General features: G+C 36.5%; 1 protein-coding gene across 1 annotated transcript; it reads right to left on the bottom strand.

Moving 5' to 3' along the window:
• Positions 1-62,722: 62,722 nt before the first annotated feature.
• On the bottom strand, positions 62,723-122,440 carry LOC150080100 (uncharacterized). Its single transcript, XM_090381272.1, has 4 exons — positions 122,228-122,440; positions 94,868-95,368; positions 83,478-83,601; positions 62,723-63,218 (listed from the first exon to the last, which is right to left on the bottom strand). The coding sequence occupies exons 2-4, from the start codon at positions 95,176-95,178 to the stop codon at positions 62,763-62,765; spliced, it is 891 nt and encodes a 296-aa protein (XP_090237398.1). The 5' UTR covers positions 95,179-95,368; positions 122,228-122,440; the 3' UTR covers positions 62,723-62,762.
• Between the last annotated feature and the right edge of the window lie 21,739 nt (positions 122,441-144,179).

The raw sequence follows: 144,179 nt of genomic DNA, 5'->3' as shown, positions 1-144,179 counted from the left end.
TAAAAACGTGGTGTAAATTTGAAATCAAAATATACACAAATTAAGGGTAATTTTTATCCACACTTCTAAATTGAAAATCGCAAAAAAAAAAATCACTATTCGCTGATAGGAAGTTGTGTTTGTCTTATCCGTTTATCTTTTCAATTTAGAAGATTTAAGATCTTCAATGAAGTTATCAACTTGAGCATAAGTATGTTAAGAATCTGGGTCAAGTCATTTATCTCCCGTTAGATATTGCTTCGTTTTCCCTTTTACTGATTATGCGATTCCTGCTAAAGAGAAAGTCGAGATACTTCCGATGTAGGACAAGTGCACGATGCTGGACCAGAATTCTTAACCACTTTAGCTTTTGTGTAAACAAGAGATAATATGAAACTTGTCTCGATATTTTCTGGTTAACACAGACCTGCGTTAACCCGAAAAGAAATAGCTTAAATTTCATTACCAAAAAATTACTGCGTTGACACATAATATTGCCAAAATAATGCGCTTATTTAATTTATTATGGACCCATTACGTGAACTTCTCAAAAGAAGAGAAGTGGTATGATTATAAATCCAATTTTCATTTTTGTCTCGTTTCTCTTTAACACCTTTCTGACTTATACCACTTTTCCTCTAAACATGATATCAAAATATCAGGATTTGATGAGTTCAGCCAACAACTGAATTTTTTATTGAAAGAAAACATCTTCGAAAGAAATTGTAACTTACACTGGGTGGAAAAGACTTGAGTTCGAGTCCCATGGATGTGAGGAATTTTTATGGGCCTTTTTCAAAACGTGGCTGAATTAGTCGGTCTCAGAGGAGGGTAAAAACAAACTTTTTTATATTTTTATACAATTGCGCAGAAGTATAGATATCCTTCTGTTCAGAAGCAAATCAATAATATAAAATTATGGCCATTTTATAAGAAAGAATATCCGGAAGACCAAGGAACTTGTGGATAATGTCGATAGATGACAGGTGAATTTGAACGATTTTCATCCAGATAAAAACAACTTTTATGTTCCTATTTTTATCCATTACGGGTGTCACTATATGAAGATGTGTGCTTGGAGTTGTTTTTTGCAGTAATTCTTGCGAGTTTTACAAGCTCTCTATTTTATCACAATCGTGATTCAGTGTGAAACTGACTTATGCCACTTTAGTTGTGAAGACTTCAAGGTTAAGTCAAGTACTGCCCTGTGAAGTCAACAAATAGGCTTAAACTTCAAATAAAGCGCATTTTAAACAATTCCAAAAAAACGCCCAATGTACTAAACTGATCTTCACTGACTTATACCACTATTCTTCTGAAGAGCTCACTTATCAGGAACACATCACTCAGTTAATCTACACTCATAATCGCTTACAAAATTCAATCAGCGCAATTTTACAATAAAATACATCTTTTTTTTTCCCTACAGACATCCAAAGTTGAAAGAAGCATTTATGGGATCATTGTGTTAACCACCAGTATGATGCCAAAGATCCTACATAAGAGCCTAGAAGCAATAGGTCTTTCAGAGAACACCTACAGAACTCCAGAAAGTTGCAATCCTGAACATCTGTAGGACAGTCAGAGAGTTTCTCGACTAACAGTAACACCGAACATAACAACCGCCCTGTGCACTTGTTACCAGTACCCGTCAGGGTGGAACAACCATCAGGGAGAAACATCTCTAATAGTTGTTTATCAACTATTAAAGATCACAAAATTTTTAAAATTATAAACACTCCAAGTCTGGTTGGTTTGAGAACTTCATTACCCTATTAAAAAAAAAAAACTGGTAAAATAGATAATTTGTTTTTGCTTTTGAATAAGTCAATGTTCCTGTACCGTCTTAGGGGCAGTTGAAACTAATGAATTGAAATAGCCTTTTGTTCTATTGACGAGAATTGAAGATGCAAGAGTGATCTTCGATCTACCAAAACGATCAAGCCAAATTGTTGACACTTCTCTTGATATCATTAATAAAACTGATTAATGTGAAATCAAGATTTAATTTGAAATAAAGAATCAGAATCATGAGGGCTCACATGGGTGAGTTACATTCTAATATTGGTAGCACAATGTTCAGTAATTAAAATTCCAGCATATTCTTTTAATAAAGCCAAGTTGGTTCCTTTCTTGCTGACAAGCAAAAAAGGAATAAGTAGTATTAAGATAATTTTTATTTCTTCCTATGTAATAAAAAGTTGCTAGCGTTAGGGTAAAGCGCCACCAGTGGTTTCCCACAACTGCGCCATCGGTACCCTTGTGTTGAAAATAGAACTCTGAAAAAGTCAGGAGTGTAGCGTGTTGTTTATGTAGAGTAGTATTGTGTTCTGTTGTTCTTCTGGCTCTTAGCCGCAAGCCTAGTGGGACTTCACGTTTCACTGATGACACAACAGCTCAATCAACCACAACTGCCATAAGAAACAAAGAGAAGCTGCCTGAAGACAGACCAAAATCTTAACCAAGATGACAGTTGGAGAACCTAGTCCCAGTACTGGAACGACTACTGAGGCTTCGGCCTCCCGCCTATTGGCGATCTGAGCCTAGCACCCTAGCTGGCTCACTTTCCTTTCCATTCCCTGGCGGGAGGAGGGGACAACTCGTCGCCCCCTCCTCCCGCCAACCCTTACTCTCCTGGTGGGACCACTCACTGCTCAACCTGGGTAGGCCTCCATCTTGTCTCCATACTTCGACATATTACTACCTACTCTTCAGCCTTCCTCCCCACTCTTTGCGCCATGTTCGTCTTGCCCACAGTCTAAAGTTAATTGAGTTCAAAATTTAATCAATCTTAAACCTCTCGGCCTAGTTCTCCTCAAGCGAAAATCACACAATATTTTTTTAGGTCCTAGCCACTGAAATCCCCGGAAATTAGGTGGAAGGACCTGCCAGAATGCTGATATAAATCTACTGGGTACCCTGACCTGCCTCCACGGAGCAAGTGTGGGCAACGGGGGGGGAATCCCACTAGGGGTCGGTGGATCTCATTTGAGACCCAACGGCTAAAAGACCAGATCAACAACGGTACAAAACATTACACACCACAATATCCATACACTTTTTAGCCTCTGGCCTCTACAATGTTCTGTATCACACCACAATGTATACTACTCGGAGATGGGGGAAACCCCTAGTGCCGTTAGACCCTAAACACACTGTACTAGGGGCCCAACGGCTAAATGGTCAGAGATACAACATACCATAACATTACACAACAGGACACTGCTCATATACTTTTTGTAAATCTCTGACTTTCACAGACTTCTGTGTTACACCTACATAGCATACAACACGGAGATGGGGGAACTCCTGGTGGCGTTAGACATCAAATACTTTACACTTTACACTTAGTACATTTGGAAGAACTGAAGTTTTAAGTCGTTCTCTTTTAAACACTCATCCAATAGCTGTAAATATTTTTTAAGTAATACGCGCTCATCTGCTTTCACATTTTTGTTGCTGCTCCGTTACAGTGACCATGGCGTTTAAATAGATTAAAAATAGTAAGGGCCCCCAAAGAAGATCCTTGGAGGCACTTCTCCAAGTTCGCATTTAAAAGAATGATAATTTGATTATCAGTCTGATGCTACTAAAACGATTTAAGAAAAACTTACCTTACCACTTTAAGGCTGATCCTTGGATACCATAAATAAAACTTTGACCCATGCAAGTGTACAAAATCCTTTCATTGCTACAAGCTAAGGATTAACATTAGAAATAATGCAAACCAGGTTGACTATTACAGTTAGGTTAAACAAGTTAAAGAGCACTAACTTGAGTGAATAAGTAATTGAATTACCTTAATGACGAATTTATCTTCTAATTACTTCCGGAAGGCGCTTGACTCTAAGGGCGTTTCTCATTCTTGTGACTGCTGATGGTAGCCGAAATTTCCACTTTGCCCATTTCGAAAGGCAGTATTCGACATGGGCAAAGTGTAAAAATTATTTGATCACGTGGTTCTTCTTGATACTTCCCCCCATGTTGATATCGGTGGGATTACCATGGAGAATATTGCTAGTTTGTCAATTTGAAAATATCATCGCTATTAATTCATTTAGATTTCAAGAATCAGTTGACAGTTTACTCATACCCAAATAAAAATGGAAGGCAGCGTAAATCCTAAGGAGCTGTGGGACTGTTCACTGCCTCCTCTTCCTCCTCAGAGATATAGAAGGTACGTAGGCCCTTTTACCCCAAACTTGGCAATTTGCCCGTTTTAATATCAACAGTTTATATCGAGATAAACTGGAAGTTTTCTCTTTATAATGAAAAAAAGTGTATCTAGTTTTAAGTATTCTGCCGATTACTGCTTAAGACCCAAATGTAAATGCGTTTGTGAAGAAAAGTTCCTGAACATATCCTAGATTGTTTAACAGAAACCTGCCAAATGGGACACTCATAAGTAATGAATCAATCAAAGTTGAATGGCCTAATGCAGCACTGACATAATAATATCATTACCGTTGACCGACATCTACATTAATAGTTGTAAAAAGATTTCTTTCTTTCCCCTAGTAGAATGTAGAACCTTTAAATTCAAAATAGCATTGAAAGGATTTTAGAAAAATACCTTTCGTGCTCCTGTTTGCCTTCTCACATGTCTTAGAAAAGAAACTGATTAAAAGAAACATCCATTGTTCTATTTGAACCATCTAGTGCTGTCTCTGAACTAAAGTAGCACTCCACTAACCTACATAATAAATATTACGCTGACCACGAACAGTTGCTTAATTTAACACTTGGCCCGATGTCAAAAAAAAAAAATCACCGTTGTCAGTTATCATCAAGAAACTGGAACGTGAGTTCAGAAGAATATACGATCCTGGAAGTGTTCTGCAAATATAGGAAAGAACCTAAACGGACAGCGGTATCATTAATCTTAGAATATTAAATTGGCATTCCTGTAGTGACTTTGCATAATAGCTCTGCACCTGCATACTTAAATTGAACTAATACGAGCACTTCCTCAACAAGTAGTACTCGAATATGGGACATTAAACTACGATGGAAATTTGGTTTATCTACAGGTAGGACAACTCTTAACCATATCCATTTGGGCAATTAACTCATTTTCATTTTTTTTCGTACTTCTGGCTCTTTAGGAAGTGGATTTACCTAAGGATAAGATACAAATTACGTACACACTGGCCAAAAAAATACGAACCTTTGTATTAAGTCACACTGAGAAGAAATGCGAATAAATGCAAATAGATTCAAAGAAAACTGTAACGTGGGTATTACGTGTTGCCTCCTTGAGTGTAAAGACCGCACAGGCTGTTCGACTACAATAATCTGAAGCCAGAATGGGGAAAACGCGTGATCTATCAGACTTTGAAAAAAATCTTATGGTGGGTGTGACGTTTAGCAGGAACCACGATTCAAGAAACGGTTTCTCAAAAGCATCCATCTCAAAGATTTTTAATGATTGCAGAGTAAGCAGTTCTTCCACATCTGAAAAGCGTAAATGTGGCAGAAAAATAATACTTCAAGAGTGAAGCCATCGTACTCTAAGGAAAACTGTACAGAAAAATAGGCCTACAGAAAATAACATCTGAGTTCATCCAAGCCCAGAACTGTCCTATTTCAAACATGCGCAGGTAATTAAAGAAATAGGATATTGGCAGTCACCTGCCTATTCGGAAGCCACTTGTTTCAGTGAAAAAACAGAAAACTCCGCTTGCAGTAGTGTCGAGAACGTTGTAATTGGACAGTGGTACAATGGAAGAAAGTCATGTGATCAGACGAAGCACGATAGACTTTGTTTTGCACTGATGGTAGGCATAGAATGTGGCGAGAACCTCACGAATCGATGGACTCCGCTTGCCTTGTTAAGACAACCCAAGCATTTGGAGGTGGTCATGGTATGGAGAATGTTTTGTTGGCAAGAACTGGGTCCATTGATACTGGTGGAAGGCCGAATGTCATCCAGGGGGTATTTGAATTTTGAATCAGATCTACTGCATCCTGCAATGTTTTACTTATATGAAGGCGATGGCCACTTCATGGATGACGATGCAACAGCACAATCGTGCCCGAATCGTGAAAGACTGGTTCGGAGAACAAGATACGGATTTTCACCATCTTCCCTGGCTTCCACGTTCACCTGATTTCAATCCTATTGAGAATGTGTGGGATATGCTGGAGAGAGCTATTCGATAAAGAAGTCCTCTTTCCTCAAGTTTGTCACATCCACACTATATTTTGGGAGAAGAATGGTTACAATTAGACCAAAACGCGCTAAAACATGCTGCACGTTTGCTGTTATTCGAAACAAGTGCGGCCAGATTCGATATTGAATAAAGGTTCGTATTTCTTTTTTGGCCAATGTGTGTATAAATATTACTTACAATTATTGAGCCATTTATATTTTATGCATGATGAGTGTTAGGAAAGAACTGATACCAATACCCCTAAGAAGAAACTATTATCCTAATACAATACCTACCTGTAAGTCATGAAGATACTCACCTTCCAATGCTATGTTCCATTCCTAACATGTATTTTAGAATCAGTACTAATTGGAAAATATCATAAGTGTGTTAAGTCGGCAGCTGGCCAAAGTGATGTACGGGGAGGTAGCTTTTTGATTACTTTTTCTATCTAAGAAACAGAATGGAGTCGGACTGGACCTGATCTAGTGCATTGAAGGTTGAGCCCATGAATTTAGGGTTTACTTTTTAACCGTAGCCTGTAGTGTCTCAGAACTTTTGGCAAGGAGGCATCCTCGTAATACAGACCATTGAATTTGACTTAATCCTGTATTCTTTTCATCTGGTTCTCTATCTATTCTTAAAAACTCTACATCATACAGGAAACTACAAAATTCGACACTCGTTTCAAGGATCCATGCATAAAACAGCGATATATTTCTCTTTTAGCGCTATCGCTTATTCAGTTAACGTCGCAACTTAGTGAGAATTGCTCTTGCAAATTAAAGCTACGCGGCCAAGCCATACAGCGCTCATTGAACTACGTATTACTTTTTTGAATGATATAAGTGCTATTTATATTGCCTGAAGATTTCAAGTTAGGCATATAACCTGACAGAGCTCAAGTTTTTTTTTTTTTTTTTTGTCTGTAAATTTCGTTTTCTGAGGATGGTTTGTCTGTTTTACTCAATGAGTTAGTTAGTCTTTCGAGGGATAGACCGACTAACTCTAGCATGGCGTAAAAATGCCACAAAAGACCTCCTCGTGAGCTCATCGTTCTGCATGCAGCTGTTTGGGAGTGATCCATCCGAAATGCTTACCTCGTCACAGCAAGCGTATCGTGAGGATTAATGATCACTTGGTGAGAGCGAGAAAGTTACGATGAAGGTTTCGCTTTTAGTCATAAAAGTATCCTTCTCTTGAAGGCAGAAAAACTGACTAAAGAGCTATACACTGAAGTGCTTCATCATCTGAGAACTGTGATCAAAAGTAAAAGACCGGAGAAATGGACCCAAAAGAACTGTACCTTACCTCCCAAAAGTATCCAGAAACACTTCGGTTTCACATTGACGTCACCCCCCACTTATTTCCATAGTATATCGGTCTCCTTTGGCATTTATAACACACGCCATTCTCCTGGGTGAGCTTTCAATGAAAAAAACGGTAGACTGCAGCTCTTGAGCTACCGATGTGGTCTGGCTTCCATCCGACATTCTAGTTCGAGGTCTAGTTCATTCGTTGGTGTTTCATAGGATTTAAATCGAAAGTCTGAGCCAGTCATTCCAACTTTTGTAAATTCGTGTCTATGGACCATTCTCGAATAACACCGGTGGGCCCTCATAGGTAGGTGTAAGCACTGTGTGGTGTAAAAGACCTCAGTTTGAATTTTTATGAGCCTTTTTCAAAACTTGGTTTTTCTACTGGAAACTCTGGGGGTTTTTTTGCCAGCAAGCGGAAAAGCGACAACAGAACACATGCAATTTATAGACATAATGCATACCGTACAATATGATCTAAGTCTTTGATGCACCTACACCAGATGCACCTACCGACAGCAGATATTTTCCACCCACACCCGCCATCTGATCGTAATAAGGCAGCGAGGTTAGTTACTACTTATAACCGATTTTCATTGCTCTATAAAACAAACGTCGTTCATTGCAATGCCTGACGAGTCTGCAGATTGCGGTTAGTAATGTTTGGCTTACGTGTGGCCGCTCTCCCATGAAAACAGAGGTTGTGAAGCTGGGTACGTAGTGTTTTCGTGCATAACTCAATTCTGTTGACTCCTTAAATTCCTGGTTTATGTTTTGCTGAAATATCTAATGGGATTGTCATACTGCCTTCGAGTACACACTGATCATATCATGTGGAATGGACTTCCTTGGGCTTCCTGCGCATTGCTGGACGGTCGTGGTATTGTCACGTCTCCATTTCACGATAACATCACCGACAGTCAACTTTGTATAGTGTCGGCTGTCAGTAATTACAAGAACCGACATGAAGTGTGACATCCGACAGTAGCTTTTGTGGGTAGCACAGTTGGTAGAATCGCCGTTGATGGCACTTAACTTCCTGGATTCTTTCCAACAGCTTTACAGTCGAGACAAAAATGCATTGTTTACCAAGGGGAACCACCTTAAAAAGAAACTTTTAATGGTACATTAAAAGTTTACATTCGCTCGTTTATGAAAATCATTGAACGTTTTCAGATCCTGCTGGATTCCTGAGGAAAACCTCATGTCAACTGCATAGACAATGAGATATTATTACTGAAAAACCAAAAAAAAAAAAAAAAACCATTCATGTAGCGTACTGCTGCACTCAAACATGAACTTTTCTATAATTCATGCAGCTAACCCACTTCGATAGTTGATTGACACAACAGGGGTTGCGGTAGTCACGTGGGAACTTTCATACAACCTCTGGATTCAGTTAGTAACAGTCAACAGAGCAATTTCTCCAAACATCACCACATCCTTGTTCGAAGGTCATCTAACGTTGTGAACGATAAACATACGATCAAATGACAAGGGAACTAAACGGAGAGCATTGCCCCCTTTTCCCTTTTAGAACATCAATATTTTTATCCATTTCACCAGAATAAGAACTCTGTGGGGAAGACAGAATGCATTTATTTCCTGATATTACAAATTAGGAGTTTAAGAACAGCATTGCAATTCATTTCGAAATTGCTCTAGATTGCTGTAGATATTCTCTATCGGAACTGATGAAAATTCTTCCGGAATGATCTGTCGAGCATTGTAAAAAGTGCATAATAAAAATATATAAAGCAGCAATTGCAGCAAATGAAATTCATTATCTTTGTATACGCAATCCCACGTTCTACCATTGAGTTTTCTATTCAAGTTTGCGTAATAATTGCAATTCTCATTGCAATCATTGGAAATACGTGGAATTGATTGTCTTGGATCTTAAGCTTCTGTATTGTATTTATCAGCTTCGTGACATCATCTTATTTTCCATTCACTTGCAGTGGCTAATACTCGGAATATTATTTCCCACGTTAATAGATCAAGGTTAGAAGTAGCCAATAACTCCTTCTTCAAAGGAGCAGTTCGCTACTGCTCGATGTCTCTTCCTTGTTTTCCCCTCCTGTAGTTACCTCTTTCCTCGTTATAATTCATTAAACTTGCAAAGTATGCGTCTTGAGATCCTTCCGTCCATTTTCTTGTCCATATATTACTCTTCCTAAAGTAATCTTATATCACATATCAGAAATTTTGCGCTGTGTATTTAAGGTTTTTGCAGATATCACTTTACAACTCGTGACCTCTTTCTCACTTTTTCCGAGATTCAGTTTATTATTTCCATTTTCATAGATCAAAAGTGGAATAATCTTTTTAAAACGCAGTGCATAGTACATAATCCAATACTTCCTGTGAATTCTAATACTTATAGTCCCTACTTATTTCCATTTTAAGTTCCCGATCCTCTACCAATTTCTACAAATTTGAAAATTCTGTTTCAGATTTGCAGAATGTGAAACGGAATCTGTTCCAAATTTGAAGTTTCGAATTTCTGTATGATTCTTGAAGTTTGCAGCTATAGCATTGCTTTTATTCTTAAGTATTTATCCTATCAACTGTTCCATGTCTTTCCCAGTGACGCAGTCTTCAAAGCGAGACTAACGCTCAGTGGAGAAAGTTTTAAGAATCTTTGGGGAAGTAGTTATCTAAAGGGCAACTATATTCTCATTGTCCCGAAAACTGGTCTGGCTTCTTAATCAACTCTCACATCTAGCAACAGTGGTTAGGACCTCTGCTCATCCACATCATGCGGAAATGACCTGGATCGTTCCTATCCGGACAAAAGGAACTTTTATGATATTTTTCACAAAAGTGACGTCCAAATTAGTTGGCCTGGAGCAATGATTGCATGAGCTTTTCTCTCGGTGTTGTTGAACAGGACTTTTCTCTCGAAAAACTCAAATTTTTCATCTCGGAAAATAAGAAACCAACCATGTCCATTAATCACAATTTACAGACACGATGCGCGCCTCATAGCCTTATTTTCCACAACACCTAACGTCACACCGGGGTTCCGAGGCATAAAAACTTTGTTAGCATAACTGTGATCGTATATGGATTTTGGCTGGTTGAGAAAATCATAATTTCATTGGTTAGATTCAATAGCAAAGCTACCGTACCACCAGGTCCAACAACGCGAAGGGTCCAAGGATTCAGGATGCTCGATGGCTGGTTTGATATTGATCAGTTGGGACCGTTTAGTTCGGTGTATTAGTTAAATATTTGATAAAGTATGGATCTCCTTATTTAACGAATGGTATTAATATAATAATTTTCTCTTAAATATAAAGGACAGGACACAAATTTCTTAACTTTTTTAAACTTCTTTCTTAAAAGCGCAAAATTACCTTTTTAGAGTAATTTTGCTATAAAAAGAAAAAGGATGTAAATGCATTTAGTTTCAACGATTACTAAATTTTCATGAATAGCTGAACCGTTTTCTTCTCGAGAGTCCTCTAACGTCGAAAAATGCGTACAACTGCAAAAAACCATCTGGCACAAGTGGATTTATTTTCCAGAATTTCAAATTGTTTTTTCATTTGTCTCATCAGGTCGGATAAGAAGGCGATGGCAATTGAAAAACTCATCTGTGATCAAGTTCTGCATCCCTTAGTGGTGAAAGAGCTCTGTTTCTATGTTATAAAAAAAAATGGTACAAATATCTCTGCCACACACGCATACCATCAATCAATGCCTCAAATAACTATGAATGACGTCACACTTACACTGAATCATAATCCCCTAGTAACAGCTGTCGGAAAAATAGTAAAGCTGAGAAAGTATGCGTGCTTTCCTAGAACTTCTATCCTTGTCTCAAGATCTGATTACAATCGTGCCCTCCCATTTCACGTCTGCAGGTAATGAAGGGTTAACAAACCGCAAACAGGCTCACACGTGGTCCATGCACGTAAACTAATAAAAAACAGCTCCTTGTCTAGACCTATAATTATCTGCCATGGGGCCTGCCGAAGTTTTGAGAATTTGCAGGGTTGCAATAACAGAGAAACGATTGACTCTTTCCCCTTTCTTGTCGGTGGTCTTCGGGCACAGGTGCATGTTGTATTACGTGACACTCCTCACATACTCTGTGACGTCATTAATCGCGTTACCGCTATGGGTCACTCTGTCTTAATGACGTGCCCTCCTTGCACAGATACTCACGACTTCCTTATAGAAGATCAGGGAATCATTTTTGGTTCTGCATTACTCCTGATATAGAGAAATGAAACTAAAAATGCAAAGGCCATAAGACACAATAATAATATTGTTTCCTCGTTTGAAATTATAACAAGACATAAAAAATTTGAAACCAGTAAGGATATACTGGTTTCAAATAGAGACCAGAACACTCGCCATTGAAAAGTTGAGTTCCCCAAAGCAATTCACTGCAACAATTGTCTAATGATCTGTTCACATGGTCTTCCAGTGTTCCGACTGGTATAATCGAGGTCTGACTACCCATTGAAACGGACACCATTGAACAGTCACATAATCTTCTGTTAAAGGAAGAAATTTGGATTTCATTTATTTACTTTTGTATTTTCAACTTTACAGTTCATACTGAAATTCCATTCCAAGTGTTAATCTCACTTTTAACTCTGTATCAGCAATTTTATTGCTTTTTTAAAGGATTTATATTCATGGTATCTGTATATAAATCTGCATCGAACAATTAATTCATCAAGTTCATGAATAGTTCATATCGGACACAATCATAAGTGTCCTACGAAACGATTTTCCATTTAGAGTAGCAATGGTAATTCTATGAGAGCCATTCCCCAATAGTCTCCTGCAACGTTAATACATTTTTCTCAACTATGTTCTAAGGCTTTGATTCCTGACAAAAGGAATTCTTGCGGTTGGCTCCATCACAGCAGAATAATCTGCAAACTTCCTACCCCTGAGGGTAATTGTTTAGATTTAGGAATAGATGAAAGTCGCTGAAGGACAAATCGGATGAACAGGATGGATAACGTTGTGAATGTTAATGGGAGTCCAGGTCTTTTTCACAAAATATTTGATAACAGCTCTAACCTCAGTTTACTCAATTTCTTACCGAGCTAGTATTCTGTCAGTTGCTCACTTGCAAAGAAAAAAGTATTATTAGGAATGACTTCTAATTTTGTGTTTGAGCATCGTAGACATGCTGGTACATAACATATCATCCCAAGGGCTCACATCTGGTGAGTATGGGCTTAGCACACCCAGGGTCCTGAGCTGGATATCATCATTCTTCTCTTTCTTGGTGAGTCCTTTCTACTTCTCTCTCTCTCTCTCTCTCTCTCTCTCTCTCTCTCTCTCTCTCTCTCTCTCTCTCTCTCTCTCTCTCTCTCTCTCTCAAGGTAACTTGGGCTGGTGCAGCACAAGCATTAGGCTTCCTTGCATCATACGGCTAATAATAATAATAATATACTTCAAAGTAACCTGAAATTATTTCACTATCAGGAGTAGAGAAACTTGATCAACCTTCGTAGTTCTGGGAATTTCAACTTCAAGAGACAAATTTTTAAGATGATTATTGACCAAAAAGACGGAGTCAAGGTGCACAAACCGAAAGTAATACGAACACATACAATGAGTCTTCAATGCCCAAGCTCAAATATCTTGATTAACTCACTTGATCAAGATCTTTGATCAATCACTTGATCAACCTTCGTAGTTCTGGGAATTTCAACTTCAAGAGACAAGTTTTTAAGGTGATTATTGACCAAAAAGACGGAGTCAAGGTGCATAAACCGAAAGTAATATGAACACATACAATGAGTATTCAATGCCCACGCTCAAAAATGAGTGAAATTTTCGATACTGTGTTAGTCAATTTTTTTTACCCAGCTATATCGTTTTTCCATTAGCATGTGGTGTGAAATTGATTGAGTTTGACATCGGGAACCCCCCATAAGAAAACAAGTCCACAGTTGTGTTCATTTTTTTTACCTCGATGTGTATTTATATCCGTAAGCTGTGAATGTTTTCTTGGTTTCTTCATATAGAAACTAATAAAAAAATTTGATAGATAAAAAAATACCGTTTGAACTTCTGATAATTTCACAGGACTGCAAATATTGTACGGGATTTTTCCTTTGTGCGTTCACGTCTTATCTGTATTTTCTACCAGTATCGAGTTAGCGAAGGACACTAACAAGAAATCTAGCTAGAATCTTACTGGACTTAATTTCAAGATTTGTTGATTTTAATAATAAAATTTTAGTCCAGAACGAATAAACAAAACTGACTTTTTTGGCTTTTTTTTTTAATTGGCCAGAAGCGATATTGTTGTTGTTGTAATAGGGTTTTAGGAGCATCAGCGACTAATAAGATCATATTGCTCCATGTACTGTGTGTAAATTGCTTGTGTTCTGTGGTACAATTTCTGTTTGCTGGATGAAAAACTCGGTTTACAGGAGAAAAAACCATGATACCATCGCCTGAGACTGACTATTTCAACCACGTTTTAAAAAACGCCCATAAAATTTCCTCACGTCATCGACGGGACTCGAACTCAGGTCTTTTCCACGTGATGTGGGGAGGATGCCGATTATACCAACTGTGCTACGCAAGAGAGCCCAGATACAATGATGCAAAGGTTGGCAAGGTGGTAGCGGACCGGGCTAGCTGGGTGGGTAAAGTGCCTGCCTGGCAAACCAAAGATCACGGGTTCGAATCCCGCCTCGGGCTTGGATCAAAGTACTGCAAAAACCTTGGGAGGTGCATCATGGCCACAGAAGCCGATGCGCTAACAACTACCAAAAAAAAAAAAAAAGCAAGGTGGTAAATGACAAAAATCAAGATATTCTACTGAAACAAGTCTAGATTGTTTATTTGTTCTAGGATTTTAGGCGCATCAGTGACTTAAGGCCATATTGTTCTGTATGAATTATTTCTGTAAATTGCGTATGTTATGTGGTCGATTTGCCTGTTTGTTGGATGAAAAGCCCGAGTTTTCTGGTGTAAAGAACAGGGACCGAGTGACTTGCCATATTGTGAAAAACGTCCACAAATATTCCTTGCGTCGTTGAGAGATTCAAACTAGGTGTTTTCCAGCCGGTGTATGGTGGAAACAAGATTCTACCAACTGCGATATTCTACCAACTCAAGTATCCCAAGTTAAAACGAAGAAACTGTGACCCCATGGCTAACTTTTATAATGTTAATTTAATTAATTAATTAACATAATTAGATTATTATTAATAGAATTTGTAAAATTTTGTAGAATTTGGACCTCAAACTAATGTTTAGCCCCACAGGCCTGAAGACGGGAAAAAGTGAGTTCCCGAAACGCAGCCACAATTGTTTAAGTGTTTGGCATTAAGGTGCTTAAAATGTTAAAATTGTAGTATTTCAGTAACGAATTATTTAAATCTACCACGTGATATAATAGTGTAGTTTCAATTATCATTATTAGGGCATAATGATGAACAATCACGTATACTCCCCTCTTAAAATCTCTTTTATCTTTTAAAAGAGATTTTAAAAGACAAAATCGCTTTTAAATGCACGTCCATTATTTTAACTAATGCACGTTTCATTAAATGTACATTAGTTAAAATAAACTTGCTTTATACTACTTTGAGGTTCATTTTATTTGAGTTCGTTTTACTTTGAAACTTTTAAGTTTCACAAATTCAAGTAGTATTTAAGAACTGTGCATTACATTAAAAATACTATGTGCGTTCAAAATTTATTTGCCAGTTGTGATAAAGGTAACATGCTAATATACGCAAATAGGGGCTCACATCTGGTGAGTATGGGTTTGGCACACCCAGGGTTCTGAGCTGGATATCATCATTCTTCTCTTTCTTGGTGATTCTCTTTTGACTTCTGGCTCTCTCTCTCTCTCTCAGGGTAACTCGGGAATTTTTTTTGGCTGGTGCAACATAAGCCTCAGGCTTCCTTGCACTCTATGGCTCATAATAATAATAATAATAAGTGTCTGGATGCACACAGGGCTGGCGCTAGCGTTTGTGGCGCCTGAGGCAAAACCTCTTGTAAATGCGCCTAATTCATATCGTATATATGAATTAACGCACATGTATATATATATATATGCAGTAACGCATCTAGCAGCGCCTATTTTAGGCAACGCCTCACTTGCGCACCCCTATCATCGGCCCTGGATACTTATCGGTTAACGTCACTGCCACTCTCTTGAAATGCGTGTTGGTCCTCCTATGGCAAAATTATAGATAACGGGACCTCCAACAGAACTACAAATATTAGGGGCCTCCAGGGTTGGCTACTGTCATCCTTTTCTTCGCTGCTTCCATCCACCCCTTCATATCCCAGCATAGGGACTTCAGTTCCTATGCAGAACACCACAAGGTCTCGTAGGACGCCACCCTGCAAATTCCTCAAACTATCCGATTTGTCCCAAATTCAGCAAAGGCAGCGAAAATCACATTCACAGGTCGAAGAATAATATTGCAATCTTCCTATAAGAAAGCATCAGAAGTGCCTCGACTTGGGCATAGTTTTGGATGATCAATTGACCTTTGTCTTACCACTGCCAAGAGGAAAATCCTAGGCGCATTATGGAAAGCCAAACACGAGTTTAAGAAAATCTTTCCCCTATCAGTCATCACTCAGTACATTGCGTAACCCCAGCAGCATTCCTGGTGATTGCTGCTTCCTGGTAGCAAAGCGGCCAGAAATAATTAAACAACAGCAGGGATGAACTAACGTTTACGGGTCGCCTTACGTAAGACACAATATAGTCCACATGTCCATATGGTTCTGCCTTATAGCAGAACAATACAGGGCCATTGTTTCTGCTCCCACCGCTCAACGTAAACACTAGGGAAGTATGTTGTATCTTCCGTCGGCTAAACTGCTCCTTAAGAATGCTGTTCACCATTTCAAAAAGCATGTTTTGCACTTCCATAGAATGCAATCCCTGGAAGATTCTACTAATAAAGAACAGCGTCGTTACCCTACTGAGGCTGTCACGCATAAGATAGAAGCATCCTCCGTGGTATAAATCCTCGCTCAGCATCTAATCTCTGGGAATCAGCAAATCACCATCCCTCCTAGCTGGAACCTGTCTGAAGTATGTCCAGCAGCTGTTCCCATACAACATGTTCGATTCCTTCAACAAACTCGGGTTGATTGTGAAAGGATATATGTGCAGAAAACCTCCACAAGTGCACGTAAGTGGTCATTAGTAAATACTATTGGAATTATTATAATTTCTAAATGGTAGTACCAGTATTGTAAAATTATTTTTTACTGTTATAGAGGGCTTGCTCTCTCAATGTACTAGGTTTCAGAAGTACTAAGCTCCCCCCCTGCCAAATCCTGACGTCTTCGGGAAAAGTGTACACTTCTACTTGTTGTAAATAAAAAATAAATAAATAAATAATAACAATAAAATTACGTTATAAAATTTACAACTTACAGACTATAAAAATACTTACCGTATTAATTATACACTAAACCACAAATTTAAAACAAAAGAATATCAAATAAAATAAATAATTTTAAACAATAAAAATAACTAGCGCACATCCTCCCCTGTCTATAAATAAAATTTTATTTCGAATTTATGAACCTTTTTGAAATTTTCGTTATAAATTAGTCAATCATTTTTTATCTGTGCACGAGCGAGCATTTTTTTTTTTCTTTCTTTCTTTTTTTGTTTTTCTTTGGCCAACTCTTTTCTAATCTTTCAAAGAAATGTATGTTGAAATATGCGTGCGATTTCAACGACCATCTGTAGGGGATCGTTTGTGTTTCTAGATTACTGAAGCGCCATCTATTATTATGTGAGTGAAACATTTATGTTCGTTTAGTTTTTCTGGTGCAGATTTTTTCAAACTGGAATCTATGATATGAATTAAGATCTCGGTGAAAAATAATCGTAACATTGTAGAATAAAATAAATAAATAATATATATTTTTTCATTCAAATATAATAATAATCATAAATTCTTGAACGACAGAATATTTAATATCAAACAATAAAGATTTATATTTTCTCCCCAAAACAGCACATTTTATGTGAGCACTACTACAAAAATTTAACGAAGTACAATTGCAGCAAAACTAAAAGAATAATTAAGAAATACGATGCTCATGAAGGTTGTTTATTAAAAATTTAATAATCCAAATACAGCCATCGAATTTTGCTGAGTAACCAGCTTAATTATGTGTTGAAATTATTGCAAAATCTGACTTACTGTTGTTTAAAATCAGCTTAGTAACAAAAGCTTTGATAGGTTAACATTTTTTTATTTATTTATTTTTTTCCTCAGTGCTGCAGTTCACTACTTGACCTATAATAATAAAACTGCCAGGGCAAAAATTCTGTCATTAGCATTTCAAATAAACAACATGAAAATTAAACAACTGCAGATTTATAAAAGGAAGTAGATATGAATAGTACGCACATTACACGTGGATTGTAAACAAATTTATTGCTCGCTGTTTTCGTACCACTAAGGAAGAAAATATGCATTAAATTGGGATAGTGTGTTTTTTCAAGATAGATATTTATTTTTACTGTTTTCTTGGTCTATAATAAACTGGAACAGTATCAAGTGAGGAATATTAACTATCATTTTTATGACATTTGTAATAGAATCAATTTTTGCCATCTAAATTTCCGGTGCCATACATTAAAATGGGTGAATATGAATGTTGAAAAGACAAATCCTTTGTAGGTCACTCACGTCTGTCGGGATGTCAACCGTGAAAAGGTGGAATGTTACTTCGCAACAGATTTAATTTTCACTGGGGATTCAACTCGAACAGAAACTGAAACTGTTTTATAACTTCTACAGTTATGTCAAGATTTGTACAGGTACAGGGTGGACAGGAAGCCTGAGAATATCCCCTTTACGGTTACGTTTGTTGCATTCTATAACGGGTTTTTTTCCCCCTTCTTCTTTCTTTCATGCTAATGAAAAGCGTAAGTTACTGATTCACCTTTTTCAATTGAAGAGTGCCTTGCGACATCTCCATTGGGTATACCCCAGCCTATTCATACCAAAAAAACTCTAGAGGATGTAAGACACGACTTCCGTATTTTTATTCTATATGAGGCGAAAATAATCTAATAAGGAAATAAAAATAAATAAATAAAAATAACCTGATAAGGAAACTTATTAGATGCGAGAAATGAGGAACATAGCATTCAAACTTAAAAAATAAATAGAACCTCCTATCGATTAGGACAATCATTTTTAATATTAGTTTTAATCTGGCACAGAAAGCCGACTTATTCTACATCAGTAAAAAGGAATTTAAAAAAAGAAAATTAGTCAATCACAATTTGCTCATTTCTAAAAAGTAACAATCCAGTTCCACGTTGAACCCTTGTCAGACTCTCTCTACTTCAATTATCTTGGGAAGCAACTTATTCCATTAATCAGGAACATGCTGCCAAAAGGTAAACTTCGTGGGATCTAATCTTCTATGGCTTTCCAAAATTTTATATTTGTTCCTCCTTATCGTTTCACCTGCTAATGTGAAAAAAGCTCCCGCATTCATTCTGTTCATTTTGCTTGCTGATACTGGTCTTTTAGTCCCGCAAGGACCTTAAACACTATCAGGTCACTTCTGAGGTGTCTATTCTCCAAGCTCTGAGTCCACATCTTCTAAGACGTTTCTCACAGGGACAACCCTAAGCACTCCCAACTAATCTATTTATCCTTCTTTGTCCCTCCCCCAGAGAAGTTCTGTGTGGTTTTAGGTGAGGCGTCCAGACCTGAATACAATATTCCAAATGAGGTCTCACCATCGTTTTATAAAGAGGAATAATATCCCCCTTCTTCCTGCTGGAAAAGATCCTATTGATCATTGATAGTACACCCTGAGCCTTCCTGAACGAGTGCTTACATTTCAAGGAAAATGTAAGCTCTGCTTGTATCTTAACTTCTAAATCTTTCTTATTCCGAACTACTTTTAATTCCGTGTTAGTCTATATGCCACCCCGGGATTTTTTTTCCTCACATGCATCAAAATTCAATTTCAGTCCCCATCTTTCAGACCATCTTTTGTAACCGATCTTGGTTATTCTGAAGCAGCATAGCTTGGTCCCGATTGATAACCATCCTACATAACTTTAAATCAACTACTTTTTACTATTATTTAAATAAAATAACATTCATTTCGAAATAATGTATGAGGAACATTGAACAAATGTGCAACACATACACATACCACTGTTTTCCGAAGCGTATATCGAATCAGCATTCCTGCAATGTCCTAATACAACTAGTGGAAAATGAAAACTGTATCCAGTATTTCATAAATTCTGTATTGTACTCAAAATACAACACATAACGGACCGGGAAGATCATTTTCGTGCTGGAATTAGCAATCACTGGGAAGGAAGATACTGGCCATGGTAATTACTTTTCCATCAATCACCAGTACGGAAGAGGGTGACCAAGGTGATATGCATTATCTGGTTAGCTACAATCTAAATGTTTCACGAGTATGCCAAGGACTTCAGTGTTAAGTGTCTCCCAAAAAGGTCACACACCATGATGCTGCTTTTATTGGCTAGCAATAATTCCACCAAGCGCAAAAATCTACGGCTTCATGTTGTATATTCCATGTTCTGATCCTGCTTAATATAAATTGTAAACAAGATTTGTTGGGGTACAAACAACTCTTTTTTAAAATCAACCACCAATCTTTTAGACCATCTTGTATGCCACAGTGTGCCAAGGGCCATAATCTCTAGAGGCCCTTGCACATTGTAGACTTTTAAGTTAATTGCTGTTCGCACTGTTCGGCAGTTGTATGATACCGAACCCGGACAGTTGATTGATATACAATTGTTCGAGGGACAATTGGTTGACAGAACAATTGGTCGTTTGGACAATTGATTGAGTGGACAACCGATCGAGAGAGCAATTGGTCGACACTAATAATTCACCTACACTGGAAATTGTTCCAAAGGGCCAACTAGACGTAATACTTGATGTATTGTAGATGTCATGGAAAACAGTGGTTAATAGACTTAATAAATTAACATTTCTACTCAGCTTCATACTTTACTTTAATTTTATAATAATACTAATAATTCCATTATTTTACGGCACTGTATTCAGCTTAGCGTAGGTTAACACTCCATATCGCTTGCCCACAGCTAGACAGAAAAAGTTTAGCATACTGTTTGCAAAAACTTTTCTTTGCAAGTAGTAAATGATTCCTATAAAAATGTTTGCAGTGTTCTTCCAAAATTCCTTAAACTTTAATTCTTCCTGTGTTTCATTAAATATTTTTGCTTTGCTGCTGGCTTTGGCAGATTCACTGGCATTCTTTACTACTATTAGTCTCTCTCTCTCTCCTGAAATTCTTTAAAGATTTTAGCATTAATAATAGCAAATGATGCAAGAAAGGAAAGCTCATAGAGCATCTGCAAAAAAAAAATAAATAAATAAAATAAAATACCCACCTCATCTTACCCGCAGTCCCCTCCAAGAATTTGTCTAGTTCTTCCTTGAATTTATGAATTTATTCAAACTACCCATTTCCGCAACAACAGGTGGAAGTTTATTCCAACAATCAACCATCCGCTGGCTGAAGGCAAACTTCCGCTTTTCTATCTTGCAACCATCCTCAATTTGAATTTATATCCTCTCATGTATGTAGTCTCAGCAAGAGGAAAGATTCCATCAAAAACTCCTCTGACTGTTTGGTCGTCCCGGAGTATAAACAGAAAATTTAATTTAACATGAGAGGTTACTGTACCGGAACAGATTGGGATTACTGGAACTATCCTAAGACAGATTGCTGAGTGGCTACATGACAGAAGGCAGAGGATTGTGATTAATGGATATTCTTCAGTTTGGTGTAACATTAGAAGTGGGGTCCCTAAAGGATCGGTTTTTGGATCACTGTTGTTTCTCATTTTCATAAATGACATCGACGAAGGGATAAACGGTTGTTGTTGTTGTTGTAGGGTTTTAAGAGTATCACCGACTAAGGTTATATTGCTCCGTGTATACTGTCTGTAAATTGCGGGAATAGAAGACGTGATGTCAAAATTTGCAGATGACGTAAAGACCAGTAGAGTCATTAATGATAAGTGGCAAGCAGGATGACTTGAATAGACTTCAAAGATGGTCAGAAAAGTGGCAGCTATGTTTTAATGCAGAAAAATGCAATATCTTACACTTGGGAAATAAGCAACCCCAAAATAAATTATACACTTGGTGGGGTTGCATTAAACACAGTGAAGGAAGAAAAGGATCTGGGAGTTACGATATAGGCAGATATGAAGTTTTCGGAACAGTTTCAACAGGCAGCCAGAAAAACCCATGGTGTCCTTATCGATGATTTATAACATTATCCTGTAGAGATAGGGAGATCATAATCCCACTGTATAAGGCAATTGTAAGACCACATTTGGAATACTGTGCTCAAGTATGGAAATCTCATCTGAAAAAAGACATTGAGCTTCTAGAAACGGTTCAAAGACGCGCAACTCGTATGGTGAGATCGGCAAAAGGACCGTACGAGGAAACACTCTGATTACCTGGTCTACAGAGCTTGGGAAGCAGGCAGGCATCTCAGAGGTGACCTGATTGACGTTCATAAGGCTCGGAGGGGGATAATAAAATGAATGAAGGTTAAATTTTCACTGTTATAAAGAGTTTCAGAACTAGTAGCCATAACTTCAAATTACAGGGGCATTTTCCACCCTGTGTGGGGAGGACGGTGACGATACGACTGTGCTACTAGCGCAGACCCTTCAAGAAGATCTATATTCTTCCTAAAAGGAGGCCTCTAGAGCTGCATACAGTACTCAAGATGTTGCCTCACCATGGCCTTATACAAAGGAATAATCGCCTTCTTATCCCAGGTAGCAAATTTCCTGTATATCATTGACAAAACCCCATGAGCTGCCTTGGTAGTCTATATGCACTGCTCAGAGAATTTCATATCTGACTGCACAATTACCCTCAGATCTTTTTCGATTTCTCCAAAAAACCTAACGTAATACTACACAGTTCGTATGTTATTCTGCGGTTGCTGCTACCCATATTCAGTACGTTGCATTTGTCAATGTTAAACTTCAACTGCCATTTCTCAGTCCATCGGTCTAATTTTTCTAGATCTGATTGCATAGCTCACCCTAACTACTATCATTAACCACCCTGTCAACCTTTGTATCATCTGCAAAATTAGGCATTAAGCCTCATTCATCAGTATCATTAATAAATACTGAAAACAATAATGGGCCCAGCATTGAACCCTGGGGTACTACAATAATAACATTATTCCACGAAGAGCAGTGCTCATTGATAATCACTATCTTCTCTCACTAAAGCATCCCTTAATTCCACATTGCTCCAGTTTGTACAGTAATACGACAGTATCTGAAATCCAAGTATATGATATCAAAATTACGATTTTTTGCGTCAAGGTCCTTTCTTCTTGCTGTTGTTGTTGTTGTTGTTGTAAGGTTTTAGAACAGCAACTATGACCATATTTCTCCGTGTATATTGTCTGTAAATTGCGTGTGTTCTGTGGTCGATTATCTGTTTGTTTGATGGACGAAAAACCCGAGTTTCCGGGAGAAACCATTGTTACTGCATCACAATATCCAATCAGATTCGTCAGAAGAAACAGCAACTTAAAACTCCATGCTGTGATTGCAGTATAATTGCATTTCTATCTGGATGGTCCTGCATTACTACTTTAATTAGTACTCCATTATTTTCCCTGGAACAGATTAAGCTAACAGGCCTCTAATTAATTACGCATGTCAACCTTGATTCACTTTTGTGAACTTAGAATACATTCGCACATCCCCAATCTATAGAAACCTTGCCTGAATCCAAGGATGCTCTCAAAATTAAGGCTAAGGGTTTGCTTACCTCCTTTGCTGCCTCCCTTAATATATTGGGACAGTTCTAATCTACCTCAGGCGCCTTTTTTATGTTTTGTTTCAACAATTTCTCTTTCACTTTCCTTTCAGTTATTAGAAAATTATCTCTGTTAGAGTTTGATAAACTTCTGGCATCCCCTTCCCTAAAGGATTGCTCATATGTGAATGTAAATGCAAAATATCTATTCAGTTTGTCGGCAACCCGAGGAGGGTCATCAGTAGTTAAATCATTGACATTAAGTGTCTCAATGTGATTCAGTCCGTAAATATAAGTACGAAAGTCCTTGTGGCTGTTCTTTGCATTCTTTATCAGAGACTTCTCGTAATTTGCCTTAGCTTGCCTAATCTCTTTTGTAACTTGATTACAGACTAATTTATATGTACGATAGATAGGCTTTTGTATCACCTGATAATATGCATCTCGTGCATTTTTCTTCTCTGCCACAAATCTCATCAGCTCATCTCATATCCATTTAGATCTAAGCCTTGAACAGTATTTCTAAGTTGGTATGAAAAGCCTAGTAGCTTCTATGATTAATTTCCTGGAAGCTTCCCAATTAAAGTTTGTTGTTAGCAACTTCATTAATTGGTCCAACTGCACAGAATTTAAAAACACGCTTCCATGGGTACTACCAAACAAAGTTTGCCAATGGCAAGACCAATCATCTATATAAAATGTGTCAAATTAGCGGTTCTCAAATATCTGTTGTGTAGTTACCAAAAGTTGTAAAATTTTACAGGTTCCTGTCATCTGTTAAACCTACAAAAAATAATGGTAAATGGCGATTACTTAAATATATGTAAAAATGCTTCTCCACAAATTATGGCGTGATTGCAGTATAACTGCGTTTCTATCTAGATGGTCTTGCAATCATCTAAAACCAGCGATCGCAAGAATAACCCCATGGAGCTGCGGATCTTCCCATGATGAAGAGAACCACAGCCATAGCTAACAGACCAACAATGGACCTGACCAGTGTTCATAGCTTGGGAAAAATATGGCTACCAATGACAGAGAAGACCAACGAAGATAGAGAAACTCCAAGTTGCTGCCTCAACGGAGCCATGTTGGTTCTATGCTTTGCACTCTCTTGTGCAGTGCAATTCTTTTACTCCCACACCCGGCAGGGGAGGGAGGTGACGGCTTGCTGTCGCCTCTCTTCCCTGCCACACCATTTCTTCCCTCTGGTGGGGCATGGGCATGCCTCACTGAAAAATTGGGGGTCACCTACCCTATCGACCCTCTTCTTCCTATTTCACCCACCAGCCTTCATTCTCCCCTCCCAGCACTTTTTCTTGCACAGCGTATAGCCCTACACGTCCAAATTTAAATACACCAAAAATTTCGCCCAACCTTTTAGGCACTTCAGAAACAGGCTTTCAGCGTCAAACCCCATATTAGTGCTTTAATGTAAGTGATTAAAATCAACCGCGGTCGTTCCAATTTTTTTTTTTTTTTAAGGTCCTAGCCACTAAAATCCCACGAAAGTAAGTGGCAGGACCTGCCAGAGTACAATTGACTCAATGGTAACACCCGGCTAGGTCCCATTAGGGGCCTGGCGGCCAATAAGCCGGATAAACAATGGGCACAACATATAACACTACTCATGACCCACACACTTCTAAATCTCTGGCTTTGACAGGGTACTGTCACCGATACATAGAACATTCGCGGAGATGGGAGAAATCCCAGGAGCCGCTAGACCCTCAATATACCTCATACCTCATACCTCATTACGCGGAGATGGGAGAAATCCCAGGAGCCGCTAGACCCTCAGCATAACAAATACCAAATTACTACTGTAACTCTGTGGAGGAAGAATTTAACACTGAAGAACTGCAGCAAGCCCTTGGCAAAATGAAGAATAAAAAATCCCCAGGACTGGATCGCATTGAACTAGAAATACTAAAAAAGGTCGCCCAGGTAAATCCACAATGTCTGTTTAACCTGTTCAATAAATGCCTAACCTAGGGATCCTTCCCAGAAAGCTGGAAAATAGCTGAACTAAAGTTAATACTCAAAAACCCATCGAAGCCTCCAGAACAGCCTAACTCATACCGACCCATTGCACTCTTGTCCACATTGAGCAAGCTACTTGAACGCCTCCTCCATACCAGACTCCTAACACACTACACAGAAGCTGGCCTACAATCCAATTCACAGTATGAATTTCGCCCAGGACGCTGCACAGAGGATGCTCTCTACCAAATAATCCAAGCTGCAGCCAGCACTAATTACAAGTACTTCCTCCTCATAATCATTGACTTTGCCGGGGCTTTTGACATGCTCTGGTGGCCAAGCATTCTTCGCAGGCTAAGACTGGCATGCATCCCAGCCAACTTATACAAGTGTATACAAAGTTACCTTTCCAACAGGAAGATCACTATCTCCTCACCATACCAGAAGCTCACCAAATCTATCTACAGAGGCTGCCCACAGGGTTCGGTCCTCGGCCCGTTACTCTGGAACATCGTCCTTGATGAGTTACTTGGCCTGGATCTGGGCCCTGTTACTATCCAAGCATTCGCAGATGATATTACCATCTCCATCGCAGCGGACACCAGAGCAGCTCTCGAGGCAACTGGAAATCCAGCACTACAGATCTTACAGGACTGGGCGACTCTACACAAGTTCCGGATTTCTCCACAGAAGACACAATCCATACTTCTCAAAGGCACCCTACAAATATCAAGGCCTTCTCAGATCAAGGTACAAGGAAAAACCATCAAGCTGGTAACTTCCCTAAAACATCTAGGTATCATCCTGGATTCGAAGCTCTCCTTCTTCCCGCACCTCTCATATCTTCAATAAAAAAATCAGAAATTATGCAGCCCTAATCGTCCGAGTAAGCAGGTGTGACTGGGGTCTGAACCGGAGAACACTCAAACTCCTGTATAAAGCTATATTCCTCCCTGTTATTACATACGGATCCGGGATTTGGTACCATAGAGCAATAATTGTTCGCAATAAACGCAAACTGGAAACAATTCAGCGGAGTATATTGCTTGCCATTACCAGGGCCTGTTGCACAGTAATTTCTCCGGCCCTCCAGGTTCTTGCAGATGTCCTCCCCCTTGACTTGGAGGTTATCCGTTGAGGATTGCACTACTGCTTGTCACGGGGAATCCCAGCTACCATCTTTGGATTGGTATTGGTATTGGTATTTTTTGGGCACAAGGGCAACTAGGGCCAAGATGTGCCTGTTCCTATGACATATTTTTATATAAAATTTCGTTCCAGTTTTTAATCATAGAAAATCATATATTTGTATCTGCTTAAGAAAGGTAAATAGTTCATTTAAACTTGCATTGTTTCCAATAATATGGGCAAGATATCACTCTATCACTTGCCCATATTATTGGAAACAATAATATTGTTTCCAATAATATGGGCAAGTGATAGAGGCTCTTTCAGTTGTGAGAGTGAAGGGAAACTATTCCTTCGGAAATAGGAATACTGCTTACAATCTAAGAGTATATGCTTGACGGTAAGTGGTAAAGCACAATGAGTGCATTGAGGTGGGACATCCTGCTTGAATAGATATATATGGGTTGGATGCGTATGCCCTATGCGTAATCTTGCTAGCACAACCTCTTCTTGTCTGTTTTTCCTTAAGCTAGATTTCCATAGTGCTGGTTCTTCTTTGATTTCGAGCAATTTGTTGTTCGTTTGTGACCTCCAGATTTCAGACCACTGGATTGTATAGGTTTTTTTAATGCGCTTCAAATAATCTATGTATGATACTTGGTAATGTGATGGTATTGCACTGATTGGTTGTTTGGCTGCCTGATCTGCTCTCTCGTTACCTGTGATACCAGCGTGCCCTGGGATCCAGCAAAATAACACTGTATGATTCTTAATTCGTAGGTGGTTTAAGCAGGAAAAAATTTGTTTTATGATGGGATGCGATATTGGAAGTTTATTGTCCAATGCAGACACTGCACTCTTGGAATCTGTGTATATTATACTGCTAGTATTGTGGGAAGTGTTTATATTTTCTAGGGCTAATTTTTTTATTGCGTATAATTCTGCAGTGTAACTGCTACACTCAACTGGTAGTGATATAGAAAGTGTAAAAGAGGAAAAGACAGCTGCAGCACCAACAGAGGAGTCTGTTTTCGAACCATCTGTATATATTATACAGCGTTCAGCATTACTGAGGGCATGGCTTTTATGGAGCTGTTTAATACTTTCATCTGGCAGGGATTTCTTTCCCCATTGCTGAAAATAGTTATCACAGTGAGGGAGAGTTACAGACCAGGGTGGATCAGGTATATCATTCTCTTGAAGCATATTGTCAAAGTTTATGTCCCAGGCATGTATCAATTCTTTTAATCGAATACCAGTGGGTCTATTTTCTGTAACTTGGCTGTTGTAGAACATGATCCAATCAGGGTTGAAAAGCAATGGTCGAACAGGATGGGCTGGAAGGCTTTGAATTTTGGCTGCATAATTAAGGAGCAGCATTTTCCTTCTAAGATGAAGTGGAGGTTCGTACGCCTCTACATACAGACTCTGGACAGGGGAGGTTCTAAAGGCTCCTAGCGAAGTACGAAGGGCACTGTGTTGGATGGTATTCAGTCTGGTTAGTGCACTTTTCCTAGCAGAGTCATAGACAACAGCTCCATAATCTAATCGAGACCTGATAAGAGCACGATACAGATGTAGCAGAGAGTATCTATCGGCACCCCATTTCATGGCAGAAATGGACCGAAGAATATTTAATTTATTTAAACATACAGTTCGGAGATATGTTATGTGAGAAACAAAGTTAAGTTTAGTGTCCAATATTAAACCTAGGAAACGAAGATTACTGGTGAGTGGTATCAGGTTGTTCTTTAGCCGAAGTTCCGGTTCCGGATGCAGCTTGCGTTTTTTGCAGAAGTGAATTGCAACAGTTTTTTGTTCTGGCATACGATATCCATTCTGCTGTGTCCATATTTCAAGCTTATTTATGGAGAGTTGCAGCTGTCTTTCAATGGTATGAATATTTTTTGAACTGCAAGATAGAGTGAGATCATCAGCGTACATGTATAATTCGACAGTATTGGGAATGTTGTGGGTTATAGTGTTCAGCCTGAGTGAAAAAAGAGTAGCGCTAAGTATTGACCCTTGTGGGACACCTTCTTGGTTATAAATACGAGAAAGTACTGTTTCATAACGAACCTGAAAAGTTCTGTTTTGGAGAAAGTTTTGAATAAATTTCGGTAAATGTCCCCGCAATCCTAGGGAATAAAGTTCTCGCAATATGCCATACCTCCAGGTTGTGTCAAAAGCCTTTTCAATGTCCAAACTTACCATTACAAGGTGTTCATTTCTCACATCCCACCATCTTTGGACATACCATCGACACCCGCACTGACTGTAAGCAAGAAAAGAAGAAACTAGCTGCCATGCTACTACAAATCTGACAGACAAGATGGGAAGAGACGGACAAGGGCCTAATAACTAAGAAATTCATCCCGGATGTAAAACTTGTTTATCCAAAGTCGCCGCCTTGGTTCTCTCCTGGCCTCTATTGTACATATATTATAACTGGACACGGCTCTATAAATCATAAGTTGACTACCTTGGGAATCATCAATAACCCCTACTGTACATGTGGAGAAATTGAAGATTGGGACCATCTTCTTTATAACTGCCCAATTTATGATGATCTTCGAGGGACACTGTACACCAGACTCCAACACATACCTCAAGGACAAGAGCACCTGTTAATTTCTGAAGAACAATATTACAAATCATTAACGGAGTACGCACAGAACCTCTTTTCTAGGCGCAGGACTCTACAACCAACTCAAGCTAGGGAAACAAACCTGTAAGGGACTTGCTCAAACTTGAAATAAAAAATCTGTACTTGACCGTTTTACCAGCATCGACTTGCTAACCCTGGATGTTCCAGGGTTAGCAAGTCGATGCTGACACATTCAACAGGGTAGGATTACCTGCTAACTTTCCACATGGTTGGGTAGGCTCCAGTGGTCTTGACCACTCCACCGCAAAATATGTCACACAGCACTCTCACTGAGTGGCTTTTCTACCCTTCTGGAGTTAACCCCTCCCCCCATTTCTCCTGGTGGGGCATACGCTCCACTGTCAATTTAGGGGATGACCTCACCTACATCCCCTTACTCTTACTTTCACCCCCATCTTCTTCCGTATGCCCTATACTGCCGCACTCTACCTTATTTTTTATTTATTTTTTTTATTTTAATTTTTTATTTATTTATTTATTTTTATTTTTTATTATTATTATTTTTTTAATTTTAATTTTTTATTTATTTATTTATTTTTATTTTTTATTATTATTATTTTTTTAATTTTAATTTTAATTTTTATTTTTTTTATTTATTTTTATTTTTTATTATTATTATTTTTTTAATTTTAATTTTTATTTTTATTTTTTTTATTTATTTTTATTTTTTATTATTATTATTTTTTTAATTTTAATTTTTATTTTTATTTTTTTTATTTATTTTTATTTTTTATTATTATTATTTTTTTAATTTTAATTTTTATTTTTATTTTTTTTATTTATTTTTATTTTATTTTATTTTTTATTTATTTTTTTATTTATTTTTTTTATTTTTTTATTTTTATTATTGTTCTATATTTTATTTTTTATTTATTTTTTTATTATTATTTTTTTATTTTTTTTATTTTTATTATTGTTCTTTATTTTATTTTTTATTATCATTATTTTTTTATTTTAATTATTATTATTATTTTATTTTTATTTTATTTATTTTTATTTTATTTTATTTTTTATTTATTTTTTTATTTATTTCTTTATTTTTTTATTTTTATTATTGTTCTTTATTTTATTTTTTATTATTATTATTATTATTTTATTTTTATTTTTTTTTAAATTTCATTATATATATTTTTTATTTATTTTTTTATTTTTTTTTTATTTTTTTATTTTTATTATTGTTCTTTATTTTATTTTTTTATTATTATTATTATTATTATTTTATTTTTATTTTTTTTTAAATTTCATTATATATATTTTTTATTATTATTATTATTATTTTATTTTTATTTTTTTAATTGGTCTCCGTTCGGGAAGCTCAGGCGACCCCTGACGGAGACCTGCCAGAGAATAATGGGCAGCCTGGCTACCTCCTAGTGGTGTGTGTGCGGGCAACGCGGGATCCCTGATGGGGTCCCATCAGGGATCCGGCGGCCAAATGCCAGGACACACAACAGAACCCAACACCGTACTACACATTGAACACACTACACTTTTCCTGGCATTTACAGTGTTCTGTATTTCTTCACAGTGTACATATGGCGCAGATGTGGGAAACCACAGGTGGCGCCCGACCCTAACACTATGCGCACTATTACTACTTTAACCAGTGACTCCTTTACTTTCCCTGGAACAGACGTTAAGCGAACAGACCTCTAAGTAATTACGTATGTCAACTATAATTCACCTTTGTGAACTTGGAACTTTGTGAACTCCACACCACCAGGCATCTCTCATATTGTGGAGTTATACTTTGCAACTGGGTTGTCACCATTGCAACACCAGGGTACTTGTCCACCCACTGATGAGGAGAAAATAAGCTCCGAAACGGTGCCATATGGGTGATGGTATCCGCTGAGAATAAGTAACAATAGTCTTCTTCTATGGTGAAACATTACTTATTCGAGGTAGTGCAATATCATGGTAACTCGTTGTTAATGTATTCACAATATAAGATATACTTAATGATGCTAATTAAGAACTACTGAAGTAGATAAGTTCACTCTCGCGATTATCCATATTTTTTTCTCAAATTATTTTTCCATATATAGTTTAAATCCTTTTGGAGCGGTGAACCGACTTCATTTTTTTCTTTCTATCTTTTTCTTTCTATCTTTTTCTTCTCTCTCTCTCTCTCTCTCTCTCTCTCTCTCTCTCTCTCTCTCTCTCTCTCTCTCTCTCTGTGCTACCTTTCTGTTTTATATTTGCCCTTTTGTATATTTGCGTCTACGCAGGAAACACATTGATTATAATCACTGCCTCTCCATGTGGCAAAGGCCGGGTGCGAATCCTGTCTATGACAATGTTCGAACCGGGTTTTTTTTTTTTTTTTTTTTTACATTCCGTGGCTGAATTAGTCCGTCTCAGGTATGAACAGAAATACTTTTGGAAACTCCGGTTTTTCGTTCAGAAAAAAAAAAGGAAATCGAAAGAACACACGCAATATATTGACATAATACACATGGACAGCTCTTGAGTGGCCATAATATGGGAGTTTTTAATGTACATTCGCTGGAATACAAAAACACATGAGCCTTTCTACGTCATTACTTACTCAGCTGCAGCCCTCGTGGGTAGAACGGTGGAAAAAAACTCGCTATCCTCGCCTGAGACCAAGGAACTCATCTACTGAGTGAAAAAAAAAAAAGCCAATAATAGTTTCTCGCATCGTTGTTGTTGTAGGGTTTTAGGAGTATCAGCTACTAAGGCCATATTGCTCGTGTATACTGTCTGTAAATTGTGTGTATTCTATGGTAAATTTTCTGTTTGTTGGGCAAAAAACCATGTTACGCTCGCATAAGACTAACTAACTCAGCTACGTTGTGAAAAAGTCCATAAAAATTCCTCACGTCATCGACGGGACTCGAACTCAAGTCTTTTCTACCCTATGTGGGGGAGAACGGTGATTCTACCAAGTGTGCTATCCATGAGGGCCTCGCATCGTTCATCGTTGATGATGTGATTTGCACCCAGTGTGAGGAGGATGGTGATTATAACCGATGACCACATTCTGATGAGGCCTTCATGGGCAGCATAGTGCATTTAAGTCCTCCCCACATCGGGTGGAAAATGCCCGATTCGAATCCTATCAATTGCACAGGAAATTTTTATGCTCTTTTTTTGCAATGCAGCTGAGTTAGTCGTGCTCAGAAGAATGTCGTGTGGTTTTATTCCCAGAAAACAGCAAATCGATCGAAGAATATTCGCAATTATATGCACAATATACTGATGCTTCATAGCCTTAGTTGCTTTACCGTTTAACACACACACACACGCTTATGATCAAAACCGTATCGTACTCTTTTTTTTTTTTTTTTTTGTATTTTTTGCAATAAAGCAACCGGTCTATTGGTTGTCAAGTGTAATATTACGAAAGTCTAGATGGGCATAATTAAAGGGAGAGATGACAGTTCATGTTTGGCTGAAAGAGTCTTTGTTGGGCAGAATAATTACAAGAAACCTGTTTCGAAAATCAGATATCCATTAATTAATATAGTGAGCTAGGAAACATTCTAAGAACTTTGACCGAAGACAAGAAAACGGAAAGAGTTTACTAAGAATTGAGCAATGAGGAGGAACTAATCAACGCGAAATGGCGTTTAAGGAGAGGTTATGTTCAAAGAAGCTCGGGTTATAAAAGATAAATGCATTTAAAAAAATCGCTAATGACATGACGTCATCACCATGTCGGTCCTGTTTCTATATTGGAAAGATTACGAAATCACGAAGTATTTCGACCGTCCTTTTACCCCCTAATTATTCCGTGGAACTTAACAACTTTGTTGATGCATATTTCATGTGGCGTCATTTTGAAAATATTTCCATCTCTATTCGAGATAATATGGTGCTTCAAACAGGAGGAAATTTTAGAAAAAAATTGGTATTTTTAGCGTAGATTTTTTCTGTTCAAGACTTTCTACATTGCAAAATTTAACAAGTTCCATATGATGACAGTAAGAACCAGAAGTCGACCGTTCATTTTAGTGTAGTAGTTACTCCAGCTGTCTCCCATCTAAAAATATTGAGATGCAGGGTTTTAGTCAAGATAAATCGAGTTTTTTAACTCCAAAATACTGCAGACACACCACAGAATGCGCTCAATTTAAAGACACATCGTTATTCGATGAAACATTAATTTACATAAGAGTTAAGCAATCACGAATTGTACAATGATTGACAAAGTTTAGTGAAGAAAGACATTGATCTCTTTCACCATAATAAAAGTCCTACAAAAAATGTCTGAAGTCCAAATCGCACATTGACTATGAGCCTTCTTTCAAGAAGCAAACAATTCCCCAGAAAACAATTCCAAAGGCATGACAACCAGTGTGACATGGATAAACTCTTCAAGGAATGAATAAATCTTGTTTTCGATCAGAAAGACAAAGAGTTTAATCACTTAACTGACGATCACTTACCTGATCTATCTAATTAAGCAATTGGTTCTCCCACAATAATGAGCAACGTCGAAATCGCTAAGGATCAAGTAATAAATGTGTTAAAAAGTCTATCAACTGTGCTGCCCACGAGGGCTTGGCATGAGGAGAAAAAAGATAATATTAATATCGAGCTGGGACTGGTCAAACAAATTATCAAGGCATTGGATTCTCAAGGTGATACCTTCAGGCATATAAATCCGAAAGTGTTTGATGCAAAAGCGATAGGTTGCATGTTTATTGGCCCACAAGTTAAGCAGATGTTGGCTTCACAAGAACTGGAAGATAAAATTATTGGTGCTGAGCAGGCAGTCGTTTTGCTTTGTTGTAAATGGCTTACTTCATAACATTAAGGCTTATTATAAAGAACTGGTTGATAAGTTCTTTAAAAATTACGGAAAAATGGGACGTGAAGCTCAATTACCTGTAATCACAGCTGAACATTTTTACACAAATTTTGGCAGATGTTAATGATGCGCATGGAGAGAGATTCCACCAGGACATACATACAGTCAATAAAGAAAAAAACAGTACAACAAAGGTGCGATTAAGCTGTTATGGGTTCTTTGGTTCGGGACGATCACTTATCAGAATTTATAAAACCATAAGGGACAAGTGGATCCATTTACGAAATAGAGAAATTAGTCCCCTTAAGGTGAAGTATAGAACAGGAACTCTATTACTGAGAAGTGCATGATATAGACCCAGGAAGGGTTAGCACATCGACTACTTTGATCTCACTGGGTCAGTTTATATGGCCTTCATCGTGAATTTCTTTTCTAAACATTGCTATTCGAATACCTTGCATGTTCTTCAATAGATTCATTCTCTATGATAATGGTACTTCGAGAAAAAATAATAATTGTAATTATAATTATAGTAATAGTCATGATTAAGGTTAAAATATGCAATTTTTGATTTAGAAAATTCTCTTGTTATATTTCCAAAACTGTTGTTTCGATTATGCCATACAGGTCTTCACTTCCTGCAGTCTTTATTTAGAAATACTTGCATAACCAATGAAAAGAGTTCAACATCTGCATTTCCCAGAAGAAAAGAGGGCGTTTTGTCTTCTGATGAATTAGCGTTCTTGAATAAGATGTGCCAAAATGTCACAGTGGTCCTGTTGTTATCAACTAAAGTAACAGCCGTTATATAACCTATCGCTATGAGGCCAGATGAGAAGAGTAGCAGTAGTAGCATAAGCATTTGCGTCACTTGGCAGAGAACATACATCACTTCCAAGGGTGCAGTCCTGTTAAGTGGGAAAAAAAAAAAAAGAAGTCAGGGCGTGGATATTTAAAAATTAACCGCTAGGGATATAAGCGATCCATTTACTTCAATAATAATAATGTTATTGCAGACCTCGAAGCATATCAAAGACAAAGAAAAAAAATTCTGAAGGTCTCTTTGTTTAAGAAGGTCCACGGTTGTAGAAGAAACGTATTAAATATTCTAAGGCATTTCGAACAAGGCAACCTAATTCCAACCCTAGAAGTGGCCGTCAGTTAGCATCACAAGAAGTGATTCAAACAATTGAAAAATTTCAACAACAAAAGCCCAATCAAATGCGCTGAGATTATTTAGTGCGCACCATACATTTCATGTGATTGGTATATCCGGGAGCAAAGTTCAGCTTTAAAGATAGACCTCCACCTATTTTACTTTAAAACCAAGCATCGGCATTTATTAAAACCACAAAACTAGCCATCGTGATTTCGCCCAGTGGATGGATTGAAAGGTTGCCCAAGATCCATAATGATTATTTAACAATCTATGAACGGATAAAAACATACCTTGATGGATCTGCTATAGGCATAAATTATCGAATTTGGGCTGGAAAAGCCCTTATGTATACGTTGAAGAATCATTAATTCATTAAAGGTTACAGTGTGGCGTGACTCTATTACATTTATTCCAGGAGCATCAGCTATTAAGGCCATATTTCTCCATGTATATTGCCTGTAAATTGCGTGTGTTTTGAGGTCGATTTCCTGTTTTTCTGGAGGAAAAACCCGAGTTCCCGTGAGAAAAAACCATGATACGCTCCCCCGAGATCGACTTACTCAGCCATGTTGTGAAAAAAGGCCTGTTAAAAGTCCTCACACCATCGACAGAACTCGAACTCATGTCCTTTCCACTCGGTATGAGAAGGACGATGATCCTACCAACTGTGCTACCCACGAGGGCATGTGAATTTATGGCACCCGCTATTAATGGCTGATTCTCTTTGAAACTCTTAACAATCGAGGGCATTTCCAGACATGCACAATTAGTGGTATAATGAATGGATATTTTAGCCTATTGTGGACTAAAATAACCTCAAAAGTTAATTGGGTTTAAATGAGAGTAGACTTTATATGCAGGACAGGATGGTGCTATATTGACAATAATATCAAACTGCTCCTACCAGAAACCATCACGAAAAAACGAATTATCAGTCTCCCTTTTCAACGTCCATGGCCTGAAAGATCATTATCTAATTCCAGAAGACTTTCATTTATTTATTTATTTAAAATGCTAAACCACAGAAATATCCAATTATAAAGCAGGTCATCAAGAGAATAAAATGTAGATATTAATTAGCATTAAGTAATCTATGGTATACAGGATACTTATAAATAGCAAAACTTTAAAGAAAAAGCAAAATAGTAAGGAGATTGACAAAATAATGAAAACAACTGTGATAAGAGTTATACTGGAGTTAAGCGCTAATATGATGTTGGGCCACCCTTTGCTTTTACGTGGGATAGATTCAAATAAATCTCGAACTGTCTTAAAAGGAACAGAGAAGAATGACCATTCCTTGGACGGTTCCAAGAAAAATCACCGTTCCTTTGAGATTGATGAAGTTGGTGAAATCTGCTTCTCACTCTTCTCTCCAAATATACCTACACTGATGGCTCGATAACATTTAAGTGTGGTGATTTAAGTGCAGTCATGGAGACATTTAGCCTCTGTTTCATGTTCCTCAAATCAAGATTAGACATATCTGGTTGTGTGTATTGGAGCATTATCGTCTTGAAACAAGGCACTATTTGTGGGAATCAATTTTTGCATCATGGGAGTAACCTGGTCACTCAGAATACCATGGTAATCAGTGGAAGTAATTCATCCGTTCAAGATATTGATGGGACCTAAACAATACCAAGATATTGCTGCCCAAACTATTGTTGATCGTCCTCCATATTTGACGTTTGGCACAAGACAGTCAGGATGATGCGCTTACTTTGGTATTCACAAAACGTATATTCTCCCTGATGTTGGTAAAAGTGTGAATGATGATTCGTCTGAAAATATGACATGTTTATAATCATCAAGTGTCGTTTTTATGCTCCTTACACCATTTGTATCCTCTTTCTAGCATTATCATCAGTAACGAGTGTCTTGGCAGTACTGACTCTGTCATAAATTTTAACTTTATGAAATCTCGCCGAACTCATTTACTATAAACTGAATTACGGGACTCATATTAAGTTCTGCAGCTATTTTAAGGAAGTAGTTATGTTTTCTGCCTACAATACTTTTCCGTATCCAGTGGTTTCTTTCAGTCAGCTTTGATTTTCTGCCACAATTCGTCCTATCAGATTTTATTTATCCATACTTGGTGTAAGTGTAAAAGTGCAAAGTGTGTTAGCTGTCTGAGGGCACCAGGGGTTCCCCCATCTCCGCATTGTATACTCTGTTTGTATATCACAGTACTCTGTGGAGGCCAGAGATTTAAAAGTGTGTGTATATATGTAAGGGTATATATAAGTGTGTAAAAGTGTATATATAAGTGTATAAAAATGTGTATATATATATAAGGGGGAGCATTGTGGTGAATTTACAGCCGAATTGGGGTATAGGTTTAAGTAAGATTTTGCCCTAGTTCAATTAAGTTATTTTATGGGCATACTCGGTGTTAAGTTTGAGTAGGGGGAGATACTGAAGGCTGGGGGAACAGGTAGGGATAAGGGGACGATAGAGAAGGCTACTCCGTGAAGATCAGTGGGGACAGGCCCCACCAGGAGAAGAGGGGGGAGGCAAGGGAGGGAAGGGAGCGGGAACCTTTCTCCTCCTCCTCCCCTGCCAGGGGATGGGGATTCAAAGAATTCGGATTAGGGCACCTGGTTAAATCGTCAAATGGCGGAAGGTCAGATTCAGGATGCAGTTCCCAACACCCCGGCTTGTGTGTGGGGGGAGGGACTAGAAGATCATTTCATATGTTGGCATTTGTATTTCAGTTGTATTTCCAGTTCTTCCATTTGCTAGTTTCAGTTTTGGTGGGGACCTTGTAGTACTACTCGGAGCATGTGGGTAGTCAGTTCCGGTCTATCAGACATGAGGCTGATTTGGGATGTATCCGTCATCAGTGTCGGGTCGCCATAGGCACACTCCTCTTTGTTCATTGCCTTCTCTATTTAGTAGCCTCAAGTTTAGGTGTCAATTCCGCGTATTCAGTCAGTAAGGATTTGTTGATAGGGGCACCATTCCTTTACTTAGGTTCTTTGCTGCTCTTTTCTTGTTCGTTTGGTGCCGGTATACGGTCTACTTTGTTAATTTACTGCGTTGTTATGCAGCGCGATCAATGTCCTCCTCCTCCTCCTTGCGAAAAGATCCTTCGTGAACTTTCTGAATTTTGTATTCTTCTATTCTTCTTCCGTGTCCAGTAAAAGGTGTTCCTGGTTACGAGGAAGGCACGCAGTCTTGGTTATCAGGATGCTTCTCCGAAGCATACTGATAACAGAGACTTCGTGATAACCAGATGACCAAGATAACCAATGCTTCGGAGAAGCATCCTGATAACCAAGACTACGTACCTTCATTATGCGTTGCCAAGTCTCTAATCTCCGCATCCACAGGTTGGGTAGTGTACAGTTCTCATATTATTTAGCTTGGCATTTATGGCACCATGGCCCATTAGTAGGTACATACTTGGTGTAAAATGTAAAGTGTATTCGTGTCTAACGGTACCAGGGGTTTCCACCAACTCCGCGTATTGTGCGTTGTTATTATTATTAGCCGTATGGTGCAAGGAAGCCTGAGACTTATGCTGCACCAACCAAAAAAAAAAAAAAATACTGCGTTATCCTGAGAGAGAGAGAGAGAGAGAGAGAAGTAGAAGGAAATCACCAAGAAAGAGAAGAATGATGATATCTAGCTCAGGACCCTGGGTGTTCCAAGCCCATACTTACCAGATGTGAGCCCCTGGAGTTGATTATGTGCCACAGTTCACTGTTAAAGTCAGAGATTTAAAAATTGTGTGGGTTTCGGAAGGTGTAATGTTGTGTACCGTTGTTCATCTGGCCATTTAGCCATTGGACCCCTAGTGGGACCCGCCGTTACTCACGCTTCGCCCCGTGAAGGCAGACCAGGCATCCAGTAGTTTTATATTTACTCTGGCAGGCCCTGCCACCTGGTTTCCTAAGATTTCAGTGGCCTAAGATTTACAGTTTCCTGAGATTTCAGTGAAAAAAGAAAAGCTGTCGTAGGGGTGAGGGCTAAAATTGGAAAAGTCAAATGTTTATAAACGCGATTTAATTTATACGTAATTAAATTTTGAGCTTGTGTGGAGCGTATGCTAGCTATAGGTAGAATAGATAGAGGGGGGTGAAGACTAGGGAGTGGAAGGTAAAAGTATGGAGACGACAGAGAAGGCCACCCCAATATGGTTAGTGAGGCCGACCCAGGCCTCACCAGGATAAAAAGGGAGAGGGGTTTTAAAGAGGTCCGCATAATTGGTGTATGCAGACATCACTTTCGGTACAGTTTCACTGGATACATTAAACAAATCAGCAGTTTTAGTCATTGATTTCCCTGCTAAACGTGCACCAACAATTTGACCTCTGAAATTCAGCAGGTCGGTCATTTTCTTCATGTGTTTTTGTATCATCTCTAAATAAACATCAGCTTTTATCTTCTTTCCTCCACAGTACTAATTGAAAGAACATGACTTAGTGGTATCAAAATAATATACATTATTTTGTCAACACCCTGTGCATGATATGCTAGGGCATGAGGTCATTTACGAGATATTCATGATTAAATTCACTACAGAACTTCAGTGAAAATACATGATTCTTTGCTCATAACAGTGAACTACAATCGTAGTGTAAAAGACATCGATTAAATTGTACTGTATCTCATATTGTGACTGCCTTCACAACGAGTTACCATATACTGCACTACCTCGAATAAGTAAAGCTTCACCATTGGAGAAGACTATTGTTACTTATTCTCTGTGGGTACCACCACCCATACGGCACCGTTTCAAGGCTTGTTGGCCTATCGTCGGTGAGTGGGCAGGTACCCTGGTGTTGCAATCATGTCAACTCAGTTATGAAGTATAACTCCACAATATGAGAGATGCCAAAAGGTGTATATAGTAATAAATACTTAAATAAAGATAAATAAAGATAATACAAGGCATAATACATTATGCCTTGTGCATTTATCTTTATTTAAGTATTCATTGTTAAAGAAAAGTATACAAGGTATTCCGGGATAATGCATAATTTATACAATGAACTACACCTAGAAACGATATAGATGATCTATACAGCTATTATATTTGTAATAATATAAAAAGAAAAATGTATAAACGATCAAGATCTACTTGATTTCTGTTGTCGACACTATTGGAAACAAATTGCCTGAATTCTGTCAGATTGGTGGAAACAGGCGTATTTTGTGAGCCCATGCTTAGTGGTCACACTAAAAGGAATAAATTAAATCAGATAAATGTTTCTGAAATATGATATCAAATATCTTTGCAAAAGAATTGAGAAGGCTGATAGGTCAGTAATTCTGTTCTTTGTACTTTTTTTGACTTTATCGATTAGTATAACAGTTATCCTCTTAAAATGCTCCTTGCACTTATCTGGTTGAATAAATGAAGAATAATGTGAAAGATTAGAAATACTGTACATTTCTTACAGAATATAACGGGGGGAATTGGCCTACAGAATAATTATTAAGAGATTATTTAAGGTCACATTGTTAAGATTGTTGAAACATTGTCTTGCCCCACCAGGATTGCATATGGCGTATCTTGAAGAATCAGATATTGCAGTAGTCGGCTCTGTGTTTCTTTTAAATTGTTTCATCAGGTTCCAGAAGGGCTTTTAAATCGCCTTGAAAGATTTTGATATACAGATATATGGAGTGTTATATAAAATGTTTTTACTGATTAAAAGCTTAATCTCTTGCCGAAGATTCTTGAATTGGCTCCATTTTGCTTCATCTCATATTTTTTAAGAGTTTGTGACATTCGCCATGCGCTGAATTTTCTCAGTCGATATGCCTTCTGGTTCAGTTGTGAACTAGAAGCAATTGCGGTTATCAAGAGAGAAGCTTAGCGGTACTATGTCATCAATTAATGAAGTTGATTGTGTTAAAGAATTTGTCTATCAGGTCATTAACCTCCTAGTTCGTAGTATCTAGACCAATTCATACTTCTCAGTATGTCATTAATTGCTTGCTAGTTAGCTTTTCTAAAGTTGAGTCTCCTATCCAGGTATTTGTCAGTGTAATGTCAAAGGCAATGGCTTTTATGATGAAGATGACTTGTTCCTCTCTGATCTAGACTGACTCTTATGCAAATAGAAAGTCGAATGGCCAAATTCGTACACGAGATTAAAGAGATTTCTTACGACCTTGCTATGAGCTTCATAGCTGAGATTTGCATGTGGGATGTTAAAATCGCCAATGACAAAAAGAGACGAAAGAATGTTTCACCTCATTGAAGCAAGGCCAGCCTTAGGCCGATTGGACCCAATCAAACCCAGCGGCTGTTTTTCTTTCTTTACAGACTGTTATCCTGCGTTGAGTTTGGCGACTAGCTGAGAAAAAGCTTTAAGTGCTAAATTCTTCTAAGTATTTGTCTTACGCATATTATTGAATCTGGAGTACCTTGGATTTTGAAAAATAATAAAGGAATTTTCAGAGAGAGAGAGAGAGAGGAAATCAAAAATATTAGGCTTTGAGTATAAATATAAGCTCTACAGTTATAAAATGTTAATTGTGCAAATAGTCAAGAGGCATGGTTATTTGCTTATCAGTAATTGCCTATTGCAAAATATCCATTGTCATGCACATTGTATGAAAAAATTTGATTATCACTGAAAAAATATGACATAAATTACACACATATTTTGAATAATAATAATAAAATATGTCCATACTAGGAGATTCCGTAAAACTACCCTAAAATAGGCGCCACTTCCTAGAGCCGATTCTGGACCGAAAGATTAGATTCAGTAACTTTAAACAATGGGAAACTAAGGCAGAAACCTTTTATATTTTTCAAATTTGCAAATGCTCTTATTAAATCTAGAAGTTCCTACGAATTAAGTAACTTGGTTAAATTCTTGGTTTTTGTAGTTTTCATCACCTCAAAGAGGTTATATATGTCACATAGGACTATTTTATCTTCTTGTTTTGATTGTATTGAGTGAGAACATAGTAATTAAGCTCAGCACTTTGAGCCTTAACGTCTCTGCATTCTTCAGTAACTGTACTGATGAGACTGAATGCAAGTATATGATTCTTCATTATTTCCTATATCAATTTCATTCTCTGGTGACAGTAATAGCAATAGGATTTTAGGAGCATCAGCAACTAAGGCCATATTGCTCCCTGTATATTATCTGTAAATTGCGTGTGTTCTGTGGTTGACTTTCTGTTTGCTGGACGAAAAACCCGAATTTCCAAAATAGAAAACCAATGCTACTCTCGCCTGAGACCGATTAACTTGGCCGTGTTGTGAAAAAGACACATAAAAATTGTTCACGTCATCGACGGGACTCGAACCCACTTTTTCCACTCAGTGTGGGAAGGATGGCGATTCTACCAATTCTGCTACCCACGAGGTCATGATGAGGTGCACATAGGCTCTTATTCAATTGATCATGGGGTTGCTATTATTTTATTCTCTGTATCTTCTAGGTCCAGTTTGAGCAAGCAACTGAGGCTGAGCATAGGTTTCTTTCGCTTTATTTATTTATTTTTTTTTTTTTTGAGAATTATCCTTGACCTGAGCGAGCTGTGCTGACAGCTCATTCGCTGAGAACAATATTATCTGATTCCTCGTTCTGTGTGACATGAATACATGATTAACTTCGCTAACATTCGACTATAACGACTCAGCACAAGAAAAATTACAGGAGTACTGATGAGCTGTTTACAAGGGACACATTTCAAAGGATTCTCAATGTTTTTGCGAGAGCTTAAGTTTGAATATGACACACAAAATATAGTTATCTGTAAAAGAATTGCACCCTATGCGTGCTCTTTGATCATCCATTTTGTCTGGAGTGCGCTGCAGAGATCAGAAATCTGTTAAAGTTAAATGGAAGCATTCGTGAACAGTAACTGTCTACTAAAAAACAATTGTACAGCAGAGTGGCATAGATTTGCATCTACTATAAACAACAAAAGTGTCTAAAATCTATGAATAAACATGCGAGATAGCGGACCGTACATCCAGTTTCTAGTCTGCACAGGTTATCTGTAAGTATGTAAATAATGTATAATCCTTTTCAGTTTAGATTTTTTTAGGAAGATATCTGAAACGCTGTGTTTACAGAGATGTCCCTTCGATCCTTTTAAATTCGATGGACGCAATCAGTTGGGAGGTAGGAACATTCCATGAGAAATTTTGAAGGCACACATAAGCAGTCAAAAGGAACACTGTGTTCACCTGTGGAGAACACAACGCCCCTGCTTTCTTGTTATAAAATACTGGTGAATAAGTGGAGATTTGACGAAGATTGGTGGAAAAATATACCTTTGTGGTATTCTCTAAATTAATGGCATTGCGCCGCGGCACTTGAGGTCAAATTTCGAACTATCAAAAAGTCCCACACATATACTGATTACAATGCAAAAGAAAAAAAAAAAACCATCTGATGCGAAAAATGCATTATGACGGGGGAGTTCGCACTCACCGTCTTCGGCGGTTTGATACAATCCGATGGAAAGCGGTAACAAACGAAAGGAAAGGGGGGGGGGACTGCTGTCAGATCGTTTTGTCACATCCATGAACGTATCCGAGAGGTTAAGCGCGAGAGTTCAGTAATGAACATGCGTTTGAGTGGACGGTGGTTCGAGTTCATGTGACTACTAAATACGGTAAATTATTGTATTCATGGACAAATTAATTAACTGTAAATTCCTCTGATTTAATGGTCGTGCCGAAGTACGAAGAACAATGTTAACAATTTTTCGATACGATAGTTTTCGAGTTATTAATTTTTAAAAATTGGAAAGATCATTATAACCACACCTGTACATTAATACAACAAAATCTCCAGGATATTAAAGCCTCGAGGAAAGGGATAGAGTCAAATTGGCCCCCATTTTCTCCACTCAATCCTGTTATTCACTGGCTCGTGTAACTATAAAAATAGATTTCTGTGAAACAGTGGGCGCTATTAGACTTTTTCGGCAATCGTCTTATTTCTAAAAAGTTGTGACCCTCGAGATCGCTAGATTTAATTACACCGGATTATCATTTGTTAAGCTTGTTGTTGAAAGATAAATTGTATAAAAATAAGCCCCACAAATTGTGGGGACTGAAAGCTAAGATACAGAATGAAATTGCGAAAATAGACGTTCAAACTTTACAAATATTTTCGATATTCGATCGAATATACGAGGATGAAAGGTGTGTATTCAAGGTGTACATTTTCAACATTTTGTTATAATTTTTATAGTTACTTATCGTTATAATTATTATAATTACTAGATTACAATCTCATAATAAAAGAATTAATAAAATTTCGCTCAATTCTTCAGTGGTGTTGCATGATTTGCAGAGTATGCCAGTATTTTACTACGAACACTTCCACATTGCCAAATAATCTCAGCTGCTGACTGTATATTGAATTATACAAATAAATAAGAATTCCATTTAGGAAATCATATTTGGTAGACCTAGTCGGAGATTAAAAATAAGCTTGTGTAAACGGAGATGATAAAATTTGCTTGATCAACCATTACATTTAAAATTTCAGAAAATCGGAACATTTATGCCTCGTCCCAGTGTCCAAAAAAAAAAAACAACACTGAATACTGGCATCCCCAAAAAGAATTACGGCTGGCTACCTTACTTAAATATGAGTAATCTCTTTATATAACAAACTACATATAACTATGGTTCAAATACCAATATGCCTTTATAGATGAACAGGACTGCTGTACAGTGAAGGCACTTTTACATGGGTACTGTCTCCAAAGACGGTCCACCGTCTTTGGAGACAGTGAACCCATCTTGTAGATCAGTCTTTCTCGTCAGGTAGGACACAATATTTCGAAAATAATTAAATTTCGATAACTTTACTTTTATTGTAAAGATCTCTCTGTGTGATCTGTTAGCAGTAGAGTTACATAATACAAAGATACCTTCGTTCTGAGAAGCCATCTTTAATAGAATGGAATGTTTTCACATTGTACAATATGAAAGCCGATGAATAACTTAAGCTTACTACTTAGTGCACTTATCTCATGTGGTGGAAACACCCCACCTCTACTCCACTTGGTATTGCACATTCTAAATAAAAAGCAGTGCTCCAATGGAGAAGCAAATTACTATTTATTTCAAGTGTGTGCATGCCAGTGCACCGATTCTATGCATGGATGAATCACTCATTTCAACCTGCAAAGCTTCTAAATACTAGTAGAGTCGTTTAAGTAAAGAGGGAAAGAAGAATGACAGTGGAAGATTAAAAGAATGGAATTTTAAAAGGGGAGTCACTATTCTTGACCATGAGTCACAAAACTCAAAAATGATCGGGTCTAAGGGGAAAACATGCGACGTGATTAGCATTATTATGGCAACGGACTGGTTCATTACACTAGCTGGTAGTTAAGCTTTGAAGATGTGGTTTCCCATGGATATCTGTTTAAAAGCTGTTTTTCCTCTTTGCGCTTGTTTTCGTTAAACCTCGCCATCATTTGTTGTTTGCTTTTGTAAGGTTTGATATCTTTCTCATTTTCCCATAAATTTTTGTAGGAAAGTAATACACCTTCAGAGCTTCACTGCCTATTAGTGTAATGAGCCCCTGTCTGTTTCTGAAGCAACACTAATCACATCGAGTGTGTCCTCCTCCTGAGAGGAGAATTTTATTATAGGGGCAGACATGATATTACTAAGACTTATCAGCATATAATTCTTATGTGAGCTAACTTAAAAATAAAATAAATAATACAAATTGAAATCAAATAGTGAAGACAAAGAAAAAGGCAAAACAAAACAACACTCATTTCTAACTGCACGAGAACACGATCATCGGACAGGGGCACAAGGAAATGCATCCCCACAACTTACAAAGAATGAGAACCAGTTTTTGTAAATGAATAATTAAATAGAGAGAAAGAGCTAGGAACTCACAGGCTATCCTTGATGGGTATCTGAGATCTCCATGAATGTTCTTAAAGGCATAATCCGCCGACCGGGCTAGCCGGGTGGGTAAAGTGCCTGCCTGGCAACCCAAAGGTCGCGGGTTCGAAATCCGCCTCGGGCTTGGATATCACGATGGTGCTGCACTATCCGGTTGGAGCTCACAGCCACGATACACGAAGGAAGCAGGAAAAAACTGGTTCCTTCGTATATTGCTCACATCATACGATAAAAGAAAACGGCATAATCCAACCCGCTGTATCCTGCGGGGAACCCTGATCCTTACTTGAACTTCCCAATGGTCGAAAAATATCCAGCAAAGTATTTGCACAGATATTGCTAGCAGCACTATGAGTAGCCATAATTTGCGACAAATTCTCCAAAGCTTTTTATAGGAGGGTGAAAGAAGTGCAGATTGTCATTATATAAAACTCCGAAAATTGCAGCCAGTGCTTCGAGAAATACCTCGCTAAACTAGGCTGCATTATGCATACTTAATAAAAGATTGTAAATGTGTAATTCCATATGCACAATTTAAGCCATCACTCTGGCACAGCGTAACCTCCCATGTTGTCTGGCAGTACACTGATGTGCAAAACCTAAGGACCAACACTATTTCTAAAGGTTACAACCGCAAAATCAAACGAAACAGCCTGTGGCGATTTGCATTACTGTGGCCGTTCAGTAGAAAGCTGGTGCACATGCAAAAATTTGAATCGTGATGAGAAGGCTCACATAAACATAAAAGCAGCAGTTCAGCAGTTATGTGCAAATTACCGAATGGTCAGCACGATTGTTACAGACATTCCATTGGTTTCATACAGTGCTACAGACAACGAAATGGCCATAGACACATAGCATCGTCTCACGTGCGTGGTTGTTGTTGTTGTTTGGGGGCTTTACGGCGCAAGGACAGCAAAGGCCATAATGCGCCTCGTGCGTGGTTGGCCTTCAGAACGACAGGTACAGCTGTTCAAAGGACCAGTGGTGGTCGTCCACGGAAAACAACGCCCAATGATGGGCGCAATACACTCCTACAGGCCAAGAGGGACTGACACCAGACAGCGGGATCCATTGCAAACCAGCTGAACAGGACACAGGATATCGGGGTTTACTGTGGCCAGGCGACTCCACAAAGATGGACTGTTTGCCCGACGGCCAGTACGCTATTTCCCTTTAACACCTGCCCATCGGAGACGCTGTTTACAGTGGTGCATCGAACACAAGGACTGGACAGCAGCGCAATGGGGTAAGGTATTCTATACGGATGAGAGTACATTCAGTCTCAGCAGCGATTCTGGACGTCAGCTAATCTGGTGAGAGGTTGGCACACGGTTTCGTCTCGCAAACATTACTGAAAGGGATCGATATGGCGGTCGAGGTGTTCTCGTCTGAGGAGGCGTTATCTTGGATGGACGTACATAATTCCAGATACTGGAAGGCGGTACTGTAACCGGTACACGCTACTGTACTGAGGTAATCCTTCCCCATGTGCATCTGTTCCGAGGTGCCATTTACCCCGAGTTCGTGTTTATGGATGATAACGCCACACCCCATCGCACTGCAGCTGTTGATATGCTTTTGAAAGTTGAGGACATTGTTCGTATGGATTGGCCTGCCCGTTCTACCGATTTAAATCCCATCGAACACATATGGTACGCTCTGGGGAGACATCTAGCAGCACGTCCACACCCACCAGAAAATGTTCACCAGCTGAATATGGCGCTGACAGAGGAATGGACCATGTTACTGCAAGAACTTATCAACAACATTGTTCTAAGTATGGACAGGCGGTGCAAAGCCTGCATTGACATTAGGGGTTGCCATATCTCCTACTGAGGACCACCTCTTCCCTTTGTTCCATCTTTGGCAGTGATGCATCTATATTGTGGCAGCCAGTGCTATGTTGCCATTTTTGAATAAAATCCCTCTGTACCGTTTTGTTTCCTTGATCATTTCTGTACCTCACAAGGTTCCTTTGGTATGCTTTTCCCATATCCAGGCCACTCCTATGAGAAGCTACAGGTGAAAACCTGACTGGTCGTTAAATTTTGCGCACCAGTGTATAAGCACCTCCTAGTTAATCTTCTGCTCCTTACTGTGGCAGAAAAACTGGAGGAAAAAAACTGGTGAATTTCTTGCATTCCCCATAAGTCTGCAATATTATCCACGTGAAATAATGTAGTATTCAAGTTCCACATCACAGTTCGTTTCGTCATAAAAGACTATTCTGATATTCTGCCATTTTATCCACCAGATTCTTACAAGCCTGCATCGAACATAAAACCAGCCTTCCTCAAAATGGTACTTCTAAAGGTTGCGAAGTTTCCGCAGGGTTTAGAGACCCCACCACATTTTTACTTTTTTTCTTGTCAGGTTTGATGGTAATAGCCGAGGATAATCTTAGTCACTACTGGCAGTTCAGTAATTTCATTACTGAACTGCCAGTAGTGACTAAGAATGACATCTGCATGTGCTTAACATTTTCCAATTTGGAGAATGTAAAGCACATGCTTATGCAGAAATATTTCATATGACGATCACCCAAGAAAACAAACTCGTACACCCAGTGTTTATTATGTCCGTAGATTGCAGTTTTTTGGTCGGTTTGCCTATTTGGTTAGAAAAACCTTGCTTTCCTTATCTGAAACCTATTAACTCAGCTATGTGAAAAAAAGCTTTGTGTCATTAACAAGATTCGAATCCAGACCTTTTCTGCTCGGTGTGGATAGGACGGTAATTATAACCACTTTACTAACTATAAGCACCGCCCGAATTGAGCAGGAAAATGTTGCAATCTAATCGAATTTTATTAATAAAGGTAGAAGGCCAATGAAAACAACCGAGGACAGCGTGGCGGTACACCCCTACAAAACTATAAACCAGTGATATCCACACTTTTTTGGTCGTGCATCCTTATTTTACTTAAAAGGACTCGCGCGCACTCCAGAATAAAAAATTAAATATATAAGTATTTTTTTTTATATTTATAAATCATTTACACGGAAGGCATATCTAAAATCACATATAATTTTGGAAGATCAAATAAAAAAAAATACAAAAAATTAAATTGAAGTTCAAGCACAAAATGATATGAAATCATTAATGTTAAAAGTGTAGTAAATGTAATATAATACTATTTGTTTTATTTATGAATAATTTGCATGGTATGCATTATATCTAGAATCACATATAATTTGAAAAGATCACAATCTAATTCGATGCAAAAATACAAAAAATGAAACTGAAATTAAGTATAAAGAAGTATAAATCAAATCAACAGCATTTTTAGTGGGAACATGCTTGAATATTTTTCGTTATTTCTGCGTATCTTGGTTTCATATTTTGGCACACAGCTACCCAAAGATCTGTTTAATTAAGTTTATTTTCAAACGTGGTTTTAATAATAGTCATTGCAGAGAAAGTCACCTGACATAGGTACGTTGATCCAAATGGAAAGATTGCATCGCTCGCTCTGCTTACCAAATCACTCTATGAATCATCCGCGCACCCCACTTTGGAGACCACTGCTCTAAACAACCGTTAACAATTTAGATGGGTATTTAAATGCATATTACTAATTGATCTAGCCTAATAAGACCCAATACGAATCTTGCGCATTTATATTAAATAATTGTCAAATCGAAGGCTTTTTCTATATCGGTTTGATCGAAAATAATTGTATATTGTTTTTGTGAAACCTAGAAACTGAGATCCCATAAAAACTGAAGGTGAAAAAAACATGGATCGACCAGAAATTCCACACGTGATTATTTAAATTTGTTGTTACTCTACGGTTCAAACTCTTTGTAAGCATTTTATAGTCAATATTAGAGATTGTAATAGAGCTCCGACAAAGTTTTTTTTTTATCCTTCCTCTTTTAATAGGAAAATCATTAACCTCCAAGAAAGGTTGGTGATGCTATTCCTTTTGCAATTCATTCATTATGTTTTTAGTAAATGCGAGTAACAGAATGACCCAAAAAATTAATCCTGCTAGCAAACCACCTGGTTGCAGACTAGGCATACTACTAAATGCAAGCTTTAACCCTTGAAGCATAATAGGTTGTTTTGCTGTTGATTTTAGCAACATTGTGGTTACAATCAAACTCTTCCTGCATACCAAACATCACCTTTTTTTAATCTCCAAGTTGGAGTTCTGTATATTAAAATTCTATCTTTTGCACTTTAATTTCTAAATCAGATTTTTTTTTTTTTAAATGAAGGAATGTAAATATAAAAATTTTATTCATGTTGCAAAATAAAATAAAAAAAATTCTGTACAACGTGCCCTGCCCTAGCTTTAACGTGTTTTACATTTAAGTCATTGGCAGGAGTTAAAAACGTTTTAATTTTCAGATATTAATAAAATTCATATATAATTTTTACATTGAAGAGATTTTAGTTCCAGACTAAATATGCCACCTATAGTTGTTCCAATACGTGTAGTATATATCGAAAGATCTGATGACACGTCCAAGTTGAAGAATGTTTTCATAAATGTGCAGAACTCTTTTCCAGCCTGAGTTTAATTGTAAAGAAAAAAAAAAATTACATTCAATCTGAAAACACCAGGTGACTTGAAACCAGATGCGTTTTCGAATTAACGCATTTCCCAGTTTCCAAAAGTTTTTTTATTTTGTATCTTAAAACTTGAATAATTCTGTTTCTAAATTCCTTAGCTTTCCAACGATAGGCTATGTCCACATTATCCCATTTATTACGTGAGAAAATTTCCTTTATCAACATGTTCATATTTTACACTATCCTGGAAAAACTACAGCAATTATTATTATATTATAAGCCATATGGGGCAAGGTAGCCTGAGACTTATGCGGCACCAGCCAAAAAAAAAAAAAAATTCCCGAGTTACCAAGGGAGAGAGAGAAGTAGAAAGAAATCACCAAGAAAGAGAAGAATGATGATATCCAGCTCAGGACCCTGGGTGTGCCAAGCCCATATTCACCAGATGCGAGCTTTTCAGAGGTTTGAAAGTTTTTCCTCTAGTACAGAGTTAAGATGAAACTCTATACAAGATTTCATTAAATTTGGTCTAGCAGATTGACCAAATTTAATGGTTTAACTGGAATAAATTTTCAGAACGCTTTTTCGTTACAAAGCTTTTATCAATATAAAATAATACATTTTTGTGTTTGCTGGCTAACATAAAAATACAAATACTTATATGGTTTCCTACAGATTGAATGCACAAACAATACACATCTCAGCATTGTCAGATACTCTGTAGGCAAATTATCAGACACCCTAACTCAATAGAAATTAGCACCTCCTTTAACCCTCAGAACAATAAACTTCAGGGAAAATAGCATTCCACAAGAATGCTAGACATTTCATGTAGTGAGTTTGTGTGGCTCACTCCCCAGCTACCTCAGATTGGACAGCAATGGAAAAAATCTCATACACTGAGATCCAATGAAGTATTTGCCTTCATTCTGGCACCATTCCCTGAATGATCCATGCCATGTGATTTGGTATGTTATCTTGCTGAGTGACTATTATTGGAAATAACTACAAAGGGATTCAATGCAACCCCAGGGACTCACATCTGGTATGGGCTTGGCACACCCAGGGACCTGAGCTGGATATAATCATTCTTCTCTTTCTTGGTGAGTCCTTTCTACTTCTCTCTCTCTCAGGGTAACTTGGAAATTTTTTTTTTGGCTGGTGCAGCATAAGCCTCAGGCTTCCTTGCATCATATGGCCAATAATGATAATGGCAGCAACATGCCGTTTTCCAGAAACACTCACCCATATCACTCTTTGACAACTGGCATGATGTAAACTGGGACCAAATTTATCAGTCACCTTTTTCCACTCATCAAATGTCATGTCAGTACTGCTGTGCCTGACATATTGGCTGAAACAGTGGCCATATACTGCTATATTTCATTTATGACAGGGTTCAACAACAGTTATACTTCACAGTACAATTTTTTTTGCCCTCCATCACCCTCTTACATTAAGTTGTTTCTGCCTACAGAGTACCATTTTGTTTCTGATTATTGGATTATTCTTAATATTAACTTGTACATAAACATACATACAATCAAGTGTTCATATTTGTGCTGGAGATCTGATGTCAACTATAATACCACATTGTCATGTAGATAATGCAATTGGACTGTTTCTGACTGAATTGTTCACATACTTCCACCAGTAGCTGATTACCTCCTTTCTTAAGGAGGTAATCAGCATATGAAATTATGCCATATATACATCGGCATAATTTCATATGAGGATTATGTTCCTCAACATATCTAATAACTCAAATATTTAAATTCATTGTTACCTGAATGTTTTGGATCTTTAAAAAAAAAAAGTTACATTCTGAAAATTTCAGTGCTTCCATCTGTTAAGATGGATCTTTTTACAATTAAGAAGATTTGAACTTGAAGGGGTAGAGTTTAATAATTTTCTGAAATGCACATGTAAATAAACAATACAAAGACAATTTGCATGCCAAGAGATAAAACTTTTATTACACACCCACTATAAGAATTTTATAAAATTTCCACAAGATTTTTTTTTGTTTTACACTAGCACAATCATTTCATAAAAAAAAGGAAAACTACTTATTGTAGTACATTCTCCATTGTCTACTAAAGCACTCCATAGTACCTTAGAAAAACAAAAAATGACACAGAGGTGACTAGGTAATAGTCAATATTACCATTCTTATCAAATGGTGAACTTTAGTTAAAGTCTGAAATATATCACAGAATGAAAATGTCCCACAACCCTATTTTACATTTATCAGATTATCTCAAACAAGAATACTTCAATTGTTTTCCTACATCACTAAAAACTAACCTCCCTCCAAACTTCTTGAGATTATGAAAACCTTTTTTATATATAAAATATCACAAAAATAATTACGAAAATCACAACTGGTAAGAAATGGTAGTTCCTGGCAATTGCAGCTACATATTAACTATTTTGCACCTCTGTATCATGTATTGCTTATAATAAAAACATGAAATTCAAGATTTCTTTATTATAGATGTTATCTAAGGAGCTGAAAGAATAAGATGACAAAGTTAAAAATAAACTGTTTGAAAATATCGAATAAGTTTTTTTCTTTTAAGTTTTAGCTTTATTATAAAAATAATAGTGAGAACATTTAAATAATGTAATTAACTATTTTTTTTTCTTTTTGAGATTATTGTAATACCTTATAATTTGTAAGGTATTAACAATTACAATAATGGTAATTGTAATACCTTACAATAACATCAAAACATCTTGGAATGTGAATTATACATTTTATCAGACAAAGCTTGATGCAAGTGTAATTTTGAAACCTTACTCTCAACATCATGAGCAGGAAAGGAGGCAAGTATTGAAACCTATATTATAAAATTTCTATCCTAGAATGTTAACGTACCTATAAAATCTACTTGTAAGCCTTTTATTCATGTTTGTCATATTCCTAGAACCGAACAATGCAATATAATTAAAAATTAGGTTAGCCTTTCCTGTTTAATTTCTAATTTGCAATCACATTTTCGCTGTCATTTTTCTGATGACTACTAATAGCGTATCCTGTTTGGAATATGTTCTACCATAAGCTATTTTATGAAACATCCTGAAGTTCATTATAATGGTGGTCAGACTTCACAGAAGTACAACATTACAGTATTATTAATTTGCCGTGGGCAAATTAAAAAGAAACTTTCTTCCTCACACAATAAGTCGCCTAAGGCAGCGACTCTCAGGAGTTTCTCACTACTTAAAGGTCTGTCATAATTACACATATCAAAACATGTATTATTTCTGTTCTTCACCTTTCACATGATACTTGACAAAAGAGTATCTCAAAACAATGCATTTATCAACTGCTAAAACAATGTTAGCATTTTCATTAACATTAAAGTATCCTCAGGAAAATCTGCACAAGTACAAGGTTGAGAAGCCACTGTTCAGTGCCATCACTTCAAGATCCAGCTAAATTGATAACTAATGAAACAAGAGTGCAGCTGTTCATGTTTACTGATGCAAAGCAGAAGTGTGTAAGTAAAAAGGTCAAAGTGAACAGAAAGAAAACATTAAAATCAAGTAATATAAAATACAGTTAAGTGTATTTCTAGATTCAAGAAAGTTATCAATAAAAATGAAACTATCATGTTTCTTGAAATCGATACAAACCACTAAAAAAACAAAGAAAATATTAAAAGCAAGAAATAGAGAAGTGGTAAATGCTCTACTGTAAAAAGGTCAAACCGGTAGGAGTAGCGACACAGAACTTTCTCTCATGGAGTAATGGCACCATCAACCATACAAACTATACGAAGCAATAGCAGTTAAATAGATGCGCAACATGTGAAAGTTCAAGGACAAATCAGAATGTGATGTAATCACTTCCACCGAATGTTTAAACCATAAGGCAAAAAGAAAAAAAATAATAATAAATTACAAAAACCAAAGTGCAGATTGAAATAAATGTTTTTTTTTTTTCTTATTTAATTAGCATACATTTGATTGGGACTTCATGAAAGTGATAACGTTATGCATAATCACAATAAGTGGCATACGCTGCATAAAACTGCAGTTAATAAACTGAAATTAAAAAATATACTTCTAATGAAAATATGCACAAAAATAATTCTTAAAAGCACTTTCTTTTATGTTTTTAAACTGGAACTGTAGATCTTAAAGTGTAAGGGGTGTAGTTTTGAGTTTCACTTTAAATAAAAACATTTAAAATAAAATTTCAAAATAAAATAAGTTCCTTTATTTTCTGATTTACATATTTTGTTCAAGTAATTTAACATAAAATAAATATAATGAAAAATTTCTCAATTCTATAAACTTGTACAGATATTTCTGATAGAATGTATAAATGCATGCTGTCCTGAGGTTTTGATCCACAGCTGACCAGAAATGTGAGCATGTTAGTTTTAGGTAGCTGTATATTAAACTAGAAATAAACAAAAACTTAAATGTAATTAAACATCAGTGTAACAAAGGGGAAAGAAATTTGCTCCTAGGTATGCTTTGCTTCAAAGTTATGAAGTATTCTGATAAAATATAACACACTTAAAAGGAAAGAAAAACTCAAATTGAAATATTACTAAATGGAGTACAAATGAAAAAATTATTTTCAAAAGAAATGGATTAACTAAAGAATGAGTAATTCAAGGATTCTTAAATACTGATAAAAGGAAAATAAAAAAGGGCATGTCACTAAAAATAAAAATTAATAACTGATGTGCTACTGTAATTGAGTATTATTTGTACTCTAACATACGAGTGGGAAGAGCTTTTTTTTTTTTATTATTTTATTTTTTTTTTTGCATTTCACAAAGAAAAAATAATAAATAATGTGTAGGTATGTACTAGCAAAACGTTGTACTATTATAGGTAACATACATTCAACTTCAAAACAAAACAACACAAATATGCAAAATTAAAATCTCACTAAAAACTATTCCAGATTCATATAGAAAATTTCAAATGCTGGTAATAAAATATTTTACATGTACACCGCAACAACTGAAAGAAAGGAAAAAAAAAAAGAAATGGAATTTCCAACTTAACTTAACTTACAAGCACACTATGTTTTTCTTCGTAAAAACAGCACATTCTCAAAAGCTAACTGTGAATTTAGTAAATGTTAATAAATTAGTTTATAAAACAAACAGTAGTAGTAGTACAAAATGTAAATTACATCCGACAAACATGTATAATGTTTTAAAATCTGTTTTATAAAGTTGACAACCAGGACACTACCACCATGCATGCCATCTACAGGAACATCCAATGCAAAAACTGGAAATATTGAATACCATAATGGTTTTGAAGGTGTAATTAAGTAGTTTCTGTATGATACATCAAGTATAACAAGTGCCTGTAGCAAATACCAATTACTGCATTTAGATTAGACATCCACAATATGCAAAAGAACAAAACAAAACATGGTCCATAATCCAGAGCACAAAATTTTGTAATAGTTGAAACACATGCTGATGTGAGAGCTTGCTGGTGCTTATATTTATTACACTTTAAAAATCTGAGTGCCAAAAGAGTTTAGCAAATTTCCTGATTGTTAACACTTAAAGGCACATCTCCTTCATTCTCAGGTCCATGTGCAAAGAGTGATAGGCGTTAGCCACCAAATCACTTAGAGCAGAATAACCCCAAGTACTGATACAACAGTATAGTATACATTATGAAAATAGCATTTGAAAGAGTTTAAATAATGCTTATATCTAATCCAATGAGGCCAATATATTATTAATATATTTTTAAATAATTTAATACTGCTTGCTTTTGTAATACTTAACATAACACCTGTAGTTATTTAAATACCTGAAACAAAAATTAAACAATAGCAAAAAAAAAAAAAAAAACCCAAAAAAAGTTAAAACATCAATGAACCTCAAACAGTGAAAGAAGTCTTCTGCCAATTTTACATTATTTTCAAAGCCAGTGTATACACATTTGCATTTTTTTTTTTTTTTTATTTAATTCAGATTTCTATTAAAAAACACTATATATATATTTATATATCTCCTACATTCAAAATGTAAATACAATACAATACAAATGGAAGGAATTATATACACTGCACCATTTGTGCTGTTTACATAAAAGTGCTTTCTGGTATGTATAAGGGAAATACCTGTTAAAAAGACTGACACAGTTTTATCTCAAGTCAAATTTTTACATAGTCTCAAATTTCTAAAGCCAATTTTTTCAATAGTCACTACTTTATAAAAAATTGTAAAATATGCAGTCTTCTTCCCACCTCCCAATTTTAGAATAGTTTCACAATAAAAATAAATTGAAAGGTACATTTTGTTCAGTTAAGTTCAGAAATGTGGTCCCATAAAAAACTAAGCATATCAATTTGCATAATAATTAAAATTAAAACAACAAAGTCTGGACCAATTTTAGACAGTGTGTTTGCCATCTACAATATCACAATATTATATACATCACTGGGACCTGACAACAGATAACAATTATAAAACAATGTAAAAATAAAATGGATAAAAACCCCTATAAAACTAAAAATTATATACTTTTACATGTCATCAGTCTTCTTATGACATCAAATATTACATTATACAATGGAAAGAAATTATTTTCAGAACTTAAATCAGCAGCAGTGTACATCACAGATAAACTACCCAAAAATTAGTATTACTAAACACCATGTGATATAACGTGAAAAACACATCTATGACATCTGGTGAGCATTTAAATATGGGCAAAACATGCTACTTTTCATGTCCAGCCCCTCATCTCTACTAAACCAGAACTTTTATTTCATTGCACAGTAAAGAACACAGAGAAACTTTGCAAGCTGTTCCATAATTAATAAATTAAAACTTTTTTAAAATGCTATAACAAAACATAAAATATTCCTTAATGAAACTTACAGCAAACTTTCAATTTGCGTAATTTTTTACTTTTTTTTTTTTTTTTATTTCTTAACAAACTTCAAGACCATCTGAAAATCAGAATGTGCAAATATTTATCCCCATAAGAAAGATAGCATTGTTCGATATATTGAAAAATGAAAGAGAGAGAGAGAGAGAGAGAGAGAGAAGCATCACACACCAGTAAACCACTACATAAAGTAAAACTGACTACCTTGAAGGTACTGCAAAGAGCTTTTGTCTATGGATAACCAAGAATTATGTTACATCAATTTGCATTATATAAACCTTTAATGTATATTTACATAAAATGTATAGTAAAGGAAATATTTAGAACACTCTGATTTTCATGCATTCTTAAAATAGTTTAACAAGAGAGCTCTAACCACCCTACTTACATTCTAAACTTGAAACTGTTTCAGTTTGACTTTACATATAAATCACAGAGAGACCACAGAATAGAATATTAATTTTCCAATATTATTTAGTATCATATAAAAAGCCCCATCATATTTACATTCTAATTTTATGCTCTACAAACCTTGCAGTTATCCTATGTGAATAAATCTGTACATTCATACAGTTATTTACAATGAACATATACAATAATGTAATCCAAGCATTTTTTTCCCTTTGCTTTTTTTGGGGGGGGGGGAGTGGTAAAATTAATATTAACTATGTTACATGTAAGATCATTTTTTCAAAGGTTCATGAAAGTGCAATTATGAATCCAAAGTTTTGTTGTATCTGGAGATTTTATTATTATTATCATTATACTTAACATTACTGCATTTGGAGACTTATTCAAAAATAATAAGAAACATACTATTTAAGAATATATCTTAATGAATAAATGATTTAAAATTTATTTTGCAACATTTTATAACAGGGAAGAAGTTTTACCAAATTTCTTCCTTTCTGAGAATGGCTAGTTATTAGAAATTCAATTGTGTAACTTCAACAGAACAGAAGCCTCATTTAGAATCTAGTATTCTCTTCTTTGCAAATTTTGTTTTAAAGAAAACAAGTTTAGGAATTAAATAAATAAGTTCTCAACAGGAAACCACTCTCAAAAATGGTTGTTCACAAAGTCACCACTATGCTGCTTACAGCTATACCTCAAATGTAATGTATTAATGAAATCAAATAAATTAAGAAAGAAATACATGTACCATACCCCATTCTACACCCTCAACAAAGAAAGCAGAATTCATGGACAAAGATATAACAATGCATAAGAAAATGGGAAATTTTTTCTGAAACCTATGGTTCCAAGACAATCCAAGTTTTATTTTTAGTAATTAAGAATGGAATAATTCAATAATTAATGGATAACCATTCTCTCCTGATTAAAACAAAATTAAATTAATTTAAAATCCCATTTCACCCATCCAAAATTAATTTGGATGGGTGAAATGGGAAAGGTTTTTATTTTTTAAAGCTTCCTTTCTTGCATCATATGCCTCTACTAAAGCTAATTACATTGTTTGTCCCTAGATGAACATGCTTTGCTGATTATCTTTTTTTTAAAAAAAAAAAGTCCTCTTAGAAAAAAAAGTTAAGAGAAAAAGTGTTTACTAAATATTAAAATCAAACTTTCATTTCATTATTCACAATTAACTTTAAAGAAATTTAACTTAAAAATAATAAAATAAATTAAATTTTTTTTACAATATTCTTATATCTTTTTCCATAGTATATATTAAATTTATCTTTTCCAAGGGAAAAGATAAATTTACACCTTTCATATATAATTTAAATAATGTGCCTATTAACATAAAACTGTTTCTAAATCTTCTAGTATGTGATACCACTTTATTTCCAAATAATGTAAACAGTTTTAATATGCGCAACATGACAACAGCTATGAAATTAAGGAGGATGTTGTTCCTGTCAACAGGAACTACCTCTGATTTGGATTTAAAAGCCAAGCATTCTATGTAATTGAATTAGATAAATAGAGAAAATATATAAAAAATTTACTCCACAGTGGCCATAGCATGCCACCATGAACACACACAGAGAGAGAGAGAGAGAGAGAGAGAGAGCTCTCATTAATGAGTTTCAAAAGTTTTATCATAGCTGATAGTGATATCAACAAATGCAGCAATATTATAAGAGGAATTTTTATAAGTGAGGTGGACAAATTACTTTTAATTTTTCATCCTTTTTGTACTTTCTGCATTCTCTTTGTCTTAACATATATATTGGAAGTGATACTTTCTGTAAGGAGAGGAGAGAAAAATGTCTGCAAAATCAAGCCAAACCTGCAAATGCTACAATATAGGTCAACAGATCATAAAATTGAATTCATATATATATATATATATCCAAGTATGTAAAAAGCAAATAGGATAGTTAATTTATATCTATTTTGTAATATTATTTCTAATATATAATATTAATTCGTCATTAATTCCTTGCTTTATTTTTGGCATATATATATATATATATATATATATATATTTTTTTTTTTTCCAGGTTACGTTGGGCACCCGCATAGGTTTTTGGTTTTTCTTGAAAAGCTATCTTACTAGCTTTCATTTCATGTTATACATTATAACTTACTACCATTAACTTAACTCAAATAATATAAATATATATATATATATATGATATTGATGGATTGGGAGGGCAGTTTCCAGTATATTCATTTTGTCTATATTTGGGCAAAGGAAAACATGGACTCCATATTTATTAGCATATCATCTCATATAAGTGAAAAATGAGGATACCACACACTATGACTATATGAACATCCTGCATATTATAAATACAGTACATAAATTTGTTTTTAAGAAAATTTAAAATAAAAGGCTTTATAAAATTATTCAATATTTTTAAGTACGATACATGTATTTCTATGACAGATGCTTATGTTTTCTTAAAAAAAAAAAATAAAATAAAAAATAAATAAATAATAGTACATTAGTGAAAATATCAGATAAATCATTTGAAATATTTACTTTTTAATTTAATGAATTTTTCCCCCTTTCTACTCATTTTAATTTTTTCACAAAATCTCTGTAGCAATCTCATTTATAACAATAAAACTATTTACATTCAGTATCTAACGAAAATGATCTTTAACATTATGTGAATAGTCAATCCAAAAAAAACTCAAAACATTCATCGGAATTTTCATTATTATACGTTAATAGAAAGTCCCATAGTGTATTTTTATCTCATAATGATGCGCTTTAAAAAATTTTAAAGCAATGTATTCAATGTAGTTAATATCATATTTTATCACTTTTTTCCCCTCATATTTTCTAGTAAACTCCAAAGAACTAAGAGTTCATGTTTCACAATGCCTACTGATTATGTGCGGCCTATGACTAAAACATGGAATAAAAAAATTATCTAAAAATTTTAATGAAGTGGAATTCTTTCAGAGGGTCAATTTTATATTGAATAAAACTAATAATGCATAAATACAGAATGAATAAAATAAGAATTCATTCTGAGTCAACAACACAAAATATTTTACTCTACTAAATCAAACAGATCCTTAAAATAGTTTGTAAAACAGGAAAACGTACAAAACAATACAGAAATCTGTATTTTTTGTGCATAAGTTTTCACTTAGCTAATATACACACAAAGATTAGAATTTTTTAGTTACAAAAAAATTAAAAATAATTCAATAACATGACCAGACTAATAAAACTACTATACTATGTCTTAAATGTTAATTGTAGTTGAATGATCTCTCAAAAATACTTAATTTCAACACAAGGCATCCCTAAATACTAAACATCAGTGCAATATAGTTAAGTTTATTATTTCTGTTACAGGTACCACTTGACTAAACTATACAGTGAAAGAAGATTTATAAAAAAAATTAACTAATTTAAAGCAATTAGTTCACTATATACAATACTTAAGAATTTGCATTAGCAAGATGAAAGCAAAAAATTATTCTAATAATAATAACAATAAATGCTCATGGAATAAAGAGCAACTTGAAATACTCATAAAATTACGTAAAAACTTAAGTTGGCACTCATTATCAAGTAATATTCATTTGTTGCCCATTTGAAAATCTTTACACCAATAATTGCTTGTTCACCAGTGCTTAAAGAAATTGTATCACCAAGTAATATGAAAAATGTTAAATGCATATGATCAGCTTTCCTGTGAATGTGTGCCATCTACTTTCACATAAAGACAGTTGCTAGCTTTCTACATTAGGTAAGTCACAAATAATATTTACAGTTATCATACATAAAAAGGAAGAACATGCCTCACTTGAAATATGAACAAGTAGTCTGCAATAATAGAATGGAATGGAATGAAAGACATTTAAAAAAAAAATCTAAGAAATATTATTTACTGACATAAGCCAATAACAACAGTTCACAACAACTATGAAAATCAATACTAATAAAGATATTTCTTCTCAAAAGAATCCTTTCCTTATAGTGAAGTTATGTTCTATGTAGCTAAAATGGCAAAGGTCCACATGGAATGAAAAAATTCCAAGCTTCAATACTTTTACAAACATTTTAACATAAATTAGAAAAGTAATAATGAAGCTTTTTTTTTTTTTTTTTTTAAACCTATAGTTGACATTTTGAAAGTCAACATAGCTTGATGTATTTCAAGCATCTGAAGGATGCTGCATTTATTCTGCCAGACCTTTTAAATAAGATTAGTATGTGTTAATCCAGATAACCCAGATGTTGCATATATACATTTTGGCAGATTCAATGCATTTAACAAGATATATATGAACAATATAATTATCCATAGCAGAAATTCAAGATGCAAACATAGAACTTAACAAGTACACTGTGGGAATGATCATACTGTTTTCACAAAAACTATTTGCTTTGTAACTTATTCTTTATGTAAAAAGAGAATGAAAATATAAACCTTTTGTACTCTGCATAAATTTCTCTAATAAATAAAATCTTTGTTCTAGACTAATAATACTGGAAATGCATGCATACATAATCTACAATATATTTAGTATGAAATATTATGGGGATTGCAATTTATTTGAGCACTGACATGATCTAAGCTGTCAAATTTTTTTTGTCACAAATTTAACACTTCATTTTTCAAACAAAATTTTGCTGTGAAATTTGCATTTTCTTATTTTTGTCATAAAATTTGAAACATTAAAGCAAAAAAGGATAAAATTAGCAGTTTATTTATAACTGCTACATTCACATTACTTTTGAAATGGGATTTTATTAACCATAATTTAAAAACATGGGGATAAACAACATTCATTTATCTTATTTTATTAAATAATCACTAATTATAAATGCTAAAAATAAGATAACATTTTACCACTTTTCTTAATGAAGACTGATGCCATGGAAAACCACTAGATAATAGCAATACTGCATAATAAAAAATGCTACCCACGTATTTAAAATGCTTGGATTTCTAAATGCAGATAATTATAACAAACAAAATACATATTAAGAGCAGACATGAAAAGATTAATCTTCTATCGGTGACCTAATAACTTATGCTTTTACAACAGATTTGTTAACCCAATGATATCTATCATTCTTTCCTCCGTGTGAAGATGAGTTATGTGTAACAGCTTGAGAATACGTGGTAGATGAGGTGGCACTATAGCTAGTATGATGAATCCCTGTACCACGCAAATATTTGGATGGGTAGCGGGTGTAGGATCCACTAGGCTGATGTGTCCCCCGAGAATAGAATGAGTGGTGTTGGCTATTAGGAGGACTACTACTACTATAGGAGAGGTACTGAGATGGTGGACTACTACCATATAGTGAGGGACCATGAGGTGGATGGTATACCGGTGGATGAAAGTGCTGTTGAGGTGAAAGAGTGGGTAACTGCTGTAAAATATTTTGTTGCTGCGTATAATTATGATTATAATTATTTTTGCTGCGAGTCACTGAGTTATTCAGTTTCTTTCTTCTTGCTCCCATTATTTCCAGTGATGACTGCAGAAAGAAAGATTTGAATGATTAATGAATACAGATATATTCTGATGCAAAGGAATTTTTTTACAGTAATTTACTCACACAAGACAATATAATCAAATTAACAATATATAAATATACAAAAGACCAAGAACAGACAATCAAACACTCAAAACCATATGATTAATTATATATCCTTACATACACAAGGCCAAAAGCAATTTACATTTGGAGAGATTTTGGTTACAACATTTCCATTATTACTAAAACGATGTTAGACTGCATGTATTAGTACACACAATGGCCAAAAAAATATGAACCTTATATATATTTTATCAAATGCAGCCCAATGCATTCATATTGCATTGGGCTGCATTTGTTTCAAATAACAGCAAGTATGCAATGCAGAGGGGATTCTATAAGATGTTTTACTGCATTTTGGTCTAAATGCTATCATTCTTCCAGCAAACTATTGTGCAACTAGGACAAAGATGAAGGAAGAGGACTTCATTGCAGAACAGCTGTCTCCAGCATATCCCACACATTCTCAACAGGATTGAAATCAGGTGAATGTGGGAGCCAGGAAAGGTAGTGGAAATCTGTCATATTCTTTGAACCAGTCTTGCACAATTCTGGCACAATGCGATATTGTAATGTCATCCATAAAGTGGCCATCTCCTTCAGGATAAACATATAACATTGCAGGATGCAGTATATCTGATACAAAATTCAGTCACCCCCGCATGACATTAGACCTCCCACCAGTATCAAAGGATTACAGATTAAATTTGTGCCAACAAAATATTCCCAATACTATGACCACCTCCAGATGCTTGAGATGTCTTAACAAGGCAAAGAGGGTCCATCAATTCATGAGGTTCTCACCACACTCTGCCTATCATTAGTGCAAAACAAAGTGTATCGTGATTCATCTGACCACAACTTCCTTCCACTGTCTAATCATAACATTCTTGGCTGCACAGAATGCAAATTTTTCTATTTTTCTCTGAAAAAAGTAGTAGTAGTGGTGGCATGTGATGCAAGAAAGCATGTGTATGAGCTTATGCAGCATCAGCCAAAAAAAAAAAAAAAAAACACACCATTCCCTCCAAATAGGCAAGCAACTGCCAATACCTGTCCGGCTCATCCTTAAATTTATTTAGGCTACCAACTTCCACAACAAAAGATGGAAGTCCGTTCCACCAATCAACCACCCACTGGCTAAAGGCAAGCTTCCACACATCCATTTTACAACTGTCTTTCCTCAATTTGAATCTATGCCCCCTCAGGTTAATCTGAGCAAGAGGAAGGATCCCATCAGCATTCAGCTTGCTCAACCCATTCAAGAACTTATACACATCAATCAGATCACCTTGCAGGTGCCTACTCTCCAGGTACTGCAATTTGCAGAATTTAAGCCTTTCTTGGTAAGAGCACCCCTCTGTTCCCCTCACCAATCTTGTTGCCCTTCTTTGTACTCGTTCTAGCAACTCTACATCCTTCCTTATCCCATTGTACAAAGCAATGGTCAGGCCACACCTAGAGTACTGTGTACAGGTCTGGATAATCACCTCCCTGTCCCTGCCAGCAAAATTCCTATATATCATTGACAAGATTCCATGACCTGCCCTGGCAGCCCGTCTTCACTGCTCAGCAGACTTCGTATTTGATTGCACAATTACCCCAGGTATTTTTCACTTTCCACTTCCCTGAGTGTAGTACCACACAGTTGGTTAATTTCTCTTGGGTTATTGCTACCTATATGCAGTACTTTGTATTTGTCAATGTTAAACTTCAGTTGCTACTTCTTTTGCCCAACTTATCTAGATCCAGTTGGAGTAGCATACTGTCTTTACTGTCATTAACAACCTTGCCAACCTTTGTATCATCTGCAAACTTGGACATTAACTCTGATATACCTTCATCAATATCATTGATGAATACACAAAACAACAATGGGCCCAGCACCGAACCTTGGGGAACTCCACTAATAACATTTGTCCACGAAGAGCAGTGTCCATTGATTACCACTCTGTCATCCCCCACTCAACCATCCCTTTATCCATTGTAGAGCTTACCCTTAATGCCGAACCTCTCCAATTTGTATAGCAGTCTTCCATGTGCAACAGTATCAAAAGCTTTTGTGAAATACGAGTATATGATATCAAAATTATTTTTGACATTCAGTTGTGACCACATCACAGTATCCAATCAAGTTGGTCAGACAAGACCTCCCTTTAACAAACCCAGTATGGACTAAAACAAGGCAGTCCTGGGCTTGGTTGAATTCAGCTGTTAATTGCTGCACACTGGATGTACTATTTTTCCATAGTCCTCCTTAGAGCGTGACAGCTTTGAACTGTTTTTATGCCACATTTTGAGATGTGGAAAAACCACTTGCTTTCCAATCATTAAAAACCTTTGAGATGAATGCTTTTGAGAAACCAGTTATGTATTTTGTTTCTTGAATTATGGCTCCTGCAAACATGTACCCATGATAAGACCTTTTTCAAAGTTTGACAGATGTATTCCTTTGCATCTACATGCCTTTCTTTTGTCTGTGACTATCTTAACACAAAGGTTTGTATTTTTTGGCCAGCATGTATATTAGCAAACAGTAGTGAATAACTGATAGACATACCATGTAGATAAATTCATGCTAGAAAAAATATATATACAGATAATGTACAAAATGCTTATTGCATACCTACAATCTGGATGACTTTTTTTCAGGGGCCAACCACCAGATTGAAAAGAAAATAATGACAGGGGTTCTTTGTTTTTCTGATAATCAATATGTACAATGTTATACCAACATGTTATTAGGTCCTAAAATGTTATGTATCAGTATAAGGTTTTAATTTTATAAAAAAAATTTATATATTCTAAAATGTATACATATTGATTATCAATGACCCTGACAGAAAGAGTTAGCTTTTGATTTTTAATTTTATCTGATTATTTCTCTGTCAGGTCAACGACCATCAATGTGCACTATGCATACATTTTATAATACATGTATATTAAAAAAACTTTATACTGGTACACAGCCTTTAAGCTGTATTAATATACTGGTAACACCATACTGCAATATTAATTATCATAAACAGAGAACTCCTTATTGTTTTCTCTTCGCTCTGGGTGGTTGACAAAAGTCACCTAGACTGTAGGTATATAACAATATGCATTTTTTATATTTTCTTGTGTGTGTGTGTGTATATATATATATATATATTATTATTTTATCTTTCTATTGTGGTTTATTGTGTTTATTTTCTTAATTACGGGTGTTTTCTACTCATAGGTATTATGGTTAATACATTACTGGTCTTTAAGCTAGCCTAAACTCGGTTATCTTAAATGCCCAGGGCCTATTCATTTATTATTTTTCAACTTGTTACGTATTGCTAAAGAGGTATTTCAACTTGTTTTTCAACTTGTTACGTATTGCAATACGTAGCAATACTTGCTACGTATTGCTACGTATTGCTTTAAGGAAAACCACTATAAAAGTATATTAAAAGTTAAATACAACATAAATTATCATATTACTAAAGAATAATATATATATATATATATATTTTTTTTTTTTTATGAAGACCCCAAACACGAAAGGTATCGAAACCTATAGTACTTAGTACCGTGCATGAGTTGAAGGAGAAGTATGGGGGGGGAGGGGGATGCCGGAAACTTTACTCTAGAGACTAAATATGGGTTTCACCACTTCAAGCCTCCAATAAGCAAAGTGGTCGTATTTCACCGGTTGATGAAAGTCATCTACCACCTACAATATATATATCTCCCAACAATCTAACATGAATTTATCTTCATAAATGCTTCATAAACTTAACTATATACATCTATCAATTATTCACTACTCTTTGCTAATTCTAATACATGTAGTCTAATGTAGCATACTATATATTACATTATGATCTTAGTGTACATATAATTATGGAAATGGCACTAGGCCATAAATCTGTATAATAATTTAATATACTTTCATTCTGGATTTAAAATTTCAAAGAATATGCAAGTCTGAAAAAAATACATTTAACTTTTAACTTTTTTGCATGTAATTTACAACTGCCAAATTTATAAATTTATGCACAGAGCCTTGAGCGGAACACACAAACAAAATAATAAAATGAAATTTGTACTCGGGTCTGGGGTAAAAGAGTTTAAATGTTGGCCCAGTCTCACAATGCATATATCTATGTTATGTTATCCCAGGACCACAGTTAGCCCAATTACATATGACACATATGTATAAACAAACATATAAATGAATATCTTTGGAGAAAAGATTTGGCCAAATCTTTTGATTTGGCACATATTAAATTTATCCAATACTTTCCATAATGTATTGGATAAATTTTGGCCATACATTTTTTTTTGAAAATTTCCCTTGGTCATACATAATTTACAAGTGCTGATCCTATTTTTAACTTTGGTTAATAAATTCTCAATTGGATAAATAAATAATCAAACTGTATCCTAAAATAAATATTAGCAATCTACACGACAAACAAAAAAAAAGTTCATGCATTTGTGTGAAAGATATTTTGTTTGCCCTTCATTCTTTTGTTTTATTTAATTTTTTAAATGTGATTGTTGCATATTTTGTACAAATGGCATCCTGGGTTTCACCACTTCAAGCCTCCAATAAGCAAAGTTATACGTGTTATACTTCATATTTACATTAAAAATAAATAAAAATGAAAATGACCATTATTTAATAAACAGTCATAAAACAATTTAAAATAAAAAACAAACAATAAATTAGCATTTACCTTAGACTCGAAGTGCAGAGCTGATGAAATCAATGGTGGAGTATTGATGGGACTATATCAAGCGCCAGGTGTCTTTTCAGTCTTTTACTGGCAAAGAAACTGTCCAAAGTGGATTGTTTTTTACGAGTTTTTTGTAGCTTCCTAAAGGAAGAAATGACTTTGTCTTCCATTTTGCACATCATGAGTTCAGTGTTTTCAATGTCATGTTTTTTTACCACTTCTCTTAAACACTCCCAACAGAAATGGCAGTCTTCAAAACCTTCAGCTGACACTTTTTGGGGCGTCTTTTTCTTCCTCTCCAGTGTCACTCTCCATAATTTTCTCCAAATCTTGTAGCTCCTCTGCTGTGAGCTCACGGCCATGAATGACAATAAGGTCCTCCACAACCTCCAGACCCATTGATTTATCAAGAGTAACAATATCATTTATCAAAGCACCATCATCTTAAAATCCATCAATGTTATGGATAATTAAAGGCCCGATATTTTCAAGGCTGAATTTAAGCACCTGGTGGAAAAATCATTCCAACAACTTGCAATCAGTCTCACACAATCCAGCATGTTGAACTTCGACCTCCAAAAATCTTTGAGGGTGATAGCATTTTCACCAGAGGTCACTGCAAAGCAACTTACAAACATTTTCGTGGTGTAGATTTTCTTGAAGTTCGCAATCACTTGCTGGTCCATTGGTTGAAGAAGAGGAATGGTGTTGGGTGTCAAAATTTTGACTTTACGCTAATTGGTTGAGAACAATCGTACAAGTGATGTTCTGTGTAGCACGTGTCTGAAAATTTTCATCCCTGTATTGTTCCAGCTATATCGATACAAGCAAATATCGTCGGTCCTTAAAATAAACGATTGTATGGAAGGTATATCGGTTCCTGAGAATATTCGATGTCGATGTCATCGTAAGTAGAGGCCCCACTGTATACATATACAGTAAAATCCCATTATAACACTTTCTTAAATTGATATCCCACTTTTAAGATTCTTTTCTTCTGATCCCATGGTCAATCTTATGAAGTACCATACATTTTTTGTATGGCACTTCATAAGACCATTGCTTCACAAACACTGCAAAGAATGCTTAAAAAATGTTTATTCCAAAATGCTGATGAAAAACAGCTGCCAAAAAGAGTTGGGCATTCCGCTTAGTACTTTCCCATGGGAGTGCTCTTTGGGGCCAGTCCTTTAGAAAGAGATATAACAGGAGTTCAGAGAGAGAGAGAGAGAGAGAGAGAGAGAGAGAGAGAGAGAGAGAGAGAGCAAAAGGATCCCAACTGTCAACATTTATTTGTTGACAATTGTTGCTAAGAGAAGTGCATTATCTGATGCATTAACTGTAGTCAATCAACTTGCCCTTTTCACTTAATGACATCAGAAAAGTACTTTTCTGGTGTCAGTACTTTTAATACTCAGTTCTCACAATCTCAATACCTTTAAGGCATGTTCATACACAGACACACCTATTGTTTTCACCACATCTGTTCACAAGTAACATCTCCATCCCCAGTGAATGGATTTTCATGATATTTTATGTTCAGGTCTTAAAAAAAATAAACATTCCAAATTTCATTAAAATCAGACAAATAGAAATCTGGCAATTATTTCTTTTTTCCAATTTGCATGTAAAACAGAAATTCATAGATTAAATGCACTTCCCATGTATTGTTACATAAGACATGGTATCACTTGCAAAGAGATACATATATGTAGAGGGGGGGATAGAATACAGGAGGAGAATAATAAATATATGGTTGTAATTAAACTGAATGGCAAAGCATTAAACTTAGAGAATCACTTAATAAAAGCATGGAGTTTTATTAAGTGTCCTCTAAGGGTATAAGTCTTAGTAAGTAATTGATAAGGGGATAACTACATTTACTTTTCACTTTTATTCACAGAAAAAGAAAAAAACATTCAGTTGATTTAAGAGGGAAAAAAAAAAAAAAAAAAAAACACCTGGAATATAATGCACTGCATACATTTGTTTGGTCTTGTATACAGGGTGTTTCAAAAGCAAAGCATATTTTACAGCTAAAAATAGGGGGGGAAAAGTTCCTATAAACATCAAGTATTTCTGAGATAGTAAACATTAATCATAATGAACTTGTCTGACAATTGTATGTGGATTTTCATCAGCCAAAAAGTTGCTGTCAGCCTTCATGAACCACATCTTGACATTTTCACTGATGTAACTGGCAAAGTGTCCCCACCCCACAAAGGCCATCTGCAGATGGCCCTACTGTGATACCTCAAAGTTTCGTTCATAGTGAACTACAACTCAGTATAATGGATGGCATCAATTTAATTGTTTATCCCCTTGTATATATTTGTGAAGCATCGCTGCCAGTTCTATAGTGAATTGCCAATTGTAGGCTTATGCCTTGTGCAATTATTTGCAAAGTTTATCACTATGTACACCATCACGCATCTCTCATATTGTGGAATTATACTTCATAAATGGGTTGGGTTGGCATGACTGCAATACCAGGGTACCTACCGACCAACTGATGATAGGCCAATAAGCCTTGAAACAGTGCCATTTCACCCATCCGCTCCAAATGTTTGTCTACTTCTGCCTTGAATCTATTTAAGGTATCAACTTCTACGATAGATGGAAGTTTGTTCCAGCAATGGTTTTTTTTATTTTTTTTTTTGGCTGTTGCTGCATAAGCTTGCTTTCTTGCATCATATGCCTCTATTAATGCTAATCAACCACCCGCTGGCTAAAGGCAAACTTCTGCACATTTATCCTACAACTGTCTTTCCTCAATTTCAATTTATGCCCTCTCAGGCAATTATTCTGAGCAAGAGGAAGAATCCCATCAGCATTGAGCATGCTCAAACCATTCAAGGCTTTATACACCTCAATCAGATCACCTTGCAGGTGCCTAGTCGCCAGACACTGTAATTTGCAAAACTTAAGCCTTTCTTCTTAAGAGCAACCCTTTGTTACATTCACTAATCTTCTTGCCCTTCTCTGTACTCATTCCAACAGCTCTACATCCTTCTTTAAAATGAGGCTTCCAGATCAGAATACAATACTCAAGGTGAGGCCTGACCACTGCCTTATACAAGGGGATAATCACCTCCTTATCCCTGCTAGAAAAATTCCTGTATATCACTAACAAGACACCATGAGCTACTCTTGCAGACCATCTGCACTGCTCAGAAAACTTCATATCTGCCTGCACAATTATTCCCAGGTCCTTTTCACACTCTACCACTGTCAGTGTAGTACTACACAGTTGATACATTACTTTGGGGTTTCTGCTTCCCATATGCAGTACTTTACATATGTCAATGTTAAATTTCAGTTGCCACCTATCAGCCCACCTGCTCAACTTTTCTAGATCCTGTTGCAGCAGCGTACTGTCATTAGTGTCATTAACAACCCTGCTGGCCTTCGTATCATCAGCAAACTTGGACATTAAGCCTGGTATACCATCATCAATATCATTAATGAATACAGAAGAAAACAATGGACCCAACACTGAACCCTGGGGGACTCCACTAATAACATTAGTCCACAAAGAGCAGTGTCCACTGATTACCACACTGTCTTCTCCCACTCAACCATCCCTTTATCCATAGCAGCAATGTGCCTCCAATACCACACTGCTCCAATTTGTGCAGTAGTCTTCCATGTACAACAGTATCAAAAGCCTAAGATTCAAATATACGACATCAAAATTAATCTTTGCATACAGTTCCCTATGTGATCTAACCATAGAATCCAAGCAAACTGGTCAGGCAAGACTTTCCCTTAACAAAACTATGCTGTGTCGGAGCTATAACTGAAGTCTTGTCTATATGATCCTGCAATGCTTCTTTAACCAGTGCCTCCATTCATTTCCCTGGAACAGACGTTAAACTAACAGGTCTGTAATTACCTGTCTCCCTTTGATCGTCCTTTGTGGATTGGGGTCACATTTGCACATCTCCAGTCCATGGGTACCTCCCCAAGGAAGCTCTCATAATTACGGCTAAGGGTTTGCTTACTTCCTTTGCTGCCTCCTTTAATATAACTGGATAGATTCCATCCATTCCAGGTGCCTTTCTTATGTTTATCTTCAACAATTTCTCCTCCACGTTACTCTCAGTTATTACAAGATTATATAGCTTACTGCCAGAGTTTAATATACCTCTGGCATTTCCCTCCCTGAATAACTCCTCATGTGTGAATGTAGATGCAAAATATTCATTTAGTTTGTTAGCTACCTGAGCAGGATCATCAACAGTTGAACCATTGATATCAAGTGGACCAATCTGATTCATCCCCTTCCTTCTAGAATTTACATAGGTAAAGAACTATTTGCTGTTTTTCTTTGCATCCTTTGCCAAAGATTTCTTGTAATCTGCATTTGCCTGCCTAACCTCCTTTGTGACTTGGTTACAGACCAGCTTATATCTATCATAGGCTTCCATGTCACCTGTTAAGTATCCCATGCATTTTTCTTCTCTGCCACATGTTTAATTAGTGCATCTGACATCAATTTAGGCCTAAATCTTGAACAATAAAATTTATGCCATCCACTATACTATTTTGTAGTTCACTAAAAATGAAATATTGTGAAGTATCACTGCCAGTTCTATGGTGAATTGCCAATTGTAGTCTTATGCCTTTGTGCGATTATTTTGTTAATAATATATAAAATAATAATAATAAATTACTATTATTAACAAAATAAGTTTTATTGTACTCATAGAATACAAGCTCAATTTCTATACTAAATTGTTAGCAGGTGACGTTTCAGGATTCTTACCAAACTCCATCATCAGACACGCTATGGGGGGGGGGGGAGAAGAACAATTAATATCTATGTAAAATAAATTGATAGACAATCAGAAGCAATTTGCAACTAAAATTTTTCTTTTATAATTTTAGATTATGTTATAAGACTTATCTGAACTGCATTCAGGAATTAGAAACTGTAAACAAGATAAAAACAGTAACCATGAAAACTGTACATACCTACAGCTGTATGGATACAACTCTTACTTCCTACATCCAAATTCAGTTACAACTATATCTGAGTACTGCACAGGCTTTATAAAGAATAAAATGCAAGGCAATCCCAAAAAAGATGGAACACCTTCACCTATTTATAAAAAATATCTTACCTATGTATTCTTTATAATGCCAACTGGCATTATAAAGAATACCTAGGTAGGCAGGCAAAGTTGTAACTGAATTGTGATGTAGGCAGTAGGAGGGCCATACCCATACAGCTGTAGGTAGGTAAAGTTTTCATAGTTACAGTTTTATCTTGGTTATAGTTTCTAATTTCTGAACTTTTAATCAAATTAACAACTTTATGTAAATGAAATCACCGTAATTTATCAGTTACGCTATCATTGTAGTCAATGAAGAAGTGGTAGAGGAAGTACCACGAAAAATCTGAGAATAATCGCTAATCCTTTAAGAAATTAAAGACAGGTTACATGCCACTGCAGGTTGAAGTGCTCATTATTTCACCAGTTTCCATTAAAAATATTCTTTCCATCCAGTTTCTCTGTGGCAACCTTATAGTAGCTAACTGTACTGGTAAAGCAAGATTCCATCCTCCCCTAAACAAATCTGATTGTGATTTTAATATAGCTCAAGTAAGTATTATCTTGCATTATTTCCTTAACTATTAACTCAATTTTCTGGCACATAAATCAAACTTACATGTCTGCAGCTGTAAGTTTGAAATCCTCCAAGAGACAGCAGCATATTTGAAATCTGTAGGAATTTTTCCTGAATCAAAGGATGTTCTCATTATTATAACTACATGTTTGATTACTTCTTCTGCTACTTCTTTTAATATAACTGGATAAATTCTATTAGATCCAGGTGCAGAGGGGAAACTGTAAATTCCATTCCCCCAACAAGCAGATATGGTAATGCCCAGCACATCACCCCCTCCACCAACTCAATAGCAGAACTTGGTTAGTACCTCTGGAAGTGTTTGTATTAGTAGTGGCAAATGACGCAAGGAAGTAAGCTTATAATAGCATCAACAGTAAAAAACCCCACAAGTTAATGTACATAGCATATTACATTTAAGGCACATTAGTAAATAGTAATATTTCATAATTAAAAAAAAAAAAAAAAAGTACAAAGCAATGACAGTATATAAAGTTGAAACTGTTAGTTTTGCCTTCATATTTTATGCCAATAAACTTTTTTTTTAACAAAACCAAAAAATTACATTTTTGGCAATCTACTACAAAAAAAATTACATATTGCAATCTACTACAGATGAAATACAGGTAACCTAGTATCACACCAGTTAGGTTCCTGTAAAATCTCATGTAGTGTGAAATGTTAGAACTAGTAGAAAAAGGGGGGTTACATTCCAAAAGCTAACAAAAATACGCCATTTTTTATAACTATCGGAAACTTAATTTTTATTAAAAGTAGTAATAACTGAACAAACATCTTATAAACTGATAACTACATACATGTCGGATAATGTACATTAATTTAATTTTCTTCCTCTTCATCGTTGCTAAGCACAATCAACTTCTGAACTTTCTTCTGCAGCATCTAGATTTCACAAATATTCTGCTCTGTTTAAAAAATCAGTAATCTAGGTTTGTTTGCTTTTGCTTGATAGATCTTTGTAAATTTCTTGGTATGGAGGTAAGCATGTTTGAAGCTCCTTTCTGAACTTTGTGCTCCTTTCAGTCGCAGGATCTGCATTCGAAAAATAAAATTCTAATTGCTCTGCTAAGTTTATGCCTTTCCAAATGCTTCTTAGTGTAAATTTTGGAACTTCAGAATTTTCATCCGTGCCATCATCCTCTGAATTGATTTGGTTTACCACCGATGCTATTTCCACCAAATCTGCTTTGCCAGCCTCTTTTTCTACCAGTAATTCTTGAATGTCTTCAGTAGTTGTATCATCAAAACCACCCCCCCCCCTCCTACCGACTTAGCAAGTTCTGCTATCGCACCAATTTCACTTTCTGCCAGTTTGACCAAACTTCCTGAATGAACTGACTCTGGCCATACATTTTTCCAACATGCAATTAATGTTGACAGTTTTGCTTCTTTGAGCAATAAAGCTATGATTCCGATACAGTCCACAATTGAAAAATGTCTGAGTGGTGCTTTTTTACTTTCCTTTTAGGGCTGGAATTTAATTCATAACAAAATAAATTATTCCAATACAGTTCTTAAAAACAAAGTTTAGTAATATGTATGCGGAAAAATTTAAAAACGATCAAATAAAAACCAAAATAACCTTAAGTCAGGAACTGCCCACTTTGAAGTCAATTTTTTATGGTCTCAAACAAGCACAAGCTCAATAGCACAAAACCTACTAACATGGCGGTCTCCCAACAAAATAAAATATGGGGATTTCCCTTTCCCCCTCCCATAGCCATTATTGAGACAACAGTGGGTATTCACAAAAAAAGAAGAATGGAAATGTTGAAAAATTCATTCAACACATAACATAACATTTTCCCTGCACAAAAGCTCAAAAATACTGTGTTATGCAAGGTTTGCCACAATTCTCTAAATGTGTTAGAAGGAAACAGTGTTGTACATGTACTGTGTTCTGTGAGGATTGCTGCAATTTATCAATCATGTTGTAGAAGTAAGTGTCATACGAGGGTTGCCTGTACTGGTATACTTCAAGAATTAAAAAAAACTTTTCTCCACATTTTTTTTTTACAAGATGGGGCATCACTACATGGTTAGGACTACAAAATTAACTTTTTTTTTTTTTTTTATGAAAACTCCAAATACAAAAGGTATTAGAACTACAATGCATGGGCTGAACATTGAGAAGACAGAAGATAATACATTAGACTTGAATTTCTGTACATTGCAATTTTTGGAAATATCTGTCTTGTAGATGTTCAGCTTCTGCTGAACATCTGAGACAGAGAGTGGTGAGACTTTGCAAAAGACAAGTCATTAATTAACCTGACTGCCCTCTTTTGAATAGAGTCTAGAAGTTTGAGAGAAGTTTGGGGGAATCTACCATCTTGGATGGTTTTGAGATTTTTACAGAATGAGAAACTGTTTAGAAGAAAAGTAAGACCAGCAGCAAAAGAGAACACGCAGTCTTTCTGATGCAAAGGAAGCAATATTTATGATGTGCTTATGCCAAGAGAGATTAGAAGTCAGGGTAATCCCTAACAGATATGTGATCTTGTCTAGAAATCTGAGTGTCATCAAAAGTAAGCACAGGAGCAGTAGACACACTATTCGAGATATAATACAGGATTGAATTTTTCAAGGATTGAAATTAACTAAGTTATCTTTGTCCCACTAGAAAATTACTTGGAGATCAGCATTTAAGGAATTAGCAGTGGACATTTGAGAAGTTGAACCTGTTCAAGCAGAGAAAGGTTTTTCAAACTTATGGATTTTACCATTACTCTAGAAAGAGTAACGGCAAGTGCAGTGAGATAACTCGATGGGAGGAATTTGTCCCTCTTGCTGGATATGTGCAAAATTTTCAAACAGAAGGAAAACACTGGAATGAGAAAATGTAAAATGGCAACACAGAACATGGGCAAGCCCAGGAGCACAGGTTTCGAAAACAAGTAGAGAAATACCATCAGGACCTGAGCTTTCTTGGCATTAAGATTGTTCAGCATTCTTACACCTTTTGTTAGAAGACCACAGCAGGCACTAAGTGGAGTGTACTGGGAATAGTAGGAAGAGGTTTGCCAAGATCGTCAATACAAGAGTTAGAAGAGTAGAATGCTAATACGCTATCTTAAGCTGACGAGGCAATAGAACCAATCAGATTTAAGAGAGGTGGACAAAAGTTTCAGCCAATATCTCTGACAACAGACCAAAATGCTCGACTACCATTTGGAAGAAGCAAGTTTTTCTACCCTAGCTTGTTCGAAATCAAATCTGAATTAATTAATAACTGCTTTATAACTACTTAAAGCTTCAGAACAGGCAAAAAAAAATTAACCTGGAAATTTGGATGAAAGTCAATTGTCACATACAACATTCTTATCTGGAACAGCCTTGGCACATTTATTGAAAAAAAACAAAGGTTTAGATAAAGGATGAGATTTTAAGGTGGAATGTGAAGGATTTCATCATCCTGTTTTTGAAGTGTCCTATTGTACAACGAAGATGAAATGGATGCCGAATAGTCTAGTTTTTACCAACTGTTTCCATTTTATTTATGTAGGTAATAGAGTAGTAGTAGTAGAAGTTATTGGTAACTGAATATTTGAATTTGTTCCTTATTCAAAAACTGAAATGCAGCCCAATTATATCTGGATAAATTCTAATAGCAATTCTAAAACCTCATAATATATGGTAGATGACAGTTATAGCTGATAAAAATGAAAATCCTTGTTCATTTTTATCAAGCAAGGTTGTTCTTTTACAAAACAGTTAACAGCAGAAATGGAATAGAATACATCAGAAAATTTGAAAAATAAATATGATCTTTATTAGAGAAAATGATGTGAATGACAAGTTTTAATACTGGTACTGTTGAACAAATTACTCTTTTAATCTGCCCTTCAGTGAACTATTTGAAATTTTCAAGGATTAGAAATTAACAGCTTAAAACCAAGTCAGTAGAAAAATCAACAGTATTTCATGGAATTTACAATGACAAAGCAATAACATAGCAGGAGGTATATACTGAGGTTAATTCTTATTTGTTTTGCCTCTATGATATAAATTAGGCCCGAAGAACACTTTTAGAATCTCAGGCCAACTTCAAAGCAGTTGTATATTATTATAAGTACTAATAAAAACTCGAATAAATAATACAAAGGTCTTTGAGATAACAGAGGAGGAGAAAAAGCAGTATGTACTGGAACTTAAGAACAAGTCTGAGCTTATTTTATTTTTTTTTTTTTGATTTGGTAGTTGTTGGCGCAACGGCTTCTGTGGCCATATTGCACCTCCCAAGGTTTTTGCAGTACTTTGATCCAAGCCCGAGGCGGGAATCGAACCCGCGACCTTTGGGTTGCCAGGCAGGTACTTTACCCACTCGGCTAGCCCGGTCGGCTCTGAGCTTATGCAGACTGCTCAGGACCAAGATATCGACGAGGAATATTACAACTTTCTGAAAGTGATAAAGCCCAAGAAACCTATAGGGAAACAGAAATCCAAAGAAGAAAAAATTAGTCAAGAAACACTTGTCATGATGAACCGAAGACGACAAATAAAGAGCAAGAAAAACACTGACAGGGAGAAAATTGAGTATACTGAGTTATGCAAAGCCATTAGAAAGAGACTCAGAGAGGACATAAGAAGATTTAACACAAGAAAAGTAGAACAAGCATTAAGGGAAAACAAAGGATTTAAATCAGCAGCCATGAGCAGTAATACAGAAAGACAAATGATACTGAAACTGAAGAATAGCGGTGGTGTACTTATAAACAGCAGAGAAGGCATAATTCAAATAGCAGAAGACTACTATAGAGAATTATACAAGGAGCAAGGAAATGATGCCAGCAGTGGGGAAGATGGATTGCAAAGTAGCAACACATACGACATACCCGATATTCTTCCTGATGAGGTAGAACATGCATTGAAGAAAATGAAGAATCAGAAAGCCCCTGGGGAAGATGAAGTTACTGTAGAGTTGTTAAAATTGGGAGGAAGAGACATAACACAAAAACTGGCAAGGCTCTTCACAAAGTGCATTAGAAAAGATGTGATGCCTAAGCAGCAGAATAATGCAATCATAGTTTTGCTGCATAAGAAAGGAGATAAATCAGAAATTGAAAATTATAGACCAATTAGCTTGTTATCCCACATCTACAAGTTGTTCACAAGGGTCATTACTAACAGATTAGAAAGAATACTTGATGAGAATCAACTGAAAGAGCAAACTGGCTTTAGGACAGGATTCTCAACTATGGATCACCTTCACGTAATATCACAGCTAATGGAGAAAGCAAATGAATATAAAACACCATTATGCCTGGCATTTGTGGATTATGAAAAGGCATTTGACTCCATACAGCATAAGGCAATGTTTCGGGCACTGGAAAGACAAGGCATAGATACTCCATATATTATGATTTTGAAGAAAATATATGAGAGTGCTACATCCTTTATTAGACTAGACAAAGACAGTAGCAAATTTAAAATCGAGAAAGGAGTTCGACAAGGAGACACAATATCTCCGAAGCTGTTTACTGCTGCCCTTGAGGAAACTTTCAGAAGATTAGACTGGTCGCAGAAAGGAGTCAATGTGAACGGAGAGTACCTAAACCATTTACGATTTGCAGATGACATTGTGGTCATAAGCCACGATCCCAAAGAATTAGAGGAAAATCTTAATCAGTTATGCACAGTTAGTAAGGATTTTGGACTAAAGATGAATATGGCTACAACAAAAGTAATGATGATCAAGTATGCCACGGAAAGGGAAATAATGATTGAAGGAGCAGTAATTGAAAAGGTGAAGTCATATACTTATCTGGGACAAGTTATTAGCTGTAATAATGATAAATGGCTGGAAGTCAAGAGAAGAATAAATTTTGGATGGATGGCATTCAGGAAATATAGTCACATACTGAAGAGCAATATCCCAGTTTGTCTGAAACGTAAAATAATGAATCAATGTATACTCCCCACCATGACTTATGGAAGTGAAACTTGGGCACTCACCAAAAGAATGGAAGAGAAGCTGAGAACTACACAGCGAAGAATGGAACGAATTATATTGGGAATCAGACTGTTAGATAAGAAGAGAAACATTTGGATTAGGCAGCAAACTCAAGTAAAGGACATCCTTATCAAAACTAAAGAACTAAAATGGTCTTGGGCAGGACACATAGCTCGAAGACATGATGACAGATGGACTAAGAAAATAACAGAATGGTACCCAAGAGGAGCTAGAAGAAAACCTGGAAGACAAAGGCGGAGATGGATAGATGAAATTCATGAGTTGTTGGGTAGTAAATGGATGGCCAGTGCTCAAAACAGAAGGAACTGGAAAGTTGCTGGAGAGGCCTTCATCCTGCAGTGGATTGAAAATGGTTGATGATGATGATGACTAATAAAAAAGTATAAAAGTTGAGTGCCAAATATGAGCACAGTGTTAAATGAGCAGCATAGGGTTTAACACAAGAGGCAGGTGATGTCTGTATCACAAACACTGTCTGCCTATTGTGTAATACCTTATGCTGCTCATTTGACACATTTTGTTGCATCTCAATGTTAATAATTTATATTTAACTACTGCAAGCAACAGAGGTGCAGCAGGCACAGTATCATTACTGAAAGCTACCTGGCCCTGAATGCTGTATATTAAAAATAATATAGGACAGTTCTGCATCAGATCAGGTACCTGTAAAAACCAGAAAGTTACTCACAAATGCAGGTTGGGTCTTCAGTAATTTTGCAGTTTGTGGGTCAGGTGCAGTTCCAGTTTTTGAATGTAAATAACAGTGGTCTTCATTATAAGAAAATTTCTGATGTTTTACTGCTGATAAGAAATGTGAACTACTTTTTTTAAATGGAAATTGGGAAAGTTCCTTGAAATTTGCTCTATCACATAAAAAAAAGAAAAATATTGGCAGGTGTTTTTGGATTATAGATTTTACAAATAGGTTATTTCTATATAAAAATGACAACAAAAATACATAAAAATAGAAATATCAAAGGATAAGTCCTTCTATCAATGCACAGATGGCCATAAGCTGGGTTTCTGATACACTAAACTTTAAACTAGTATTTTTAATTTCCTCAGTAAGTCAATGTGTGGCTGTTCCTCTTTATATCATCCAGCAGTAATCTGCCATCATATTGACATTCCTTCCCCACCCCTTCTTTTATATCCTGACGAAACTTTCTTCCTGCTCTTCATAAACTACCTAAATTTTCTGGGAAATAGTTTAGCTGAGTGTAAGAAGTGTACAAATGTACACTTAACACACATATTTCAGCCTAGTTTTCAACTTTTCCAGCATATTAGTTTTAAAAGTAAAATAATAATAATAATAAAATTAAACAAAATAAATAAAAGAAAAGGAAATACAGACAACTTATGCATTTCCCTCCTCTCATAGGTAACTATCCAGCTGACCTTTGAATTTCCCCAAAGTGTCAGCCACAACCACCACCCATGTAGGTAATTTACCACCCATGTAGGTAATTCCAGTAATTTATAACTTGCTGGTTAAAATAAAACTTCCTGCAATCCAGTCTAAGCATCTCCTCCTGTAACTTGAATTTATGGCCCCTAGAGTTCTAGAATCATTTATAACTGCGAAAATTTCGTCCTCACTTTTTACTTTTGCCTCTCAGAGGCTTAAACACCTCAATCAAGCCTCCTCTAAGGTGCCTGGTTTTCAAGCTGTGAAACCCACATATTCGAAGTCTTTCCTCATATGAATGCCCTTTTGCCAATCTCACCAGGCAAGTTACCAAAGGGTAACTTGCCTGGTAAATTGTGATAGTGTCATAATCTGGGTGTTTGTTTCCCAAAATATTATGTACTACATTTTTAAAGCCACTCCAAGCATCTGTTTCAGTTTGGTCCATGGATTCTTCAAATACAATCTAGCAGCAGAATGCAGATTTGGGGTCCAACAAAAATTCCTGCATTGAATTTTTTTTTTTTTTTTTTTTTTATACATAAGCAATTGGAATCTATTATTGCATATCTGTTTGCATATCTGATTGGAATCAGATATGCAAACATATCTGAAACAATTTCCTACTTTATTCAGTACTTGGTGGTGGTTGTTGTTATGGGGATTTGATGGCGCATAAGCTACTTTGGCTATAATGTGCCTCAGTACTTGGGTGAGCTGCTCCATTAAACAGCTATCTATATGAAGAGGAGGTAACAGTATACTTTGTTTCTATCTACTAGTGGCTCATATTTAATATTCTTTGAACCTGGTGTCAGAGAATGTCTTGGTGGCCACTTTCCTTTCTCAGTGTTCACTTCTTGCTTTCCTATCCCACTCACACAGAAAATAAGGCATTTTTGCATAACCAAGTTGTTTGCAGGGTAGGAAAGAAAAAAAAATAAGGAATTACCGTATTTTCGGGCTTATAAGACGCATGGGCATACAAGACACACCCTAGTTTTGGCCACTTATTTTGGAAAAAATAATAACCCTTCTATTATCCTTCGATACTGTTTATGGTGAAACTAAGAAGCGATCTTTTACCGACTGATGTAAACAAATATGGCGACATGGCGTGATACAGGACATAAAAATTAAATACAGTAATATATTTTTCTCAAAATAATGGTATATGCTTGGGTAAATGTTCAACCAATAATGAAATGTTGGTTTCTGAAAAAAGGTGACAGAAGTAACGTAACAGAAATTCTTACTCACCCTAAGACAAATATGGGCGTCACTTTCTCTTTGTAAAAGACAGTTGGAATTGAAAAATCCCGATCCAGTCTAATTAGCCCGCCATACCATAAAAGCGCGAGATCATAGAGGAATACCATAAAAGTGCGAGATCATATTATAGAGGAAGCAAACACATCGGAAAATGAAACAAGTTTTTACTTACGTCTGATTGTGAGATTCATATCATGCAGATTTCAACAAATTTTCCACGAAAAAAAAAGATTGGTATGTATTGTTGCCATAGATTGTAACCACTGATAATTGTTAAAAATATATTTCAACAGATAAATCTTAAGTGAAATTGGTGTGAATTTCAAAGGGAAGTTTTCAGAACTCAGTTTACTGGCACTGCGTCATTGAAAATGCATTGCCGGTAGTCTTTAGGCCTAATTTGACATTGACCATATAAGACGCAGGGAGATTTTCCGAGTATTTCTTCGCGAAAAAAAACTGCATCTTATAAGCGGGAAAATATGGTAATTCTTTTTCAATAACTTTAGAAATTGGTGTGTGTGTGGAGATTTTAGAATTCACACACACACACACACACACACACACACACACACACACACACACACACACACACACACACACACACACACACTTCTACCTTAAAAAAAATTTTTTTTTTTCAAAAGAAGCTAAAAGTTTTCTAATTTTCTTTTAAGTGTCTGAATCAGCTACAGGAATTGATTCATACTTGATTTTATTTTGAAGGAGAGCAACAGTGCAGCAAGCAAACTCGTTTGCTTGCTGTACTGATGCTTCTAATCCAAGAAAGAATACCGCCCCAGAAACTGTTGATGTTTCAACACAGCCACTTACCAAAAAACTTTTAAAATTAATTATATTATGAATGTTTCATTCTTTCTTTCTTTTTTTTTTTTATGTGCACTACACAAAATAAAATATTACTATGATTTATTTTAATTTAAAGCTCACTACTTCATCATTAGCTGTTTGGAAAATTTAATTCAGTTACTACAGATATGGGTCTAATTCAGTGGACCTACACAGCACTCCGATAGACAAACCACTGATTTGTTATATATAGGATTTTGCTCAATAACAAAATTTAAAGATTTACATTAAATGAATATCCCCTTTTGCAGCTATAAATAAAGAATTATACTGTATTATTGTGATTTATTATTTATCTTAGTTACCTGTTTTGCTCTTTCAATAGATTTTTGCTCCAGTTCTTCAACATTTATTTGATCAACATAGTTTTCTTTATTTCCATCCTTGAAAGATGCTACAGTACAATATGACCCTTTGTGCTCACCAAATCTGGAACACAGGCAAAAAAAAAAAAAAAAAAAAACTTTCTTGGTAAACTAGATGCATTTGAGCATATTAAAGCAGAAACAATTATACTGTATTTACAAATTAAGTTCATATCTAAAGATAATATATATTTGCAGAATAAACTGTTTTACACTCAACACAAATGACAACTTCCACAGTACCTCTAGGTATATTATTAAACTACTACATACACAGTCAAAATTTTCTACTCTGTTTTTATTTTTATCAGATCTCTGATACAGAAAAAGGATTTTACTTCCTACATCACAGCCTACTCCAACTTTCAATTAGATGTTCAGACTGTGAAGATTCAGATTACAAATTAGGTTGGGTAGGTCTAACTAGTTTTGCCAAGACATCCATAGATTTGTGGGCTAATTAAACTGCCTGCCCAGCTTCTGCTTTTTCCCTTTCAAATAAACACAATCAATAATCTTAATGCTTATCTAGCAATCACACCTTTCCAGAGTACATATGTATATTTGTTTTCCAGGTGTGGACTCTCCAGAGTATGTATATAGATTGATGAGGGGAATTTGAAAAAAAACTGTGGCCTGAGTATGAAGGTTTATTTGAGGAGTCTGGTTAACATTTTACTTTTCAACATAGTCCCCTCTGGAGTCAAAATGATGCTGCAATGCACTGATGTAGTAGAAGCATCCTGAGATGCTTCTACTACATCAATGACATCACTGTCAGGGAAAATGGATGCCAGCCAGAATTATTATTTTTTATTAAGTTGCACTCATATGCCGCAACCATGGCAATGACAGAAGTGTGAGTAGGCATGTGGAACAAGACTTTTACTGAGTTTTCCCTTGGCAGTTGTTTTTGATGTTTTCAGTCAAACACTTCACAAAGTCTGTGTAATATGCCCCTATGACTATCTGGCCTTTCTCAAGGTAATCCACTACCAACATTCCATCAGCACCCCCCAAACACTAATGCCATCACCTTGCCAGCAGAAGGAATCAACATTGCTTTTTTTGGAGAGGGAGAAGAACTGTGCTTCCATTTTTTGGACTGCACCTTTGTCTCTGGATGAAAGTGGTGAACTCATGTCTCATCCATGGTCACAAACCTTGCAAGGAAATTGGCTGGATCTGCTTGAAAATTACACAAACATTCACTTGACTTGACAATTTGTGCATTTTTCATCTGCTGTCAACAAATTTGGGACTCACCTTTTTCATAGCAATAACCTCTGTTATTATATGGTATATCTATTAAGATGAGATGCCCAAGTTGCTGGCAATGTGCCAAATTATCACTCATCAATCACTTATCACCAGATTGTACACACTGTCAACAACTTCTGGAGTGCCACACATTGCAGGTCTTCCACAGAGTGGATCATCTTCCAAGCTTTCCCCTCCATTTAAATTCTACTGTTCACTTCTTAACCATGGACTAGGAATGGGCAACCTCCCCAAAGTTGTTACCACATCCTCACGAAGTGCCTTTAGCATTAGTCCTTTTTTCCAAAATATTGGATGACTGCATGGTGAATGATTTTAATCTACCTTTCCTCATTCACACAATTTTGTTGACCAAGTGCAGTAATTAAAAAAAAAAGATGTTATTGCATGAAACTTTGTGGGTTACTATTGGAAGTGTTATAAATTAAGTAGAGAAATTTAACAATGTAACACTACCCTTTCATACTCTGGCCACAAACTCTTCAAATGCCCCACTTATGCTTTCAGGGTTATTTAAGTTTAAAGTGATCCATGCATAAATTGTCTTGAAATCTTCCTATAAGTGCTGCCTAGTAACTGAGCCACATTTTATAATAGATGACATTGCCAAAATAACTTAGAAAATTAGGAAGGAAATTGCACTCATTAGCCTTGGTTGTCCAATATATAATTAAAACAACCTAATATTTAGAAGAATTTATGTACAAAGTTCTTATTTTACAAATTTCCAAAATCCTGTGAAGAAATTAGATCCACAAAAGAGCCCACAGCAGAAAATCTATTCTCATACTATTCAAGAGAATAGAAGAATTAAGAATTCTGAATTAGAATTCTATTCTTATACTTCATACAAACAATGTGAAAAACTATATCAATGTTTATATTCAATTCTAAAAACTAGGGGCATCAACTTCTCATATCAGCCTTTCTGACGAATAAATGAAAAATTATTAGAACTTTTTGAATCAGGATTTGGTGTTAATTTTTGGTGTTAATATCAAACTAAGTGGAAAAAACTAATGTAGAGGAATACTTGTTCTAAAGAATGGACAAAGAGAATTTCATTTTTTCAATAACATTTAGCAGGAAATATTCCTGCAGCATCTACTCCCACCAACAAAACTGAAAAAAAAAAAAAAAAAATAATAAATAAAAAATAAAAATAATAATAAATAAAATAAATAATAATAAAATAAATAATAATAAATAATTCAAAGTAGGAGATCTAAAGTAATAATATACTGTATTTTTAGTAATCTGAATCAAAAGTTTTCTGAATATTTTGTTCTAGGAAGAATTATTGCATTAGATGAAACTGCTGTTAGTTTCAAAGGTAGAATTGCATTCAGATTCAGATTAATGCTCAAAGCCAAAAAAAGTGGGCCTTCATGCATTTATTTCAGCCACTAGAAACAAGATTTGTGTAGCTATTTATGTGCCAAAGCCTACTAATGACTCAATAAGACCAGGCTTAAATTTCACCTCAAGGATCATGCTTTCTCGTTGAAAATTTCTCAGTTTTTGGATAAGATGATGGTGGAAGCTGTTTTCTGACTTTCAGAAGTCTCAATTTGCAAACATTTCATTTTGATGAAGGTGGATGTTCCAGCTCAAAAGAAGTTGCTTGTTCAGCTGACAAGAGATGCCTATTGTTTCTAGGGAAAAAAAAGTCTATCAAGTTCAGATGCAGACAACAGATTGAATGTTCCATCCTCATTTTCAGAGGACAGATGATAATGCAAATAAAATTATGCAGTATGTAATGATAGAAACATTAGAATTAGGCAAAAAAAAAAAAAAAAGGTTTGGTATTGCAAAACTTGCTTCTTAAAACAAAGATTGCAGGATTTTATAATTTTCAAAAAATAACCATATAAATAAAATATCTAACCATGTAGTTTTATATATGACCCCTGGCAGCATGCTGTGATGGGTATATTGTATGGTATCTTTACGTACAATAAAAATTAATTATCTTCTGCCAAAGCCTAAAATAAAAGTTGGCAGGGTTGTTAATGATAGTATCCTGCAACAGGATCTAGAAAAGTTAGGCAGATGGGCCGAGAAGTGGCAATAGAAGTTTAACACTGACAAATGCAAAGTACTGCATATGGGTAGCAGTAACCACAGAAAAATGTGCCAACTGTGAGGTACTACACTCAGGGTAGTGAAGAATGAAAAAGCCTTGAACTGGGGGTGATTGTGCAGTCAGATATGAAGTTTTCTGAGCAGTGCAGACAGGCAGGCAGAGCAAATCGCTGGGTCTTGTCAATGATATACAGGAATTTTGCTAGCAGGGATAAGGAGGTGATTATCCCCTTGTATAAGGCAGTTGTCAGACCACACCTTGAGTGCTGCATACAGGTCTGGAGGCCTCATTTTTGGAAGGATGTAGAGTTGCTAGAACAAGTATAGAGAAGGACAACAAGACTGGCAAGGGAAACAAAGGGATGCTCTTACCAAGAAAGGCCTGAGTTCTGCAAATTGCAGCATCTGGAGACTAAGCACCTGCAAGTGAGCTGATTGAAGTGTATAAAGCCTTGAATGGATTGAGCAGACTCAATTCTGATGGGATTCTTCCTCTTGCTCAAGATCACAAACCTGAGGGGGCATAAATTCAAGTTGAGGAAAGACAGTTGTAGAATAGATGTGCAAAAATTTGCCCTTAGCCAGCAGGTAGTTGATTGTCGGAACAAACTTCCATCTGTCGTGGAAGTTGATAGCTTAAATAAATTCAAGGAAGAAGTGGACAAACTTTTGGAGCAAATGGGAAGTTTTTTTTTTCCCAGGCTGATGCTGTATAAGTGTGCTTTCTTGCATCATATGCCTCTGCTAATGCTAAATAATTTTTAAACATCACATTTCACATAGTCTTATTATTATTTTGGAACTGAATTGCATTAGGAAAACAGCAAAACAAGAGTAATTTTCAAAGAAATAGTTGCAATTTGTAATGACAAACCAGGATTTATCCTGGAGTGATAGGAGATGATACATGATGTCATTTTTTTTTTTGACTTAAAGACAAAAATGTCAGTCCTCTGAATATAAGTCTCCCATGTCTTCCAGAAAGAACACATTCAGGATTGACAGGTCTAAAGGTAAAGTTATGCCAAAATTAATTTTTAGACTATAAAGGGAAATTTTAGTTTTATTTTATTAAGTCACACTGTTAATAAGATTATGCACTCAGGAATAATTAATACCTGTGAGATAAAAATCAACAGGAAGTGACCTGATCTGTGGCAAGAAAAATTTAAAAATTACTCCACAACAATGCTCATGCTTATCATGCAACGATTTCTGAATACTTTTCAAAAACAGTCTTACAAAATTCTCCTTATTCACATAATACTGCATAAAGTAATTATTTTTTCTGAAACTAAACACCTCACTAAAGGGAAAAAACAAATCTAAAAGAAAGAAGCTATACACAACTATGAGTGCAATCAAAGGAACTTTAAAAAAGAACCTCAAAGATTTTTTTTTTTTTTTTTTTTTTTTTACAATCTCCACTGAATTACATAACCAATGGAAAAAAAAAAAAAAAAATGTAAATGCAATACTGTTTAAATAAAAGTACTAATCTCTCTGTTCACTCCAATTCCCAAAAATCGCTTTCTCTGACCTGACGAATTCTGTCCTCATTCTTTCACAACTATACCATTTCCAGCATCACCACCCCCAACTCTGAACTAAAGGAAACCATTTGTGATCTGTGGAGTATAAAGGCAACAGTACAGACAAATTAAAAGTCAAATGACTGCAAAAGTAGCTTCTTTATGCTTCTTGAATGAAGAAGTGTGACTGCCCCATTATAAGTGAACAACATCTTTTATAGGCTAAAAATAGTGGACAGGACAAGGAATACACAAAAACCAAGTGGAACTACATTTTTAAATCAACTACATGACTTGTTTATTCCCACATGTCAGAGAAGGTACAAGGAAATAAAGTGTCTTTAATCAGATTCTCACCAAGGATCTGGACAGTTCCAAAAACATAACACAGCAGCAACAGAGTGGGTAACCACAATGATATAAAATGAACATTATCCAAATTAATTTCTGTATTCAAAGGAAAGAATGAATATTTCAAATTTCAAAGATTAAAGCAAGGAAAAAGAATGGGACAGTCAAAGACTATCATGAGGCACCAATTCATGTTACAATTATAGGCATATTTGTAATAAAACCACTGACTGTGTTGGATAACTGAAAGGCAAGAACAAAAATTCACTAGCAAAAAAAGAGGGGGCTAAAAACACAGATTGAGGCATTCTCATCTGTGAATACAAGAAAAAAGAGAGAATCACATAGATCCCTTAAAAGGTGGAAGCAGTGGATTCACAGATAAACCAAACAAAGTGGTCAAAAAGTTGTAATTTGCCACGACCTTAACATGTGAAAACTTTAATACTTCCTCCTTGTTTGAACCAGGAGGAAATAGAAAAGAAGAATCAGCTTGCTATAAAATAAGGGAATGAATGATCTGTGATAAACATTTAGTGGAAAATGCAATTGAGATTGTAGTAGGAAAAAGCAAAATATGAGTGTATCAAACAGTTAGTAACGTTAAAGAGATCATCATTACTCTTCGGAATCCCCTCATGATGGAGAAATGCATATTTCCCACAATGAATAGGGATGACTCAAACAAAGTAGCTAATACACACTTCTCTAACAAGCTCAAAAGCAAAAATAAACATTGTTGCTAGCAGAGTTCAGGTGCATTTCAGTGCCGCTAGTTGTCATAAAATTTTTTTTTTTTTATAATCAATTTAATCATGAAACACTTAAAGTCACAATTAGTTTGTGCTATTCTTTCTGGTAAGCCTTCCGCAAAAGTTTCAAGTGAAGTAATTTGGGTTTTTTTTTTTTTTTTTTTTTTTTTTTAGGAGCATTGGCAACTAAGGCCATATTGCTCCGGGGATATGCGGTGGTCATTCCCTGACCTTTCCGCATCCTTCGTATTTGGTGGGCACTGGCTCAAACCCCGGTCTAATCAAGAAGCGTGTTTTACACACTGCTGCTCCTGCCCATCTGGCTACAGAGGCGCCTTCAAGTGAAGTGAGAGTAGATTACTCAGAGGCCATTATGATCACAGCTCTGTTCATGGCTGATGAACTAAAAAAGCAACTGCTAGTGACCCATCCTGCAAAATGTTTTTGAACAGTAATGGCGTTCACAAGTAATCAATAGTGATTCTTCATGCATTAGAGAATGTCAAGAACGAGAGTAGCCTTGTGCAGGCGAAGTTTTTACTGCTCCTGGAATAGAAGTTTTTTGTTTTATTAGCTTAAATTGGCATATTAACTTATTTTCTAGAGTAGCTTTATATTCCTAGTTACGATACTAGTTTAAAGTTTAACTTAGAGATTTTGTAGGTATTACTTATATCGGTAAGGGTATCAAATCCACGTGTTACAAGTTGCAGCTCTGCTGAATGAAGTTTTTTTAGCCATATTTAGCTGCTTTATTGACCAATTGTTATATTAAATTATTTTCTATAAGTAGCTTATAGACCTAGTCAGGATCCTTAGTTTATTCTGAATTGAGACAGCGAGATTTGGAAGTTAATTAATACTTAAGCGTCCTTAGATTTACCGTTCGTAACTTGCCGCCATTGTTATACGATACGTTATATCCCGAACTAGATAGTGTAAGCTTAGTATAGTATATAATATAATATTGTCAATTAATCAGTAAAATCTATTAATCTTGTTAAACTTCATTGTCAATTAAATTGTACTTTTTAACTAAATACATATAATGACTTAGATTACAAACGTAACATAATTAATTAATACATAACTTGATATGGAAGTTATATAAACGGAAATCGTAGATAATACTCAATACTGAAAAATATATATAGCATTATAAAATTTTGTACTGAAATTGAAATTTTATTGAAATTAAATCAAAATCATGAACTCAGACCAGAGCAGCAAAGCAAAAGGCTCAAGCTAATGGGAGTGCTGTGGCTGAGAGGGGCAGTTACCCTCTGAATCACAGCCTTTTAAAATGCACTGCTTGCTTGATGTTTGTGGAGCAATCGGGTACAGGACATGATATTGCCATGGGGGGTGTCTTTGTGTGTGCACGATGTAAGAAGTGTAAGGAAATAAGGCTACAACTCAGAGTTGTTATGGGCCTATATGACAGCTTGAAGAACAGGGTGGATGTCCTCGAAGGATCTAAATTGAGGGGCCCATCAAGCTCTCAGCTGCTTTTTTGCTTTTGCTTTATGCTGCCACTTATGTTTGTGGTTATTTGTTTTTATTATATATATATATATAAAAATAAATAAAATAAGTTTAAATGTATAAAATAAAATAAATCTATAAAAGAATAAAAAGAAAATAAACAATCCATATGTTTCCTCCTCATATAGGTAATTACCCAACTAACCTTTGAAATTCTCCAAGCTGTAAGCTTCAACTACCTCAGGTAACTTATTCTAGTAATTAATATCTTCACAGCAAATTAACACTGTAGAATTGGGAGATATGTTTGAAATTAAAAATTGGCATCATCATCAGCCATTTTCAATTCACTGCAGGATGAAGGCTTCTCCAACTACTTTCCAGTTCCTTCTGTTTTGTGCAATGGCCATTCATTTACTGCCTACAAACATTTGAATTTCATCTGTCCATCTCTGTTGTTGTCTTTCAAGTTTTCTTTTAGCACTCTTAGGTACCATTCTGTTATTTTCTTAGTCCATTTGTCATCATGTCTTTGAATATGTGTCCTGCTCAAGTCCATTTCAGTTCTTTAGTTTTCATAAGAATATTCTTTACTTGAGTTTACTGCCTAATCCACGTGTTTCTCTTCTTATCGAACAGTCTGATTCCTAATATAATTCGTTCAATTCTTTGCTGTGTAGTTTTCAACTTCTCTTCCATTCTTTTGGTGAGTGCTCAAGTTTCACTTCCATAAGTCATGGTGGGGAGTATACATTGGTTCATTATTTTACATTTCAGATAATTTGGGATATTGCTCCTCAGTGACTATATTTCCTGAATGCTATCCATCTGAAATTTATTTTTCTCGATTTCCAGCCATTTATCATTGTTACCGCTAATGACTTGTCCAAGGTAAGTATATGAATCCATCTTTTCAATTTCTACTCCTTCAATGATTATATCCTATCTGTGGCATACTTGTTCATCATTACATTTGTCTTAGCCATATTAATCTTTATTCCAAAATCTACACTAACTCTGCATAACTAAGGTTTTTCTCTAATTTTTCAAGATCATGGCTTATGATCCTAATGTCATCTGTAAATGGTTCAGGTACTCTCCATACACACTGACTCCTTTTTGCGACCAGCCCAATCTTCTAAAAGCTTTCACAAGGGCAACAGTAAACAACTTCACAGATATGGTCTCTACTTGTCGAACTCCTTTCTCAATTTTAAATTTGCTACTGTCTTTGTCTAGTCTAATAAAGGAGGTTAAAAAAAAAAGTAAAACTGCAGCCATTATCAATCCACATGCAGGATGGAGGAAGCCTCCTCAACAACTTATGTTGAGGAAAATGGACCATAATCTGCCACTCTGTTCCAGTGTGGGTTGGCAGAGATCAACTGTATTTAGCAGTCAGGGGCTTGAACCTCAGTCTACTCAAAGAGACTGTGCTACTACACTCTCGCTCTTGACCACTCGGCTGCGGAGACCACTTAAATAAAGGAGATAGTATTCTCATATTTTCTTCAAAATCATAATGTATGGGGTGTCTAAGCCTTGTCTTTCGAGTGTCCGAAACATTGCCTTATGCTGTTTGGAGTCAGATGCCTTTTCATAATCCACAAATGCCAGGCATAAAGGTGTTTTATATTTATTTGCTTTCTCCATTAGCTGTGATATTACGTGAAGGTGATCCCATAGTTGAGAATCCTGTCCTAAAGCCAGTTTGCTCTTTCGGTTGATTCTCATCAAGTATTCTTTCTAATCTGTTAGTGATGACCCTTGTGAACAACTTGTAGATGTGGGACAACAAGCTAATTGGTCTAAATGTATAATTTCTGATTTGTCTCCTTTCTTATGCAGCAAAATTATGATTACATTATTCCACTCCTTAAGTCGTGCCTTTCCTAATGTATTTTCTGAACACTTGCCAGTTGCTGCATCATGTCTCTTCCTCCCAATTTTAACAACTCTACAGTAACTTCATCTTCAGCCGGGGCTTTTTTGATTCTTCATTTTCTTCAATGCATATCTGATCAGGAAGGATATCGGGTATGTCGTATGTGTTGCAATTGTGATCCGTCTTCCCCACTGCTGGCATCATTCCCTTGCTCCTTATAGTAGTCTTTTGCTATTTTAATTATGCCCTCTCTGCTATTTATAAGTACACCATCACTATTCTTCAGATTCAGTATCATTTTCTTTCTGTATCACTGCTCATGACTGCTGATTTAAGTCCTTTGTTTTCCCTTAATGCTTATTCTACTTTTCTTCTGTTAAATCTTCTTATGTCATCTCTGAATCTCTTTCCAAATGGTTTGCATAACTTGTTATACACAATTTTGTCCTTGTCAGTGTTTATTTTACTCTTCATTTGTTGTCTTCAGTTCATCATGACAAGTGTTTCTTGACTAATTTTTTCTTCTTTGGATTTCTTTTTACCTATAGATTTCTCAGGCTCTATCACTTTCAGAAAGTTGTTTTATTCCTCATCAATATATCTTGGTCCTGAAAGGGCTACAGAAGCTCATACTTGTGCTTAAGTTCCTGTACATACTGCTTTTTCTCCTCTTCTGTTATCTCAAAGACCTTCGTATTATTTACTCGAGTCAGTTTTTTCCTTTATTTTCATATATCTATATCAAGTGTGCGTCTTACCACTGTGATCACTTCCAACATTTATCTTTTTTATCACGGTAACATCTTTCATATATCTTCTGTTAGTGAGAATAAAATAAATTTCATTAGTTGTTAATTCATTTGGGCTCTTCCACGTCCACTTTCTGTTATCCTGACACCCTTGGTGATGTACTTTTGAATTCCAGAATGTTGTTTTTTATATCTTTATGGATCAAAAAGCCAACTCCACCCTTCACTGTTTCCATTGGTGTACAGCAGATTTCCATTGATAAACTTAAAGTGATTCATTTCTTCTTCTTGTTTCAGCCATGCCGATAATATTCCAATTCCTTTTCAAGCTCAAATAACCACTCTTCACCAATGAGTGATCTTACATTGTAACAGGCCAAGTTCAGTTTCCATGTGTGGCAGCCTGGTCGTACCCACAGATCCTTAGCACCCTCTGCTTCCACTCTGATCCTCTTGCTGCCGTAACAGGAGGAGAGTGCAATCCACTGGGGATTGAGGGCCATTTGTTTTGTTGTGTTGTCAAAGTGTTAGAGGATTTGGTTTTTTCCTCTTCCCACTAATCAGGCATGTTGAAGAGAACTACTCTACATGGCCGTTGTTGTTATTTGTTTTTTAGGAGCATTAGCAACTAAGGCCAATTGCTCTGGGGATATGCGGTGGTCATTCCCTGACCTTTCCGCATCCTCCGTATTTGGTGGTCACGGGCTCGAACCCCGGTCTAATCAAGAAGAGTGTGCTACGCACTGCTGCTCTTGCCCACCTGGTTACGGAGGCATACATGGCTGTTGCCACCAAAGTGACGTAACAGGGCCTACCAACAAGAGGTGTGTATGAATGGATTTTAGAGAGGCAGGCCAACTGGACTTCTCTTAAATCTTCTAAAATAGAAAGATATTGGATCCATCAATTTTAGACAGTGTCTGATAACACACAGAATGCCTGCTCCCCCTCTAAGCTCCAAATTGGCATAAAATTATAAATAACTGATTATATTAATAATTTTAGAAATGCATTAATTATATTTATTCTTTCTGTTTTACTATTGTCATAAAAGTTTATGAAAAAAATCTTCCACCTGAACAAAGATGAAGAAAAAAAAATTAAGTGCAAGCAAAGTCCACAAACAAAAGTCTAAACAAAATATTTTTAATTAAAAAAAAAAAAAAAGTACAGTAAGTAAACATTTCAGCAAAGTAGTCGTACATACCTACAACAAACCTCTTCTGGATCAACCCATATTGTCAATTCTACTGGAAGTTTAAGTTCTTCATATTTAAAACCACATTCCTGAGCAGCTTTTTCCAATATAGGATCCCTGCGTTCTGTTTCATTTACACGTATACACCTATAAGCTTGACCTTTAAATGGTTTTTCGGGAAACCAGTGATTTTTAAACCTCTCCATTAGTATATCAATAAGGCAGTTTTTGAAATCTTCAATTTGTTGACCAGTTAGATTCTCATTTTTGCCTATCAGGCGGATCAAGAACATTACTGCCGCGGAAATTTCGTCCTTCATTGTGCAGGTTCCGTAACTGTCCCCAGTGAACAGCAAAATGAGAAAAGAACATGTATAACAGCAGATATGATCAGCTAGTTATAAGCTTTTATTTGATCTTCTTCCTCACTTTGTTTTCACACTTCACAGATCACACATGTCTCTTCATATCATGCAAAGGGAAGGTGCACAAGAAGGCCATTGTAAGATCCTGAAAGTAAAAAAATTAAATTAATTTATCAACAAACTGACAAATATAATTAACCTATAGGGGACAATGCATTCACAGTTCATTTACTATAAGTGAAAATGTTATGAAATAAAATAAAGCACTCAACACACCACAATTTTTTTTTTTTTTTTTTGTTAAGTACAGACAAAAAAAAAAAAAAAAATCAAGAAAATATACACACATTCGAGTAGCCTATGTTTCAAGCATACATGACTATTAAATATGGTTAATAATTTAGGACATGGCAGGTATAGGATATCTGCATTCTGTATCATTTATACTTATAAGCTTGACCTTTAAGTGGTTTTTCCAGGACCAGTGATTTTTAAACCTCTATTAGTATATAACTATATAATATCGGTGTAAATACACCATAGTTAACCCATAGATTTGAGCTACGATTGTAGCGTAGAAGGCATCGTTTTAATTGTATCTCATAATGTGGTTACCTTCACAACAAGATAGCTACTATTGAATTACTTCAAATAAATAACGCTTCTCTAGTAGAGAAGACTACTGTTATTTATTTTCAGCGTACCACCACCCAGACGATCTTTTCGAAGCTTTTTGGCTTCGTCATCAATGGGCGGGTAGGTAATACAACAAGCCATCTCAGTTGCGAAGTTATATCCACATTATGAGAGATGCCAGAAGGGTATAGGCATAATCCTTATGGGTTTTGATAATAGGCATAATCCTTATGGGTTTTGATAATTAACTATATAATATCGGTGTAAATACACCATAGTTAACCCATAGATTTGAGCTACGATTGTAGAGTAGAAGGCATCGTTTTAATTGTATCTCATAATGTGGTTGCCTTCACAACAAGATATGGTGTATTTACACCATATCTTGGTGTATTTACACCGATATTATATAGTAAATTATCAAAACCCATAAGGATTATGCCTAGTGCATTTAATTTTCCAAAAAAATTAGTATATAAATAAAGCAGTTTTGAAATCTTCAAGTTTTTGACCAGATTCTCATTTTTCCCCATCAGGTATATTGGGGATATTCATTACTAAAATGACAAACTCCTCTAACTTAGGGGTCATATCAGAATATAAACAGAATGTTCTGTTGTCCCTGGCTTCCTGCCATAACAGACAATATGAATCTTTTCTTATTTGCTACTTATAGCCTATAGTACATTCAATAAAGATTTATTTATAAATTTCGAGTTTTTATCTGTATCAAAAAACTGAAATACAGAAGGAATTTCAGACTGAAAGAATTTCAAACTGAAGAAATACAAATAATGAAACATCAGACATATGTTACATGGTATAATCAGCCACCACTTAGTTCTTATGCTAAGTGGTGGTCATATAGCTGATTACACAGTGGTGCCATACATATTGTGAAACTGTAATTTATAGCAAGGATTTGCAATAATAGATGGTAGATGACTCATCAACCAGTGCAATACCACTAATCTGCTTATTGGAGGTTTGAAGCAGTGGAACCCATGTTTAGTCTCCACAGCAAAGTTCCAGCAACCCCACCTCTCCCATCATGCAGTATGATTGATGTCTTTTGAGGTTATGATGGGCATCTTGGCAAGATCCAATCTTCCTTGCAATTTGAGGGTACAGTTCTAAAAATGTTTGCAAGCCAGCCAATAGATAGTCCACCGGACCGAACATATTGGTAACTCTCTAGGAGGCTCCCAGATCAGCTAGTGTATAATCTTGCTACCTCTACTCTACTAAATAGTGACTGGAGGAAGTCAGAGTAGTGTGGGCATTTAATTTTATTATATTGTATGTGGGAGGGGGGCATCATTGAAGCCATGTTATGTCAAGGAACTGGATATATTCTTGCCAGGTATATGCCATATCCAAATATATTATTTATATAATTAATATTAACTTTTTTTTTTTTCATTACTGTTGCTTGCAATTTTTTTTTTTTTTTTTTTTTTTTGTGTACACACACGCTACATACATAAAATAAAATTCAAGGAAGAACTAGACAAACAAAATTCAAGGAAAACTAGACAAACTGTTAGAGGGGATGGATAAGTGAAATGGAAAGGGGGTTTTTTGTTGATGCTGTATATACTTGCTTTCATGTGTCACTTACCACTGCTAATACTAGCATATCATTTTTAACCTGCATAATTAAATAAAAAATACTTGTCATCAAGCTATTCTTTAAGCAAACCATATACATAAAAATTACTAGGGGAAAGGTCAGGGCTGTTGGAAGGATGAAAAAGAAGTTACCACCCCAATCATTAATGATTTCTTGAGTTGCATGCATTATATGTATGATTGTTTTGCCATTCAAAGCTTAATTGTTTCCTGTGAATTCAGCAAGTTCTTTCAGAAGAGTGCCAGTACAATGCAGTAATCATGGCACTTCCAAGCTTTTGAACATGCACAAGAATACCATAACACTCTCAGAAAAGTCACTGTTACCTTTCCTTACTTTTTTGATGGTGGCAAGCCAGGATGCTTCCATTGTGGGGGGGGGGGATGCTGTTTATGCACATACACACAGTAAATATATTCAGCTTCTTAACATAAAGTGGCACTCCTACTGCATGACAGAAGGGATGGAGACCAAAACATGGTTTTAACTCACTTTAAACCTCCATCACACTAAATAGGTTAGTACTGTAGGTGACAAGTTATTTATCACCATGTATTGCCCAGTGTCAGAGAAAGGGCTATTCCTGTGTGGCATAGGGACCACAATTCAGGATACTGGCACAGTATTTTAAACCTTGCACAAGGGAAATATACCCAGGGTTACTAAGAATCTAACCAGTGTGAAGATGCAAGCAGAAGCTGCTGCAAAACAACTGGAATTTGGTTCCCTTGACTCTCAAGTGGTACCTAAACAGGGGCCAAAGTGACTAATCACAACTTCTACCCACCTGTATATTCACCTCTGTTACAACCAACCTCGTGGCCGTATTGCATTCTCAGCTAAAGATAACACTAAGTTACCAGCATCCCATTTTCTACTAACTCTTGTATCAAGAAACTTGGTAAATCACTTATTACCATACCAATACATTCCAATTCCATACCTCCTGACTTCTAATCTCCTTTGACATAAGTACATCCCAAATATTGCTTTCTCTGCAACAACAAAAAAAAAAAAAAAAAAATTTTTTTTCTCTTTCGCTCTCACCATTAATTTTCTTCTAAACAATTGCTCCATCTGTACAAATCTTGAATCAGCCCTACCATGAAACATTGTTCCCACATCTGGGTCGGAACAGCGTTCCCAAAACTTCTCTGAAATTTTGTAATCTACATTCACAGACTATTCAAAAGAGAGCAGTCAGGTTAATTAATGACCCGTCTATTACAAAGTCTCACAGACATTTAATTTCAGCTGCTCACATCTTCTATAGAGCTGTTCTTCTGAATTTATTATGTAATGCCTGCACCATTTTCCATATCAGACCAAATTACATGCCACAACCAGTCATCATTCATTGTCCAACTCCAAACTCAGAGAACCAACTTTCACTTCTGTTCTCTGGAAAGTCTTCCTTCATCTGTATTTCAGTTGAGGATTTGATATTGTGTGTGTATGTGCGTGCATGTAATGTATATTCATTTGATTTTCTAGACAAACACTGGTTACTGAACTAAAGCCATGACTACAGCAAGAGGTGGTATACTGAACAAGACTGCACTGCAATCAGTTATAAAATTTCTTCACTAACAAGGCAAAGAAGCAAAACAAATCTATGAACAGATGAAAGCTCTGTGGGGGAGGATTTTGCCCATCATATTAGACTGAAAAAAAAAAAAAAAAAAAAAAAAACTGGAAAACAATTCGGGTGTGGACAAGAACCCACCAATGTGATCAAAAGGGAATGGCTAGTCCATGTTTTTAGATTGCTGACACCTCCTCAAAAGCTCTACTGGAAAGAATGTTCCACACAATTGTTGGAGAGCTTTGTAGAAAGAGAATGTTGATTTTTTGAAGGAATTGCAATGATTAATAAATGCTAGATACATCACTATGACCTGCAAACAAAACAGATGAAAAAGCAATGGAAACATCTTAAAAACAACCACCGAAATAGCCAAAGTTCAATTGTCTTGCAACAAAGTCATTATCAGTCTTCTGAGACTAAAGGTATCATCCTTACAGATTACTACCCTAAGACAACAGCATTACAGAATCTTCCCGAGAAAGTTAAGAGATATACAGGATGCTATCCAAAGGTTCTGCCTGCTAGCCAACAATGCTCCTGCTCACAAGGCTGCTCTCACAGTGGACTTCACAATCAGGTGTGGCTCTGAGGTTTCAGACTTGTGAGAAGATATCTTCCTTACAGATTAATAAAGTAGAAGCCTCACTTTCTCCTCAAAGTGAGGAGAGTTCTATTCAAGAAGCCTGAAAGAACTTATCCACAGACTGGATAAATGTATAACTCTAGAAGGTAGATACACAGAGAACGATGAAACTGCCAACCAAATTTCAAATCTTGAACTCAAATATTTCTAGATGGAGGTAAATACTTATTGACTTTCCCTCATACTATAGGTTGTAATACTTTGTGTTTGGAGTTTTTATTTAAAGGGGAAAGGCCCATCATTTTAGAGACTCCCAAGTGTAGCCTTGGCTATCACCACTCAGAGAACAGCACAAAACAACCTTAGTGACCAAATTTTTTTTACCTAAGAAATTACCAATAGCAGTACAGTAATGTATGAAAAATCAATTTGTCATGAAAAAAAGATTTGAAATCTCTACTTTGTTAAAAATCTGTTAAAGCCAAGTTGGGGTAGTTTGTCATGTCAGCATAATGATACATTTAACCCAGTGGTGAATTTTTTTTCACAATCAAGCAAGCCAGGATTGGCATCATAAAACATCAACAATCCCTATCCTATACAACTAGTCAAACAGCAATGAACAACCAGTATCAATTTTCTCAAGAATGGTCACTAAGAATCAACAGAAATGTCATACTATAAATAGTTTACAGGTGGTAGATGACTTTCATCAACCGGTGAAATACCACCACTTTGCTTATTGGAGGCTTGAAATGGTGAAACCCATGTTTAGTCTCTAGAGCAAAGTTTCTGGCATTCCTCTCCCCCCATACTTCTCCTTCAACCCATGCACGGTACTAAGTACTATAGGTTTTGATACCTTTCATGTTTGGGGTTTTCATAAAAAAAAAAAAAGTTCAGCAATAACCTATCATGCTATATGTGAAAAAGCAACTTTTTTTTTTTTTTTCAAAATTCAAGCAAAGTCAAACAGTGCCAAACTATCAAAACCGCTTTAATTTGTCTTTCCTTTTAGCACTTCTTTCTAGATAGTAGTAAATTTCTAGTATATATTTTTCAACTTTCAGAGGAAGTCATGCAATGCTATTTTTCAACATGCAAGTTAATAAGATGACAAGGACAGCTTATTATCATCAAGTACTCAATCTCATTTTTAAATCTTGGTTGGAAGAACAAGCTTTTTAAAAATTTTGGCACTGAAATGGGAGGAGAAAAAAGCAAGCCATCCCCAAGTCTAGAATATCATCATTCTACTCTTCCGTTTGGCATGGGCTAAGTCCCTATTTAGATATCGTCCTCCATTGTTGTCGATCTCTTGAATCATTTGTTGATAACTCTGAAAGCCTGTGTTTTCCTTTAGGCATTGGAGCCACTCTCTTTTGGGTCTTCCTGGTGGTCTCTTATCTCCAATTCTTCCTGTCAGTACTACATTAGGCAGCCTGTGTTGTTTCATCCGGTTCACATGTCCAAACCACTGAAGTTGTTTTTTGTAGATCTGCTCTATTATTCTGCGTTCAAAATTTAGATCTCTCCTTACTTGTTTGTTAGTTTTATGTTCTCTCCAATTTGTTTTATTGATTTTCCTTAGACATCTCATTTCAAATGCCATTATTTTTTGCCTTTCTTATTTATTCTCCAATTTTCTGATCCATAAGTTGCTGTGGGTATGATGACAGTTTCATATAGTTTAATTTTTAGACTATTTAAGATTTTATTGCTCTTCCATATGTTTTTGAGTTTGTTCATGTTTGTCCATCCGATGTTCAGTCTGTGATTAATTTGGTCAATATTACTTAGGTTTCCGGTTATTAGAGAACCCAGGTATACAAATTTTTGTACTTGTTCTATTTGTTGATTTTTGTCTTATGTTTTTTCCGATTTGCATTACTTTGGTTTTATTTATATTAATTCCATAATTGTTGCTTGCTTTATCAATGTTTGTTAATATTTCTTTTAGTTCTTTGGTTTCTGTTAAAATCCCAATATCATCTGCATATTTTATGTAGTTTATATTTTTTCCATTTATTATTGTGCCTCTTTTTTCTTCAATTGATTTCATTAGTTCTTCTAGGTAGATATTAAATAGATATGGGGATAAAGGGCATCCCTGCATGACTTCTTTCTCTATTTCAAATTTCTCTGTTTTAAGGTTGTTGAATTTTACTATTGCTCTTGTATTTTTGTAGAAACTGTTTACAAACATGATTATTTCATGATCAAGTGGTATTTTTGTAGTTGCTTCATTAAATTTTCTCTGTTTACAGAGTCAACTGCCTGCTTGAAATCGACGAAGCACAGATAAACAGGTTTCTTCTTATTCCAATTATTTTTCTGAAATGATGTTTAGTGTGATATTTGGTCTATTGTTGATCTGCCTTTTCTAAATCCTGCTTGTTTCTTCATATGTTTTAAGTATCCTATTTTGTAAGATCTTTATAAATATTTCATATTATGGTTTAAAGGGGTAATGGGTCTATAATTCTGACAATTTTTTTTATCTCCTTTTTTGTGTATAGGTACTATTATTCCATTTTTCCAGTCTTCTGATATATCACCTGTAAATAAAATTAGATTAAATTTTAATCTAAACTTCCATAACTAAACCTCTAAACCTCCTCCGAACTTCCATAGTTCTGCTGCTTGGATACCATCATTTCCAGGTGCCTTGGCATCCTTCATTTGGCTAATTGCTTTCTGAACTTCTTTTGTTATCAAGGGTGCTTTTATCTCTTTATTATCTAAAGCAAGAGCGTTCTTTCCTTCCCCTTTGAACAGGGTTTGGTAATATTCTTTCCATATATATTTTTAATTTCTTGCATGTTTGCTGTTTTTATAGCGTTTGTATTTTTCATCATTAGTGTTTTCAGGATGTATGTTTTAGAGAGTTCCTTTATAACCTGGTAAGTTGTTTTAGAGTTGTGACGTTTATTTGCCTCTTCGCACTGCCTTGCTTTGTCTTCCAACCATTTCCTTTTAGCAGCTTTATATACGTTGTCTATTTTGTTTTTTAGGATTTTATATTTTTCCCTTTTCTCTTCACTATTTCTTTGTTTTTCATTTGTCTTTTTTCCATCCATACATCTAAAATTTCTGATGTAATCCAGATGACAAGGTCTAGAACAGGCATTTTTAAATCTTTGACAATGAATTTCTTTTGGTATTATTATTATTATTATTTTTTTTTTAATTTCGTAACACAAGGTCATAATGAGCAATTTTTGCAGATTAATAGCATGGAATTGTTTTAGAATCTGACTGGTCTTAATAGTTAAATTTTTTAAAAACATTCATAATATAAATCTCACTGCCAGTTTTACAACTAATTTAACATGAAGCCTTCATATGTGGCTGCATTAAAAAATGTTAAATATCACAGTTGTAAAACTAGCAGTGAGATTTATATTATGAATGCTTTGTGTTAAATTATTTTTTCTTGATCAATTTTACTATATACATACACCATTATAAAATTAAAAAAATCATTTTTATACTGGAAATAAAAAAATAAAATAATTACTAAAATAAGTGATTATACAGGGTGATTTTTGCACACCAAAATTTAAAAGCTATAACACAACCATGTATCATTATTTCAGACTGAATTTTTTTGTTGTTCTGGAACACTAATTTAATTCAATTTTAAAACACTATTTTAATTTTTAAAATTAAATTTTAAAAAAGGTGTAAATAAAACATTAATAACAACATCTCCAATTTATATGTTCATTATAATTCGACAGCTTGCAATGTGGATATCAACAGAGATTTTCTATTAATTTTCCTAATACTACAATAATGCATTAAAAAAAATAAAATATTTGCGAGTACTTTTATTTAGCACAGAAGTCTATTTTTGAAATATTATGTGGCCGTGAATACAGATTTTCTTACAGAAATTTTTCACTAATTAGTACAGCTGCATGCACTATTCATAACCCAACACGCACACAGAGTACAAAAATGTACCAGTTTGAATGATACAAGATATGTGGAAAAAAAGACTAGGAATGCATTTCAGAAAACCCCTCCATTATTTATTTATTTATTTATATATATATATATACACACACACACACACATACACTATCATTGAATTATATTAAATAAAGTTAAATTATAATGAAATAAATAAATAATTAAGCATTCATTAGTGGCAGCGACATGCAATTCCTCCATATGAAGCTGAAATACATCCAATATGTTAAATTAAATAAAATAGAACATAAGCCAGTAGTATGGCAAAAACTGTAGAGCGAAAATTAACATAAAAATAACCCAAATAAACAATCGAACAAAAAGAAAGAATAGATATAAATAGTAGCCCATAAACCCTTGTATAATTTCGAACTTTAAATCCAATTAAAACTATACAAAATTTAGACTAATGCCAATTATTTATTAATTTAGCGGTACCCCCCAGAGGTACCAGTTCCGAAAGACGTGAAATATCACCAAAAGAGGGTTAAAGGAACTACCAGACGATAACAAATTCAAAATAAATTAAAATAAAATAGACTGACCATCATGCCCCATATCGACAGAGGACCACGAGGCCAATAATGGTCATGGAATCGCTGCATTTCAATCGCTATACAAATCGTCGCCATGGTGAAAAGATCGAAGCACCAATTCACCCTCCCTCCTCCGATCGATCCACCAATGCAGAGGATTTGCATGGCGGTGGTCCTTATGCAGCGAAAAATAAAATATAGAACAGACAGCACTCTAGAGCAGAGCCACACCACTGACATATTGTAAGCTGAATCAGCTTATATAGAAGAAAAAAGAAAAATAGATGGCGGCACAGGCGTTGCTAAATTAGCATATCGACCCAACCCTATGAAAATGGCTGATGATATATATATATATATATATCATTTATTATAATGGCTGATCATAAAATGGCTGATGATATATATATATATATATATCATCAGCCATTTTCAATCCACTGCAGGATGAAGGCCTCTCCAGCAACTTTCCAGTTCCTTCTGTTTTGTGCAATGGCCATCCATTTACTACCCACAAACTCACGAATTTCATCTATCCATCTCCGCCATTGTCTTCCTGGTTTTCTTTTAGCTACTCTTGGGTAACATTCCGTTATTTTCTTAGTCCATCTGTCATCATATCTTCGAGCTTTTGTGTCCTGCCCAAGCCCATTTTAGTTCTTTAGTTTTGATAAGAATGTACTTGAGTTTGCTGCCTAATCCATGTGTTTCTCTTCTTATCTAACAGTCTGATTCCCAATATAATTTGTTCCATTCTTTGCTGTGTAGTTCTCAGCTTCTCTTCCATTTTTTTGGTGATTGCCCAAGTTTCATTTCTATAAGTCATGGTGGGAAGTATATATTGGTCCATTATTTTGTGTTTCAGACAAACTGGGATATTGTTCTTCAGTATGTGACTATATTTCCTGAATACCATCCATCCAAAATTTATTCTTCTCTTGACTTCCAGCCATTTATCATTATTACAGCTAATAACTTGTCCCAGATAAGTATATGACTCCACCGTTTCAATTACTGCTCCTTCAATCATTAGGTCCCTTTCTGTGGCATACTTGATTATCATTACTTTTGTTTTAGCTATATTCATCTTTAGTCCAAAATCCTTACTAATTGTGCATAACTGATTAAGATTTTCCTCTAATTTTTTGGGATCGGGGATTATGACCACAACATCGTCTGCAAAATCGTAAATGGTTTGAATACTCTCCATTCACATTGACTCCTTTCTGCGACCAGTCTAATCTTCTGAAAGCTTCCTCAAGGGCAGCAGTAAATAGCTTCAGAGATATTGTCTCCTTGTGGAACTCTTTTCTTGATTTTAAATTTCCTGCTGTCTTTGTCTAGTCTAATAAAGGAGGTAGCGTTCTCATATATTTTCTTCAAAATCATAATATATGGAGTATCTATGCCTTGTCTTTCCAGTGCCCGAAACATTGCCTTATGCTGTATGGAGTCAAATGCCTTTTCATAATCCACAAATGCCAGGCATAATGGTGTTTTATATTCATTTGCTTTCTCCATTAGCTGTGATATTACATGGTGATCCATAGTTGAGAATCCTGTCCTAAAGCCAGCTTGCTCTTTCAGCTGATTCTCATCAAGTATTCTTTCTAATCTGTTAGTAATAACCCTTGTGAACAACTTGTAGATGTGGAACAAGCTAATTGGTCTATAATTTCCAATTTCTGATTTATCTCCTTTCTTATGCAGCAAAACTATGATTGCATTATTCTACTGCTTAGGCATCACACCTTTTCTAATGCACTTTGTGAAGAGCCTTGCCAGTTTTTGTGTTATGTCTCTTCCTCCCAATTTTAACAACTCTACAGTAACTTCATCTTCCCCCGGGGCTTTCTGATTTTCATTTTCTTCAGTGCATGTTCTACCTCATCAGGAAGAATATCGGGTATGTTGTATGTGTTGCTAATTTGTGATTGCTCTTCCCCACTGCTGGCATCATTCCTTCGCTCCTTGTATAATTCTCTATAGTAGTCTTCTGCTTTTTGAATTATGCCTTCTCTGCTATTAATAAGTACACCACTGCTATTCTTCAGTTTCAGTATCATTTGTCTTTCTGTATTACTGCTCATGGCTGCTGATTTAAGTCCTTTGTTTTCCCTTAATGCTTGTTCTATTTTTCTTGTGTTAAATCTTCTTATGTCCTCTCTGAGGCTCTTTCTAATGGCTTTGCATAACTCAGTATACTCAATTTTCTCCTTGTCAGTGTTTATCTTGCTCTTCATTTATCGCCTTTGCTTCATAAGTGTTTCATGATTAATTTTTTCTTCTTTGGATTTCTTTTTACCTCTAGGTTTCTTGGGCTTTATCACTTTCAGAAAGTTGTAATATTCCTCGTCGATATCTTGGTCCTGAGCAGTCTGCAGAAGCTCAAACTTGTTCTTAAATTCTAGTATATAATGCTTTTTCTCCTCTTCTGTTATCTCAAAGACCTTTGTATTATTTACTTGAGTCAGTTTTTTCCTTTCCTTTCCTACATCTATATCAAGTGTACATGTTACCATTCTGTGATCACTTCCAACATTTACCTTATTCAGGATGGTAACATCATTCACAATATATCTTCTTTTAGTGAGGATGAAGTCGATTTCATTAGTTGTTAATCCTTTTGGACTCTTCCATATCCACTTTCTCTATTCACCCTTTTCTTGAAAAAAGTGTTCATTACCGACAATCATTGAGATTCTGAAATTCCACAAGTCTTTCACCTCTTGCATTTCTTTCACCAATTCCAAAATTTCCCGTAGTTCCCTGTTTCTGCACTGTTTTGTCTTTTTCCAACCTTAGCATTGTAGTGGGTTTTCTGCTCATCTAGAAGTCTCAATTTCGGTGTACATTTCTTCAACCTATTCATCATCATGGCTCGATGTTGGTGCATAAATCATTATAACCTTCAGCTTGTATCTCTTAGATATCTTGTGTATTAGTCTTGACACCCTTGGTGATGTACTTTTGAATTCCAAAATGTTGTTTTTTAAATCTTTATGGACCAGAAAGCCAACTTCACCTTCACTCCTTTCACTGTTTCCATTGGTGTACAGCAGATTTCCACTTGATAAACTTATAAGTGATTCATTTCTTCTTCTTATTTCAGCCAAATCGATGATATCCCAATTCACATTTTCTAATTCCTTTTCCAGCTCTAATATCCTGTCTTCACCAATGAGCGATCTTACATCATAAATGGCAGCCTGGTTGTACCCAGAGATTCTTAGCACCCTCTGCTTCCACTCTGATCCTCTCGTTGCCGTAAGAAGGGGAGTGAAAGCCACTGGGGACTGAAGGCCATTTGTTTCGTCGTGCTGTCATATGCTGGAGGGTTTGGTCTTTTCCTCTTCACGCTGACCAAGCGTCTTGAAGAGAATCACTCTACACGTTTGTTGCCACCTAAGTGATGTAACAGGGCTTACAATCGAAAAGGCGTGCATGAGTGGATTTTACAGAGGCAGGCCAACCGGACTTCTAAATCTTCTGTAATAGAAAGATATTGGATCCATCAGTGTTTTAGACTGTGTCTGATAACACACAGAATACCTGTTCCCCTCTAAGCTCCTATATATATAAATATATTTTTTTTTTTTTAATGTAATAAAAAATAAGTTAGTAGATGAAAAAGATTTTCAGTTGATGAAAAATTAACAAGTCAGGTATAACAGATGCACCTAAAAGTGCAAAGCAGCATTAAAGGATGCAAAAGTATATATAAATATGCATGCATAGATATATTAAATAAAGTATGCATAGATGGAGGTGAAAATTACAGATTGCCAGTAACTAGAAGGGTGAGAATAGTAGAAAAAGAAGTATAGTAGATATGTAAAAGAATGTTAATATCCTAAAAGTTATGATGAATTAAGAAAAATATGGGTTGAATTACAAAGCCAATAGGAGGTGAGTGAACTGTAAAATAAAATTAATAATAATAAAGTAAAGTACAATATAAATAAAATAAAAAGTGGTAAAGCTGTCATCAGATATGGGGGAAGGACATATTTAGATAGTCAAATACAGGTAAGGCAAATATGCAGAATCTGATGTCAGCTGAAGTAAATATTGATACATGGTCAGGTAGTTCATCAGGGGACTACATCTGACCATCAGGAACTGCATTACATACTATACTTGTCCACAGTAGTAGAAGAAAGGTGAAAGGCCAAAAAGCAAGAAACACGTAATTAGCACATTCTTATAGAGTATGGACAAGGTAGTCCCAATGCAGTGTCAATTATTAAGGTAAAAATAAGGATCAAGTTAGAATAAAATATAGTTAAGTGTTTTCAGAATAGGAAAAGGTGTTTTTTATAAAAATATGCAGTGTAGGATTTAAATGTTGTAATTTTGTGGAAATTGTAATTAAATAATTTGGAACAAGCACATGGTATAGGGTGAAGTATTAAACTGAGAATAGAGAAGGGAAAAAGGATTAGTTAAGTAAATAAAGACGAAAATAGCGATAGAAGCAGGAACATTCATATCACAAATACATACATAGTTTCACATTTCTTTTTATTCATTAAATTTCATTTTCCACCAAATTAAACTGAGAAACACATAGCAGACAATTTTTATAACATATGGAAAATTAGTATGTCTTTTTAAACACTACTTCATATTTCTTTGGAGCTTACTGATGAGTATTAATTCATCTTTAACATTACAGCATAATATTTTATAACACAGGCCATGAAAGAACACTGCAACACTATCCAATCTTGTAACTGTTTACAACTGAAGGTGGTGCAATAAAAGATACTCACTCTCTCAACACAGTAAAACTTAACTGTGATATACAGCAATACCCTGCATAGCACTGATAATTGGTACAGAAACTGTTCCGTGAAACTGTGCTGATTGAGGTATAATTATAATGGATTTTAAATGAATGCATACCAGAGAAACAGTCTATAAACAAATTATAATAAATCTATAAATGATTTGTGCTTGATAGCCAATTAAAAGGATTTGAAATAAAAAATACTGCAAAAATTTTATTAATGAAAAAGTAACATCATGAGAGATGAGAAAAAAGCTTTGTTTATTTGGGTATTTCAAAAATGAAGTTTGGTGAAGTCATCTCTTCTTTTTCTCGGTATACAAGTCTTTGTAGCATTGAAACCCATCTTATAAAATTTACCGTATCTGGATGCTATTTGGATGCTACATCCAACATTTGGATCTCCATTCATAACTGCCTCGCAGGCAATGTCAAGCCCCAAAAAACTTTCTTCAATTCTTCTGTTAAATTCTTTTGGTGCCACTTCGGTGTTATCCATGTCAGAATTGTTTTCTCTCTTCGTCACATGCAATTTTCTTATCAATTTCAAGGATAGTTGCTTTTTTTTTTTTTTTTTTTTTTTGGTAGTTGTTTCTGCTTCTGTGGCCATAGTGCACCTCCCAAGGTTTTTTGCAGTACTTTGATCCAAGCCCGATGTGGGATATGAACCCGCGACCTTTGGGTTGCCAGGCAGGCATTTTACCCACCCGGCTAGCCCGGTCGGCTAAGGATAGTTGCATCATCTAAGTTATTTGCATGTGAGTCAATACAGCCATTTATATTGGCAGTGTCCAAAGTTTCGAATCCCAAGTCTTTTCTGATCTTCACAATGTCTTCGGCAATTGTCTGAACTTGCGATTCAAAACCAATGAAATCATTTGCCAAATGGGGCAAAACATGCTACCAAACATAACGCATGTTGTTGGCAATGATTTCTAACCAAGACGCAGATATATTTTCGATCATATTTAGAGGAGTAAAAAATAAATTGTGAAATGAAGTTTGAAAAGCTATCATGTTGTCTCATCAGGATGGAATTAAGAAAAGTGGACACTGTTGCCACTGACTGCCTGAGGGGACTACTGTCATATATGAGACAATACAGTTGGCATCGCAGCATATATGTACCCGTACATAGGCTATGACAACACAGCATATATGTAGAGTACGTGTCTAGGCTATTGAATGAGTTTTAATATGTACAGTAAATTTTCAACTTATATTTAATTGAAAACCATGTTATAGTGAAACCCATGCTGTTTGAAACTATGCTAAGCAAGGTATTGCTGTATATCGCTTTGTACATTACATACAGGCAGTCCCAGATAGGAGCAGAATGCACTATAGCCCCCTTTTATGAGCAAAATAATGTGGACTTCTTTACTGCTACATGATGATTAGAATTTAATGATTCTCCAGAACACTGCTTTAGCACACTCCTGAAATTCCTGGGGATTTTAGGAGTGGGAAATTCCATTGCATAAAATCCATGTATTTTATGCAATGCAGACTAGCACATTAAATGCTCAGCTCAATTTTTTTAACTAGACAAAAAACAAAATTAACCCAAATTTGCAAAATTGCTTTAAATTCCAAATTTAATGGCAAAGCCATAGTTTTACTAGGTATTTTTGTTTAAAAGATAGAAAAAACTTAAGAATGGAGAGCAGGAGAAGGGGACATCATAACTTTGGAGAATTGGCAGCTATGATATAGCTGCCAATTCTCAACTGCTGCTGCTGTCAATAATTCTGACAAGACAATTCTGGTCTCGCACTTAGCAAAAGTATTCTGGCCTGTGAATAATACATGCAGCAGAAGTAGAAAGTAAACACCATTTCAAATTATTTTAGTGGTTGCATCAACCCCAGGGTCCTGAGCTGGATATCATCATTCTTCTCTTTCTTGGTGATTCCCTTCTACTTCTAAGCCTCAGACTTCCTTGCACCATATGGCTAATAATAATAATAAGTAAACTTCACAATTTCTAAATGGCTCTGAGAGGAGAAAGTAAAATTAGGAAAATATTTTTACTGCTATGATTCCAAAACTAAGGGCCATAAATTCAAATAATAGAGGAAGAAGTTTGTTTATTATTGAAGATTTTAAAGCAAGAAGGCCATAACACACTGATCAAGGGTAGTTATGATTTTCTAACTGATGTCACACATTGATTTTAGAGGGTGGAAAAGTGTTTTAAGCTATATTATGGAAGAAGTCTTCTTTTAACCAGCAAGTTATTAATTACTGGAATAAGTTACCTCCATGGGTAGAGGCTGACAGCTTGGATAAATTCAAAGGTCACTGAATGTATTTTATGTGAGGAGGGAATAACATACGTAGCTAATTTATTGACTGCTTGATTCCCCCCCTCCAATACCCCCCAACCTTTTGGCTGATTAAGGAAAAGCCTCAGGCTTCCTTGCATCATATGGCAATTACTAATACTTCTGGAGGAAGAAACAGTATGTCAGAAAAACAGGGTGGTCCATAAGTATGGAAACATGTTTACTGCAAATAACTATTTTAAATATACATTTTTAATTAATGCAAGCACAATAGAAAGAGCATACATAAGCTTAAAAATGGGAAAAAAAATTTACATCTGTTCAATATGGCCACCATTTGGGTCTTTACAAAACTGTAGTCTTTTGGGCATAGAGCAAGAGCAACACACAATTCCTCAGAAATGTTCTCAAATTCTCTAACTGTTGGCTGCTAGAGCTCCAACTGAGACCAATGCTTATTATGAAATATTTAATCCTTCAAGAATTCTCACAAAAAAAAAAATAATTGCAGGATGCTAAATCTGGGGAATGCAGTGGCCATTCAATGGCAACTAATCATCTGAAAATTCAACCTAGGAACTTTGTCTAAGAATTCTTGAACAATTTTTTGCATAGTGAGCTGGTGTTTCATCCTGCATAAAAAGATAAAGGCTGAAAATTTATTCCAGACTTCATTAATGGAATGATTTTTTTTTTTTTTTTTGCTTTTGGCAATATCAGGTAGCTTTCTCCTGTCATGTTCCCTCAAAGGAAAAAGGTCCAAACATATACCTCCAGCCCAGACATCCAAGAGTGTTTAAATTCTTATTAAGGAATAAGTGAGGTCTGTTAAGAGAGTAATAAACACAGTTAAATGATTAACTGTTTAAATGTGGCTTTGTCAGTCCAAAAAGTATTGTTACTGACATCGTGGTATTTGTAACACTCATGACCAAAAACCATTAGACAAATTCCAATTTTCCATCTGCATCATCCTCATTCAAATTTCATAGCAATGAGACGATAAACCTTATTTAAGCTCTTATGATTCTCTTTAAGCTTGTTTTATGTATTTTTAGTTCCAAACTTAATACTTTCTTTGAGACTTTTTTCACACTTCTTTTGATATCTTATCTTACAAGTTCCAAATTGTCAGATGTCTCTGAGATACAAGATCTACGAAGTTTAGGCAGATTGTGCAGTGTTCCCACTTCAAACTTCTTTACAATTTGCTTTAAGGTCTTTACTTAGTGATTTATGTCCAAAAAACTTCAACTAGTATGCAACTTCTGTAGCATTTTCTATATTTTGCAAGCTGCTTCACAATTTCAATCCTCTCCACTGTAAGTAAGGCTCGTGGTACTTTTCCTATGTTCAAATTACTCTGGGAAAGGGGAAAAAAAAAAAAAAAACAGATTAAACTATTTTTCAAATAACATATTTACATCAGTTTATTTAAAAAGGGTTTCCTTACTTATGGGACACTGCATAAAGAGCATAAAAAAGGAAACTTTTTTTTGAATGGATTCTTATTTTAACAAATGTGTCAGATTTTTATACTAATTGAGAGATATTGTTCAAGGTTTTGAACTAAATGAATGTCATATGAACTGATGAAACTAATGGTAGAGAAGAAAATGCATGGAATGATTGTAAATCAAGAAGGACACAGAAACTTATAGTAAGTACAAACTAGTCTGCAGTCAAGTTACTAAGGTGTTATAAGGGGGGTAGGCAAATTATGAGATGTCCTTGGCTAAGAAAGCAAAGAATTCTTTGCTTATGTTAATACTAGAAGGAAAGAGATGAACCACATTGATTCACTACGTATGAATAACAAAGATTGATGATCCTGTTCAGATTGCTGATGAATTAAGTATTTTGCAGCACATTCACGTGCAAAATATTTAATTTATCAGCAATCTGAACATACATTTCTGTGTGAACATGTTTTTATTATGGGAATACCAGAAGTATACCAACTGGGATTTTACAATAACTGAGAAGAATGTGAAAGAGAAACTATTGAAACACAGTACAAAAGGCACCTGGGGCTGACTGGATCTATTCAATTATATTAAAAGCAGCAGCAAAAGAGGTAAATCTCTGGCCATAATTATGAGAGCATCCTTGGATTCAGGGGAGGTTTCTATAGATTGGAGATGTGCAAATGTCTTCTATTCACAAAGGGAGAAGACAAAGGGCAAAGTAAACAGACTTGTAAGCTTGCCATCTGTTTGTTCCAGGGAAAATAATGAAGCCAGGAGTTAAAATATTGCGGGTTCTTCTTGACAGGAATGCACTTATACAGAAATCGCAGCATGGCTATTGGTTAAAGCAGTGTTTCCCAAACTTTTTTAGTCACGGAACACTATCTCACAACATATTCACAGAACATTTACGAGACACAAGTTTAGCGGGAGCCAAAGAACTGTTTGCTAATATTTTATTACATACGATGCACTGTGCATCAAGAGCATCTTTATTTCCAACACATGTAAAACCAAATTTCAAATAACTGTCAATATACTTTCGTTTTGGTCTTTTATTAGTTGGTTCCTGTTTTTTCACTTCGGATTTTTGGGGAACAAAAGACTGCGATTGTTCATTCTCACTTTGAAGTGTGACAATATTGTGTTTGTTTTCATCGACCAGTTGCACTACTAGAAGTACTTTGCTTCTTGTTTTAAATTTCCTTTTTTCAACAACCAGTCCATGATCACATATTTTAATAATAATATTTCAAAATACTAATAATTATCAAAAAAAAAAAAAGATTTATACAAGGAAGTGAGTTTAGTTATGATATCAGTTCGCTTCCTACTCTCCTTCAACCCGTGTACTCTAGGCTAAATCACATACAAATGGCATACTAGATCACCACATTGCTACTTTTTTGTAGGTGTCATTACCTCTACGCATACTTCTCTATGCAAAGCCCAGCAAAATAAAGTGTTCCGCAGTCTATTTGATTATTAGTCTATGCTAGTATATTAATAACTGAAAAAAAATTATGTTAAATATTATAATGATACAAAAGTGGTGTATGCTATAAATATGCAAAATTTATTTATTTTTTTAATTATTAATTACGATTTTTCGTGAAATGCTTGTTCACATCTTGCAGAACACAGTGTGAGAAACACTGAGTTAAAGGAAGATCTTGTCTGACCAAAGTGATAGCCCATGATGCACCAAAAAAGAAAATGGGTGCAAAAAAATAATTCTGATATCACATACTTCGATTTCAGCAAAGCTTTTGACATTGTTCCACATGAGAGGCTGCTGTCAAATTGGAACAGCGTGGCAAGTTACTGCTGTGGATAAAGGGATCATTGAATGGAAGAAAATGGTTGGTGATTATAAATGGGTACTGCTCTTCTTGGAATAATGTTATTAGTCCTTCAAGGTTCAGTGAAAGATCCCTCACATTTTCAATGTTTACAGTAAACGCTGCAAAATCTGGCACTATGGAACCTGGAGCACTTTTTTTTTTTTTTTTTATATATATAAAATGTGCTCTAGATTAAAAAAAAAAACATTTTACAATCCAGAAATATAAAAAAAGCAATCTGACACTCATATCCACTATTGCATTTGTTTTTAAGAATTCATAAAAAAAAGAGTGACATTTCTCTCTTTGTAAGATGTTTACAGGAGTCTTTAATCTGTTTTTATAGCCAGCAGAATATTAAGCTGTCTAATACAATAGTCTTCATTCTCAGAATAGAACAGAGCTTGCCTTTATAACGAATAACCCTGGCTTTGCACTACTTGCAAACAAATGGCTCACCAATAGGTTAACTGGCCATTAGTTTAAATGAGACTGCTATGATAGCCTGTTTCATGGCTAACTCAGGGGTGTGTTACCAGTTTGTTAACAAGGGGCTGACCTGAGAAGAAGTTCAGTGAAGGGTGGTCATTCCTGAACTTAATGAAAATAGTTAAAATAGTCTTAAATTTTATCTTTTTTTTTTTTTTTTTTTTTTAAGGGGCTTGGATAATTCTGAAATTTTAAGAAGTAACCTACACAAGCCCCTTGTTAAAAATTGATTTCTCAGAAAACACACATAAAGAGACAAATTGAAAACAAATGGATGTGCAAAAATTTGCTTTCAGCCAGAGAGTAATATATTGTTGGAACAGACTATCATTTGGTACTGTGGAAGTGTGAATTGGTTTGAATAAATTAAGGAAGAATTGAAATTATTAGAGGCGATGGACAGATGAGAACAGGTCTCTTCCCCTTGCGCATGCTATATAAGCTTTCTTCCTTACATCATTTGTCACTAATATCAATACAACTGTTATTCAAAATGTTTTGGTTTTTTTTTTCATGTAAAAACAAAACACAATGACATTTTAAATTATAAAAAAAAAAAAAAAAACTTTCAGCTTTAAGTTAATGTGACAGAATAAACATATATTCATATCACAGAGTTTAACTTAAATAAGAAAAAAATAAGAAATAATCTAGAAAAATGGTCAGGCTACATCTTGAGTGCTGTATACAGGTCTGCAGGCCCATTTTAGGAAGGATGTAGAGTTTCTTAATACAGAGAAGGGCAACAAGATTGGTGAGGGGAACGAAGGGGTCCTCTTACCAAGAAAGGCTTAAGTTCTGCAAATTGCAGTCACTGCAGACTAGGCACCTGCAAGGCAATCTGATTGAGGTGTATAATGCCTTGAATGGGTTGAGCACACTGAATTCTGATGGGATTCTTCTGCTTGCTCAGATTATGAACCTGAGGGAGCATAAATTCAAACTGAGGAAAGACAGTTGTAGAATAGATGTGTGGAAATTTGCCTTTAGCCAGCAGGTGGTTAATTGCTGAAACAAACTTCCATCTGTCATTGTGGAAGTTGATAACTTAAATAAATTCAAGGAGGGACTGGACAAGCTTTTAGGGGGAACGGATGTATGAAATTTTTTGGCTGATGCTATATAAGCTTGCTTTCTTGCATCACATGCCTCCATTACTACTACTACATGCAGCTTTTGAAAACTAGCCCAGTTTCTTGTAGCTGTATATGCCACTCAATCATGAGACTTGCAAATTTTGGTAATTTGCATACTTTTAAGCCAAAAGGAAAAGACGCTTCCATAAGCAGTTCGCACGTGATGATCAAACACTATGATTCAAACAATCAGTGATAATAAAATTTCAATGAGTGCCTTTCATCAGATAGCTATTATCAATCATAATGTTTCACATTTAAATAGAGCATTACTTTTCCACACCAGTATTAAAAGCAACATAGATGTGTTCAATTACAAAAACTGTGCAGATCCATGATGACATACTGCAATCAACAGCATGTTTGTTTTATGAAACATTACACTGCCAAACAAATACAGTGCCTTCTTTTAACCGCAAATTAAAAGTAAAAATTGTCATCCTTGTGTTAACACTTTAGTGAATTTTCATAACCTAATTGTATGCAATATTTTTACCATGAATTTTGTCAGAGAAAGTTAGAAAGAAAATGCTCAGAAACAAGGAATTGTGGCAGTGCAAAGCTGCTATAGCAATGGCATTAAGGTTTTTTTTGTTGTTGGAAGGGAGATTTAGACTTAAAAATGAATCATATGGCATAAGTTTTCTTATGAGTTTTGATAATGAAGTCATTACTGAATTTAGCAGTCATGTGAGCTTGAACCATAGTTAAAGCTCACACGAACTTTATCTAGCTAGCAAACACATTGCTTTGAGAAGCTCAAAGTTTTCCCTAGGACTCACAGTGCATAATTGAAATAATTTCTAGATTTGGATTTTTTAAACTATGATATAATGTATTTCTTGAATTCAAGAAATTAAAATCAGTGATTTATGTGCATATTCATTCTTTTACGCGCACACACACACACACCCATGTGCTTATCATAACTGTACAAAGAGGGAATAGCCTCTGTCTATATGTAACACTAGGAAAACTAAATACTGTACATCAATTTCATCTTGTAAAGGCACTTCAACACAAGTTCTTTGGTATTACACTGAACAGTTTGATTAATACTACATACAGAGCAAGGCGTGTGTGTGTGTGTGTGTGTGTGTGTGTGTGTGTGTGTGTGTGTGTGTGTGTGTGTGTGTGTGTGTGTGTGTGCAAGGTATTACGCCTTGCCAAGGTTTGGTATTACGCCTTGCTTCTACAATTGTTTTTATAGCTCTCTCTCTCTCTCATGACATGAGGCATGTGTCCTAAACTGATTGAGCTTTCAAGCTTATCATTAAAAACAAACACAGAACCAAACTGCTACTTGGTCCTGACTTGCACTTTAAACCAGGATTACTCCTACTGTGACAAAGTGTCAACTTCACAAAGCATCACTCCCAATGTGACAAAGTGTCAACCTCACAAAGCATCACTCCCAATGTAACAAAGTGTCAACCTCACAAAGCATCACTCCCAATGTAACAAAGTGTCCTCTGACAATCTGTAATCATCTGATATATTTTTTGTTCTGGGCCACTAAGCTCAACAGTGCATTTGACATTCTATTGTTTTTTTTTTTGGTAGTTGTTGGCGCATCGGCTTCTGTGGCCATAATGCACCTCCCAAGGTTTTTGCAGTACTTTGATCCAAGCCCGAGGCAGGATTCGAACCCGCGCCCTTTGGGTTGCTAGGCTGGTACTTTACCCGGTCGGCTTCTATTGTTGTCTAAGCCTTGATAAGTTATTTATCTGGTAGCATAAAAAGCTAAACAGCTTCCATTATTACTTCCCCAAACACTTGGTATTTGTTAAAAACAAGTTTATTCTACTGAAAGGTGTTTTAAATGCCAAAAACAAATGTAATCACCTTTGCAAAAACAAAACTATTCCCTTTACCCTTCAGTAGTTTTTTTTTTTTTGGAATAATGCTACATCAATACATTATGACTAATTCTGCCTATTATTACTGAATCATTGTTAATAATCAAGAATATTGCTATTTCTTATTTCCTCTTTAGCATGCTGATATAGAAAGTCCTCAAATTCCAATTAATACATCTGAAAATTTATAATTCCCCATAAATACATTCTGATTTGCTGCTCATTTTCAGATATTTCATTAAAATATACTCCGTGATATTTCATCACTGCCTTACTCGTTTGGCCTATAACAGATCCCTCTCATTTTTGTTTTCCCAATGTTTACTTTGCACCAGACTGAATGAATACAGCACTGGCCAAACACGTTTACTGAGTGTGCTGTTTTAGTCAAAATCATTGAAAAATGAAGCATAATAATGTTTGGTACTGTTGATCCCTGTGTTGAATCAGTACATTACTAGTGCAAACCTGGATTATGCCGCAAAAATACTTGACTGTACTTGACACGATGAAAAGTCATCATGTCAACCTTATTATCTGGGGTGCAAATAACAGTCTATAGGGTATTTTAGTTGGTAAATGTCAAAGTGCTATTGACTGAATGCTTTCCTTCTGGCAGGTGGCTTTAAATTAAAGACGAACTTTCTGGTGTTTGTTAATGATTGTCAGGAGCACAAGATTCAGCTCAGATAAATCCAATCAACCAAAATACACATCACCCTTGTTTGATACATACACAAGGGGGTATCAAAAAGTTCGTACCCTTATCTACAAATAATAGCCCTAGAAAGGTGAAACTTCACAGGAACTTTAAAATCCTTTTCTATGTACTCTCCATGTATAATAACACATTTCTCCCATCTATGGATCATAGAAGTCCACACTTTTTGCCTGAAACCACGATTCCACATCACTGATGACCTCCTGAGACAAATCAAAGTGGCATCCACGTGATGCTTTGACATGTCTTTAGTCTCTGGATCATACTGGTACACCCAGCATTCATCATTTGTCACCAACCAATCAAAAAAGTTCTCAACATCCACATTACACAAACAAATCCAACAGTTGGAGAGAACATTGCATTTGACATTGCCTCTGCAAAGGCATCAGCAATCTTGGAACCCATTGTGCATGGACCTTAGACATGTACAGATGGTCATGTAAAATGATGTGGGCAAACCCAAAACTAATTCCCATTGCATTTGCAATGAAATGAACTGTCACACGCAGCTGTCACTCAGCACCAGCTTCTCAACCTTTGAAACTGTCTCACTGTCTGTGGATGTTGATGGCCTTCCTTCTCTTGGCTCATCAAAGACTTGTACAACTGCACTGGAACTCCTGTTTCCACTTTTTTTTTTTTTTTACAGTGGATGGACAATTCTGCCCATACACAGCTTTCATTTTTTCGTCAATTTCCTGAGCTTGCTTGCTCTGCAAATGCAGGAACTTGATCACTGTTCGATATTCCACTTTGTCAACCATAGCATCTTTCCTCAGATTCCGAGCTCCACCTCTGGTGTATGATCACCTACAGGAATGAAATTTCACATGTTAGTTATTGAACATATAGACAACTTATATCAAAAACTGCATCTTCCTACCGATGTTTTAACTAGGATTACGAACATTTTGATACCCCCTGTATACATACAATGGATAATTCATTAGGAGCACTACTATTACTTGGTGTACAGAGGTCACCATATGGACCTCTGTACACCATGGAAGCAACTTTGCTAAACTGTTGCTTTCCCCCATTATATTTATCAGCACAGCCTCCACAGCATCATTCAATTCATAGACCATACAGAAAGTAGTTTTTTTTTAAACGATGCCTTCACACTACATATGTAATTCAATTAAACTATGGTGTATCTACGCCAATATTATATACTTAATTTAAACCCATATTATATTAAGCCTCACACATTGAATCTTCAAATATTGTATCATTCTGTTCACCACTTGGCATCTCTCATATTGTGGAACCACTTTGCAACTGTGATGGCATGTCTGCATTATCTGGGTATCTGCCCACCCACTGATGACAGGCCAACAGCTTTGAAACAGTGACTGTCTGGGTGGTGGTATCCACTGAGAATAAATAACAGTAGTCTTCTTTACAAGAGAAGTGTTACTTATTCGAAGTAGTGCAATGCCTGGTATCTCGTTGTGGAGGTAGCCACGATATGAGATACAATTAAAAACTATGCCTTCACACTATGCACGTAGTTTAATTTACGGGTAAACTATGGTGTATCTACACCCATATTATATAGAAAGTAATCTGTATGTCTGATGGGCCTTTCAATTCATCTAACAAAAGCTTTGTTACATAACATGCCATCTAACTGAGAACATTTTATTAAAATATATTTTTACTATATATATTTTTACTATATATATATATATATATATATATTAATAAACTGTACTTTCTAATTAATGACTGAGGGAAAAGCAATAAAGAAGAAAGATGTAATTATATATTTATTAGTGGAAACCGGACAGTGCAAATCACAAGCTACTTTCAAATACTAGGGCTAATAATTAGTTAGTAGCTAAATGCAGACAGTACCGCCAATGATTATCAGTCAAACATGTCCAGTATTTAGATCAAATAAAAAATTAAGCAGAGCAAATGGCTACTGATATCAGAAACATACTAGTACTTGCAGGACACCTGTTAGCAAAGCAACAAGCTTACACAAATATATGAGCCGACCGGGCTAGCCGAGTGGGTAAAAGTACCAGCCCGGCAACCCAAAGGTCGCGGGTTCGATTCCCGCCTCGGGCTTGGATCAAAGTACTGCAAAAACCTTGGGAGGTGCAATATGGCCACAGAAGCCGATGCGCCAACAACTACCAAATAAAAAAAAAATATATATATGAAGAGATGACAATCAGACAGTCTCCATGACACATCAAACTAACCCAACAGTTACAAACCATTTAGTTCTCTTCTTTTCAAAAGATTTTATTTGCTACTTTCATGATTTTTTAAATTATATCAGGCCAATTACTGTTTGATTTATGTTATTGATTTGATAATGATTGCTCATATCTTTAGTTTGTTAATAAGGTACAAAATTTGACTTTACTGAAAAATATTTGAGGATGTTTCCTTCGTTACATCGTGTTCCCAATACTAATATGTCAGGGGTTAGCATTATAGTTTTGTTTAGTATTTTTTTTTAATTCACACACAAGGCAGTACATTATATCATATCCAGTTGTATGCCAGGTTAAGTCAACTTGGATAAGACTACTGACTGGTACTTTTCCATGAAAACAATTTAAAAAAAAAAAAAAGGAACAGGGGAGTGATCATAAATCACCGTAACTAAACTGGATGAGTGGAAATCAGTTTACAAATAACAAAGCTACTATTACCAAAAATAGTTCCAGGTATCTTGATTAGGTGGGTTCATGCTGTACTGGCTTATAACTACCAATATTTTTATAACTACCAACAATTTCCTGAATGTAAATAAATTATAAGATTGTTTCATTTTAATACTCAATTTTTGAAAATCTTTCTTTAATAAATGAACTTAAAAATAATTTATAAACCAGTTTCAGGTATTTTGTGGTTAAATAAATGATGTAACGCACTCAACGAAGGGATAAATTATATTCGTAAACTAATTCATATAAAAAAAAAAAAAAAAAACTGGTATAGGCAAACATTCGTGAATGTGTGTATGTATACACAACACGTATATATCACAAATACACACAAATACAAATGGAGAAATTAAAAAAAAAAAAAAAATAGCTTTCACCACTTTCATTTATCTCTACCTATGTGTGTGTGTGGAGATACAATCACAAACAATATAAATCGTACAAATTCCTTGCACACAATTCGTATATGACTTATAAATGGCAACACAACAGGTGTCGATTTTGGGCAAAAGTAAACCATTATTTGGACTATTAAGCAAAATATAGGCTACATTAAAAAAATAATAACTGCCTCTTCCATTTTATGTACACATAATACAATTTTAATAATATAACATTTGATATTATTACAAAATCTATTTGACATCGATTATAACACAAGGGACTTACATCCTACATGTAAATATATATCTTATCACAATAACTAATATTTTTTTGAAGGTAAGACTGAGATAAAATATACTTATATAAAATACTCACAAAAAGTGAGAGGTCTACAACAGCGTGTCGGTTTATAGTTCAGAAATGTCCCTCAGCAATACAAATACACTACAAAAAACGTATACACAACTCCCCAGCTATAGTATCTTACACAAGCCCCTTGCTATTATGGGACACACATAATAGCCGTTAATGGCATTTAGGAATACAGTTGACCAATCAATAAAGACGTCTCTAGTGAACAAACCAATCACACCTTCCGTTTCTAAAATTTTCACCACTTACCAAGAATTAAATATGTGCAATTATGCTTTCCATGTCTTTACTTGCTGAACGCAGCTTAATTTAACGTATTACAACAAGGTGGCACCAAAGGTAATAACAGAAAAATTCACTTCCAACACTTTCAGTGGTATTTCTTTTGTTATTATTAAACATGATATTTGAAATAAATTGCTACTATGATAATATATATTTTCCTCATTACAACTATGAAAACGTTTTGCACAAAAATAGGAGAGGATGCGGGAAGAAAGCAATACTCTTAGAAAATACAGTATTAAGCTATATATCAGGGGAAACGTTTATATCGTTCATCTTCACCCAAAGGTTCTATGCCGTTGAAAATTTTACTTATGGAAGATAAAAAACAACCATATCTGTTTATATATAATAACAAAAAACAAGTATTGCGATATCCATCATATAATAAATTATATTGCAAACATCGAGACATTAGCATTAGAATAGGTATATAATCAAAAAGCACGCTTATACAACACCAACCGAAAAATAACAAAAACTTCCCATTTCACCCATCCATTCGCTCCAAACGTTTCTCTAGTTCTTCCTTGAATTTATTTAAGCAATCAACTTCCACAACGACAGATGGATGTTTATTACAGCAATCAACCACACGCTGGCTAAGCAAATTTCCATACATCTCTTCTATAACTGTCTTTCCTCAATTTGATTTATGACCCGCAGGTGCGTAATCTGAGCAAGAGGAAGAATCCTGTAAACGTTGAGCCTGCTAAAGCATTCAAGGCCTTATACACCTCAATCAGATCACCTCGCAGGTGCCTAATCTCCAGACGCTGCAATTTGCAGAACTCAAGCCTTTCTTGGTAAGAGCAACCCTTTATTCCTCTCACCAATCTCGTTGCCCTTCTCTGTACTCGTTCCAGCAGCTCTACATCCTGACTAAAATGACGCCTCCAAACCTGTATGCACTACTCAAGGTGTGGCCTGACAACTTCATATCTGGCTTCATCAGCATGTTTCAAAGAAACATGTTGGTGTCTTACTTTACATTTTGCTGATCAAATATTATTAACACATCGGACTACATTTGGCCTTAATTACGTAATGTATCTAGGTCAGTAGACGAAGATAAATAATGTAATTCCAATTTTCCATCAACACAGCAATCAGTTCAGTTACTGGGTTTGGGCATATTGGCCTGGTCCAAAGCCATCGTTTTACTTCATTCCAAAGGCGTTTAGGGTTCAAAAATATGAGTTAAGGTCGTGTTTTTGAGCAAACCAAATTAATCTTTTGCACGCTCGTGTCTTCAAAGCAAGTCACGACAGACTGAGTAGATGACATAGTGCATTGTCACGCTTAAACAGAAAAGGGACGTCCACATACTGCCCAAAATGCACAGAGAGCAGAACTGTCCAGAATGTCAATGTATCCCATAGAATTCATTGTTTCGAGAAAGACTACTTAGGATCCAAGCCCAGATTGCGAGAAACAACCCCAGAGCGCATCTGCCAAACTGGTGACACATTCTATTAAATAATGTTCCGAACACCATCCAGGGACAGAGACTGTGATTTGACATTTCAAGCACAGTTTTCCAACGTTTCAGAGACCAGTAACGATGTGCACCACCAGGCAAATTTTCACTCGGTAATGCAAGCTGTGAAGTTTGACCAGTATGTTTGCAGCCTTTCCATAAAACCCAATGCCGTGCAGCTGCATCGTACGCATCATCATTGCGCTAATATTAGTCCTCTGCGGTCCCCCTCAATTATTTTAATAATTAATATTAATTTAAATTAATTATTTTAATTATATTTTTAAAAAAAAAATATATATATATATATATATATATATAAGTATGTAAGAATACATATATTTGATAAGTTATGATACCATCATAACTTTTAGCATATTAACATTCTTTCAACTTTTACAAATTCTGCTGTTCTTCTTTTTTCTACTGTCCTTACCCTTCTAGTCACTGGCACTTTGTGTAATTTTCACCTCCATCTATGCATACTTTATTAAATTTATCTATTCTTATATACTTTTGCATCCTTTAATGCTGCTTTGGGCTTTTAGGTGCATTTGTCATACCTGGCTTATCAATTTTTCATCAAATGAAACCTTTTTTCATCCATTAAAACTTTTATTTCAAATTACATTTAATACATATTCATATATATATATATATATATATATATATATATATATATATATGATAATTAAAATAAATATGATATTTAAAATAAAAACATCAGCCAGTAGTACGGCAATAATGCAGAGCGAAACAAAACGTAAAATAATATAAAATAAACAAACAGGGAAGGGAAAGTAGCGGTAGTAGGACAAAAGGTTTTTGTCCTATTACCGCTACTTTCCCTACGGACAAAAATAAATATGGCTATTTACATAGCCATATTTATTTATTTTTATCACTTTTGCCTAACTTTTACCTCACATAATATAAATTAATGGTAGTAGTGGGTTGATATGCTAAATAAGCAGCGCCTGTGCCGCCATCTATTTCTTTCCTTTCTATTATATAAGCTGGTTAAGCTTGCATTATGTCAGTGGTGTGGCTCTGATCTAGAGTGCTGTCTGTTCTATAGATTATTTTTCGCTGCATAAGGACCACCGCCATGCAAATCCTTTGCATTGGTTGATCTATCGGAGAATGGAGGTGTGGTTTGGTTCTTCGATATTTCCGCCTTTGCGATGATTTGTATGACGATTGAAATGCAGCGACTCCATGACCATTATTGGCCTCGTGGTCCTCTGTCGATATGGGGCATGATGGTCAGTCTATTATTTTGATATTTTAGTTTTTTGGTAGTTTCTTTAACCCTTTTTTGGTGATATTTCACGTCTTTTGGAAATGGTACCTTTCGAGGGGGTTCCGCTAAATTATGTATAATTGGCATTATTTTAAATTTACATCATGTTTTATTAATTGGGTTTAATGACTTAATTGACTAAATTATATAGGGAATTATCGACTACCTTTTGTCCTACTACCGCTACTTTCCCTTCCCTGTTTGTTTATTTTATATTATTTTACGTTTTGTTTCGCTCTGCATTATTGCCGTACCACTGGCTGATGTTTTTATTTTAAATATCATATTTATTTTAATTATCAGATATAATTAGGCATCATGTGGAGGATGTGCATTTGCTGCCTCTAATGATAGCTACATAGCCATATTTATTTATTTTTATCACTTTTGCCTAACTTTTACCTCACATAATATATATATATGTGTGGAAGGCAGAAACATTGGGGATGATAGGGAAGACAATCCGAATGTGGTCAGTGGGGACAAGCCCCAACAGGAGAAAAGAGGGGAGGAACGGAAAACCGTCCCACCCCCATGCCCAAGGAATGGGGATTAAAAGTTAAATGGGCTAGAGCGCCCCGTTCAGGTCGCCAATGTCAGCAGTCACTGTCAGGTAATGGATCCATTGTCCCAGACAAGAAGTACATTCAGGAGGCTGGCATTTAGTGTTATTTTGCCTTCTATGGATGTTTCTTGGGTTTTCCTTACCTTCTCAATGCCCATAATCTGAAGAGGTCAGGTGCAGTTTAATAAGTCACAGTTAGGTGTTGATGGTCTAAGTTTCCATTTCTCAAGGACAACCATTGTGTATCTCCAGTGACTGTGCTAGCTCCCGATCGAAGTACGACACATCCGGTCTTGTAAGATCGCTCCTGGTAAACAAAGGAAGGTCGTCAACGAACAGTTTGATTTCACACTCATTGTTTTCAGTTAGTAATTGATAGTAGTATATGTCAATACTCAATGGGTTCTTAGGGTATTGATCCATCCGGTATGTGTTGTTATTCTCAGGATGCAATTTTAATGTTCAGGGTTTCAAGTTAGGTGGTTTCAATTCCTTGTGTCTCTCATTCGAAGCATCATTATTTTGTCAGTCCGTCCAAATGGTTAGTGAATTTCTGGTCAGTTTAGCGTATAGCCATATAGTCAGTTCCATGGGTGCATTGAAAAGGTCCATGTCAGTGTCCGTGAGCTAACAGTTTCAAGCCCAGGGGTGTCAAGTCGGGTGATGTCATTTTTCAGTTGCCTTTTTTTTTCACTGTTTTTTTTTTTTTTCGGCTGATGCTGTATAAGTTTGCTTTCTTTCGTCATTTTCCACTACTAATGTAATGCCAAAGCTAATTGCCTTGGCATTACAACAGTAGTGGAAAAGCCAAGTAATTAGCCAAGGCTAATTGCCTCGGCTCTTTGCCGAGTTACAGCTATGTTGTTTCTTTGGTGTTGAAATTTTCAACAGTGTTATTTAATCTCATTAAAATTCTACTTGGAGGGAATCACAATTTTAATGCTGAAAATTATTGGTATACATTTAAAATAAGAGTATGGCTATATAAACGTCAATGGCAGGAATGCAAGGCATCTCTACCTGAAAGCATTCCTAGGAACTATTCCTATATGGAAAATGAATAATTCCAGCTGCAACGGCCGATTCAGCATCTGAGTTAGAAAAATGTATTCTGTATTAGAGAGAGGATAATCTTTGAACCAGCATATGATGGTTAGCAGCTGATGTCAATATTTCAGTCTGGGCGAGTAGCACAGTGTTATCGTCACAATCCTCCCCACACCGGGTGAAAAAGCCCTGGGTTCGAATCCGGTCGATGACCCGAGGACCTTTAATGGGCTTTTTTCACTCCATGGCAGAATTAGCCGGTCTCAGGCGTACATAGCAAAGTTTTTTTCCCCAGAAACTGGAGTTTTTTAGTCCAGCAAACAGACAAATCGACCAGAAAACACACACAGTTTACAGACAATATAAAAATGGCTATATCTAAGAAATTATGGGTGGCCCTAATATAATAATTTCTATTTTTTTTTTTTTTTTTTTTTGCCTTTCATTAGAAGTATTTATTTTCATGGTCGTTTGTCTAGGTAGTTTGTACATTTCCGATCAGTTTAGTCATATAGTCCATTCCATGGCATACATCAGTCAAGTCCATGCTAGTGGTCTCTGTGGATGGCAATTATTGTCCTGCATCAGGAAAAATGTTCCTGTGCATACTTAGTAAAAGCCTTGTCCTCTTCTGGCAAGTCGAGGAGATGTAGTAGTAGTGGCATGTGAAGCAAGAAAGCAAGTGCATGAGCTTATGCAGCATCAGCCAAAAAAAAAAAAAAAAAAAAATTCACATCATTCCCTCCAAATGCCTGTCCAGTTCCACCTTAAATTTATTCAACCTATCAACCTCCACAACTACAGATGGAAGTTTGTTCCAGCAATTAACCACCCGCTGGCTAAAGGCAAATTTCTGCACATCTATTCTACATCTGTCCTTTCTTAATTTGAATTTACGCCCCCTTAGGTTCGCAATCTGAATAAGTGGAAGGATCCCATCAGAATTTAGCGTGCTCAACCCCTTCAAGGCCTTATACACCTCAATCAGATCACCGCGCAGGTGACTAGTCTCCAGCCACTGCAATTTGCAGAACTTAAGCCTCTCTTGGTAAGAAGATCCCTTCATTCCCCACACCAAACTTGTTGCCCTTCTCTGTACACGCTCAAGTAAATCTACATTCTTCCTAAAATGAGGCCTCCAGACCTGTACGCAGTACTCTAGGCATGGCCTGATCTTTGCCTTATACAGAGGGACAATCACCTCCTTCTCCCTGCTAGCAAAATTCTTATATATATCATTGACAAAACCCCATGACCTGCCCAGGCAGCCTGTCTGCATTGCTCAGAAAACTTCATACCTGACTGCACAATGGCTCCCAGATCTTTTTCATTTTCTACCACCTTAAGCGTGGTACCACACAGTTGGTACGTTTCTCTGGGGTTACTTCTACCCATATGCAGTACTTTCCATTTGTCAAGGTTAAACTTCAGTTACCACTTCTTAGCTCATCTGCCCAAATTATCTAGATCCTGTTGCAGTAGCACACTGCATTACTGTCATTAACAACCCTCCAACCTTTGTATCATCTGCAAACTTCGACATTAAGTCTGATATACCTTCATCAATATCATTGATAAATATACAAAACAACAGTGGACCCAACACCGAACCCTCTGGGACTCCACTAATAACATTAGTCCACGAAGAGCAGCACCCATTGATTACCACCCTCTGTCTTCTCCCACTTAACCACCCTTTTATCCACTGTAGCAACTAACCCTTAATACCATTCTGCTCCAATTTGTACAATAGTCTTCCATGTGCAACAGTGTCAAAAGCTTTCCTGAAATCTAAATATATGATATAAAAATTATTTTTTGCATTCAGTTCCTTTGTAACCGCATCATAATATCCTATCAAATTTGTCAGACAAGACTTTCCCTAAACAAACCCATGCTCTGTCTGAATTATTGCTGTAGTCTTGTCTAGATGATCCTGCAATGCATCTTTAATCAGTGACTCCATTATTTTACCCGGAACAGAAGTTAAACTAACTGGTCAGTAATTACTCGTGTCACCCTTCGATCCCCCTTTGTGAATTGGGTGTACATTGGCAGATCTCCAGTCCGTGGGAACCTCCCCTGAGTTCAAGGATGCTCTCATCATTATGGCTAAGAGTTTGATTAGTTGCTTTGCCGCCTCCTTTAATATAACTGGATAGATCCCATCCACCCCAGGAGCTTTTCTTATGTTTAACTTTAACAATTTCTCCTCCACTTTGCTCTCAGTTATTACAAAATCATTAAATATCCTGCTACAATTTGATAACATTGTGGCATTTCCAAACCTTAATAATTCCTCAGTGTGTGAATGTAGATGCAAAATACTCATTCAGTTTGTTTGCTATCTGAGCAGGATCACGAACAATCGAACCATCGATATCAAGTGGACCAATCAGATTCATCCCCTTCCTTTTAGAGTTTATATAAGTAAAGAAATCCTTGCTGTTTTTCTTAGCATCTTTTGCCAAGGATTTCTCTTAATCTGTCTTCGCCTGCCTAACCTCTTTTGTGACCTGATTACAGACTAGCTTATATCTGCCATAGGCTTCTGAGTCGCTTGATAATTTATATGCATCCCATGCATTTTTCTTCTCTGTTACGAGTCTCATTAGTTCATTTGATAACCATTTAGGCCTAAACCTTGAACAATATTTCTTAACAGGTATGAAACTTTTAGTAGCATCCACGATTAATTCCTTGAATGCTTCTCACTTAGAATTTACTGTTGGTAACATCCTCAGTTGATCCCACTGTACAGAATTTAAAAACTTTCTGAGACCACTGTACTCACCTTTACGGAAGCAAAAACCCTTCCCTTTACCCCTGATGGTAATTAAATATTTAAGTAAATCCCACATCAGTACACTGTGATCACTGCCACCTAGTGGTTCCTTTATCTGCAAATTCTTAATACACGAATGATCACTGCTGATAACCAGACCAAGAGTATTACTCTCTCTGGTTGCCTCTCGAACATGCTGCTGCAGAAAACAATCATCCAATAAATCCACAAAAGTCTGACCAGTGGGTGAGTGACTAACCCAGAAGTTCCAGTCAATATCTGGGAAGTTAAAATCCCCCATTATAAGACATTCTGATTTACTAGCCCACTCTATTTCTCTGTACAATTGTTCATTGTACTCATTCGAGTCATTAGGCCTATAACACACTCCTACTCTTATTTTTGCTTTCGCAGTGCTTATGTCACACCACACTGACTCAACAGTGCACTGTACATCTATATCAACTGGGTGCACTTTTGATTTTATGTTTTTCTTAATTAACAGCATAACACCTCCTCCCTTTCTATCCTGTCTATCCTTTCTGTACACATTGTACTCCCCAAATTCCAGTTCAGCATTCCTTATATCTGTGTGACACCATGTCTCTGCTATCCCAACAATATCCGCCTTTGATGTCTTGACCAACACTTCAAATTCATCAAATTTATTTACTATACTTCTAGCATTGGTATACATGCAAGCATACCTGCTCCTATTCCTATTTCTAGTTACCCTAACACATTCCATATACCCACCTATTTCAGGATGACGGCCATCCGTCCCTGAAACCCCCAACACCCCTCGCTCCAGGTCGCTACTTATTCTAATAGAAGTTGTGCAAGAATCACCTTCACCTCTGCCTACGGCTACTGTTAATCTATTAGTCCTTGTATCCCCCCCAAACTATCAGTTTTCCGACCCACCTAACACTGCCTCGATAACATCAGCAAACATTCTTGCACCCTTTCTATTTAAGTGTATCCCATCCCTGTAGAAGCAGTCTCTCCTGTTAACAAGTACAGTCCAGGCTGAAAAAAATTCTATCCATTGAGCCTTGCAATCTTTCCAGGGCCGAATTGATCGACAGGGCTCTCATCATATACTCCCTCCTATCGTGTCTGGGCAGAATTGCAGACACTTTCAAATTCAGCCCTAATTCTCGGCTTTTGTTCAACAGTGACCTATACTTGTTACGTAATTCTGCCAGTCTCCTACTCTTAATATCATTAGTGCCAACATGTACAACTATATCACCTTTTGTCTCCTTAAAAGATGATATCCGCTCTACAACGTCATCAACCTTTTCCCCTGGCAGACATACCCTAGTCCTATTCCACCTGTCCTTTTTACAAAGCATGTTACCCGTTTCCCTGATAATAGAGTCAACAACAACTACTAGTTGCTGTGGGACCAGCGCATTCTGCCTTGGGGGTTGCCGCTGTGTTGCGTGATGACCAAGTGAAGCTCTGGCGTTGATGTGGGCAGACGAAAGCCTGATGGGCCCCTCAATTTAGATCTTTCGAGGGCATCCACCCTGTCCTTCAAGCTCTCATATAGGCCCATAACAACGCTGAGTTGTCGCCTGATTTCCTTACACTCCTTACATCGCGCACAGATAGAGACATCCCCCATGGCAATATCATGTTCCGTTCCAGAGAGTCGGCAAATATTTCACAAGTTGCACATTTTTTTAGGCTGTGATGCGTTGGAGAATCGCCCCCCTCGGTTCTCCCCCGAATCACAGCACTCCTTCCACTTTGTGCCCGTTGCTTTGCTGCTCTAGTTTGGGGCATGATACTTTAAATTAATAAGATCAATAAATTAAATTAATTAAATGTCAATACTACGCTATCTAATAGAAACAGTGAAGCGTATTACTCTATATAATTATACGTTAGAGCTACCAAGCTACCTAAATTAAAAATTTGAATTCCCTACCACTATATACAAAAACAATGACTGCAAGATTCGAACGAAATAACGGTTTTACCTATATTAAGTATCAATTCACAAAAACTCATTATCTAAATTAAAATAAAAATAGTCAGCGTAACTATAACTATAAGACTACGTATTAAGTACAATATAAAATAACAATTATGTAAATAAAAAGGCAAACACTTATCGTTTTTTTCGGAACCTGTAATTGACAGCTGTAATTTTTAAAGAGAGTAGTAGTAGTAGTAGTGGCATGTGATGCAAGAAAGCAAGTGTATAAGCAAGTAAAAAAAAAAAAAAATCACACCATTCCTTCCAAATGCCTGTCCAGTTCCTCCTTAAATTTATTCAACCTATCAACTTCCACAACGACAGATGGAAGTTTGTTCCAGCAATAGCGCCCTCTGATTTCAGATTCCGGGGGAAGTAAGTGATTGTAGTCATTTACCAGCAGCGAAGGTCCTCATAATGGGTACAGTCAAATATAATATGGTGCCAGGTCTCTGCCACCCCGCATGTGCAGCATGAGTCCTCGAAGATCCCAAAATTGGTTAATTTTGCATTGAGTGATCCGTGGCCAGTCAGTAGGTAAGTTGTAAATAATCCGGGATGGAACCAAGTTGGGGGCTTTGGGTGCACCCTGTCAATACTGGGTAAGAACTTTTTTGTGATTTCGCCTTTTGTTGATGCAGTCCATCGATCCTGCCATGCCTACTGTAGAAGTCTTTAGAGTCTTGTTTTCTCTGCCTTCTGATTCGCTGTTGCGTCTATGGTGAAATTCGAAAAGGTGCAGGGCAATCCCCTGGCAATGTAATATACCATACCGCAACGGATAACTCAAGGTACAGAGGAAGGGCCCCAGCAAGAACCTGGAGGGCGTGTGTTCTGGTTGTACGGCAGGCATCGGTGATGGTGAGTAGTATCGACCGTTGGATTGTGTCCAATGTTATTCGGTTTACTGCGGTTGCAGCTTTATGGAACCAAACAGGAGAACCGTAAGTTATTGCAGGTAGGAATGTAGTCTTAGAATAGACTGACAAGGGTGCGCTTATGAAGTCCTCAGTCCCGCCTTGTGATTAAGTGTAAGTGTAAGTGTGTGTTGTTGTCTTACGGCACCAGGGGTTTCCCCCATCTCCGCGTTGCTTTCATTGTGGTGAACCAGTTCACTGGGAAATGCCAGAGATTTAAAAGTGTGTGGGAATTGTTCATGTGTTGTGTTCTGTACCGTTGTTCATCTGGTCATTTAGCCGTTGGACCCCTATTGAGGCCCAACGTTGTCCCACTTACGCCCCGTGGAGGCAGACCAGGAACCCAGTAGCTGTAGATTCACTCTGGCAGGTCCTGCCGCTTAATCTCCTGGGATTTCGGCGGCTAGGACCTTAAAAAAAAATAAATAAATAAAAAAAATAAAATAAAATAAAATAAAAAAAATAAAAAAATATAAGTAAATAAAAAATCTGCGCTGGGGTAATGTCGCTTTGGTTTGCTAGGCCGAGTTTTGGGCGTAAGGTAATTTTATCATATTAAGTTTTTGACGTGTGGGGCTTTCGCTATGATGAAGGTAGAGAGGGGACGGAGACCGAAGATTGGGGGGAAAAGACAGAAATATGGGGCCAATAGAGTAGATAGCCCCAGTTTTCAGTGGGGCATGCCCATGCCCCACCAGAGTAGAAGTTTGGGGGTGGAGGAGAAGGAACAAAAAATGTCCCCTCCCCCCCAAGGAAGTGGGAATAATAGGTGAAGAGGGCGAGGGTGTCCTCTTCAGATCGCCATCAAGCTGTTTGCAACTGTGCTGCGTTTAGTCTGTTCTCTACTGTCTGTGCTGCATTCCCCCGTCCTTGCTTTTCTCTTCCGTGTGATCAGAACTCTTCTTGTCCAAGTACTGGTCCTCTGCAAGGTTTCAGTTTTTTTGTCACATTTGGCGCCGATTTTTGTCAATCTCTGTGTACGTTCCTGTAGATAGCTATTAGTGTTTTTCTCCTGGTGAATAAGTCTTGCGCATACTGGGAGAGTGCCCTATATTCATCCTCAGTGTCCAGGAAGTGGTGCTCCAGTCCTTTTGGGAAGTATCTTAACCTTGTTATTAGTAGCCCTCTGAGGTCTTCATAGTGTTGACAATCATAGACTATGTGGCTCCAGCTTTCACTTTCTCCACATATGCAGTTGGGGTCCTCAACGAGTCGGAAGCCAAACAGCTTCTCCTTGTAGGGTCCGTGTCCGGTTAATAGTGTTGTCATATGGTACCCTGGGAAGTACCACGGTGGCTGCTTTGGGTATATTTTCTGGAGGTCTGGTAGAAATCTTTTTGTTACTTCGCCTTTTGTAGTCTCTGTCCATCTTCTCTGCCAAAGATCTAGGAGGTGGGTCTGTAGCCTATTTTTTTCGTGTTTTATGTTGCCCGCCGGGTCTGTCGTGTATCCTTGGTGGGTAGCGGCCACACCCCTGGCCAGCAAAAACAGTAGCCCCGCCTGAACTGCCTCCAGGTCCAGTGGGAGCGCTCCAGCAAGTACTTGCAAAGCTGGGGTACTTACCGTGCTGCAGGCGCGCGTTGTTGATAGCAGTATGGTCCTTTGGGTCATTTCTAGTGTTCTTTTGTTGACTACCAGTGTCGTTTTTGGATACCACACCACTGCAGCATAGGTGATTGCAGGCAGGAAGGTTGTTTTATAGTAAAGCATCAGTGCTTTTTTCTTGAGTCCCCAATCTTTCCTTGTGATTCTGGTTACTAGTCCAGAGTATCCTCTGATTTTTCTTCTGATGTATTTCAGATGCGGCTGGAACGTCAAGTGTGATTGTAAGTGTAAGTGTAAGTGTGTGTTGTTGTCTTACGGCACCAGGGGTTTCCCCCATCTCCGCGTTGCTTTCATTGTGGTGTACCAGTTCACTGGGAAATGCCAGAGATTTAAAAGTGTGTGGGAATTGTTCATGTGTAGTGTTCTGTACCGTGTTCATCTGGTCATTTAGCCGTTGGACCCCTATTGAGGTCCAACGTTGTCCCACTTATGCCCCGTGGAGGCAGACCAGGAACACAGTAGCTGTAGATTCACTCTGGCAGGTCCTGCCGCTTAATTTCCTGGGATTTCGGCGGCTAGGACCTTAAAAAAAAAATAATAATAATAAAAAATAAAAAAAAATAAAAATAAAAAAAAAAATAATAATAATGATAATAAATAAAATAAAAGAAAAAGAAAAAAATAAATAAATAAAATAAAATAAATAAAATAAAAAAGTAAATAAATAAATAAAAAATATAATAAAAATAAAAATAAATATATAAAAATAAAATAAATCAATAAAGAAAAAAATAAATAAATAAAAAATCTGCGCTGTTGTAGGGGTAATGTCGCTTTGGTTTGCTAGGCCGAGTTTTGGGCGTAAGGTAATTTTATCATATTAAGTTTTTGACGTGTGGGGCTTTCGCTATGATGAAGGTAGAGAGGGGAGGGAGACCGAAGATTGGGGGGAAAAGACAGAAATATGGGGCCAATAGAGTAGATAGCCCCAGTTTTCAGTGGGGCATGCCTATGCCCCACCAGAGTAGAAGTTTGGGGGTGGAGGAGAAGGAACAAAAAATGTCCCCTCCCCCCAAGGAAGTGGGAATAATAGTTGAAGAGGGCTAGGATGTCCTCTTCAGATCGCCATCAAGCTGTTTCCAACTGTGCTGCGTTTTGTCTGTTCTCTACTGTCTGTGCTGCATTCCCCCGTCCTTGCTTTTCTCTTTCGTGTGATCAGCACTCTTCTTGTCCAGGTACTGGTCCTCTGCGGGGTTTCAGTTTTTTGTCACATTTGGCGCCAATTTTTGTCAATCTCTGTGTACGTTGCCGTAGATAGCTATTAGTGTTTTTCTCCTGGTGAATAAGTCTTGCGCATACTGGGAGAGTGCCCTATATTCATCCTCAATGTCCAGGAAGTGGTGCTCCAGTCCTTTTGGGAAGTATCTTCTTAACCTTGTTATTAGTAGCCCTCTGAGGTCTTCATAGTGTTGACAATCATAGACTATGTGGCTCCAGCTTTCACTTTCCCCACATATGCAGTTGGGGTCCTCAACGAGCCGGAAGCCAAACAGCTTCTCCTTGTAGGGTCCGTGTCCGGTTAATAGTGTTGTCATATGGTACCCTGGGAAGTACCACGGTGGCTGCTTTGGGTATATTTTTCGGAGGTCTGGTAGAAATCTTTTTGTTACTTCGCCTTTTGTAGTCTCTATCCATCTTCTCTGCCAAAGATCTAGTAGGTGGGTCTGTAGCCTATTTTTTTCGTGTTTTAGGTTGCCCGCCGGGTCAGTCGTGTATCCTTGGTGGGTAGCGGCCACTCCCCTGGCCAGTAAAAACAGTAGCCCCGCCTGAACTGCCTCCAGGTCCAGAGGGAGCGCTCCAGCAAGTACCTGCAATGCTGGGGTACTTACCGTGCTGCAGGCGCGCGTTGTTGATAGCAGTATGGTCCTTTGGGTCATTTCTAGTGTTCTTTTGTTGACTACCAGTGTCGTTTTTGGATACCACACCGCTGCTGCATAGGTGATTGCAGGCAGGAAGGTTGTTTTATAGTAAAGCATCAGTGCTTTTTTCTTGAGTCCCCAATCTTTCCTTGTGATTCTGGTTACCAGTCCAGAGTATCCTCTGATTTTTCTTCTGATGTATTTCAGATGCGGCTGGAACGTCAGGTTTTTATCTAGGATAACGCCCAGATACTTCAGTTGGCTCACAAATTTGATTGTTACATTGTTGATTTTAATTTGCGGGGGTCGTCGTAGTTGCAGAGTCCCCTTTAGCAGGATCGATGAGGTCTTGTCTGACGATATTTTCAGCTGGTTCTTTGATGCCCATTGCTGCAGCCGCTGCAGTGCCTGATTTGCCAGCGTCTCCAATTGGGCCCTGGAGTCCGCCTCTACCGTCAATGTCAAGTTGTCCGCGAAGGCGTGTGCTGCCACAGAACCCAGGTCCGTAGTCAGGAATTCATCGAGGACCATTGTCCACAAGAGCGGCCCGAGCACCGACCCCTGCGGACATCCTCTGTGCACCTCTCTTGTTATTTTTTGATAGTGCACATTGATTTCCACTCTTCTTTGCGTTAAATAGCTTTCAATTACTTTGTAGAGGTTAAGAGGCACCTCAGCCTCCCTCAACCTTGCCAGGACGCTTGGCCACCAAAGTGAATCAAACGCCCCAGCAAAGTCAACAGAGATGAGCAGCAGATACGTTCGTCTACAATCCTGGAATATCCTTAACAAGTTTCCCAGTGCGTCCACTGTTGAGGATCCTGGTCTGAAGCCATACTGATTTCTGGCATGTAGGCCTGCCGCTTCATAGTGTCTTATAACTCTCACATGGAGTAATCTTTCAAACAATTTGCTTGCCACTGGGAGCAGTGCGATGGGTCGATATGAATCCGGAAATTCTGGATTTTTGGTAGGATTTTTCAGTATTAGTTTTAAATTTGCTGTTTTCCATGCAGTTGGGAAATGTCCTGTTTCCAAGCATCGATTGTACAGTGTGAGGAGTAGGTGCGGCTTGTACTCGACGGTTTTCATGAGTATTTCAGGCTCAATAAGATCGAGGCCCGGGCATTTTCTATTTCTGACCCTACTAGTGGCCACGCTGAGTTCATCCAGGGTGAAGGGAGGCTCAATCGCCTGGTTTCTGTAGTTATCGTTTCTCTCGCATGTCTGTTTTTGACCTGGCATAGTTAACATATTTGGTTTTTGATATATTGTGTCGAGTATGTTATTCATCGACTGCTCCCAGGTTGTGGTGAGATCTCCCTGCCGAGTCCTAGTGGTAGAAATCACCTCCCCGCTAGGCAGTCTATTGGTTGTTACTTTGTAGACAATGCCCCAGGGGTCATTGTTCCCTGCTGTGGAGACCAAGGACTCCCAAGAGCGTCTTTTACTTGTCTTTATGGCGTCAGTGTACCGGTTTCTTATTTGTCTATATATTTGCCTCAGGGCTTCAACCTCATTTGCTGGCCATGTTCTTCGGGCCCTCTGGAAGTCCTTCCTACTCTTGTTCATTTGTCGCCGGAGCATGGCAATGTGCCGGGTCCACCAGGGGACTGCGCCCAGCCGGGGGTGTTTCTTCCTGATAGTTTGGTTGCTGATATCTATCATCAATTTAGTAATTGCCTTCTGCAGTTCGTTCGGATTATTCTGTGGATCTAGGGACGGAGGTTTGTTGTTAACCGCTGTAGTTAGTAGCTCTTTGTATTGGTGCCAATCTGCCTTGGCAACTGCGTATCTGTGGGGTGCTTGTATATTTGCTGTTGTTCTTGGCAGCGTTCTTGTTACTTTGCAGGTGATGACCCGATGGTCCGAGGTGGTCCAAGCGTCTTCCACCCTCCAGTCTGTCACGTGGTTCGCCAGGTTCCTAGTTGCTAGGGTGATATCGATGGTGGCCTCCCAGAGGGTGTTGCAGAATGTTGGCAGCTGGTGCGGTTGGTTCAGTACAACAAATTGGGATCCTATCAGATAGTTTTCGAGTCGCTGCCCATTTGTTGTTCCTCTTCTGTCGGCAGTAATGCTGTACCATAGTGGAGAGCGACAGTTTACATCCGCTCCTATAATTATTTTTTCATTCGGTAGAGTGTTTTGGAGACGGCGCAGGTAGTTGATTGTGGTCTCAATTTCCTGGCCTGGCCTGCTATAAAGGGCCACTACATATAGGGAGCCTAGTGCTGTAATGAGCTGGGCACAGGCAGCCCAGGTCGTACACAGTTGAGTTACTTTTGTTGCAGTGATTTTGGTGTTCCTGACTAGGACCGCTGCCCATGGGGTGTCCTCCTCCGTGTGGACGGCCTTATATTGCAGTGGATACCCCACCACCCGCTTTGCGTGAACGTATGGCTCCTGCAATATGATTACGTCGGTGTCTTCCTCATCGGCTCTGACCCGGATTTGGTCTGCCACTGTTTTGGCTCGTTGCGCGTTAGTCTGGATTATCTTAATCATTGCTATATTATACTCTTTATTTCTTGTCCCTATAATCGATTCTATTTTGGTATATGCTTTTGGCTTTAAGGTAGACTGGGCACTTCGGGTCCTTGATTGAATGCGCGTGTTCTATTTTCATTGCCTTACAGTTTGCGCAGGTGGCTTCCTTGTCTTTGTGTGGACAGTCTTTAAAGGCGTGTCCCTTCTCTGTGCAGTGTCCACAAGTTGGAACTGTCTGGGTGCAGACATGCGTAGTGTGTCCGAACTTGCAGCATCTAAAGCATTTCGGAACCACCACTCGCTCCCGGAATCGGTAGCTGCCCCACTCAATATATACCCTTGTTCTGTCCTTTAAGACTTGCCATGCTTCCGGTATAAGCTCCACACTCCAGTTGTTGTTTATTCCTCCTCTCGCCTTTATATGAAACTTTGTGGTTATTACTTCGTGTGTTTCTTTGTCTGGTATTTCCTTTTGCAGATTCCTGAGGTAGAGCTCTTCGGCCAGCTGGGCTGCTGTGACTTCTGGATTGACGTCATAGATTAGTATTGACGGTCCCTTCCTTTTGGGCGGCTGGGCCGTTAATCCGAGAGCGTCTATTTTGGGGTTTTCTATGATATTTTGTATTTCTTGTCTAGTTTCGGTTTCAATTACTAGTCCTACGTCTCTCATCTTCCGTATTCCTTTTATTCTTGTATTTTTAAGATCCTCCCTCATATTACTAATTACTTTTGTTTTTAATTCCTCACTAGAGGGGATCTTGCCGGTCTCCTTTGGTCGGAGTATCACCAGGTTTGGTGTTGGCAACAATGTTTTCCTCTTCAGGTGCGTCTCTGTGGTTGGTTGGGTTTCTGTTACTATTGGGATCCTCAGCGCTTCCGAGTATGTCGGGACGCGCTGTGGTGTTTGTTTTGCCCCGCATTCTTTATATGCTTGTAGCCGTGCGTTAGCTTTCCGGCTTTCTACGTACGTGTCATGGAGGATCGTCTCCATTTTGTGAAATATGGTCACTATTTGCGACCTCAGTCCTGTGGATACTCGATCGGGATTGTCCGTAAAGATATGTTCTAGGGCCGTTTTCAATACGAGGGTTTTCTCATAGACTGTGCCCTCGGGCAGCGTGTGGTCCAGGGGCGGCTCCTGCTGTTTATCATCATTTACATCTCTTTGGGACGCAGCTAGTTCCGGTTGTTCTCTTGCTTCCCCTGTGCACTCTTCTTGTACGTGTGCTGTAAGCTCTCCTGAGTTAGTAACAGCTTCAGCATGGCTTCTTTTATCGAACTGAGTTGAATACACCTGGCTGTCACTGACGTGCCGCCTTCTACTACGCTGCAGTGGGCACGGCAGCATCAGGTGGGAGTCAAGCAGCAGTTTGGGAGGGGGGCTCAAGGTTGAGTGGGAAGGGCTCCCTTGCCCATTCGCCGGCTTTTTTCGGCAGCAGTACGCAACGAATTTCGCTCGGGCTGCGCTTGATAATTTTTTCAGGCTTATGTAGGAAAGACCTGAACAGCTTTGGCAAATTTGGAATTTGCATTTGGAGCATTTGATGTATGCACCTTTGTTTTCTTTGTTAATTTCGAGTTTGCATAATCTGCAGTTATGTACATTTTTTGAACGTGTTGCCCCTTCCATAACTGACAAAATAAATGAAAGTGAACACTTCGTATTTGGTGGCCACACAAAAACTTAATCCTCTTAGTCACAGTAAAGTTTCTCAAAGGATGTGCGGGACCTCCTGCTGTAGAGTATTGCTGCAGGGAATGAGGTGACATGAAACGGAGAGAGACAGCGAGAGGAGATGTTACTGGTCAGCGAAGCTAGTGTCCACTACGGTGAAGCAGTCGTGTGACCTCGCTGGCCGTCCCAGTGTAGTACGGTGCAGTAAAAAATAGTTCCCTGCACTGAGTATATGTTTAATGAAGAGTCGCTAAAATTTGTACATTAATAAATGGTAAAGAGCCCACAAGAATCAGCGTCATGGTAAACAAGTTATTGTAGCCATTTCACAGGGTTGTACCCCTCCCCAGTCAAGGAGCGCAGTTCAAGCGTGGTAGCAGGAATTTCCTTTGTTTGCCACTCTCTTCAATTCCAGGATAATGCCGCTGTGATAAGCAGACACATTACCGCCGGCGTTGAATAAATGACGACTTGAAGCACACTAAAGGACCCAAAAAAGCATAAAACAAAACTCACCACGATGATCCTTGTCCTTAAAAACCTCGGTATGCAATTAATCCTGACTGTAGTAGCAGAATTTCTCACTAATTAAACACAAAATTAACAGAGCGTTAATCAACACGTGCTTCCATAACGACAGCCATTTTGGCGATCGTCAAGTGTGATTCTGGGACCAGGGCAGAATAATTCTTAATCTTTGTTCTTATGTGTTTCAAATGGTGTTGAAATGGTAGATTCGGGTTCAAGATGACGCCAAGATATTTTAGGGGGTTTACCAGTTTGACAGTTATATTATCAACTTTTATGTGTGGTAGGTTGCGGAAGAGGCGTAGCTATGTTTATGGCGCCCTTGGCAAATTTGTGGCTACGCGCTTTTTTCGATAATTGTTAAAATCGTAATAAATAATATTAAATACAGTCTGACTTCTCTTTAACGATCTTCTTTATAGCTATTTTTTTTAATTCCCCTTGATAATTACATTTAAAACAGTTTCCGTAAAACGAAGAAAATTTTCCATATATTTAATGGATTTACGACGATGGCATATCGAAAATTATTTGGGCTTTTGTTATTTTATTTAAATTATAAGTCACAGTATTCACGATTATCTATTTACATAGCAAGCACAAAAACACTATATGCATTGTTTATAACTTCTAGTTTATTCAGTATTGTATCAAAGAAAGTACACAATGCGTAAAATGCCTAACTGCTATTCAAGCGATTTACAAGATAGAGATCCAGAATCTGAGTGGACCTTGTTCAAGAAGATAATGACAGATGCTGCAAATGCAAGTTTTGGACGGGCCAAAAGGAAAGCCGAGAGATACTAAATATAATGGAGCGCAGGAAAAACTTTAAGAACAAAGATGTAGAAAACTATAAGATGTAAAAGGATTGAATATCTGGAAAATGAGCATAAGGAACATCTAGTCCACAAAGAAGTGAGGGAACTATTCAACATCATGAAAGACCGTGCAAGACCGCATTCTGGATAAAACAACAGGGAAATTGTGGACAAACAACAGAAAAAGGATAGATGGCAAGAATACCTCAGGGAACTATACTGCGAGGACGACAGACAACTAGGAAATGACAACTCCCAAACAGAAGGCGAACATCAAGACTTTCTGCTGGAAGAACTGGAGCAAGCGATTAAATCAATGAAAAATAACAAAGCAACTGGCATTGATAACATCCCAGCCGAAATGCTCAAATGCCTCGGAGCAAGAGGAAAACAACAGCTCCTCAATATTTTCGAAACATCCTCAAAGGAGGGAAACTACCCCTTGAATTTCTGTGATCCATCTTTATTCCCATAACAAAAAAGGCAAGAAAAGCAAATTGTGCAGACCACCGCACAATAAGCCTCATAATAAGCTTCAATAAGCCTCCATGAATGTCCTCTTGAAGACGATTCTACACAGAATTGAAAGCAAGATTCAAGAACAAATTGGAAAAGACCAGAGAGGTTATAAAAAGGGGGTTGGCAATAGAGAAGCAATATTTGATCTGAATATACTTGCAGAAAGAGCAATTGAACACCAGCAAAACCTTTTTGTCTGCTTCATTGACTTTAACAAAGCACTGGATTGTTTGAAATGTGATATCCCCTTCCAGCTCTTGAGCAATCTAAACATCAATTCCAAGGATACTACTGTTACTATACCATGAGCAAGAAGCCGCAATCGCGGTAGAGAGAGAAAACACAGACTGGGTACAAATTCAGAAAGGAGTGAGTCAAGGATGTGTGTGTTGTCTCCTATGCTGTAGGACCTCTATGCTGAAACCATTATAAATTTAATACTAGATTCTAAAGAAGAAATTACTGTTATTGGTTCAGTTATCAGTAACCTGCGATACGCAGACGATACTGTCCTCATTGCAACCTCAGAAAAAAAAGCTACAAACACTCCTCAGCATAGCGGTAACAGCCAGTGAGCAAATAGGCCTAACAATTAATGCCAAAGATCAAAACTATAGTGATAAGCAAATGCCTTTGCCTGGAATAAAAATACACTGTGGCAACTCCCCCATCGAACAAGTGAGTAGCTTTAAATATCTAGGGAAGATCTTTACAAATAATAATGACCAAGGCACAGAAATTAGAAGCAGAATTGGTATGGCCAAAGAGGTATTTAAGAATCTTGTGAACTTCCTCTGTGACACGAAACTGGATTTCCAGAAAAGATATCGAATGGCCAAATGCTACACATGGAGCACTCTCCTATATGGGTGTGAGACCTAGGTCATGCGGAAATCAGGAAACTGGAAGCCTTCAAGACGTGGACATTCAGAAGAATGCTCAAAATGCCGTGGACATATCGGGTCACCAATAACCGGATCCTTAAGAGGGCAAGAACCACAAGGACAGTACTAACTACAATTGCAAATAGAAAGACTGCCTACCTCGGGCATATTGAGACTAATCCTGTAATGGAAGATTACGATTAAAGGGAAAAGAGCAAAAGGAAGACAAAGAAAAAAGTGGCTTGATTGCACCAAAGAATGAACAGGGGGTTCTTACGACACAAGAACTATTTCACAAAGCAAGAGACAGAAATGGCTGGAAAATGTTGGTTTACAACGTTCAAATTGAATATGGAACCTGAAGAAGATGCATGCGCTGATGAAACGGTCGCCTTATTGGTCTCTTCAAACTTATGTTCTGGACGGCAAATAGATCTATGCCACTATGCGGTGTGTACTCAGTGTGAATTTAAGGATGCATGCAGGCTTGAATCGCCCTCTGAAAACATGCCATTTGGTGAAAATAAATTTCCGCACCCCGGCTCCCATGCTGATCAGACATCATTTAGGGGCGCCATTTCGTTAGTTATTTCGACATTGTCGCCATTTCGACACCCAAGCTAGCCTCGAGTGTCGAAATAGCTTGGCACGAAACTGATGTGAGCTGTCAGTGGCACCCTTCTGATACCGGCGCCCTTGGCCCTGCCCCAATGCCAAGGCGTTCCTACGCTACTGGGTTGAGGGTTCCCTTAAGTAAGATGGAGGACGTCTTGGTTGGTGAAATTTTTAAGAAGTGGGTTTTTTCCCAGTCTTGTAAGATCCTCAATGCTTGGTTTCCCTTGGTTTCGAGCTGGGCCCAGCTGTCTGCAGCGATCGTAAAAATTAAGTCATCAGCAAAAGCCTCGGAACTGAGGTAGTAGTAGTAGTAGTGGCATGTGATGCAAGAAAGCAACTGTATGAGCTTATGCAGCATTAGCCAAAAAAAAAAAAAAAAAAAATTACAAAACAATCCCCTCTAAATATTTGTTCAGTTCCTTCTTAAATTTACTTAACTTATCAACTTCCACAACGAACGATGAAAGTTTGTTCCAGCAATTAAACACCCGCTGGCTAAAGGCAAATTTCCGCACATCTATTCTACATCTGTCCTTCCTCAATTTCAATTTATGCCCTCTTCGTAATCTGAGTGGAAGAATCCCATCAGA

Source organism: Mastigoproctus giganteus, chromosome 9 (assembly GCF_048544385.1).
Source record: "Mastigoproctus giganteus isolate SK-2022 chromosome 9, ASM4854438v1, whole genome shotgun sequence".
Lineage (NCBI taxonomy): Eukaryota > Metazoa > Arthropoda > Arachnida > Uropygi > Thelyphonidae > Mastigoproctus > Mastigoproctus giganteus.
Note: the sequence above shows the minus strand (reverse complement) of the source record. Positions and strands in the feature narration are given on the sequence as shown.

What these genes read in the sequence shown, in the direction of transcription:
- LOC150080100 (XM_090381272.1), bottom strand. Translation starts at nt 95,178, where the DNA reads ATGAAGGACGAAATTTCCGCGGCAGTAATGTTCTTGATCCGCCTGATA. An exon ending in CCAGAAGAGGTTTGTTGTAG is followed by an intron (nt 83,602 to 94,867) that starts GTATGTACGACT and finishes CCTGTGTTCCAG; the next exon opens with ATTTGGTGAGCACAAAGGGT. An exon ending in CTATTGAAAGAGCAAAACAG is followed by an intron (nt 63,219 to 83,477) that starts GTAACTAAGATA and finishes TTCTTTCTGCAG; the next exon opens with TCATCACTGGAAATAATGGG.